Below are 143,841 nucleotides of genomic sequence, written 5' to 3'. Positions count from 1 at the left end.
GTACTCTACTGTATTTTCATTCCATTCTTTTACTTTTAGATGTGTCTGTATTGTTGTGAATTGTTAGATATTACTGCACTGTTGGAGCTAGGAACATAAGCATTTCGCTACACCCGCAATATTGTCTGCTAAATAGCAGAATATATTTGCGTGGGACCCAAGCATCATCAGAATGTCCACTCATTTTAGAGTCTAGATACTGTAGAAATATGGCACACAAATATATTGCATAGGTAGATTGACTCACTGTTTTTTTTCATATCTCTCGGTGTAGAGTTTCCCAGCCCTGTGCAGCCCTCTAGCCACTAAGGACTGGTCTGGGACCAGGGTTCAATCTGAAGTGTGTGTTGGGATCATCAGAGCAGTGTCAGAACTGGAAGAAACACTGGCTAAAGAAATTGAGAAACTGGTGGACACTGGTAGGTTTCTGATTCCTCTGTACATGAGGTCCACACCTTTAGGGGTGTGTTCCAGGACACAGTCTCGCCTTAAAATAAAAATCATTTTCAATGGAGATTCCCCATTGACTGTGCTTTTCGGTCCAGAAATAGGCTTTATCTGTGTCAAGGAAACATTCCCCCCAATGTTCTATATAGCAAATTATACATTGATATTGATTATTTCTTTATTTTACAGAGCTGAAGAGAATTCCAAAATACTCAGGTGAACACTTTTCTTTTCCCTCTGATCCATAGATGTGCCTGTGAAATTATCCACAATTCTAGTCCTTAAGTCACAAGCAATATTGTAACTGGTACAATTGAAGCTGTTGATTGAAGTTTTCTGTAGATGCAGACCTAGGATCAGTTTACCTTCCCCGACTAGTGGTGCACGGTCAGCTGATTGTTCACCTGCACCTGTCCTGAAATTGCTAGTAACCCATCCACAACCACCTGACTAGATGTGATAATGTGAAAATCAAAGGCCCACACCCGACCCTAACCCGCTAATAGAGAAAATGCACTAGGCTACAGTCAGATCTCAATGATTTTTTTTTTAACCGGTGGAGCAGGATTTTTTTATTGTCTAAATTTCTGCTTATGATTTTAGGATATTTTGGTAGGCTATTTGTTAGTCAACTTGTCTATAATCAGATGCAGGTTTTTTTTGCCATTATAAATTATATTGCGGGGGGGCCCCCCAAGTGTGGCAAACCCTGTTCTAGTAGACTAAATAAACCCTTGCTCACCAGAATAATGTAATAAATCGAAAGAACAAATGCTTTCTCTGTCATCTCTGCTTCTTTCGCGGAGCAAAGGCATTTAGGGACCGGGGAGGAAATTCAATAACAAAAAAACTAAAGAAATCAAAATGTTTTCTGTCCAAAATGTCCATATGAATTCAGTTTGACCGGTTGTAAGGAAATAGATTATTTTATGTGGTTGAAAAATGTTTTTGTTTTTAAATGGATGGAGGTTAAAGACCAGTATCTAGTTGCATTATCTCAAGAAACTGAAGAAAATAAATCATATTTCTCCACTTCTGTTCTTTGAAAGAAATGCTTAATTCTGCAGGAGTTGATATTAAGGCCATGTGAGAGCTTAAGACATACAGTCGGTGTACTGATTTCAGTTTCCAGTTAACCATCTGAAGAGTAGGCTACAGTTCCCTCAACGTGCCATAGGTCTATTTGAAATGTCTGTGGAATTTGTATAGCACCTCACAATCACACAGTAGGATTCTGCAATAACGAGGTGGTGTGTTAGCCTACTTATGCACAGCCATTTCAGTGTGCTCTGGGTGTCGAGTGAGTGCCAACTCTTTCCACTCCAAACACAGAAGTTTGAGTTGACTACAAACATCTTGGAGTTGTTTACCCCTAGTCGGACTCGACAACAAGTTGCTATCCATTGGACCGCTGCGGTTAATGGCCCAAAGTTCTGGGGCAGGGCATAGCGAAGGGTCAACTGAAGCTGTGGGTAGAAGCAGATCTATGATCAGTTTACCTTGCCTGAAAAACTAAGCTCAACCATTAGGGGAGTTACACAACTGACCTAAGAACAGTGGATAGGTGCAATTGCATCCTATTCCTATATATTCCACACATCCGTAACACCTTTACCAGGTCTCTCCTGAAAAATGTATATTGAGACTAACCATTATTTTTACAGTACTTTCAATGTAATTTCATTGCATTACATATTGTAGCTCACATTTTTCCTCCCCATTCTCAGTTGACCTGACACTTGACCCGGACACAGCCAACCCGTGGCTCCAGCTCTCAGAGGACGGTCGACGGGTACAACACCTCGGGGCGTGGCAGGACCTTCCGGATGTCCCAGAGCGTTTTGATACAGTTGTCATCGTCCTGGGCTGCGAGGGCTTCAGCACCGGGCGGCACTACTGGGAGGTTCAGGTGGGAGACAAAGATGACTGGTACCTAGGCGTGGCCAAGGCGTCGGTCAACAGGAAGGGCCGGATCGCCATCAGCTCCTCCCAGGGCTACTGGGCGCTGGCCATGAAGAAAGGTCAGGAGTATAAGGCCTCCACGACCCCGCCGTTACCGCTGACCCTTGACCCCAAGCCGAAGAGGGTCGGGGTGTACGTGGACTGTGACGAGGGCCAGGTGTCATTTTACAATGTGAGGGAGAGGAGTCATATCTATACGTTCATGGAGGACAGCTTTAAGGAAAAGTTGTTTCCCTTTTATTTGTACTGTTGTGATAAACAGTCGGATACCATGGTAATCTGTCCGGCCAATGAGAAGACTCAGATCAAGCAATGCTGAGAAAGACTGAAACTCTGAAAGACTACAATTCTGTGTGCAGATAACACATGTACAAATGATCTTGGTAGGGAAACCATGTTCTAATTACAAAATGAGGAAAAGAAATCCAGTAAATCACATCGTAGGATTTTTTATGAATTTATTTGCAAATTATGGTGGAAAATAAGTGTTTTGTCTGTCATAGTTGAAGTGTACCTATGATAATTACAGGGGTCTCATCTTTTTAAGTGGGAGAACTTGCACAATTGGTGGCAGACTAAATACTTTTTTGCCCCTGTGTGTGTGTAGTGTATGTATGTATATATATATTACACACTGCATTTAGAAAGTATTCAGATCCATTTTGCACATTTTGTTACGTTACAGCTTTATTCTAAAATGGTTGAAAATGTTTTTCCCCTCATCAATCTACACACTATAGCCTTTCATGACAACCCCCCCCCCCCCCAATAAATTGAAAATGTTGCAAATGTATTAAAGATAAAAACGCTGAAATATCACATTTCCATAAGTATTCCGACTGTTACTCAATACTTTGTTGAAGCACTTTTGCAGCGAGTCTTCTTAATTATTACGCCTCAAGCTTGGCACACCTGTATTTGGGGAGTTTCTCCCATTCTTCTCTGCAGATCATCTCAAGCTCTGTCAGATTGGATGGGGAGCGTTGCCGCACAGCTATTTTCAGGTCTCTCCAGATATGTTAGATTGGGTTCAAGTCCGGGCTCTGGCTTGGCCACTCAAGGACACGGAGAGACTTGTCCTGAAGCCACTCCTGCATTATCATTGGCTGTGCGCTTAGGGTTGATGTCCCTTTGGAAGGTTAACCTTCGCCCCAGTCGGAGGTCATGAGCGCTCTGAACCATGTTTTCATCAAAGAGCTCTCTGTACTTTGCTCCGTTCATCTTTCCCTCAATCCTCCCAGTCCCTGCTGCTGAAACACAATATTGGTTTCATCAGACCAGAGAATCTTGTTTCTCATGATCTGAGAGCCTTTAGGTGCCTTTTGGCAAACTCCAAGGAGGCTTTCATGTGCTGAGGATTGGCTTCAGTCTGGCCACTCTACCATAAATGCCTAATTGGTGGAGTGCTGCAGAGATGGTTGTCCTTCTGGAAGATTCTCCCATCTCCACAGAGAAACCGGAAGTTCTGTCAGTGACCACTAGGTTCTTGGTCACCTCCTTGACCAAGGCCCTTCTCCCCGATTGCTCAGTTTGGCCGTGCGGCCAGCTCTAGGAAGAGTCTTGGTGGTTCCAAACTTCTTCCATTTAAGAATGATGGAGGCCACTGTGTTCTTGGGGACCTTCAATGCTGCAGAAATGTTTTGGTACCCTCCCCAGGTCTATGCTTTGACACAATCCTGCCTCGGACCTCACGACTTTTTGGTTTTTGATTTGACATGCGCTGTCAACTGTGGGACCTTATATAGACAGGCCTGTGCCTTTCCAAATCATGTCCAATTCATTGAATTTACCCCAGCTGGTCTCCAATCACGGTGTAGAAACATCTCAAGGATGATCAATGGAAACAGGATGCACCTGAGCTCAATTGTGAGTCTCATAGCAATCTGTCTGAAGACTTATGTAAAGGTATTTCTGTTCTTTATTTATAATACATTTGGAAAAATGTCTAAACCTGTTTTGCTTTGACATTATGGGGTATTGTGTGTAGATTGAGAGAAAAAAATTATACCTTTTTTAAAAAACATTTTAGATTAAGGTTGTAACGTAACAATATGTGGAAAAAGGGAAGGCGTCTGAGAACTTTCCGAATGCGCTGTAGACTCTTAGGGGTAGCCCAAAGTGCCCTGGGTGTGAGTGCCAGACGTCAATGTATTTTTACGATTTTAGGAGGGGCTCACATTTTAATATTTGTTTCATGGTGATAACAATGGTATTTATTTTGGTGGTGTCCAGCCCCCCCCCCCCCCCCCCCTATTCCCCATGTCAGTTGAACCTTGTTGAGAAAGACTGCAGCGATGATGAACAACTCTGAAAGACTACATTTCTTTGAGCAGAAAATACCTTTATAGAACAAGGCCTGCACACTGTTAAAGCTCCCAATTCAACTATTTATTGACAACGTTTTGATCCATAACAGATCTTTGTCAGGTCAAACAGAGTTCTCACATCCCAGAAAATAACTTCAAATATGATCTTGGTAGGAAAAGTGTTTTTTTTCTTTGTTTTTTTAATCGCATATTTCCTGTTCGTTAAAGTCTAGATTAAATATCTGAAAGAAGATGAATCTAACAGACATTGGTTTCATCCCAGGTCCTTGAATGTATCTGAGGATGACAGTACTGTTCTCTAACTTGCACTTTAGCACCTATTTACATATTCAACTTACATTGTGAAAAAAATATGAATGATTTTCAACAATAAATTTATTTTTGTCTTTAGTCCATGTCTTGTGAGATTTTAAAAAGTTTGAACACACTCAATCTGAAAATGTAGGTTTCACATGGGAATGTTTTGTGTTAGTTTAAAGTTTCACTTTCAGCAAAATAATGTCACTTAGCTCCTCCCTCTCAAACATTCACCCTCCTCTCTTTATAAAGGGAATATAATACAGTACTGTTTGTGAGTATGTGTGTTTCGCTGTTGTCATTCTTGTGGTGCATTTTGAGAAGTGAGCCCAGACAGATCGTGCTATAGACATTTTTTATTGTTTTTTCTTCTTCACAAAACAGGTAGGCATATGTTTTTTTTGTTTTACTTTGGACTTATTTTGTTATTTTCAGGTTGTTGCTTTCTTAGAAAAAGTGAAATAAACTGATGTTTTTCATCTTGAGGTTTTGGTTAATTGGCTGGAGGTGTTGGGTTACATGTGTTTACAGTGAGTCACTCGACAGGGTGGAGACCAGTCTTATTATTGATGATGTAGGTACAAGCCTTTGTTTGCAGTGTAGTTCAGTTTTAGCTGCTTAAAATGTTGTGCTTGTACTTTCATTTTCTACATATTTACTTGTGTGTTTACAGTATTTTCACTGTAATTGAGCCAAAGTCATTTCTTATGAACCTCATCAATACTGTGCTAAAGTATATGGGCTAAAGGTACTAAAATCATATGATTATTTAAGAGCCATAATAATTGAATAATAACATATCTTCCCCCATAGAGATGTCATCATTGAATGTTGACAGCAGCCTTCTACCAGAAGAGCAGTTCCTGTGCTCTATCTGCCTGAATGTGTTCACTGATCCAGTTACCACTCCTTGTGGCCACACCTTCTGCAAAGCCTGTATTAGTGGACACTGGGATAACAGTGAGATATGCCAGTGTCTAAAATGTCAGAAACGATTCTATGTGAGACCAGAGGTCTCCACCAACGATGTGATAAAGGAGATCTCAGTGCATATCAAGAGAAAACTTGATATACCAGAATGCTTAGTTGCTCCTTGGGAGGTGGCTTGTGATGTTTGTTCCACAATAAAGCTCAAGGCCCTGAAGTCCTGCCTGGTGTGTCTGACTTCCTACTGTGAGATTCACCTGGAGCCTCATCAGAGAGTGGTGAATCTGAAGAGACACAAGCTGATCGACCCTGTGGAGAACCTGGAGGACAGGATGTGTAAGAAGCACGAAAGAGGCCTGGAGCTCTTCTGTAGGACTGATCAGACATGTGTGTGTGTTTTGTGTACTGAGACTGACCACAAGTGTCACAATACTGTATCCATTGAAGAGGAGGGAGTCAAACAAAAGGTAAGACCTTTTAATTCAAAAAAAATTATATAATTCTTTTTCGACGACATCTTAATTTCCTTCATGCATACTTGATATGATTTTCCACAGGCTGAGCTTGTGTCCACTAAGGCAGAGGTGCAGAAAATGATTCAGGACAGACATGCAAAGATGGAGGAGATCAAACGCTCAGTGGTGCTCAGCAAAGTAAGTTCTGACAGAAATAGAAGATGTTACATTATCACACTGGATTGCCATAATGTTTATTTAGCCAGTGGGAAAATGTGTATACATTTTTTTTTAAACCAAAATTAATATTATTCAATCAATTGATCAGAAGGCAGGTATCTTCTGTATTCAAGCAGTTTATAGTAGAGTATTAACCAAATATTCTGCTTTTGAAGTAATTAACTCTACATGCAATTTTTATTTCATTAGAAAAGTACTGAGAAAGAAGTGGAGGACAGTGAAAAGCTTTTCACTGAACTGTTACGGTCTATAAAAAAAAGGAGAACTAAGCTTGTCAAGGTAATAGAGGAGAGGCAAAAAGCAGCGGAGAGGAGAGCTGAAGGGCTCACCCAACAGTTGGAGCAGGAAATCACTGAGCTACAGAAGAGAAGCACTGAGCTGGAGCAGCTCTCACACACTGAGGACCACCTCCACCTCCTACAGGTCAGTGTCCCTCTCTGTCATCAATAGGTTAGTGTTCATCTATATCCTCAATATACTGTAAATGCATGAAGTGAAAACTCGCTGAACTCCTGAGATAATGAATACATTTTGGGGAGTTGTAGAGTTTGCCGCCCCTTCGCACCCCTCCGTCTACTAAGAAATGGTCCAGGGTGAGTGTTCACACTGATCTGTGTGTGGGGACTTTGAGAAGAGCCTTGTCTCAAATTGAGGAAAACATAAGAGGAGAACTAAAAGTTCTTACAGAAATAGGTAAGATTCATTTTGACCGATAGTTTTTAAAGAAGCATTTAAAAAAATCTGTCCTATTGTATTCTGTCTGTATTGTTTAATGATGTGCTGTCTATTTTCTTACAGAACTCACAAGAATGCGAGAGTTCAAAGGTGACAAATTGTAATTTCTTTGAGAATGATAACGAAGTTAATGGTCATTAACAACCATGATATGGCCCATAATTGTGCTATATGTTTTGTAAATGTTATCTAAATGATATATTGGCCCATATCGCTGCTCCTCAGATGAAGTCACTCTGGACCCCAACACTGCAAATCGTTGGCTACAGCTCTCTGAAGACGGAACACAAATAAAGTACGCCAAAACAGCCCAGAGGGTGTCTGACAATCCAAAGAGGTTTGACTACTACTCAGCGGTCTTAGGAGAGAAGGGCTTCAACTCTGGACGCCATTACTGGGAGGTCCAGGTGGGCGTGAGTGGGAGGTGGGAGGTCGGCATTGCCATGAGGGCCGTCAACCGGAAGAAGGCGGTGAAAAAGAATCCCGAACACGGCTTCTTTCTTCTGTCAAAGAGCGGATACTTGGGGTATGAGGCTGGTTCTTCACCCTCTACCACCCTCAATCTGAACCCCATACCGAGAAGAGTCGGTGTGTATGTTGATTATGAGAAAGGGCAGGTGTCTTTTTATGATGTGCTGGCAAACTTACACCTCTACTCATTCCTTGGCCTGTCCTTCACCGGGAAACTTTACCCTTACTTTTACCTCTACAGCATGAAAAAGAAGTCTGAGTCGCTGGTCATTTACATCGATTGGACAAAGGTGTACGAAGACCATTTGAGGAGACTCGCTAATGCCGCAAAGTGAAGATACTCACCATAAAAGGCTAGATACTATTACTCAATAGTACTCAATATTACACAAAATTAAATTACTTGTCACACCTCACTAGTTTCCTCTGATGTAGTATAATAATATATCATGTTTATATAGCATGTGTTTCCTCATAAACAACAGTAAAAGTTATAAAATGTTACAAAGTTATGTTGTCATCAAATATGTGTGTGAAATTCTGCTGTATTTACATGTTTCAAACATTGTTCTATGCATAAGATTTGCAAGAGAGGAAAGTACAATTGATGACATTGAACAAGGAAAAAACAACTCGAACAGTGTGAACTATTATTTGCACCCAGGCCTGCTGTGGCCGTGACTTGATTGTATCTCTGATTATTACATTATTATTCTCTGCCTTGCCATTTAGCATTAAATGCCTATTTGGATAATCTACCTACTCTCTCAGATGTGTATTGCATACTATGTAAAAACATGTACATAGATTTTCAACAATATATGTTTATCTATTCTCCATGTCGTGTAAGATTGTTATCATAAAGTATGAAAACCCTACACCTCAAGTTGCAAATTTGGCCATCACTGTCAAGACTTCTGCCGAAGTCGGTAACTCTCCTTGTTCGGGCGGTGTTCGGCGGTCGACGTCACTGATCTTCTAATCATCACTGATCCATTTTTCATTTTCCATTGGTTTCGTCTTGTCTTTCTTCACACCTGGTTCCAATTCCATCAATTACAGATTGTGTATTTAACCATATGTTTCCCATCATGTCCTTGTCGGAGATTGTTTGTTTGAATGTTTGTGTATTATGTATTGGTGCGCGATGGGTTTTTGTACCCACTTTTATACCAAACTCCATTTATACCAAATTCGATTCTCCTGCGCCTGACTACCCTGCCACCTACACACACGTTGTTACAGAATCTCCGACCACCTATGGAGTCAGCAGGAGAAGGTACCCCGGCCATGGAGGTGGAGGAGCACGTCCAAGATCATGCGGTAAAGCTTTACCATCTGGCTGCCGCCATGGATCGCATTGTCCAGACTATGGACCGCTGGGAGAGACAGGGAGTTCTTCCAGCGCCTCTACCAGCACAACCGGGGTCTCTCTTGAGCGCCCCTTTCCCGCCTAAACCCAGTGGGATCCGTCTCTCCATACCACAGGAGTATGAATGGAGTGCTGCCTACTGCCAGGGTTTCCTCCTCCAACTAAACCTCTATCTGGTCACGGTCCACCCAGCTCCATCAGACCGTGAGAAGGTGTCCGCCCTTGTCTCGTGCCTCACCGAAGCCCTGGAGTGGGCCAACGCCGTGTGGAGAGGACCATTTTGAGGAGTTCACCCGTCTCTCTGCCCTTGGGTGGGGGGTCGAAGACTGCCCGGAAACGGCGGGTGAACTCCTCAAAATGGTCCAACACTGCATCTCCCTCTCTCCACACGGCGTTGGCCGTAGAGAGCGCCTCTACCATCTGAGACAGGAGACGAGGAGCACACAGGAGTTTGCCCTGGAGTTTAGGACCCTGGCTTCCAGTGCGGGATGGAACAACAGGGCCCTGATCGACCACTACCGCTGTAGTCTGCGCGAGGACGTCCGTTGGGAGCTGGCCTGCAGAGACACCACCCTCACTTTCGACCAGCTGGTGGACCTGCCCATCCAGCTGGACAACCTGCTGGCTACTCACGGACATCCAGATCGGGGTCTGGTGGTTCCATCCTCCCGCACCCACTCTCCGATACCCATGGAGCTAGGAGGGGCGGTGCGCAGGGAGATTAGAGAGGTTTTCCGCTCACGCACCATCTGTGGCCGCAGAGGTCACACTGCTGGTCGGTGCCGGGTTGGTTCCTCTGGGAATCGAGTCAGCAGGCAGAGCACTCTGGCGTCACCCCAGGTGAGCTGGCACCATTCTCAGAGTCAACAGAGTCCTCTGTTGCACATATGTTTTTGTCTGTCACTTTTCCTGAGTTTTCTCCGCATTCCCAGCAAAAGGCACTCGTCGATTCAGGTAGTTTAGGGACCCCCATTGTTCCCGTAGATGTGCCCTTTCACGTTCACGGAAAGTCGACCATTAGGGTCAGGGTTAATTAGGGAGGTCAACGCTCCTTTGGGTATGGTGACGCAGGGGGGTCACATGGAGAAAAATACAAATTTCCTTATTGACTCTTCTGCGTTTCCCGTGGTGCTTGGCCTACCCTGGTTGGCTTGTCATAACCCCACTGTTTCTTGGACACACCCCACTCTCACGGGGTGGTCGCGAGAGTGCTCAGGGAGGTGTTTAGGGGTTTCCGTTGGTGCTACTATGGTGGAGAGTCCAGACCAGGTCTCCACCATGCGCATCCCCCTGAAAATGCCGATTTGGCTCTCGCCTTATCTAAAAAGAAGGCGACTCATTTACCACCTCATCGACGGGGCGATTGTGCGATAGATCTCCTGTTAGACGCTGCACTTCCCAGGAGTCGGGTGTATCCCCTCTCACAGGCGGAGACGGAGGCTATGGAAACATATGTCTCCGAATTCCTGCATCATTCGGTCCTTCACTTCACCCAACTCCCCGAGTTTCTTTTTCGTGAAGAAGAAGGCGGGAGGTCTGCGTCAGTGTATTGACTACCGGGGTATAAATCAGATCACGGTGAGGTATAGTTACCCGCTACCGCTCATAGGCACAGCCATAGTCAATGCACAGGGCGCGCTTCTTCACCAAACTAGATCTCAGGAGCGTTTACTATCTGCTGCGTATCCGAGAGGGAGACGAGTGGAAGATGGCTTTCAGTACCACCTCTGGGCACTATGAGTACCTCGTCATGCCGTACCGGTTGATGAATGCTCCATCAGTCTTCCAAGCTTTTGTAGGATGAGATTTTCAGGGACCTGCACAGGCAGGGTGTAGTGGTGTATATTGATGACATTTTGATATACTCCGCTACACGCGCCGAGCATGTGTCCCAGGTGTGCAAAGTGCTTGGTCACCTGTTGGAACATGACCTGCACGTCAAGGCTGAGAATACCTGTTTTCCCAACATTCCATCTCCTTCCTAGGGTATCGCATTTCCACGTCAGGGGTGGAGATGGAGAGTGACCGCATTGCAGCCGTGCGTAATTGGCCAACTCCCACCATGGTAAAGGAGGTGCAGCGATATGTAGGGTTTGCCAACTACTACCGGAGGTTTATCCCAGGTTTTGGTCAGGTTGCGGCTCCCATTACTTCACTGCTGAAGGGGGCCCGGTGCGCTTGCAGTGAACAGCTGAGGTGGACAGGGCTTTCAGTCACCTGAGGGTTTTGTTTACCTCGGCTCCCGTGCTGGCCCATCCGGATCCCTTGTTGGCGTTCATAGTGGAGGTGGATGCGTCCGAGGCTGGGATAGGATCTGTGCTCTCTCAGTGCTCTGGTACGCCACCGAAGCTCCGCCCATGTGTCTTCTTGAAGAAGCTCAGCCCGGTGGAGCAAAACTATGACGTGGGGGACCGGGAGCTGTTGGCTGTCGTTAAGGCCCTGAAGGCGTGGAGACATTGGCTTGAGGGTGCTAGACACCATTTTCTCATCTGGACTGACCACCGCAATCTGGAGTACATCCGGGTGGCAAGGAAACTGAACCCTCGCCAGGCAAGGTGGGCCATATTTTTCACCCGTTTTGTGTTTACCCTTTCTTACAAACCAGGCTCCCAGAACATTAAGGCATACGCATTGTCCCGGATGTATGACACAGAAGAGCGGCCCATGGATCCCACTCCCATACTCCCTGCCTCTTGTTTGGTGGCACCGGTAGTGTGGGAGCTGGACGCGCACATTCAGCGGGTGTCACGTTTAGAGCCCGCTCCCCCTTAGTGTCCAGCTGGGCGTCTGTACGTTCTGTCCGCCATCTGCTGATCTATTGGGCACACACATCACCCTCTTCTGGTCATCCTGGGATCGGTCGGACGGTGCGCTGTCTTAGTGGGAAGTACTGGTGGCCCACTTTAGCTAAGGACGTGAGGGTTTATGTTTCCCCCTTCTCTGTGTGCGCCCAGTGCAAGGCTCCTAAACACCTGCCCAGAGGTAAGTTACAACCCTTACCCATTCCACAACCGTCGCACACAGTGGTCGCACATGTCGGTGGATTTCCTAACCGATCTTCTACCTTCACAGAGTAACACCACAATCCTGGTCGTTGTGGATCGTTTTTCTAAGTCCTGTTGTCTCCTCCCTTTGCCCGGTGCCTGAGGATATAGTGTCTGATCGGGGTCCCCAGTTTATGTCAAGGGTCTGGAAGGCGTTCATGGAAAGTCTGGGAGTCTCGGTCAGCCTTACCTCAGGTTTTCACCCCGAGGGTAATGGGCAGGTGGAGAGAGTTAACCAGGATGTGGGTATGTTTCTGAGGTCTTTTTGCTTGGACCGGCCGGGGGAGTGGGCAGCGTTCGTGCCCTGGACAGAGATGGCCCAGAACTTGCTCTGCCTCTCCTCCACTAACTTTTCTCCCTTTCAGTGTGTTGGGGTATCAGCTGGTTCTGGCTCTTTGGCGTCAGAGTCAGACTGAGACTCCTGCGGTGGACGACTGGTTCCGGTGCGCAGAAGGAACATGACACGCTGCCCATGTCCACCTTCAGCGCGCAGTACTGTGCCAGAAAGTTGGCGCAGACTTTCACCGCAGTGAGGCGGGGTCTGGCTCTCGACCCGAAACCTGCCCCTCTGCCTGCCCTGTCGGAAACTGGGTCCGTGCTTTGTGGGGCCATTTAAAGTCCTGAGGGGAGTGAACGAGGTATGTTACAGGTTACAACTTCCCCCCGATTACCGCATTAACCCCTCGTTCCATGTGTCTCTCCTCAGGCCGGTGGTGCCTGGCCCGCTCCAGGAGTCTGAGGTGCAGGAGATTCCTCTGCCCTATCTGGACATCGAGGGGCCCGCGGCGTACTCCGTTCATTCCATACTGGATTCGAGACGGCGGGCGAGGGGCCTTCAGTACCTCGTGGACTGGGAGGGGTATGGTCCGGAGGAGAGATGCTGGGTTCCGGTGGAGGACGTGTTGGATCCTTCCATGCTGCGAGATTTCCACCGTCTCCATCTGGTTTGCCCTGCGCCTCGCCCTCCGCGTTGTCCCCGACGTCAGTGCCGACGCGCTGCTGGAGCTACGCGTCAGGGGGCGGTACTGTCATGACTTCCGCCGAAGTTGGTCCCTCTCTTCGGGCGGTGATCGGCGGTCGACGTCACCAATCTTCTAGCCATCCCTGACCCATTTTTCATTTTCCATTGGTCTTGTCTTGTCTTCCGTCACACCTTGTTCCAATCCCATCAATTACATGTTGTGTATTTAACCCTCTGTTTCCCATCATGTCCTTGTCAGAGATTGTTTGTTTGTATGTTCGTGCATTATGTATTGGTGCGCAATGGGTTCTTGTACCCACTTTTATTTATGTTGTATTTTGGTTTTTGGAGTTTTGTTAAGTTTATTAACCTCTAGCGACGAGCAATCCCGTATCCGGGAGCGTAATCATAGCCTCAAGCTCATTACCATAACGCAACGTTTCCTATTCATGAAAATTGCAAATGAAATGAAATAAATATATTCCAACAAAAGCTTAGCCTTTTGTTAACAACACTGTCATCTCAAATTTTCAAAATATGCTTTTCAACCAAAGCATTTGTGTAAGAGTATTGATAGCCTAGCATAGCATTAAGCCTAGCATTCAGCAGGCAACATTTTCACAAAAACAAGAAAAGCATTCAAATAAAATCATTTACCTTTTAAGAACTTCGGATGTTTTCAATGACGAGACTCTTAGTTAGATAGCAAATGTTCATTTTTTCCAAAAAGATGATTTGTGTAGACGAAATAGCTCCGTTTTGTTCATCACGTTTGGCTAAGAAAATGACCGGAAAATGCAGTCACTTACAACGCCAAACTTTTTTCCAAATTAGCTCCATAATATCGACAGAAACATGGTAAACGTTGTTTAGAATCCATCCTCAAGGTGTTTTTCACATATCTATTCGATAATCTATCATTGGTGGAAGTTCGCTTCTCATCAGAAGCAAACGGAAAAATACTGCAGCTAGAGATTACGCAATAATTGCAACGGAGGACACCAAGCGACCACCTGGTAGATGTAGTCTCTTATGGTCAATCTTCCAATGATATGCCTACAAATACGTCACAATGCTGTAGACACCTTGGGGAAAACGTGGAAAATGTAAGCTGACTTCTAGCTCCTTCACAGCCATATAAGGAGTCATTGGCATGAGGCGGTTTCAAAAAATGCGGCACTTCCTGATTGGATTTTTATCTGGGTTTCGCCTGTAACATCAGTTCTGTGGCACTCACAGACATTATCTTTGTAATTTTGGAAACGTCAGAGTGTTTTCTTTCCAAAGCTGTCAATTATATGCATAGTCGAGCATCTTTTCGTGACAATATATCTTGTTTAAAGTGGGAACGTCCCCTATATCGAAGAAGTTAAACGACTCCATTTATACCAAGTTCGATTCTCCTGCACCTGACTTCCCTGTCACCTACACACACGTTGTTACAGTCATGTGAATGTTTTCAGTGAGAGTTTTAAGTTTCATTTTCAGTGAAATTATGAAATGTAGCTCCTCCTTTTCAAATGCTCAGCCTTCTCCCTTCTAAAAGGAACAGCCTTTATCTTCTTGGAGTACTGTATGTGTGTGTGATAGTTTTCTTTCCTGTCCTGATGATTCCTGTCTGTGTTTGAAAAGTATGCCGGGACAAATCTAGCAAAAAAAAAGACAAAACAGGTAGTAGCTTTTTTTCTTACTTTTTACGTTTGTTCAGTGAAGTGAAAGAAAGTGATGTTCAACTTTAGGTTTCAATTAATTGGCAAGAGGTGTTGGGTTACATGCACGTACAGTGAGTCACTCTCAACAGGATGGAGAACAGTCTTATTAATGATGATATAGGTACAAACCTTTGCTTGCAGTGTAGCTCAGTTCCATCTGCTTAAAATGTCGTGCATGTGCTTTTTTTATACATATTTTACGTGTGTTTTACAGCATTTTCACAGTATTTGGGTTGAAGTAATTTCTTATCAACCTAAAGTAAGCAAATGGACTAAATGTATATTGACTCAAAGTATATGGATGATTCAAGAGCCATAATAATTGAATAATAACATATCTTCCCCCATAGAGATGTCATCATTGAATGTTGACAGCAGCCTTCTACCAGAAGAGCAGTTCCTGTGCTCTATCTGCCTGAATGTGTTCACTGATCCAGTTACCACTCCTTGTGGCCACACCTTCTGCAAAGCCTGTATTAGTGGACACTGGGATAACAGTGAGATATTATGCCACTGTCCAAAATGTCAGAAACGATTCTATGTGAGACCAGAGGTCTCCACCAACTCTGTGATAGAAGAGATCTCTGTGCATATCAAGAGAAGAAGACTTAATGTACCAGAATACTTAGCTGCTCCTGGGGAAGTTGCTTGTGATGTTTGTTCTACAAGAAAGCTCAAGGCCCTGAAGTCCTGCCTGGTGTGTCTCACCTCTTACTGTGAGACTCACCTGGAGCATCATCAGAGAGTGTTGAATCTGAAGAGACACAAGCTGATCGACCCAGCGGAGAACCTGGAGGACAGGATGTGCAAGAAGCATGATAGGCTGCTGGAGCTGTTCTGCAGGAGCGACCAGACATGTGTGTGTCAGTTTTGTACTGAGACAGACCACAAGTCTCACGATACTGTGCCCATTGAAGACATGGGAGCACACCAGAAGGTAAGATTTGTTGAAACCACACAGTTAACATGTATTTTTCTGCAAAAACAGAATTGATTTATTTCAATATTGTCTGTCTATAGGGTGAGCTTGCAGCCGCTAAAGCAGAGGTTGAAAAGATGGTCCAGGTCAGACAGAAAAAGGTGGATGAAATCAAACACTCCGTGGAGCTCAGTAGGGTAAGTCTTTAGAAATGTCGTAATAAAAAATATCACCAATACACAATGTCAACGTAATCAATGGGAAAATAACAATTCAATCAGTTAATAAATAGTGTGTAAAATCTTTCCATTACATCAGAAAAGTACAAACAAAGATATTGAGGACAGTGAGAATCTCTTCACCAATCTGTCGCGTTCGGTTGAAGAAAGACAAACCAATCTAAAGCAGGTGATGGAGGTGATGCAAACAGCAGCAGAGAAAAGGGCTGAAGGGCTCATCAATGACCTGGAGCAGGAAATCACTGAGTTACAGAGGAGAAGCACTGAGCTGGAGCAGCTCTCACACACTGAGGACCACCTCCACTTCCTACAGGCCAGTATCACTAGTCAGTGGTTGATGTCAATGTGTCAGAAGATTACTATACTGTATATAACTTAGTGTTGTTGGCTTTCTGATCTCCTTCACTGCAGACTTACCTGACCCTATGTGCCCCTCCATCCACCAAGGACATTTCTGGGATCAGTGTGTACTCAGATCTGTGTGTTGGGACAGTGAGGAGAGCCGTGTCCAATCTGGTGGAGATATTCAAGAGAGAATTGAAAACACTAACAGACATGGGTAAGCTTATGTTAAATTATTAAAAAATATATATATTTCTGAATGTAAATATAGTGGAGGATAGTAGTAGTGGATCATTTTCATATTTTTTCAGAACTGAAGAGAATGAGGGGGTTTAAAGGTAAGATGCTAAATTCTTCAACTACAAGCAGTATGAAACTTAAATCAGAGCAGTATTTGCCATTATTAATGAATACAGTGCTATGATGAAGTATTTTCCCTCTGTCAAATTTTCTCGACTCGTGCATATTTTTGACACTGAATGTTATGAGATCTTCAACCAAAATCTAATATTAGATAAAGGGAACCTGAATGAACAAATAACACAACAATGACATACTTATTTCATTTATTTCATTAACAAAGTTATAAAACACCCAATGCCCGTGTGAAAAATAAATTGCCCCCTTACACTCTAACTGGTTGTGCCACCTTTAGCTGCAATGACTCCAGCCAAATGCTTCCTGTAGTTGTTGATCAGTCTCTCACATCACTGTGGAGGAATTGTGGCCCACTCTTCCATGCAGAAATGCTTTCACTCATTTGTGGGTTTTCAAGCATGAACTGCTCAGTTCAAGTCCTGCCACAACATCTCAATTGGGGTTAGGTCATGATTTCTGCTCTGTATCAGATAATTCAACAAGAGAATATTAGACCATCCGTCTGTGAGCTGAAGCTGAAGCACAGCTGGTTCATGCAGCAAGACCATTTTCCAAAGCACACAATCAAGTCTAGACAACATTGTTAAAACGCAACCAATTTGAAGTTTTGGAATGGCCTAAACTAGAAAGTCCAGCCCAAATCCCAATTGAGATGCTGTGGCAGGACTTGAAACAAGCAGTTCATTATTGAAAACCCGCAAATATCACTGAGTTAAAGCAGTTCTGCATGGAAGAGTGGTCCAAAATTCTTACACAGCAATGTGAGATACTGATCAACAATGACAGGAAGCATTTGGTTGCAGTCATTGCAGTGGTGACACAACCAGTTATTGAGAGTAAGGGGGCAATTATTTTTTCACACAAGGGGAATTCGGTGTTGCATAACTTTTTTATTGTAAACTCAGGTTACCTTTATCAAATATTAGGTTTATGTTGAAGAACTGAAAACATTCAGTATCACAAATGTGCAAAAATAGAGAAAATCAGAAAGGCAAAAACTTTTTTGCAGCACTATATTTTTCAATAAGGTTGCTAACAATTTTCTGTTCCACAGAGGACGTCACCCTGGACTCGAACACAGCAAGTCGTTGGATATGCCTGTTTGATGGTGGCAAACGCATCAAATGCTCTAAAACACCCCAGCTCAAATCTGACAACCCAGAGAGGTTCAACATCTACCCCATGGTTTTAGGAGAGAAAGGCTTCAACTCTGAACGCCATTACTGGGAGGTTCAGGTGGGCCTAAGAAATGACTGGGATGTAGGCGTTGCCAAGGAAACAGTAAACAGGAAGGAAGAGGTCCAAATTAACTCAGCGCATGGGTTCTTTGCACTGAGAAAAGATGGATTTGATTATAAGGTTCATTCCTCCCCCCTTAAGAATCTTTATCTGAACCCCAGGCCTAGAAATATTGGAATCTATGTGGACTATGAGAGGGGTCAGGTCTCCTTCTATGACGTGGATGAAAAATCTCACATCTACTCTTTCACAAACCAGTCTTTCACAGAGAAACTCTACCCTTACTTTTACGTGTATAGCAAGGCCAAAAAGTCAGAGGCATTGGTAATTTCCTGCATGGAGGACCCAAGAGCACGCTACCTATCACTCCTGCAAGCCGTCTCTAAAGCTAAAGAGTAACCATATTAATTGTATGGCTCTAGCACTCTAGAAATCAGGTTTTATAGTTTCCCTTCCAGTCATTCTAATGCATCATAATGTGGTTCACTTTCTATAAATTCCATAAATATTTATTTCTTATGTTTCTTTATTGACAGTGTCAAAACACATTTTATAGACATTTTACATATCGTTGAACACTAATTCAATATTGTTGACACTGTTGGCTTTCTGAATCAATGGCTGTTTAGTTTGTATGTACGCTATGAGTGTATAATGTTATAAATCAAAATAAAAGGGCGTGAGTTGGGGTGGGCATTCTATGTTGTGTTTTCTAGGTTTTCTATTTCTATGTGTTTGGCCTGGTATGACTCCCAATCAGAGGCAGCTGGCAATTGTTGTCTCTGATTGAGAAACATACTTAAGCAGCGTGTTTTCCCTCTATGATTTGTGGGTAGTTGTTTTCTGTTGTGTGTCTGCACCAGCCAGAACTGTTTCGGTCGTTCGCTAGTTTTTTTTTGTGATTTCAGTGTTCATTAAATAAATATGGACAAATACCACGCAGCACCTTGGTCCTCTCCTTCCAACAGCCGTTACAGAACTACCCACCACCAAAGGACCAAGCAGCATGGAAAGGAGGACTGGACATGGGAGGACATTCTAGACGGCAAGGGATCCTACACATGGGAGGAGATCCTGGCTGGAAGGGATCACCTCCCATGGGAACAGGTGGAGGCAGCCAGGAGAGCGGAGGCAGCAGGAAAAGGGAACCAGCGATACGAGGGAACACGGCTGGCAAGGAAACCCAAGAGCCAGCCCCCCAAAAAATTGCGGGGAGCCACATGGGGAGTGTGGCTGAGTCAGGTTAGAGACCTGAGCCAACTCCCCGTGCTTACCGTGGTGGGCGTCGTACTGGTCAGGCACCGTGTTATGCGGTGGAGCGCACGGTGTTGCCAGTACGCGTTCTTAGCCCGGTGGGCTACATCCCAGCTCCCCGCATCTGCCGGGCTAGGGTGAGGATCCAGCCAGGGTGGATGGTGCCAGCCCTGCTCTCCAGCCAGTGCGTCTCCTCGGGCCAGGATATCCTCTGTTGGCTCTGCGCACTGTGTCTCCCGTGTGTCTGCACAGCCCAGTGCGTCCTGTGCCTGCTCCCCGCATGTGCCGGGGTAAAATCACCATCCAGCCAGGACGGGTTGTGCAGGCCCTTAGTTCGAGACCTCCAGTGCGCCTCCACGGTCCGGTCTATCCTGTGCCTCCTCCTAGGACCAGGCTGTCTCTCCGTCTCCTCCCTCCAGGTTCTCCCTCCTGTCCGGCGCTGCCGGAGTCTCCCTCCTGTCCGGAGCTGCCGGAGTCTCCCTCCTGTCCGGCGCTGCCGGAGTCTCCCTCCTGTCCGGCGCTGCCGGAGTCTCCCTCCTGTCCGGCGCTGCCGGAGTCTCCCTCCTGTCCGGAGCTTCCGGAGTCTCCCTCCTGTCCGGAGCTTCCGGAGTCTCCCTCCTGTCCGGAGCTTCCGGAGTCTCCCTCCTGTCCGGAGCTTCCGGAGTCTCCCTCCTGTCCGGAGCTTCCGGAGTCTCCCTCCTGTCCGGAGCTTCCGGAGTCTCCCTCCTGTCCGGAGCTGCCGGAGTCTCCCTCCTGTCCGGCGCTGTCGGGGTGTCCTTCCTGTCCGGCGCTGCCGGAGTCTCCCTCCTGTCCGGCGCTGCCGGAGTCTCCCTCCTGTCCGGAGCTTCCGGAGTCTCCCTCCTGTCCGGAGCTTCCGGAGTCTCCCTCCTGTCCGGAGCTTCCGGAGTCTCCCTCCTGTCCGGAGCTTCCGGAGTCTCCCTCCTGTCCGGAGCTTCCGGAGTCTCCCTCCTGTCCGGAGCTGCCGGAGTCTCCCTCCTGTCCGGCGCTGTCGGGGTGTCCTTCCTGTCCGGCGCTGCCGGAGACTCCCGTCGGTCAGGAGCTGCCGGAGACTCCCGTCGGTCAGGAGCTGCCGGAGCCGCCCGTCGGTCAGGAGCTGCCGGAGCCGCCCGTCGGTCAGGAGCTGCCGGAGCCGCCCGTCGGTCAGGAGCTGCCGGAACCGCCCGTCGGTCAGGAGCTGCCGGAGCCGCCCGTCGGTCAGGAGCTGCCGGAGCCGCCCGTCGGTCAGGAGCTGCCGGAGCCGCCCGTCGGTCAGGAGCTGCCGGAGCCGCCCGTCGGTCAGGAGCTGCCGGAGCCGCCCGTCGGTCAGGAGCTGCCGGAGCCGCCCGTCGGTCAGGAGCTGCCGGAGCCGCCCGTCGGTCAGGAGCTGCCGGAGCCGCCCGTCGGTCAGGAGCTGCCGGAGCCGCCCGTCGGTCAGGAGCTGCCGGAGCCGCCCGTCGGTCAGAAGCTGCCGGAGCCGCCCGTCGGTCAGGAGCTGCCGGAGCCGCCCGTCGGTCAGGAGCTGCCGGAGCCGCCCGTCGGTCAGGAGCTGCCGGAGCCGCCCGTCGGTCAGGAGCTGCCGGAGCCGCCCGTCGGTCAGGAGCTGCCGGAGCCGCCCGTCGGTCAGGAGCTGCCGGAGCCGCCCGTCGGTCCGGAGCTGCCGGAGCCGCCCGTCGGTCCGGCGCTGCCGAAGTCTCCCGTCTATTAGGGGCCTGCTGCGAGGGTCCCCAGTCCGAGGGTCCCCAGTCCAAAGGCGCCACTTAAGTTGGTCAAGACTATGGTGGAATGGTGTCCACGTCCCGCGCCAGAACCGTCACCGAGGACAGATGCCCACCCAGACCCTCCCCCTATGGGTTTAGGTTTTGCGGCCGGAGTCCGCACCTTTGGGGGGGGGGGTACTGTCACGTCCTTACCTTAGTTCCATTTTATGTCTCTGTTTTAGTTTGGTCAGGGCGTGAGTTGGGGTGGGCATTCTATGTTGTGTTTTCTAGGTTTTCTATTTCTATGTGTTTGGCCTGGTATGGTTCCCAATCAGAAGCAGCTGGCAATCATTGTCTCTGAGAACCATACTTAGGCAACCACGCTGCACCTTGGTCCTCTCCTTCCAACAGCCGTTACAGGTTCTCAAAGAATGCGGTTGTCTTACACAGGTTTTCCATCAGAAATATATAAATATTAGGACGAGCAATGTCGGAGTGGCATTGACAAAAGTTCAGTAGCATAGAACACAGTATATCCATATGAGATGAGTAAAGCACTATGTAAACATTATTAAAGTGTCTAGTGTTCTGTTATTAAAGAGGACAGTGATTCCATGTCTATGTACATATGGCAGCAGCCTCTAAGGTGCAGGGTCGAGTAAGCAGGTGGTAGCCGGCTAGTGATGGCTATTTAATAGTCTGTTGGCCTTGAGCTAAAAGCTGATTTTCAGTCTCTTGGTCCCAGCTTTGATGCACCTGTACTGACCTCACCTTCTGGATGATAGCAGGGTGAACAGGCAGTGGCTCGGGTGGATGATGTTCTTGATGATCTTTTTGGCCTATCTGTGACATCGGGTGCCGTAGGTGTCCTGGAGGGCAAGCAGTGTACCCCCGCTGATGCGTTGGGCAGACCGCACCACCCTCTGGTTACCATACCAGGCAGTGATTACAGCCTGACAGGATGCTCTCAATTGTGCATCTGTAAAAGTATATGAGGGTCTTAGGGGCCAAGATTGATTTCTTCAGCCTCCTGAGGTTGAAGAGGCGTTGTTGCACCTTCTTCACCACACTGTCAGTGTGGGTGAACCTTTTCAGACTGTTTCAGAAGCTTTCCACCTTCTCCACTACGGTCCTGTCGTCCTGTCAAGAGTGCTTGTCTTATCATCTGTATGTGTGTCTCTTCACACTCTCTGCTGTTCCATAAGGTGTATTTGTATCTGTTTTTTAAATCTGATTCTACTGCTTACATCAGTTACCTGATGTGGAATAGTTACATGCATCCATGGCTCTAAGTTGTACTGTGAGCCTCCCGTAGTCTGTTCTTGACATGGTGATTGTGAAGAGACCTTGGATGGTATGTCTTGTGGGGTATGCATGGGTGTCCGAGCTGTGTGCTAGTAGTTTAAACAGACACCTTGGTGCATTCAGCCTGTCAACACTTCTTACAAAAAAAGTAGTGATGAAGTCAATCTCTCCTCTTGTACATGCATATTATTAAAATTTGTTATCCGTGTGCATTTAAGGGCCAGTCGTTAAGAGCCAATTGTCATTTTTTGAGGTCCCTCTTTGTGGCATCTGCCTTGTTGATAGTGTTGTTAAAAAGGCAGAGTAGAGCTTTATTATGGACAGATTCCTCCCCATCTTAGCTACTGTTGGATCAACATGTTTTGAACATGACAGTTTACAGTCCGACAATTCGTTACCTTAACTTGCTCAATTTTTTATTTAGGTTTAGGGTTTAGTGAGTGATTTGTCCCAAATAAAATGTGTTCAGTTTTAGAAATATTTAGGACTAACTTATTCCTTGCCATCATTTCTGAAACTAGCTGCAGCTCTTTAAGTGTTGCAGTCATTTCACTCGCTGTGAAATAGACACACAGGTCATTAGTAAACATGTCATTAGTAAAGATTGAAAAGAGTAAAGCTCCTAGACAGCTGCCCTGGGGAATTCCTTATTCTACCTGGATTATGTTGGAGAGGCTTCCATTAAAGAACACCATCTGTGTTCTTTTGGGCAGGTTACTCTTTATCCACAGCAGACTATGATGGATAATGTCAAAGGCTGCACTGAAGTCTAACAAAACAGCCCCCACAGTCTTTTTATCATACACTTCTCTCAGCCAATCATCAGTCATTTATGTAAGTGCCGTGCTTGTTGAATGTCCTTCCCTATAAGCGTGCTGAAAGTCTGAAAGTAAAATAGCATTGTATCTGGTCAAACACAATTTTTTCCTAAAGTTTACTAAGGGTTGGTAACAATCTGATTGGTCAGCTATTTGAGCCAGTAAAGGGGGCTTTCCTATTCTTGGGTAGCAGAAGTACTTTTGCTTCCCTCCAGGCCTAAGGGCAAACACTTTCTAATAATTTGTTCACTTCTTCCAAACTCACTAATGGGTGCACGCTTAATAGTAACTGGAATAAGCAATTTTCAGAACTGTGTCAAGTGCAGCGTCTGGTTCCTCCTCATTACACACCACAGACCAACAAACATATTTACATCAACAACATAGGAATCCCTATTGTGTTACCTTTTATTCTTAGACCAGCCTTTGGAACTTTGGTTTTCCTATCTATGGCTGCTATATTGTGATCACTGCATGCAATGGATTTTGATACTGTTTTAAAGCAAATTTCTACAACATTAGTAAAGATGAGATCAATACATGTTGATTTTATTCCTGTGCTGTTTGTAACTACCCTGGTAGGTTGACTGATAACCTGGACAAGGTTACAAGCTCTAGTTACAGTTTGAAGCTTTTTCTTGAGTGGGCAGCTTGATGAAAGCCAGTCAATATTTAAATCACTCAGAAAATATACCTCTCTGTTGATATCACATTCATTATCAAGTATTTCACACATTATACAGAGACTGTCTGCTAGACACTGGTGGTCTATAGCAGCTTCCCACCAGAATGGGTTTAGGTGAGGCAGATGAACCTGAAGACATTTCTTCAACAGTATTTAACATGAGATCCTCTCTAAGCTTTATAGGAATATGGTTCTGAATATAAACGGCAACACCTCCACCTTTGGCATTTCCGTCTTTTCTGTAGATATTATGTATTGCCACCACTGTATCATCAAAGGTGTAATTAAATGAGTTTCAGAGACTGTCAGAATATGAGTGTCATCTGTTACTAGCAAATTATTGATTTCATGAACCCTGCTCCCGAGTGGCGCAGCGGTCTAAGGCACTGCATCTCAATGCTAGAGGTGCCACTACAGACCCTGGTTTGATCCCGGGCTGTATCACACCCGGCCGTGATCGGGAATCCCATAGGGCGGCAAACAATTGGCTCAGCATCGTCCGGGTTAGGGGAAGCCGGGGTAGGTCGTCATTGTAACAAGAATTTGTTCTTAACTGTCTTGACTAGTTAAATAAAGGTTCAATAAAAACACATTGTAACGTGGGCTATTTTTTTGCATTTTCTACTAGGGCACACCGCCTCAGTTCTAACTGTATAACTCTAGCTGTAGGATCAGCAGAGGCATTCAGGGCAGTGAGAGGGACATACATTAGGTTACTTACATTGTGCCTTCAACGCCCCTGGGATAATGTACATTTGCTTAAGCATTATGACAACTCAGTGACACAATGGTAGGTATTAACTGAGCTGGGCTTGGGTCATTGATAAGTCATTGTCTCAACGTTGCCTTATAATGCTGTGAAAGGATCCAGGAATCCAAATGATTTGGGTGGATCCCATCCTACTTATAACATTTGCTTTGTTTCCAGAAGGTATAAAAATTGTCAATAAAATGTTACACCACCAGAGTTGCAATAGTTTCGTAGCTATATATGGAGGGCAACAAGTCTGCTGAAACGTTACATGCCATGGGGAGGGAACTGGGCCAGATATTATGAGGCGTTTGTTGGTGTCAAGCAGAGACCCAATCAGTTCTTTAAAATCCGTCTTCAGCTGTTGTTGAGCTGCCCATCATAATATTATTGAATCCCACATGAACTATCATAAACTCAAATTCCTGAGTTTGGGAGCAGCTTATTAATGTCTTACACTCGTGCTCATGGATAGCAGAATGTTTTTGCTCAGGTACTGAGACATTTCTCAGGGAAAGGATCCAAACTCGACGACAAAGCCGCTGTTGCAGTCAGCGTAGCTGAAATCAGCACAACAGTCGCAGACACAGGCAATACCAACTATAAAGGCACAGGTAGATCAGGTGCCAGTACAGCGAAGCTATAATTTATGTCAATCTGCTCCGAACCTCTCGCCCACACTCCCGTCTGCTTAGCAGCATGCCGCTGTCTTCTGTTTCCACGACTGGTGACATGGGACCAGCGCTGATTGAAACAATCCTCTTGCTGTTCTTTGTCTACTCCACTACAAGATGGAGGAGGAGAAGCAGATGGAAACTACTTTCTTGGCAGGCAAGTTCCAGGTAGCACAGGCCAGTCGGATAGGGACAGATGACAAGGCAGGAAACATCCATCAGGCCCGAGCGGCGTCCAGTTGAGAACTGAAACTTAACTGAAATCTTATCAGAAACACGTAGTTTTCACAGCTTTCTTTTTCCTTACCATCGGTCAAACTCGTGTCATTTGGACATTTTGTACATAAAATAAAAATGTTTGATGACAGAGAGAACTTTACTGATATTAACTATATAGATTGAAGCATTCATTCTATCAAACTATTACATTATTCTGTTTCACAGGGGTTTATTTAGTCTCACATGGCAACATGAGAAGCTACATGTATCTAACTATAGACACGTTGACTAACAAATAGCCCACCAAAATGTCCGAAATTATAAGCAGGAACATATCTTAATCAAGCAAAAAATAAATCCTGCATCCCCTGTCAAAAAACCTTTCTGCTGTCTTTGACTGTAGCTTATAGCACGTTGTCTATATTTGTGGGTTAGGGTTGTGTGCGGGCCTCAGATTTGGACTTTATTACATATAGTCAGGCTGATGCAGATGGGTTATTAGCAATTGCAGGTGAACAAACAGCTGACCCGCGCACCACTAAAATGTATGGCTTCTTATAATTTGCCAAGAGTAAATGTGAAGATGTTAAATTATTTTCAACTTTGCCAAAAAACAGTATGACCCACCAATCAAGTTTTACACAGGGTTGTCACCATTTAGTGATTGTGCAGTTAGCAGTTTGTCTTTGTCTTGTGTATATATTGCAGCTTGTCATTAACGTTAACAGAATGTCACAGAAGTGAAACTTTGGTAACAAATCTGCACTCAAAGAAAGATGTTTGTCTTTCAAGCATAAAACACACACACGTTTGCATAGGCCCACACTGGTACTGATGTCGAAATACCTGATTCAGGGAAAGGGGTGTGGATTTATTTGCATAAACGAAACTCAGGGCAGAAAAGACAGAGAGAAATAGAGATACACAGGGAGTATATGAGCCTAAAGTAAAGGAAGATCACATCAGCTGAAAGGTTGTACTCTTTTTCTTATACTAAACACAGAGAGACTTTTATGTGTACATTATGCTACTGTCAGGATGTGTTGACATAGGATGTCGAGGAATGATGTTCAACTGTCATGTATTATTGATGGTTTGTTATTGACCATGTACAGGTACAATAGATGTAATACATTATGACATGGTGGAATTCTGTTGATAGGCATATTATACTTTGAAGGACTATGGTACAACTACATTTATTATTATTTCTGTATCAAAACTAGTCAACATTAGCCTCATTCATTAATCCATGGAATAGTCAAAAGTAGGTAAGTACGATATATAGGTACAGTAGGTCAGTATGTAGGTACAGTAGGTCAGTAGGTAGGTAGGTATACACACAGTGTCTTAGAGGCATCTCTCGTTACATGGGTGTGTCAGTGGTCATACCATATGTGGGCATAGCTATATGTCTCACTGTGAAATCTCATGTGACTGATGCAAATACCTCCATAGACATCTGGATGGTGTTGTACTGTTCCTGTACCAGCAGAGGGCGACCAAACACTGTTAATTTTAGTGCCTCAGTTACATAGCAAAGTTGTGACTATTCTGTAAAGCAGCGTTTTCCAAACTCGGTCCTGGGGACCTCATGGGGTGCACGTTTTGGTTTTTGCCCTAACACTAAACATCTGATTCAAATAAAAAACGTTGATTATTTGAATCAGCTGTGTACTGCTAGGGCATTAACCAAACTGTGCACCACCAACAATGCATCTCTAATATGCGTTTTAGTCTCTTAAAAGGGAAATCAGCAGTTGAAACAATAACAAAGTGTGATTCCCACCCCTGTTTCGGTAAAAAGCTATTGAATGGGGCTGGAGATATGTAACCACTCCTAAATTCATAGACAGACTAATGGATTTTTATTTATTTAACCAGGCAAGTCAGTTAAGAACACATTCTTATTTTCAATGAAGGCCTAGGAATAGTGAGTTAACTGCCTGTTCAGGGGCACAACGACAGATTTGTACCTTGTCAGCTTGGGGATTTGAACTTGCAACCTTCCGGGTTACTAGTCCAACGCTCTAACCACTAGGCTACCCTGCCACCCATGCAAGGGCCCACCATCCATTATATCAAAATGTTTTGAGGATACATAGTGTTTGTTTCCAAACATTGAAGTAAAACAAGCTTATATTTTGGGTTCGGATGGAGTACTACAGTTGAACTAAGCTCATGAGGCATTTAAAAACATGTAGCAACTGCAGACTGTATGTTTAATGAACGAGGGATACTGAATCTGATATCTCTAACATCCCATATCAGACATGGCCTTCTCATCTGCAGTCTCCATCTCCATCAACACCCCTGTCTTGATTGAGCAGCACCTCAACTGCTCCATCTGTCTGGGCCTGTTTAAGGACCCGGTCACCACCCCCTGTGGCCACACCTTCTGCCAGACTTACCTGGAATGCAACCTCCACTTCAATGACCTCATATGCCCCGTCTGTAAGGAGGAACCCACAGGTGAATTAATGCTAGATAAAGTCAATATAACACTTCCTGTCTCAGCCATTTTCCCCACTACATCAACATGTTGTTTGGGGGGGGGGTTGTATTGTACTAAAATCAAATCAAATGATTTGTAGACTAACCGAGCTGTATACTAACAGGGAAATGCTAACTTATGGGCCCTTCCCAACAATGCAGAGAGAACAAATTTAGAAATAGAACTGATGTTACACAAGGAATAAAAACACAATGAGTAATGACAACTTAGCTATATACACTTGGTACCAGTACCGAGTCGATGTGCCGGGGCACGAGGTAGATATTTACATATATGTAGGGATAAAGTGACGAGGCAACGGGATAGATAATGAACAGTAACAGCATCAAATTGATTAACAAAGCACAATATCACCAACAGGTGAATATCATCCTCAGTACTCTCATTCAGGAGTTGAAAAAGGCCCAGGAGAGGAAGCCAGTGGAGTATTCTGGAGCTCCAGGTGAGGTGGCCTGTGACGTCTGCATTGAGAGGAAGCTCAAGGCCCAAAAGTCCTGTTTGGTGTGTCTGGCCTCATATTGCGAGACTCACCTGGGCCCCCACACCTCAGCAGGCAGGCTGAAGGGCCACAGGTTGGTGGCCCCTGTGGATGTCCTGAATGGCTTGGTTTACTTTGACTTTATTGATTCTTGCTAACAGTTCATAATAAAATTGCATAGAAAACTTCATCAGAAAACACACTTAGTTGGATAATACAGTGTACTGTTTAAAATGTTATAAACAGGCTGGTGGCCCCTGTGAAGGACCTGGATGGGAGGGCGTGTCTGACCCACGGTCGTCCCCTGGAGCTGTATAGCAGGGCAGAGGGGCGCTGTGTCTGTGCCCTCTGCGTGGAGGAGGGTCATGAGGTCATCTCCGTGGAAATGGAGTGGGACAGGAAGAAGGTGTCATATTTTCAATGGGTTTTCATGCTGTCATATACTCAACTGGTTCAATAAATTCGGTAGATGTTTTGTTGTGTTTAAAAAGTGTGTAGTATTGAGTGAGTCTGAATGAGAGTGTGTATTAAGTGATGAAAACATAAAATAACCTATCACAAAACTATGAGATAGTTTCATTGTGTGTGTGTGTACATGTGTGTATGTCCTAGGGTAACCTGGGGAGCACCAAGGCTGATATGCAGGAGAGAATCCTGGAGAGGGAGAGAAAGGTGGAGGAGATCAGGGTGTCTGTGGAGCAGTGCAAGGTGAGGCCTGGTTAAGTCAGTGTGAGGTATTACCTGTTTACCTGCAAATACAGAGATGGAGGACTGTAACAGTACACATGAGACAGTGTTACAAGCACAGTGAGAGGGAACCAAGATAGTACAAATAATCTGGACTGTATTCACAAAGACATGAGGAACTATACCTGTAAGGGGAGTCTAGTCAAGTCAAATTCAAATCAAATGTATTTATATAGCCCTTCGTACATCAGCTGATATCTCAAAGTGCTGTACAGAAACCCAGCCTAAAACCCCAAACAGCACGCAATGCAGGTGTAGAAGCACGGTGGCTAGGAAAAACTCCCTAGAAAGGCCAAAACCTAGGAAGAAACCTAGAGAGGAACCAGGCTATGTGGGGTGGCCAGTCCTCTTCTGGCTGTGCCGGGTGGAGATTATAACAGAACATGGCCAAGATGTTCAAATGTTCATAAATGACCAGCATGGTCCAATAATAATAAGGCAGAACAGTTGAAACTGGAGCAGCAGCACGGACAGGTGGACTGGGAACAGCAAGGAGTCATCATGTCAGGTAGTCCTGGGGCATGGTCCTAGGGCTCAGGTCCTCCGAGAGAGAGAAAGAAAGAGAGAAATAGAGAATTAGAGAGAGCACATGTGGGGTGGCCAGTCCTCTTCTGGCTGTGCCGGGTGGAGATTATAACAGAACATGGCCAAGATGTTCAAATGTGTCTAGTGTGAGTCACTACATCACTGCAAACACAGAGATGGAGGACTCTAACAGTGACATATTTAATCATGAGACAGGCGGAGAAACCTGTTGCACAGAGACAGGGACAAGGAGAAAGCGAGACCTGTTGCACATAGACAGGGAGAAAGAGAGACCTGTTGCACACAGACAGGGACAAGGAGAAAGAGAGACCTGTTGCACATAGACAGGGACAGGGAGAAAGAGAGACCTGTTACACATAGACAGGGAGAAAGAGAGACCTGTTGCACATAGACAGGGACAAAGAGAGACCTGTTGCACATAGACAGGGACAAGGAGAAATAGAGACCTGTTGCACATAGACAGGGAGAAAGAGAGACCTGTTGCACATAGACAGGGAGAAAGAGAGACCTGTTGCACATAGACAGGGAGAAAGAGAGACCTGTTGCACATAGACAGGGACAAGGAGAAATAGAGACCTGTTGCACATAGACAGGGAGAAAAAGAGACCTGTTGCACATAGACAGGGAGAAAGAGAGACCTGTTGCACATAGACAGGGAGAAAGAGAGACCTGTTGCACATAGACAGGGAGAAAAACAGACATGAAACACAGACAGACAAGCACAGAGAGAAAGGTAAAGTGAAAAGAGGCAGACGGAGACAAAAACACAGGCGGGAGAGAGACATTGAGTTAATATTGAGTTGTTGTCCACCATCCATCCTCTAGGCCCACGTGGACAGAGAGAGGAGGGAGATTGACTCTGTGTTCAAAGCAGTGATAGCAACTGTAGAGGAGACCCATCTAGATGCTCTCAGGCCCATGGAGGAGAGGCAGCAGGAGGTGGAGAGAGAGGCAGGAGAACTCACCCAGGAGCTGAAGAGAGAGATCAGAGAACTGAAAGAAACCATTGGTCAATTGGAGGATGTTGCTGACCTCAAGGATCACATTCACTTCCTGCAGGTGAGTAATTTTACTTTGACATAACCCTTTTAATATATGATCCACAAATGATCTCCACTGGTACCACACTCTGAACATTCTGCAAGCTGATCCGATGTTAGTTGATGCATGTGTTTGTGTACCAGTATTGTGTGAAATACAGTACATGGATTGTACTAGACTGGAGTGTCTATTGTCTGTCTAAAAATGGTTGAATTTCAATTTCATTGAAATGATACAGTATAATGAAAAACAAGTGTTCAATGAACTTTGTCATCTATCTCTGTTAATGTGTCTCTTTCTCTCTATTGATTCCTCTCTCCCTCTCTTTCTTTCCCTTGTCCCTCCATCTGTCTCGCCACCAGACTTTCCCATCCCTGTCGGGGCTGGGTGATGGCAGAGACTGGACTGAGGCCTCCATTGATACTACACTCTCCTTTGGCACCATGAGAAGCAGCTGGTCGACCATGATGGAGAGAATCAAGCACGAGCTGGAGAAGCTCTCCTCAGTTGGTAAAGGAATGAGACAATATAAATCGTACTAAAAATCATACAGTTGAAGTCGGAAGTTTACATACACCTTAGCCAAGTACATTTATACTCAGTTTTTCACAATTCCTGACATTTAATCATAGTAAAAATCCCCTGTCTTAGGTCAGTTAGGATCACCACTTTATTTTAAGAATGTGAAATGTCAGAATAATAGTAGAGAGTATTATTTCAGCTTTTATTTCTTTCATCACATTCCCAGTGGGTCAGAAGTTTACATACACTCAATTAGTACTTGGTAGCATTGCCTTTAAATTGTTTAACTTGGGTCAAATGTTTGGGAAGCCTTCCACAAGCTTCCCACAATAATTTGGGTGAAATTTGGCCGATTCCTCCTGACAGAGCAGGTGTAACAGAGTCAGGTTTGTAGGCCTCCTTGCTCGCACACGCTTTTTCGGTTCTGCCCGCAAATTTTCTATAGGATTGAGATCAGGGCTTTGTGATGGCCACTCCAATAACTTGACTTTGTTGTCCTTAAGCCATTTTGCCACTTTAAAAGTATGTTTGGGGTCAATGACCATTTGGAAGAACCATTTGCGACCAAGCTTTAACTTCCTGATTGATGACATCTATTTTGTGAAGTGCATAACATGGTGCTGCCACCCCTGTGCTTCATGGTTGGGATGGTGTTATTCGGCTTGCAAGCCTCCCCCTTTTCCTCCAAACATAACGATGATCATTATGGCCAAACAGTTCTATTTCTGTTTCATCAGACCAGAGGGCATTTCTCCAAAAAGTATGATCTTTGTCCTCATGTGCAGTTGCAAACCATAGTCTGGCTTTTTTATGCCGGTTTTGGAGCAGTGGCTTCTTCCTTGCTGAGCGGCCTTTCAGGTTATGTCGACATAGGACTCGTTTTACTGTGGATATAGATACTTTTGTACCTGTTTCCTCCAGCATCTTCACAAGGTCCTTTGCTCTGAAGTCTGTTCATCTGTAGGAGACAGAACGGGTCTCCTTCCTGAGCGGTATGACGGCTGCTTGGGTCCATGGTGTTTATACTTGTGTACTATTGTTTGTGCAGATGAACATGGTTCCTTCAGGCATTTGGAAATTGCTCTCAAGAATGAACCAGACTTGTGGTGGTCTACAATTTTTTGGGGGGTCTTGGCTGATTTCTTTGGATGTTCCCATGATGTCTTGCAAAGAGGCACTGAGTTTGAAGGAAGGCCTTGAAAATCATCCATAGGTACACCTCCAATTGACTCGAATGATGTCAATCACCCTATCAGAAGATTGTAAAGCCATGACATCATTTTCTGGAATTTTCCAAGCTGTTTAAAGGCACAGACAACTTAGTGTATGTAAACTTCTGACCCACTGGAATTGTGATACAGTAAATAATAAGTTAAATAATCTGTCTGTAAACAATTGTTGGCAAAATTACTTGTGTCATGCACAAAGTAGATGTCCTAACTGACTTGCCAAAACTATAGTTTGTTTACAAGAAATTTGTGGAGTGGTTGAAAAACGAGTATTCATGACTCCAACATAAGTGTATGTAAAATTCTGACGTCAACTGTAAATATTATAGGACTACTTTCCAGTGTTTTTCTGTTTAGCTTGATATGTTGCAAGTACCCTGACAGCACACATCTGTGATTTCTTCCACAGAACTTGAGAGGATCCTGAAGTTTGCAGGTGTATATTGTTTTTATTTCAGTGTAAAACTACATTAGTATACAAATTCTTTAGAGTACATCTCAACCACATTCATTTTGTAGTAGGCCACATGTTAACCTCATTCAGGCCAACTGATACGCCTTATATATGCCCATATATCTTTTCCTAACAATAACAACCATATATGATGTTATTCAGTTGATGTGACATTGGACCCGGACACAGCAAACACACAGCTATTTCTATCTGAGGAGAGATGGAGGGAAGATACAGGACATCCCTGACTGTCCTCATCGCTTCGATCACTTCGGCAGCGTCCTAGGACACAACAAGCTAACCTCTGGGAGATCATACTGGGAGGTGGATGTCGGGAACAAGACGGGTTGGGATCTGGGAATAGCAAGAGGAGATGCCAACAGGAAGGGGAAGCTCTCTGTGAATCCTACTAACGGTTACTGGGTTATAGTGAATTATATTGGTGCCAAATACGGAGCCTTGGGGGACCCCCCTTTTCTGTTGTCACTGAGAGAAAAGCCCCATAAGGTGGGGGTGTTTGTGGATTATGAGGAGGGGTTGGTGTCTTTTTATGATGTGGAGGCTAAGGCTCACATACATTCTTTCACTGGGTATTCCTTTATTGGGGAAATATATCCATATCTCAGCCCACATCTTCTGAATGGGGAGGAGAACTCAGACCCACTGGTCATCACCAAAACAGGGTGATGTCACGCATTGCTCAGCCTTATAGGTAAAAGACATTCACTTCAGGTTACGATTAGGGCTACAGCTAGAGTTAGGGTAGGGTTAGGGTTGTGGTGATCACAAAATTGTCAGCCGATGATTGTCAAGCAAATAACTGTCGGTGTCAAGGTAGTTGACCGTTAATTAACAAACACATCTCATGGCTTCCACATATACAAGCCACTGGTGAAGACCTTTGGAACGTTAACATTTGAAAAAGTCTAATAAGTCCATGTAATATAGCCTACAAATTCACAACAAATCCATTATTTATTTTAGACAGGTCTAAAGAAGCATGATTTTAAGAAAATGTAGTCTATTTCAGAAGAACAGAATAGCATACTTTGATATGTCCTTATTTTAGGTCCTAATCTGGCTATGCCAAATGGCTGTGGGCTACACTAGTTCATTTAAAAGGCATGAGCTCTGCTTAGTTTTTTGGTGCAGGCTGTACACACTACATCAGTCACTCATTCACAATTTGACAAGCACTTGATGATGCCTAGAATTTTAGTGGCTGTAATGCATCCTAAAGAATGTCATGTCTTTTGCAGCCAGTAGCCATTGTGCCCTTCTTCCTGAGTGCTGTTCGCTCTGAATCACCTCTCACTCACATGGCTCTCCATCACTTGATCAAGTCTTTCTCACAAGCTACAAGTGAAGGGGGACACAACTGCGCGCGTCCTTATCAAATTCCGAGGTTCATATTTAAGTTATTGGAAGAACTGTCCACATTTACTTTTCGTCAGCCAACATGATGAGTAGGCCTAACGAACAGCAAAAGCACTAGCCTATGTCATTCTACTATCCCCCATAGTGCAAAAGTCAACCTATTTTGTTCTATGCGATAAATAAATATTCCAAACATAGTCTGGGCCAGTTGTGGGATGTGATAGATCCCAAATTAATACAACCACTATCATCAAAAAAACCCAACAGATCAGAACTTTTAGCTTAAAATGTTAGGCTATTAGGCTATTTCTTCACATAAGCGCAGCAATGCGCACATGGTAGTAGGCTATAATTAGCGGAAAACCGCAAATACAATTATGCTTGTAATGCTTTTATAATAAAGGTGAATTTTTTCTGGTGAAAATGATCTTACCCAAACTAAACTCACACGCTGCTTATGTATGTCTGTTAGGCTTTACACCCTGTGGCTCTACACCCTGTGGCTCTACACCCTGTGGCTTTACACCCTGTGGCTTTACACCCTGTGGCTTTACACCCTGTGGCTCTACACCCTGTGGCTCTACACCCTGTGGCTCTACACCCTGTGGCTTTACACCCTGTGGCTTTACACCCTGTGGCTTTACACCCTGTGGCTTCACACCCTGTGGCTCTACACCCTGTGTAAAGCGGATTCATGTGCTTAGTTTTAAGAAGTTATTTGGCAACTTTAGGCTACATGAGGTGTGCAACTATGATTAGAAAAAGTCGCATAAAAAGTAATTGTTTCTTATGCTGGGCATCATTCACAAGGGATAACTGGCATTACAAAGCATAAGTGTATACATCCTGCACCCTCTGTGTAGGCCTGTATACTGTAGATTTTAGCTGACAGGCCTCTTATTCACACAGGAGCAAGTCAACAAACAATTTAACACCCACCCAAAACAGTTACACTGGGCATCTCTGAAGTCACACATCAATTGCTGTTAACTCACAAAGCACTTTTTGGGCAAATTAGGTCATACACTGCACTGCTGAAGCTATATAAAGTCATGAATAAATCAGTATAAATATTGTGGCGGTTTCGGCACCAAGATCTTTGTAAGGCAGGGTTTACACATACAATCACACACGACCGGTCCAAGTGACGGGTTAAACCAGTTTATTAATATCAGGCGTCGGCAGCGTTCTTGATATACAAAACTCTAAACAACCAGATGAAACACTTCGTCACCAGTGGAAGGTCCTCCAATCTTGGTCTTTGGGGGTTCAATCCTTGTTCAAATCATATCTTAACTGACTTGACTAGTTAAATAATGGTATATACAGTATATATATATTAAAAAAAAAATTATAAATATATATATATATTTTTTTTAAATCAGAAATCGGCACCCAAAAATACAGATTTCCGATTGTTATGAAAACTTGAAATCGGCCCTAATTAATCGGGCATTCCGATTAATCGGTCGACTCTCTAGCGAGAGTTACGTGATTACAATTTAAAAACAATGTTCCCACGTTAGCGGAGATTGCATTCACGGTTAACACTGCATATGTCAGCTCAATCGGAAATTGGAAATACTTTTAAAAAGCTATTGCGCAATCTGTAACGCTTCAATGATACAGATTGAATAGAGCCCCAGGAAACAATTGTACTATATAGTTACTAGTAGCAGTAAGCCGACATATTTGTTGTATAATGCAAACAAGTACAGGAAAAGATCATGTTGACAATAATTCACACATCAGTTTTAGGATCATCCCATAACATTTTAGTGTACGAATTCTCCCAGGTGGTGTCAGTGTTTTCCCACTAATACAGTGCCTTGCGAAAGTATTCGGCCCCCTTGAACTTTGTGACCTTTTGCCACATTTCAGGCTTCAAACATAAAGATATAAAACTGTATTTTTTTGTGAAGAATCAACAACAAGTGGGACACAATCATGAAGTGGAACAGCATTTATTGGATATTTCAAACTTTTTTAACAAATCAAAAACTGAAAAATTGGGCGTGCAAAATTATTCAGCCCCTTTACTTTCAGTGCAGCAAACTCTCTCCAGAAGTTCAGTGAGCATGCCCTTATTTTAGCACCCAAAAAACGTAATACTTCCAGATCAACTGTAATGTCAATACCATTGTAAAGCAAAATGTCTCCCCTTTCCAACAGAATCAATTACATGACCTAAACGCTGCCCGGTTCTGCAATTCAAGCAGGCAATGAGCCCCGTCTGGTCTTTTTAAAAATGGCAGGTGGAGAAGCGAAACTAATGCGTGATAGTGAGAAGGAGATGTGATGTGTGGGAAAATAGCTTTTTTTCACTCGATCTGTCCAACTTATCACCTTATCGCCTCTAAAATGTAAATAAAAACAATAAAGAGTTTATATAATGTGTCATTACATACCTATTCGAAGGTTTGTGTCAAATTTGAATCAGGTTTTTAGGGCGGTGATAAGTAAACAGCGGCTTTGGGAATGATGATCGCATGCAACGATGACGCAAAAAATGACAAGGTATCCCCCCCTTACCCCCGTCACTGTCCATTTCTTGTTTTTAAACAATGAGAGAAGTGCTACACCAAGTGGAGAGAGATTGTATAACAGAAATAGTTGCTTTATGCGTGCTGTACGTTACGACATGACGTAACGGAGGGTCCGTTTTTTCAACTTTTCTCCCATACTATAGAGCCATTACCATGCCGATCAACTCTTGAATAGAAACCTAGTTCACACCCCCGATTTTGAAGTCAACAGAATCGCTACAGTCCCATTAGTTTTCTTTGTAGCCTCGTTTGAATGTTGCGGTTGTGCACATTTGCACAGAATGGGGTGAGTTTACGTTGCATATTGTTTATTGTTATTTTTACCTTTATTTAACTAGACAAGTCAGTTAAGAACAGATTCTTATTTTCAATGGTGGCCTAGGAACAATGGGTTAACTGCCTGTTAAGGAAGACAGATTTGTACCTTGTCAGCTCAGGGATTTGAACTTGCAACATTCCGGTTACTAGTCCAACACTCTAACCACTAGGCTACCCAATATTTGATTAAAACAGAGAAACTACATGGATTAATAACAGTAAGTGCAACATTAACATCTGGACTAAGATTGCTAGGCTAGCTAAGTGATAGTGAGCTAGCTGTAACTAGTGTTAAACATATTGTTTGAGAAGTTGGGATCATTACCCTGAAACACAATACACCTGAAGAGAAACTGCCTCTGCGGAAGAACCAGTACCAGAAACACGACCTTGACGTCCAGCAGATCTGCAAAGGCCATGGCACCAGCCTGTGGACCCACCAGGGCACGTACAACCGCAACAAGTTGTATCAGCGCCAGGCCGCTTGCTGTGTACACGGTTTACATCAACACGTCCTACAACAAAAGTAGGATAGGATTCATTTTAATGTCCCAGAGGGGAAATTGTCTTAGAGGCAGGGTACTGCTGTGAACAAAATACAGTGCCTTGCGAAAGTATTCGGCCCCCTTGAACTTTGCGACCTTTTGCCACATTTCAGGCTTCAAACATAAAGATATAAAACTGTATTTTTTGGTGAAGAATCAACAACAAGTGGGACACAATCATGAAGTGGAACGACATTTATTGGATATTTCAAACTTTTTTAACAAATCAAAAACTGAAAAATTGGGCGTGCAAAATTATTCAGCCCCCTTAAGTTAATACTTTGTAGCGCCACCTTTTGCTGCGATTACAGCTGTAAGTCGCTTGGGGTATGTCTCTATCAGTTTTGCACATCGAGAGACTGAAATTTCTTCCCATTCCTCCTTGCAAAACAGCTCGAACTCAGTGAGGTTGGATGGAGAGCATTTGTGAACAGCAGTTTTCAGTTCTTTCCACAGATTCTCGATTGGATTCAGGTCTGGACTTTGACTTGGCCATTCTAACACCTGGATATGTTTATTTTTGAACCATTCCATTGTAGATTTTGCTTTATGTTTTGGATCATTGTCTTGTTGGAAGACAAATCTCCGTCCCAGTCTCAGGTCTTTTGCAGACTCCATCAGGTTTTCTTCCAGAATGGTCCTGTATTTGGCTCCATCCATCTTCCCATCAATTTTAACCATCTTCCCTGTCCCTGCTGAAGAAAAGCAGGCCCAAACCATGATGCTGCCCCCACCATGATTGACAGTGGGGATGGTGCGTTCAGGGTGATGAGCTGTGTTGCTTTTACGCCAAACATAACGTTTTGCACTGTTGCCAAAAAGTTCCATTTTGGTTTCATCTGACCAGAGCACCTTCTTCCACATGTTTGGTGTGTCTCCCAGGTGCCTTGCGGCAAACTTTCAACTACACATTTTATGGATATCTTTAAGAAATGGCTTTCTTCTTGCCACTCTTCCATAAAGGCCAGATTTGTGCAATATACGACTGATAGTTGTCCTATGGACAGAGTCTCCCACCTCAGCTGTAGATCTCTGCAGTTCATCCAGAGTGATCATGGGCCTCTTGGCTGCATCTCTGATCAGTCTTCTCTTTGTATGAGCTGAAAGTTTAGAGGGACGGCCAGGTCTTGGTAGATTTGCAGTGGTCTGATACTCCTTCCATTTCAATATTATCGCTTGCACAGTGCTCCTTGGGATGTTTAAAGCTTGGGAAATATTTTTGTATCCAAATCCGGCTTTAAACTTCTTCACAACAGTATCTCGGACCTGCCTGGTGTGTTCCTTGTTCTTCATGATGCTCTCTGCGCTTTTAACGGACCTCTGAGACTATCACAGTGCAGGTGCATTTATACGGAGACTTGATTACACACAGGTGGATTGTATTTATCATCATTAGTCATTTAGGTCAACATTGGATCATTCAGAGATCCTCACTGAACTTCTGGAGAGAGTTTGCTGCACTGAAGGTAAAGGGGCTGAATAATTTTGCACGCCCAATTTTTCAGTTTTTGATTTGTTAAAAAAGTTTGAAATATCCAATAAATGTCGTTCCACTTCATGATTGTGTCCCACTTGTTGTTGATTCTTCACAAAAAAATACAGTTTTATATCTTTATGTTTGAAGCCTGAAATGTGGCAAAAGGTCGCAAAGTTCAAGGGGGCCGAATACTTTCGCAAGGCACTGTACATTCAACATAATACATACATTGTCTCATACAGCCACATGCATTATACATATTGCACACATATTGCAGGTCCTCTTGGCTGAAGAGTTTCTGCGTGTACAACCTGGGCCTGTTATCGTGGCCTGTGATGTCATCCGTAACCGTTGTCTTCCTGGTTACTTTGAAAGGTATCGCCAGAAGCTGCCTGACAGGAGAGCTCCGCGCTATCGCCCACGTGGCTAACACGGTAACGCCTAGTTCTAGAATTGTTCTTCATAAAATCTGATTTTAAACGTAACCTTAACCACACCTCTAGCTAACGAACAGGAAAATAAAGGTAGCTATATTTGATTATGGATGGTTTTTACACAAATTACTTCAGCTATTTGCTATAGCCCAACAACAACAACATCTGACCTCAACACAGAAGCAAGCTATTGATAGCTAGCTCAATTCCAAATGCCAATCCTACAGTTTCCCACAAAACATGGCTAGCTAGCAAATGTAAATCAGTTAAAAACCAACATCAAACTTATTCAAATTGTCACCTTACAATGCATACAATGGTATTTTGAAACACTATCTAGCTAGCTACTCCATAGTCCAAGCTACGGTATGACACATCTCAAACTGCTGAGAAAAATTGCTAGCCAACGTTACAAATAAACAAACAGCGCATCTGTCTGTTGTGCATTGACTGCAGTGTGCAAATGCATTCTTGTTAGCTATTTTCCCCCAACATCGGGCACCCCCTAATTTAGGACACTCTACAGGTTAGAGGATTATATCACCTCGAGCTCAACATTTAAATGGACTGGAAAATTAAGGTAAGTTTTGCAACTACAGACAACCTTCTAGCTAATTAGCTGACCACCGATTTTCATTGCAATTTATGTACGTTAGGTTTTGAGAGTTTTCATTTTTTGGGGGACACGCTGTATATTTAAACATTTGACTGTACGACAGACCACACATCATTTAAAATCAAACTTTTTACCTCCTAAATGTAGCTAGCGGATTTCACACATGTTTTGTTTTATCGGAAGGCTAGCCAACTATCTAGTAAACACTTCGGATACGAGGTTGGTCACTATTTTTGTATCAAAATTAAACGGATATATCTTGTAATTGAACAAAACAGTAAGGTGGACAATAATAATGGACATATTTTTTTGCTAAACCGTTTATCAAAACTCTGCTAGTCGTAGTATTTCCACTGAAATGTTAAACATGCTAATTGCTAACACGTTAGCTAACATTTTTACAACACCAATAATCCCAAAACATTGACGGCTTGATCACAAGATAACAGTGTTGAAGGTAATATATGTCTTAAAAGCTGTTGAATATGCCGATAATACGGGTTGCTACTCTATCATTAGAAAAGCTCACCAGTTTTTAACATGCATAACACATTCCCGCTACGCTCCTTCTCCTGTCTTCTTAACATTTTAATCCAAATGTGTGCTGATCAACAGTGCCAAATTAACAACTGTGCCATGTGTTGGACATTTGTCAACATCTCTGCCATGCACACCTGTGTGAAGTTGGATACAACAAGGACTAGCCACAATATTGGAATTTGTGGTTCGCTTTCAAAATTAAAGTCCCCCATTGAAAGTAATTCAAACGGATACATATAGTGGAGTCATGCCATATTTGAACTAGATAATGATTACCAAGATCGGGGTGTTATATAAATTAAACTAAATGCAATAATTTGTTAATTTCAAACTGTGAATGTAATCGCATTTAGAATTGCATTGGGGACAAACGTACACTGAACATCTTCAGGTATGGATCGTGCACCCATGAAATGGATTATCAGCCTACTCAGTGACACAGAACACAAATGTGTAGAGTTTACACAAATATTAGCATCTTAGCTCTTATTGCAGGACTTTGACTATAAAGCCTATTGTGGGTATTCAACATACATCTTGGACTGTACAGCCTGAGCTAGAGATTGTGCACTCATGACATGGGGTATCAGCATTCCAGTGCCAGTCAGAGAACACAACTATGTAGAATTTACAGAATTATTGTCTAGCTCTTATTTTGCATCTCTGCCCAGTTTGCTTACCTTCAATGAATGGGGCTCTGTTGTTTCTTCGCCCCCAAAGCATTTCAAAGATCACAACCATTTGAGACTGAAAATCCCCATATGGATTGACCATCTATGGTTTGCATGCCCTGCTGAAGGACTATTATGTCAAATAGGTGGTTGGAGTTCGTTAGTCCCCAGTGCAGTGTTGCTGAGTATACTGGTAGCTAGACCATAGACTGACTGCTGGTTATGGATCTGGTTATATATATTTGAAAAGTTGTATTCAAAAATACCTTGCTTGATAAACTAGTAGGCAAATTTCCCAGCCAAGCATATACAGCTAGTAGAGTCATGTTGTTTGTGAAGTGCATTAGCAAAAATATTAGTCCTTTCTTTATAACAAAATGCAGTATTTGGTTTAATTTTGCATAAGGATGTAACTCAGTTGCCCTGATATGAGCATCCTATTCTTGTTTAGTGACAAAGAATATTACTCAGACTCAGAAGTGACTTATTAACAGTATGAGTAGCATGATGATTAACAGTCATTTGTTGTAATCTTGTCTTATCATCTTTTGTAAACTTTTGTGTTTGAATGTGGACTTGAAACCACAACCCTGGTGCTACCTACTGAAACTAGAATCTAACATGTTTTTTTCAACAAGAATCAACCTCAGTGAGCTCATTCACACTGAACTACTTGACTGTAATGCCAAATATCAGGGTTAATGTGTGACTTACAACTTTAGACTGAATCAGCCTCCAGAGGGAGCCTCTTGACCGTTCATTCTAGAATATGAGTATAGTATGTGATGTCTGGGATGCCAGACTACAATATGAATGTTAGTTGTGTTCTCGTGTGTGTCACTGAAATGCTGATACCATGTCATGGGTGCACAATTTCTGGCTTAGGCTGTACAGTCCAAGATGTATGTTGAATACGCATAGCAGGCTTCATAGTGAGCTGATTTCCCACAGTCAAAGTCTTGCGCTAAGAGCTAAGAAGATAATATTTGTGTAAACTCTACACAGTTGTGTTCTGCGTGTATCACTAAGTAGGTTGATACCCCATTTCATGGGTGCACGATCCATAGGTTAGGCTGTACGTTGCAATATGAATGTTCATTACTCAAGGGTAGTTCATGGAGCCATCTTCTTAGCCCTTTGACCTCCTCCTCCTCGCTCTTACTTATAAAGTACCTACATTACAGTGGCACTATGCAAAATAGTGTTTTGAAGATCTGTTTAGTCATGATTGGGGTGGCAGGAAGCCTAGTGGTTAGAGAGTTGGGCCAGTAACTGAAAGGTTGCTAGATCAAATCCCTGAGCTGACAAAGTAAAAATCTGTTGTTTTGCCCCTGAACAAGGCAGTTAACCCACTGTTCCTAGGCCATTGTTGTAAATAAGAATTTTTTCTTAACTGACTTGCCTAGTTAAATAAAGGTTAAATAAATAAATAAATGACTGCTCATACCTTCCCTCTTCAGACTCCTCCAGAAGGATATCCAAAGTCCATTGATGGTTAAACATTAATCATTGCAATAAAATGCTCTACGGAGAAAAGGAAAGAGTTTAACTAATCTTCAACAGACTCTCCATTTTAAGCATGCTGTGGCAGCGTTCAGGTAACAATTTCTATCCATTCATTTATACACGCATGTGATGAGTTTCATTCCATAACGCTATATATCCATTTTCAGAAATGTTGGTAAATTCACTTTTATTGTTTCAAAAAATTATGAAAGAGATTGGTGTGGTGTGTTTTTTCACTATCTAATCATGGCATGGGGTTGTTCAATGACTGGCATGTTTTTCTTTAAAATCTATCACTTAATGGTTTCATTCCAGAGAGACAAAACATCATGTTATAAAAATGCTATACAGTATCCATCAAAAGATTGGACCCACCTAATTATTCAAGGGAGTGTGCAAAGCTGTCAAGGGTGGCTACTTTGAAGAATCTCAAATTTAAATATATTTAATTTGTTTAACACTTTTTTGGTTACTGCATGATTCCACATGTTTTTTCATGGTTTTGATGTCTTCACTGTTATTCTACAATGTAGAAAATAGAAAAATAAATAAAAAAACCTTGATTCAGTAGGTGTGTCCAAACTTTTGACTGGTACTGTATGTCTGCCTCACTCTGCTAGGTTTTACAAAGTCCATTTGAACAAATAACAAAACATTTTATATGAACTGTACAAATGATACATTTGTGACATTTAAATAAAAGTATTCAATACAGTAATATGATATCTGTACGGTATGTAAACCATTTACATTTAACATTTTATCCAGAGCAACTAACAGTAGGTGCTGTTACGGCAAATGAGTGAAGAGGTGTGGAGTCAGGCGCAGAGAGCAAAATATGTGGGAAAAACACGCTTTAATGTCCAGGAAAAATAACATGAACAAAAGTAGGAAAACAAATGATCAGAAATAATAACGGACAGCGTGAAACCCGGAAATGCAAACAAAATACACTCAAACACAGAACAGACGAAACAAGCCCGCACGAAACAGAAGCGGGCTGAACAAACTTATATAACCCCACCCTAACAACCGAAAAAGAAACAGGTGATACCAATCAGACAAAACCAAAGGAACACAGAACAACGGATCGGTGATAGCTAGTAGACCGGCGACGACGACCGCCGAGCGCCACCCGAACAAGAAGGGAAGTCACCTTCGGTAATATTTGTGACAGGTGCATTCCTCTTAAAATAAATAGATGAGAACCTCATTTCACAGTCATATATATATATAAATCATATTCAATATTGTAGTCGTAAAAGGATATATATATATATATATATATATATATATATATATATATATATATATATATATATATATATATATTTATTTGATACAATCATTCCATTCCAGCTAAACAATGGATATACAGAATTCTGAAAAAAATCATACACATCTAAAATCTATCAATAAAAAATCTAAGAACAGTATTATTTTACACACACATAAAGGTACCCATAAGATATCATTTCTGATGAAAAAACACCACTTAGAAAAATGTGTAGATATAGAAATAATACATTTAGATATGCTAGTCTTGTCATCTGTTGCAACAGGACTTTTTAGACCTACTATATTCAACCATTTTTGTATTCACCACATCCTTGTTTTGGTCTGTAATACATTTCTTCTTCTTTGGTGAGGATTAACGCTGGTTGGCATCCAATATATGTTGCATTGCCACCACCAACTAGACTGGAGTATACAGTATATATTCATTATACTCTGTGATACAAAATGGGAACAGGAAAAAAACTACCATTTCAACTCACCCTACACTCATTAAAACCCCACAATCCTATTCCCCTATATAATCCTACACCAGGCCTACCGCCTGGGAGGACGGAACACTACCACTCATCACCCGCTGCAACGCTTCTGCATTAAAACCTCGCAATCCCAAGTACTTCCCTGCAGCTGCCACCACAACCTCTACTTTCTATAACTAACGTTCCATTTCTGCAGTAGAGTTGATAACCATGGCTATGGATGCTAAGACTCCCACCTCACTGAAGCACAAATTATTCCTATCACTCTCCATTGGCCTACTCACCGGAATCCTCTCAGTATCCCTCGCCCTGTACCCATCTTCCTCTACCATTGCCTCAGCATGACACCTTCTGTACTACTCTGACCCTGGCAACCTCAACCTGCCATTCTCTCACCAGACACATCCAACTGCCAGCATACCTATAACAACGTAATGGGTTCGGGACAAAAGCTCTCACGGGATAACTGGCACATCCTAACTTAACTTTGTCGGGTAAAAACTCATCAGGACAGACAGTCTTCCCTGTCACCACGCTCTCCACCAGGTCTGCTTCGCACCAAACGTTGGGCAACACATACACCAGGAATCTTCCATTTCAATTGCTCCTCAACACTTAATGCCACCCAGTTATAACTCCTTTCAATGGCACCCTACTCCGGAGTTCTTGTCCCTAGGCGCTTGGTTCGGATTGCCCACTCCCTCTGGACAAAAAGACCATCACGAGTCTACCTCAAGTTACTTTCATTGACTCTCCACCCAACCTGACACCACACATGGATCCGCCAGAAGGCAAGGATCCATTCTCTCCAAAGAGCTCATTCCAACTCATCCTCATCATCATTGGGATGAGGCTGAACCTCGACCATCTTCACCACACCTGCCACCGCAGGTAATTCATCGTCAGTCTTGACAGATTCATTTTCGTCCTCCACCCAAGTGTTGTGATTTATCCAACGTCCTCACTTTGACTTCGGCATATTTCCTTCTTCCTCAGTTCCCTTTCTGCCGTCAGAATAAATTGCTTTTTTGTGAGAAATCAAATGTATATGAATTGCTGTGTTTTCACACATGGATGTCAATGCACAATTAATTTTAAATATCCTCCCTGAAAATGTGTGATACCAACTAAGTTCATGGTATCATGTGATTTTTTAAAATCTTAATATTTGTTTTTGTAGATTAATGAACTCTGCGTTTAACGGGACCTGGATTTATGTTCCCTGTCAGGTGCATCATGGGACCTTTGATTCAGCAAGTCTGTTTGTTAACATTCCTCATCCTCTTTAATGCCTGTTCATCTGTTGCAGGTAATTACAATTACAAGTAATATTTTGTCCATGTTAACATTTACCTACACCTACAAGTTAAGTATAATAAATGTATGTTTGAGATTGACTGCATTGCGGATCTAAAAATCACCTTGCATCTTAAAAAACCACAAAATATTATTATATGTACGGTAGATCAATCAGATTTTCCTTGTGTAGCACAATGCCTTACAAATTCTTGAATCGCTCAAACATGTGTGTCATGTTGTATTCAGCACGGCTTTCTATTAAGTAGGTTTATAGATTTGTAAAACAATGTAGATGTCTATTTCTTTGGTATTAGTGGTATATACAGTAGTATGATGTACACTTTTGTTGAAACTTTGTGTAAATGTCTTGATACATGTGCAAATGTCTTGATATGAGCCGCTCTTATGTTTGTGTCCTTCAGACTGATATTGCAACACTTTCTTGTCTCTCCACTCAGATAAGCAGCTTGTTGTCCCTCCTGACCCTGTAGTTACCTCTGCTGGTCATGATGTCATCCTTCCCTGTCACCTGTCTCCTCAAACCAGTGCTGTTAACATGGATATCAGGTGGTTTAAGGAAGGAGAATTCGCTAGCCCCCTGTACCTGTATGATGGTGGAAAGGTAACAGAGGGGAAAGGCTATGATGGAAGAGTGAGTATGTTCACTCAGGAGTTGGAGAAAGGCAATATATCACTGCTGCTGAATAATGTCATGGCTTCTGAAAGGGGAATCTACAAATGCCATGCCAGCTACATGGACTGGATTCAGGAACTGCCTGTTGTACTACAGGTTAAACGTAAGTAAATATGAACTTACTCAGTAAGAAGATCATTTTAATCAATTCCTGTCTAGTGCAGAATCATCAAAGCAGATCAACAGAATGTAGAGTATTTTAGATTTCACAATAGGGTAAAACTATTATTTCACCTGTTTCTTTACAGAGCAGGGCAGTGTCCCCAGGATCTCCATGAGGAAGCACCACAGAGTGTTCATCCAGCTCAGCTGTAGCTCAGAGAACTGGTACCCAGAGCCTGACATGTTGTGGACAGACAGCAGTGGGAAGGAGATCACCTCAGCAGAGACAGAGAGACCCAACCAGAAGGAGGGGGGCGTCCTGTACTCTATAACCAGTCACATGAGAATAGGGATGGACAAACTGGAGGGGATCACCTGTGTAGTGATGTCACAGTACCAGGGAACCAAGATGGAGTCTAAACTGCAGATGACTGGTGAGTTTAGGGACTGGAATATACTGTAGACCAGGAATAGACAACTGGCAGCCCCCCTTGTGTTGGACCAATTTGACCACCTCCAAAAAAATCTAAATTTACTGTTTAGAGATAGAATAATAAAATACTGGAGGGGAAATGTATAAACTTGGTTGTGCATCAGCAGTCACTCAATTATCCCATGTCATCTATTTGATTATTTATTGGTAAATTAGTCTAGTAACCAGCTATCTAAAATTGTAGTAAGCATAGTTGAATTATTGATTGGCGTGGGGCCTATTGATCATAAAAAACTGCAAACATTTGCCTCCACCTGATGGCAAAATGATCAGTTCCGTTTCTTTGTGGCCCCCACCCTCATCACAGTTGCACATCCCTGCTGTAGACCAATGCCTTTAACAAGTGGTCTAGGGGATGTTTGTTCATCATGTTAATAATGTGTAAAGTTTAGACTCAAGGTACGGCTTATATAAGACAAAGATTAGGTTGGAGTGTGATTAGGTAACATTTGGAAAAATGTGGAATGTTGAACCTTATATAATTTGCAGGACTAATTGATTGCAATGATAATCTAATCTAATCTTTAACCCTGCTTGTGTTACAGAGGAATTCTACATGAGCAGTCTGCCTGACCGGGTGTATATCTCTGCATTTATGATTCCTGTGTTTTTGGGACTGCTGTGTATCACTGCATCTGTGCTCTCCTTAATCCATCAGAGAAGAGGTCGGGCTCACTTGTTGTTTAAATATGATATCAGGTTATAATTATAGATCACCATGTTTATTAGTAGGTTCTGTGATACAACATTGTTGTAGGCAATTTCAGATGTTATTGGAATTAAATTCTATATACATTCATTGTGGAATGCAATACTGTTGTGCAAGTACTTTGTGCAATGATGATGATATTATATATTCACCTCCAGTTGTTCGAGAAAAACTGAAGCCTTTGGGTAAGAACAGATACTGAAACATGCACTAACTGAGTTTTGTAACACTTTTGAAAACACTAACATCTCAAGTTTCATTCTTTATAAATAAATCAAATGCAATTGTCAACAAGGAATTAAAATATCAAGTAATATGCTGTATATAGAACTCATTTACAAATATATATGATTTTTTTTTTTACAATAGACGATATGAATGCAAAATTAAAAGCTATGGATCAAGGTATTGAATATTTATCTTCAATATATACAGTATTTCCTTAAAATGAATAATTTAAAACTGTTTTAATTCAAACTGAAATAACAACTTTCCTCTACTGTATATTACAGAGCTCATCAAAAAGACAGAGGAACTCACTTATAAGGATATGTTAATGGGTACGTATTATGTGTTTTACAGTTGATGGACCATCATTTTTTTCACAAGTATTAAAAGTGAATTGATACAGAAACATGATTTTGTATTTCCACAGGAATTACTGAAACAATCCCAGACTCTGGTAACTATCGGCTTCTTTCACATTAATGCTGCACAAACTTCAAGTGATTTGTCAGCTAAGCATATAATCCATGCAGTTTATTTTTCATATATACAGTGTGGTACTGAATTATTGACACCCTTGATAAAGATGAGCAACAATGACTGGATAAAATAAATAATTCAAATACTGAGCTATTTTGTATGTTCAAATAGATTGGAAATTATATTATTTTATACTAATACAATTGCTCAGAGAAAGAGATTTTATTTAAGAACTACTTTTTTTTCAAAAAGGTAGATGTCAAAATTATTTACACTCCTTTTTTCAATATGTTTCAATACCTAAACCTTGCAGAGATTATGACACTGAGACTATTTCTAAAATGTTTTTTTTGAGTTGGAAAACACATTGGGAGGGATCTCCATACAGAAACCTTCCAGATATTTGATATCGTTCGTCTGGACTTCCCTCTTCAATTCAAACCATGGGTTTTCAATGGGTTTCAAGTCCGGAGACTGACATTGTCGTGTGCTTGGGTTCATTGTCTTGCTGAAAGGTCCACTTGCGGCCGAGTGTCAGCCTTCTGGCAGAGGCAACCAGGTTTCTGGCTAAAATGTCCTGGTTCTTGATAAATTTCATGATGCCGTTGCACCTTAACAAGGGCCCCAGGACCATTGGAACAAAATAACCCCATAAAATCAATGATCCACCATATGTTATAGTAGTTATGGGGTTATTTTCTGTTCATGAATTCTCATTTCGTCACCAAACCCACCACAGGTGTGCGTGGCCATATTGCTCTATTTTTATGTAATCTGAACAATGCACTGGTTCCAATCCAAATGTCAATGTAGTTTAGAAAACTTCAGGCTTTTACAATTCATGGATGAAAATCGAGCTCTTTGGCCACATGTACCAGTGGTGAGTTTGGTGTCGAAATGAGAATGCGTGAGCAGAAAATATTACTTCTTAGCGGGGTCTGCAATTATTGACACCCTTGATAGTGATGAGCAATAAACACTGTATACAACACAACTCAGTATTTGACATTTTTATAGAATGTTTAAAAAAAATACAGAAATTATATTATTTTATAGAGATACTATTTCTCAGGGAATATATTTTGTTGAAAAAGTAATTATTATTATTTATTGTCAAAAAGGTAGGGGTCAAAATTATTGACAATTATTATTGACATCCATAAAGATTCTTATGAATAAAGTAGTCAAATGTTTAGTATTCGGTCCCATATTCCTAGAACGCAATGACTACATCGAGCTTGCGACTCTACAAACTTGTTGGATACATTTTCAATTAGTTTGGTTATATTTCAGATTATTTTGTGCCCAATAGATATTTATGGTAAATAATGTATTATTTATCACTTTTATTACAAATAAGAATAAAATGTGCTTCTATACACTTCTACATGCTACCATGATTAGGGAATATCCTGAATGAATTGTTAGTAATGATGAGTAAGAAAGTTACAGAGGGTCACATATCATATCCCAAAGACATGCTAATGTTAGCATGTCTTGGGGGTAATGTTCTCACCCATCATTATTCATGATTGTATCAGGATTATCTGTAATCCTGGTAGCATCCACATTAATGTAGAAGTGTATTGAAGCACAATGTATTCTTATAAAATAATTATAATTAGTATTCATTTCTATTGGGCACAAAATGATCTGAAACACAACCAAAACTACGTTTTTAGAAATATTTTCTATTCTTATTTACAATAAAAGTGTATCCACAATGACTGTCATAACCTCATTGTCATTATATCATTTCAAATCCAAAGGGTTGGATTACAGAGCTAAAACAACCAAAAATGTGTCACTGTCCCAATACTTTTGTATATATACTTACATCAATTCCTTTTGTTGTCCCCATCTTAGTTTGGAGCTTGATGGTTGATCATGCAGGTAATTATGAACACTTTTATAATTCATATGTGTCATGAAGTTTGACGCTAATATAATGTGCAGGCACACACATCTATATCATTTTATGTTTCAATTTAACATATGATCACATTTCCTACCACAAATAAGATTATATTGTATTGTTTTTTCAATAATCATGTTAATTCATTATGGAACAAATATAACATTTTGAAATATACTAATGTTATTGGATTCATATTTTGTGTGAATTGTATCGGAATTCTTTTTAACATTGAAAAAAAAAATAACGCAAAAATATTTTCAGTGGATGTGACTTTCGATCCTGACACTGCACATCTCAGACTATCTTTATTTGATGATAACAAATCTCTCAAATTTGGAGAATTAAAAGAAAAAAAGGATTGTGAGAATTTCAAAGAAAAATGCAAAGGAAGCAGCAGCATGAAGTTTGAAGAAGAACACAAAGAAGACACAGAGCGTTTTGGAGGAAAACCTACAGAAAATAGTATGTTAAATGTTTCAGGAAAAGACAAAGACAAGAAAACTGGATTATTTAACAGGATGATGAAAAAAGGACAAAACAACGAAGGTACTCTGCAGGTTGAGGAAGTACACAAAGAGGAGGCCACTGAGAATTTAGAAGAAAAATGCAAAGGCACTAAAATTAGGTTTAATCAAAATACGTGTGTCTTGGGAAAGGAAGGATATGACAAAGGTACACATTACTGGGAGGTTGACCTGGGGAAGAAGAGCCAGTGGAGTGTTGGGATCGCTCAGGAAACTGAGAAGAGAGACAACATCCAAATGTATCCACATACTGGCTTCTGGAGCATATTTTACAAAGATGGAGAACTGAAAACAGTTGAACCGTCTTCCACTTTCCTTCCCATTGAACTGACACCTGAGAAGCTGGGAGTTTTCATGGACTATGAGGGGGGACAGATAACATTTTTCAACGTGGAGAAGAAATGCCACATACACTCCTTCTGTGGCATGTTTACTAAGAAACTCTATCCATTCTTTGGTCCTTTGATTGATTGTAAAGAGGAACTCAAAATCTCACCTGTGGTAAAAAGAGACAAACCCTCAACCTCCAAGAACTGTTAGTGTAAATAATGGAAGATGACAAAGTCAGTGAAAACAGAAAGGTATTTAGAACCCAAAGTATATTATAGACACTTAAATTTAAGCTGAAAATGTAAATCCTAAAATGTTGTTTAGCATGAAAAGTTAAAGCCGGTGCGCCTGGTACCTTCTACCATACCCCGTTCAAATACACCTCAGTCTGTTGTCTTGCCCATTCACCATCTGAATGGAACACGTACACAATCCATGTCTTAATTGTCTTAGGTTAAAGAAGGATTTTTAAGCATTGTCTCCCACTTTCATCTAAACTGGTATAACAGGTGACATCAATAAGGGATTATAGCTTCACCTGGATTCACCTGGTCAGTCTGTCATGGAAAGAGCAGGTGTTCTTAATGTTTTGTACACTGTGTTAATCTATTTAAATGTAAAGTCGCAGTTGTTTTAATTACAATATGTATGACAATATAGAATCATTGACTCACTCACTGTAATTATGTGTAATATTCTGTTTAAAAGCTTTTCACTCACATTTTTACAAAATCTGTAAAAATGTAAAAAATGTTTTGTGACAATAATAAAAGGCATTTTAATAAAAGTGTGTCATGAAAAGTACTTGTGTGTTAGCGGATATTGGGTTAAAGGCCCAAAGGCCTCATTTGCTAAGTATTATTTGTTTTTACATTTATTAAAATGTGTGTTCATCACAAAAAAACATGTTTAATTTAGAAATCCCCAAATTTATTGCAGAATTTATGTCAATTCCATATTTTCATTTCAAGTTCACGATTTATAAATCACATGTTCCTGTAGATGTTATATGTACAATTTACAATCAAATCTGTGGGTGCAAACATTTTATTAATGAGGTCCCAGAATAGCAGTCTTTACGAAGGCCTCTGATGCTTGTGCTGACCAATGGCTGATTACAAACCTTCCTAATCTAACAAACTGATTGATCCTCATGATCGCAAGGTATAAACTGATACACATACAAGTCTTAAAAGCAATATTTTGTTTTTCACAAATCAATACAGTGTACAGTATATATGTGTATGAAAGGAGACATAACATTACCTGTGCATTATGCATGATTTCTCTTCTAATATCCGTGTGGTTTGAGAAAAATACAACTGAAATAGCTGTATTACATTCAACAAAGTTGAAGAAAAATATCATACATTTTCAACAATTTCAAGCATATGCCTAAATATTACTGAAGTGACAATTATTCACATTCAATAATTGTATATTGACCATTATTACTGTAAGACCACTCAGCCAAGTTAAGCTTTCTATCACAATAAAGTATCCTACTGACAGGTGTAGAGGGGATCCTTTCATGTTTTACATTATTTCCAGTTTTTAAGTTGAAATTGACAAAATTGTGATGGGCTGTTTTTCATACTTCCAGGGTGAGAAAAGTGGGCGGACATCATCCTCATAACTTGGTCCATTGGTAAATGAATAGATGAGTGAATTATCTTCTGCATTGTAGAAAGTCACCTTCCTTTCCTGATAATCCACATAGATACCCACTCGGTGTGGAATTCTTTCATTAAGGACATCATCACCCATGAATGTTTTAAGGTTTTCGCCATTGGAGATCCTGACTACCCAGAAGCCATTGTCAGGGCTGAGAACCAACTGTCCTTTCCTGTTAGCTGTTGCGCTAGTAACACCAAGTACCCAGTCCTTGTTCTCCTTTACACACACCTCCCAGTAGGCCCTCATAGCACGGCCCATACTGCCCAACACATAGGGGTCTTCATCAAAATGCTTGTCAATGTCATTCTTGTCAATCTCTGTCTGTGGTTCTCCTTTTTGTGTCACCCACTCCACAACTTTCCCATTGTGTGATATCTTCAGCTGAGAGTGAGCTGTTTTTCCATCTAGAACAACATCCACTGATGAAAACAAAAAAAGAGTCAACCAATTATGTCATATTTGGTAAGACTTAATTTTAAGGTACACATATTAGTAACTGATTTGTGGTTCATAAGTGTGTATATGAGTAGCTAATAAGGCCCTGAGTATGTCTTACTAGCCATATAGTAGGCCTTAATCCTGTGTTTTCTTATTCAAACATTATACCTTTAAAGGGGCAGTGCAGTCAAAAACGTGATTCTCCTGTTTTGTTAATAATATTTCCACACTATGAAGTCAAAATAAGACTCTGAAATTGCAAAAATTATGATAATGCCATTTTAGTGTAAGAGCTTGGAATTTCAGCCAGTTCAAGTAGGATGGAGTTTTTGTCCTACAGCATGACATCACGATCTGTTCTGATTCTTATCATCTTTAATTTGCATAATGTATCCTCCTACTTTGAAGGGGCTAGCGAGGTAGGCTCTGAGTCTAGACGATCCTATCCACCAATCAATGCTGTTTATGTAACTATATTTACATTTGTATCATCATCATCAGGCTGAGCATTTATTTGGCAAAATGAGTATCAGGGAAATACAAGTATATAGATATATACACACAGTTATTTGGCTAAATGAGTATCAGGGAAATACATGTATATACATTTATACACTGTTATTTTCATGAAATAAACACATTTACCAGATATACAGTGATGATTTGAAAATAAAAATAAAAACTGCACTATTAAAGAGCAAGTTAGATGATATACAGATTGCTAGGAAGCTGTCTCAACATGGGACTAATAAGGGCATGGCAGCTTAAAATGTCTTTCCACATGCTAACCTCTCATCATTACCAATAACAGGGGAGGTTAGCATGTCTTGGAGGTATGATCTTTGACCCTCTGTAACTTTCTCACTCAACATTATTCACGATTCATTCAGGATTTTCCCTAATGGTAGCATCCACATTCATGTAGATACGTTTCAATTCATATTTGATTGTTATTTGTAATAAAAGTGACTCCAAAATTACAAAATACATAATTTACCATTAATTTATATTGTGCACAACATCATTTTGGTTGAAGATCTGATAATATTCAGTGTAAATCATTTGCAAAAATAGAGAAAATCAGAACAGGGGAAATACTTTTTCACAGCAGGGTTGAATATTTAGACATAGAAAGAATATGATTAAATCTGATTACCTTCATGTGAGCGCGCCTCTAGAAAAGAAAAGGATACAGACAGGTTTAACATGTTTCAGGCTTATTATAGTACTGTGATTTGTTAACCCTATCAGTCCCAAGGCCGCAGCAAAAATCATCAATTTCCTTTATCTGACTTTCATTTATCTTAATGTCCAACGATTAAGTGTTTCACCATTTCCTTTTCATGACAACCAGGGCTACAAATAGAACACAAAACTATTTGACATAAACAGTTGCACTCATGAGTTGTATTGACAAATGTCAATAATAATAAAAGGTCAGCCAAAACAACAACCTGATAGAATAAATGTATATGAATGCTGTATGTACAGAAATGGTTTGCTCACAAGGAAATGGATATCCAACTAGTCAGTGACAACTGTGTGGAGTTTGAAGTTTGTGACAGAAACGATGTGAGCTTAGTACAGTGTTATAGACACTGTCCTGGGATTTCCTATGATGTTTACTGTAGAACAACCCCTTACCTTCTAACAATTATTGTGTAGCTTGTGAGGTCATAGAGCAAAACATGTTACATGTGCATGTTTGTGAGATTCTCCGATTTTCAACCCTGGCCCCGGGCCCCTTCGGGACCTGCCCTTGTCTCATCAACATGGCTCTAGCTCAGCCCCCGTTAATCACACAGACTAATGGTTGGTATTTACGGATGTGGAAGAAACAATCAAGGAGTTTAAAAGGGGTTAGAAGTCCAAAATGTGTCAGTAATATGGTGGGACTCATTGGGTTAAGTTCATTTATGTATCGTAAATACAATGGTTAATACTGATTAGCACATTACCATTATGTGGGAGGTCCAAATTCGTATTTGTATCTGGAAAAAATACAATACAATTAGACCATAATAAAAATACATTAGAAAAGTAATACATCTCACAATTCACTCTTATTCTAGTACTGCTATTTATTTTGTAAACTGTACTTGAAACAGATTCATTTCAGGTTGACTGTTGCTTATTCAAGATTTGAAGTGTCCTGTGACAAAATGATTATTTCCTATTGATATCAGCATGGTTAAGTAACCTTCATTCAGCCTCATCTTTCATTGAAACTGCCTTAGGCATCTTGGGATGGGGAGATATATTTTTGTCTGTATATCCATGTGACCAACTGAAAATATAGCGTACCAGTCAAAAGTTTGAACACATCTACTCATTCAAGGGTTTTTCTATATTTGTACTATTTTCTACATGTAATCTATTAGTGAAGACATATAAACCCTCCAAGCTCGTCATCAAGCTCGAGACCCTGGGTCTCGACCCCGCCCTGTGCAACTGGGTACTGGACTTCCTGACGGGCCGCCCCCAGGTGGTGAGGGTAGGCAACAATATCTCCTCCCCGCTGATCCTCAACACTGGGGCCCCACAAGGGTGCGTTCTGAGCCCTCTCCTGTACTCCCTGTTCACCCACGACTGCGTGGCCACGCACGCCTCCAACTCAATCATCAAGTTTGCGGACGACACAACAGTGGTAGGCTTGATTACCAACAACGACGAGACGGCCTACAGGGAGGAGGTGAGGGCCCTCGGAGTGTGGTGTCAGGAAAATAACCTCACACTCAACGTCAACAAAACTAAGGAGATGATTGTGGACTTCAGGAAACAGCAGAGGGAACACCCCCCCATCCACATCGATGGAACAGTAGTGGAGAGGGTAGCAAGTTTAAAGTTCCTCGGCATACACATCACAGACAAACTGAATTGGTCCACTCACACAGACAGCATCGTGAGGAAGGCGCAGCAGCGCCTCTTCAACCTCAGGAGGCTGAAGAAATTCGGCTTGTCACCAAAAGCACTCACAAACTTCTACAGATGCACAATCGAGAGCATCCTGGCGGGCTGTATCACCGCCTGGTATGGCAACTGCACCGCCCTCAACCGTAAGGCTCTCCAGAGGGTAGTGAGGTCTGCACAACGCATCACCGGGGGCAAACTACCTGCCCTCCAGGACACCTACACCACCCGATGCTACAGGAAGGCCATAAAGATCATCAAGGACATCAACCACCCGAGCCACTGCCTGTTCACCCCGCTGTCATCCAGAAGGCGAGGTCAGTACAGGTGCATCAAAGCTGGGACCGAGAGACTGAAAAACAGCTTCTATCTCAAGGCCATCAGACTGTTAAACAGCCACCACTAACATTGAGTGGCTACTGCCAACACACTGTCAATGCCACTGACTCTACTCCAGCCACTTTAATCATGGGAATTGATGGGAAATGATGTAAATATATCACTAGCCACTTTAAACAATGCTACCTTATATAATGTTACTTACCCTACATTATTCATCTCATATGCATACGTAGATACTGTACTCTATATCATCGACTGCATCCTTATGTAATACATGTATCACTAGCCACTTTAACTATGCCACTTGGTTTACATACTCATCTCATATGTATATACTGTACTCGATATCATCTACTGTATCTTGCCTATGCTGCTCTGTACCATCACTCATTCATATATCCTTATGTACATATTCTTTATCCCCTTACATTGTGTATAAGACAGTAGTTTTTTTTGGAATTGTTAGTTAGATTACTTGTTCGTTATTACTGCATTGTCGGAACTAGAAGCACAAGCATTTCGCTACACTCGCATTAACATCTGCTAACCATGTGTATGTGACAAATAAATTTGATTTGATTTGATTTGAACTATGAAATAACACATATGGAATCATGTAGTAACCAAAAAAAGTGTTTTATATTTGAGATTCTTCAAAGTAGCCACCCTTTGCCTTGATGACAGCTTTGCATACTTTTGCCATTCTCTCAACCAACTTCACCTGGAATACTTTTCCAACAGTCTTGAAGGAGTTCCAGTTTGCTCACAAGGAAATGGATATCTAACTAGTCAGTTACAACTGTGTGGAGTTTAAAGTTTGTGACAGAAAATATGGGAGCTTATTACAGTGGTAAAGACACTATGTCCTGGGATTTCCTATGATGTTCACTGTAGAACAACCCCTTATCTTCTAACAATTATTGTGTAGCTTGTGAGGTCATAGAGCAAAACATGTTACATGTGCATGTTTGTGAGATTCTCAGATTTTCAACCCTGGCCCCGGGCCCCTTCGGGACCTGCCCTTGTCTCATCAACATGGCTCTAGCTCAGCCCCCGTTAATCACACAGACTAATGGTTGGTATTTACGGATGTGGAAGAAACAATCAAGGAATTTAAAAGGGGTTAGAAGTCCAAAATGTGTCAGTGATATGGTGGGACTCATTGGGTTAAGTTCATTTATGTATCGTAAATACAATGGTTAATACTGATTAGCACATTACCAATTCGTATTTGGAATTCTTTTTCACCAGTCTTGAAGGAGTTCCTACATATTCTGAGCACTTGTTGGCTACTTGTTCTTCACTCTGCGGTCCAACTCATCCCTATCCATCTCAATCGATTGAGGTCAGGTGATTGTGGAGGCCAGGTAACTCCATCACTTCCCTTGGTCAAATAGTCCTTACACAGCCTGGAGGTGTGTTTTGGGTCATTGTCCTGTTGAAAAACAAATGATAGTCCCAGGAAATGCAAAACAGATGGGATGGCGAATCACTGCAGAATGCTGTGGTAGCCATGCTGGTTAAAAATCTATGTCCATTGCTCGTATTTCTTGGCCCAAGCAAGTCTCTTATTCTTATTGGTGTCCTTTAATAGTGATTTCTTTGCAGCAAATCGACCACGAAGGCCTGATTTCACACAGTCTCCTCTGAACAGGTGATGTTTTGATGTGTCTGTTACTTGAACTCTGTGAGGCATTTATTTGGGCTGCATGGCAGTTGTAGTTAACCGAGTTATCCTCTGCAGCAGAGGTAACTCTGTGTCTTCCTTTCCCGTGGCAGTCCTCATGATAGGCAATTGTATCTTAGCGCCTGATGGTTTTTGCAACTGGATTGACTGGCCTTCATGTCTTAAAGTAATGATGGACTGTCATTTGTCTTTGCTTATTTGAGCTGTTCAGGCCATAATATGGACTTGGTCTTTGACCAAATAGGGCTATCTTCTGTATACCACTCCTACCTTTCACAACTCAACTGATTGGCTCAAACGCAATAAGAAGAACAAAAATTCTACAAATTAACTTTTAACAAGGCACACCTGTTGATTGAAATGCATTCCAGGTGACTACCTCATGAACCCGGGTTGAGAGAATGCCAAGAGTTTGGAAAGCTGTCATGGCAAAGGGTGGCTACTTTGAAGAATCTCAAATATAAAATATACTTTGATTTGTTTAACACTTTCTTGGTTACTACATGATTCCATATGTGTTATTTCATTGTGTTGATTTCTTCTCTATTATTCTACAATGTAGAAAATAGTAAACATAAAGAAAAACCCTTAAATGAGTTGATGTGTCCAAACTTTTGACTGGTACTGTATAACCAAACCAAAAAAAACATATTTTTTTATTTGAAGGTCAACATATACAGTACATCTTCTCACATCACATTTTTGTTGAATACTCAATTCTAAATTACTGAAGGGCCGTCCACAATGCATTTATAACCTTTTACTGCATTGGGCTATATCAGGGTCATGCAGAGTCTTTCTTGGTAGTCATAAACAAATCTACTTTGAATGAAAAGTATAAACCTCATATACATGGTTATGGGCTTTTAAAAAAGAAGACCTGTACCATGGCAGATATAGAACTTAAATGTATTCAATTTTGGGTTTGCATTCCAATATTACACTTTATATACATCACAGAAGACTGAAATATAACTAAACCATCTGACATAGAAACACCAGATTTCTGTTGTTATGAATGTTTATTCATTATGAAATTATAAAAAATCTGAATAACATTCCACTCATGAGGCCAGTAGAGAGCGATTTGGTCATTTGACTGCAGGAAAGGGCTACAGAAGCAACGTAACATTTTAGCCATACATTCTAAATTGGTCACCCACCCTCTCCTCCAATGACATTAAATCTTCCCAGCAGATTTTGATTTGCATCTGTTAAAAATGACAAAACATGTCATTTAAGTGTATCCTTTTCTAAAGTAATTTTTGAAAGATAAACTGGGAATTTGATATTTTTTACTAATATTATGATTGTCTGCTTGTTTCATATCTGCAAAAGAGTTGAAAAAGCTGTCAGTTTCAATTTAAGGGGATTTCCACTACTTTATAACCTCATAGTCTAAACATGCTGAAGATAATGAAAATTATGTTAAAAAGTAATGTGGTGGGATTCCCTGATTTAAGTGATAAATCTATTGTTTTAAAAAGTAATAAAGTATAATGAATGAAGCTTTACGTCCACAGCACTTATACCATACCAAGAAAACCACTCCCAGGATAATAATGATCCCAAATGTAACACATCTCTCAGCTGTTGATTAAAATAAGTGGTGATGGACATGATATGTTGTTTTTTGATGTTGCTTTATGGTTCAAATCGAGATTGACAACCAACATTTGGAAATGTGGTACCAGGGTGAATGGCTTAGTCTGCCCTCATAGCCCTTCCCAATACTTTACTATTAGCTTATTACCTGGAGCAGATGAACAGGCAAAAAAGATAAAGAATGTTACCAAACAGATATGCTGGATCAAAGGTCCCATGATGCACCTGCCTGGGAACATAAAATCATGACCTGCATCAAGATTATTAAAATAATGTTGTAAAATAATAAGTATGGATAGCATTCCTTTATTTTACAAATACTCTTTCAACAAAATCTTTGTCAACAAGTTTACTTAGATATACTTTTGTGCCAGTACTTCAATGCTTAATTTGAGCCGGAACCTGTCAGAAGAGGATCCGGCACCTCTCCAATTTGGACTGTTTTGTTTGGAACATAATTGGCCGGATCCAGTACCTATCGTGGCATGACAAATCATTTATAAATAAAACCTATCGAAGATCATTCGAGTTGCCTCCTCTTTAATATTCCTTTCTCCACAAATAACGTCATGTGAAAAAGTAGATTTTCAGACCGGGCCTAATATCATACGAGTTGATTTGGGTTGGGCCGGTCCGGATTTATGGTTTTCGCAGCATTGTAACCATATATGTTTAAGACCAACGCGTGGCTGTGTGAGAAGCGCGCCAGTATCTCTCACATAACTAGAATGAGATTAACTTTCTATGAACTCTCTCCCTCTCTGCTCTGATAGACATGAGCCTGCAACTCTAATTTCTCCAGCATTGCACTTCATAATTTATTTCCGTATAGAATCATAGCTGCGCGAAGGTTTCTGGGGGAACTGCAGTACCACAGCCTGGCAGTACACCTGATACATTGAAATACATTTGCCAAAGTTATATAATTACCTCTGTTCAGAAATAAATGAAATCATTCAGAATAGCCCACTACACAAAGAGAAGGCCTATAATTTAGCCACATAGGTTAAATAGTTTAATTTAGTCTAGTTCTGGATTGTAGCCCAATAATAAGGAATAGTCTACAGTCGGGAACGCGTGGCAAATCGGTCAGTGAAAAAAAAGCATGCAGACAAAACATTTCATGTAAAATTGAAAGAATACAGGTTGAAAAGCCACGACTCCTGATGAAAAGAGAAGACTCTATGCTGTAGGCCACCAAAATATTTGATCAATTTAAAAATATATTTTACAAAAGAAAGAGAGAGGGAGATACGTTTTTGTGAACAGCGCATCATTGGGTGAGTCAGTGAATCTGGAAAGCATTTTTAGGACTATAATATCCTCATATTGTAGCCTACAACTATTGTAGGTTAAATTGCAGTTAACCTTTAACCTAGGTGTAGGCTGTTGATGGATTCAAGATAAGGTCGTTTTTATTGATCTCAGTTTGTCAGTGTCAAAGTAGCCTGCCATTTTGATCATTTGTGCGATATTTAAAATGATTCTGACAAAGTCTCCAGTGAAGTAAAATTACGTTGAATTGCATGATATGCATTTTTAAAAGGCCAACATTTTCCCGGACCGTAGGTTACAAAAAATGTTCCCCATTTGTTCAATTTCTGTAAGTGCCTCTACTCTACTGCTCAATGCCACTACGAAAATGCGATGATATGCATGAAATGCTTTATGACAAAGGTATTGTTTTCCCCTCATGCGTTCGGGTATCTCAGAACTCCCCAGTTCAGCCCCCTCTACCACTCACTTTTTGTGGTTCACTATGAACCAGAGTTATATACAATTAAACCATCAAGACATTTGAAAGCATTATTAAATGTACGTTACATATCACATTATTTCGCAATAGATAAAGACACGCTTTTAGAAATGAATTAATTCACTAGAATCTGTTACCTGAATGCAGATAAGAGTACGGAGCTATAACGGAGTTTCAGATATGAAATAAACGTTATTTTCTCCCTAGAGCTTCTTATAACAATGACAGTAGTGTTTAACCACACCAACTGTGGACTTTGACGCTCAAAGGTTCAGAGGCTCCCTCTAGACTAGTTTCCTTCAGCAGTACACGTTAAAACAGGATTGGCCATACAACTGTAATTAAATGTTTAACAATGGCCCTCTTCACATTTAACAAATCATTTAATTACATAAAAATCGGAGATACTGAAAAGTTATGCTGAAAAAGTGCATTATTATAGCAAAAATTATGCCTTCAAGCTTCCACTAGAGATACAACTTCCACTTTGATTTTGGCTGAACTATGCCTCTTTTAACCTCCCCAAGAGCATAAAATCACTAGGTGTTGTTAAGTGTTGAACTAGGGTTGCCATAGCAACAAGGGGATCTACTTTATTTATTTATTTTTCTGTTGTTTGCCTCACTTAATAAACAAACAAAGAAATCTCTTCAACATTTAATACCATGTGTATGGCCTCATGGCCAAACAGATGCAGTACACTCTGACTGGCAAAGTAACACAATCACGTAAATGTCCAACATTTCGTCTTTGCTTATTTCATATGTCTGTTAACATGGAAGTACGCTAATCACTCAAGGAGAAGTAATTAGTGTTTAGTAATGCTTTCTATTGTCAGAAATGTTCAGCTCAGACCCCAACCAAAGAACATCAAAAGTCGTGCTATAAATTCACAGACTACACAAAGATTCCTTGATGTCCTTCCAGATTCCCTCTGTCTACCCAAGGACGCCAGAGGACAAAAATCAGTTAACCACCTAACTGAGGAACTCAATTTAACCTTGCGCAATACCCTAGATGCAGTTGCACCCTTAAAAACTAAAAACATTTCTCATAAGAAACTAGCTCCCTGGTACACAGAAAATACCCGAGCTCTGAAGCAAGCTTCCAGAAAATTGGAACGGAAATGGCGCCACACCAAACTGGAAGTCTTCCGTCTAGCTTGGAAAGACAGTACCGTGCAGTACCGAAGAGCCCTTACTGCTGCTCGACCATCCTATTTTTCTAACTTAATTGAGGAAAATAAGAACAATCCGAAATTCCTTTTTGATACTGTCGCAAAGCTAACTAAAAAGCAGCATTCCCCAAGAGAGGATGACTTTCACTTTAGCAGTGATAAATTCATGAACTTCTTTGAGGAAAAGATTATGATAATTAGAAAGCAAATTACGGCCTCCTCTTTAAATCTGCGTATTCCTTCAAAGCTCAGTTGTCCTGAGTCTGCACAACTCTCCCAGGACCTAGGATCAAGAGAGACGCTCAAGTGTTTTAGTAATATATCTCTTGACACAATGATGAAAATAATCATGGCCTCTAAACCTTCAAGCTGCATACTGGACCCTATTCCAACTAAACTACTGAAAGAGCTGCTTCCTGTGCTTGGCCCTCCTATGTTGAACATAATAAACGGCTCTCTATCCACCGGATGTGTACCAAACTCACTAAAAGTGGCAGTAATAAAGCCTCTCTTGAAAAAGCCAAACCTTGATCCAGAAAATATAAAAAACTATCGGCCTATATCGAATCTTCCATTCCTCTCAAAAATTTTTGAAAAGGCTGTTGCGCAGCAACTTACTGCCTTCCTGAAGACAAACAATGTATAAGAAATGCTTCAGTCTGGTTTTAGACCCCATCATAGCACTGAGACGGCACTTATGAAGGTGGTAAATGACATTTTAATGGCATCGGACCAAGGCTCTGCATCTGTCCTCGTGCTCTTAGACCTTAGTGCTGCTTTTGATACCATCGATCACCACATTCTTTTGGAGAGATTGGAAACCCAAATTGGTCTACACGGACAAGTTCTGGCCTGGTTTAGATATTATCTGTCGGAAAGATATCAGTTTGTCTCTGTGAATGGTTTGTCCTCTGACAAATCAACTGTAAATTTCGGTGTTCCTCAAGGTTCCGTTTTAGGACCACTATTGTTTTCACTATATATTTTACCTCTTGGGGATGTTATTCGAAAACATAATGTTAACTTTCACTGCTATGCGGATGACACACAGCTGTACATTTCAATGAAACATGGTGAAGCCCCAAAATTGCCCTTGCTAGAAGCATGTGTTTCAGACATAAGGAAGTGGATGGCTGCAAACTTTCTACTTTTAAACTCGGACAAAACAGAGCTGCTTGTTCTAGGTCCCAAGAAACAAAGAGATCTTCTGTTGAATCTGACAATTAATCTTAATGGTTGTACAGTCGTCTCAAATAAAACTGTGAAGGACCTCGGCATTACTCTGGACCCTGATCTCTCTTTTGAAGAACATATCAAGACCATTTCAAGGACAGCTTTTTTCCATCTACGTAACATTGCAAAAATCAGAAACTTTCTGTCCAAAAATGATGCAGAAAAATTCATCCATGCTTTTGTCACTTCTAGATTAGACTACTGCAATGCTCTACTTTCCGGCTACCCGGAAAAAACGCTAAATAAACTTCAGTTGGTGCTAAATACGGCTGCTAGAATCCTGACTAGAACCAAAAAATTTGATCATATTACTCCAGTGCTAGCCTCTCTACACTGGCTTCCTGTCAAAGCAAGGGCTGATTTCAAGGTTTTACTGCTAACCTACAAAGCATTACATGGGCTTGCTCCTACCTATCTCTCTGATTTGGTCCTGCCGTACATACCTACACGTACGCTACGGTCACAAGACGCAGGCCTCCTAATTGTCCCTAGAATTTCTAAGCAAACAGCTGGAAGCAGGGCTTTCTCCTATAGAGCTCCATTTTTATGGAACGGTCTGCCTACCCATGTCAGAGACGCAAACTCGGGCTCAACCTTTAAGTCTTTACTGAAGACTCATCTCTTCAGTGGGTCATATGATTGAGTGTAGTCTGGCCCAGGAGTGTGAAGGTGAACGGAAAGGCTCTGGAGCAACGAACCGCCCTTGCTGTCTCTGCCTGGCCGGTTCCCCTCTCTCCACTGGGATTCTTTGCCTCTAACCCTATTACAGGGACCGAGTCACTGGCTTTTACTGGTGCTCTTTCATGCCGTCCCTAGGAGGGGTGCATCACTTGAGTGGGTTGAGTCACTGACGTCATCTTCCTGTCTGGGTTGGCGCCCGCCCCTTGGGTGGTGCCATGGCGGAGATCTTTGTGGGCTATACTCGGCCCTGTCTCAGGATGGTAAATTGGTGGTTGAAGATATCCCTCTAGTGGTGTGGGGGCTGTGCTTTGGCAAAGTGGGTGAGGTTATATCCTTCCAAGGGGTATCATCGGATGTGGCCACAGTGTCTCCTGACCCCTCCTGTCTCAGCCTCCAGTATTTATGCTGCAGTAGTTTATGTGTCGGGGGGCTAGGGTCAGTTTGTTGTATCTGGAGTACTTCTCCTGTCTTATCCGGTGTCCTGTGTGAATTTAAGTAGGCTCTCTCTAATTCTCTCTATCTTTTTCTCTCTCGGAGGACCTGAGCCCTAGGACCATGCCTCAGGACTACCTGGCATGATGACTCCTTGAGGTCCCTAGTCCACCTGGCCGTGCTGCTACTCCAGTTCCAACTGTTCTGCCTGCGGCTATGGAACCCTGACCTGTTCACCGGACGTGCTACCTGTCCCAGACCTGCTGTTTTCAACTCTCTAGAGACAGCTGGAGCGGTAGAAATACTCTTAATGATCGGCTATAAAAAGCCTACTGACATATACTCCTGAGGTGCTGACTTGCTGCACCCTCAACAACTACTGTGATTATTATTATTTGACCATTTTGGTCATTTGTAAACATTTGAACATCTTGGCCATGTTCTGTTATAATCTCCACCCAGCACAGCCAGATGAGGATTGGCCAGCCCACATAGCCTGGTTCCTCTCTAGGTTTCTTCCTAGGTTTTGGCCTTTCTAGGGAGTTTTTCCTGGCCACTGTGCTTCTACACCTGTATTGCTTGCTGTTTTGGGTTTTAGGCTGGGTTTCTGTACAGCACTTTGAGATATCAGCTGACGTAAGAAGGGCTATATAAATAAATGTGATTTGATTTGATATGGCGGGTGTTCTGCAGTGTCATCTAAAAATGTTGCTCTACATTGATGTCTAGAAAATTAGGCTTTAGGAAATTCCGACATGTGTAAACCCTGTAGCTACACTCAAGTATGTGGGGATACTGCAGTGACGTCTAAAATGCTTGAAATGAAGTAGCGAGAGTGCTGTCCTTTTCACCACCATAGATAGTAGGCTACTTGGCTGCTATGGTGTTTGACACTTTTTTTCTCAACGTGTTCCAGCCCGGATAACCCCCCCCCCCCACCCTCTCACGCTCACTATATGTTCCGGCATCTCCCGATTTACACATTAAGCACCTGGTATCAGTCTACTCAGTGACACTCACAGAACACAACCTTGTAGAGTTTACACAAATATTAGCATCTTAGCTCTTATTGCAGGACTTTGACTGTGACTGTTACGGATACAGTTATCCTGTGTGTGTGTGTGTATCCTGTGTGTGTGTTTCTTTTCTCTCCTTCTCCCCTCACAGGTGAAAATCATCACTCCCCGATCAGTCAACAATCAATCATCAATCAGAAGACACACCTCCTCCTATTTCCTACCCTATCACAGTTCCTTCCCCATGGTTTAAAAACCCCATCATTTGTTTGCTCTGGAGCTCAATCTCTCTGTAAATGCCATGTCTGTAGATCTCTGTGTTTCACTCTCGCTTTGTGTCTTAACCGCTCTTTTGTTTGAGCACCTCTGTAGCACTTTGTCATGCCCTGTGAGTATTGTTTTGGTTGTGGTGTTTGTTTGTTGCTGGTGGGAAAAGGGGGAAACCAAGACACGTCGCCCATGGGCATACACTACCCGTAGGTGAACTTTGTTAAATACACTAGTTAGAACTGGGCGGACCACCCACTGTATTTTTGGTTAGTTAGCTGTTGTTAAAGTAGTCTAGTTTAGGGGTATTTTTGTATATTTATTGTTTCTTTCCTTGGGTCCAGCTCAGCCCCTTTTCCTGCTCCCCCCCCCCCCCCCATTACCGTGTGTTTATAAATAAACCTGGAGTTTGACGGTAGATTTCGGTTGTAGTGGTTATTTCGTTCACACGTTTACTTTGTCACAATAATAATTTGCATGAGTTATGTTACGGGTCTCATTACCATCCCCCCTAGACTGTCAGGCCAAAAGGGATTCGTAACAGTGACTTTGACTATAAAGCCTATTATACGTATTCAACATACATCTTGGACTGTACAGTCTAAGCTAGAGATTGTGCACTCATGACATGGGGTATCAGCCTACTCAGAACACAACTTTGTAGAGTTTACAGAAATATTTGTGTATTATTTTGGCTGTGAATTGCATTAGCAAAAAGATTAGTCCTTTCTTTATAACAAAATACAATTGACCACTTGGCTGTCTATTATATCACAGGGTCTCCCCGTTAACCCCACCTCATAAGATTGCCTGATAAACACGTATTTTATTGATGTAGAATAGACATGAGATTTGAAATGAGTATTTGGTTTAATTTTGCATAAGGATCTAACTCAGTTGTCCTGATACGAGCATCCTATTCTTGTTAGAGACAAGGAATATTACTCAGACTCAGAAGTTACTTATTAACAGTATGAGTAGCATGATGATTAACAGTCATTTGTGGTAATCTTGTTTTGTACACTTTTGTGTTTGAATGTGGACCTGAAACCAAAACCTTGGTGCTACCTACTGAGACTAGAATCTAACATTTAAAAAATGTCAACAAGAATCAACCTCAGTGATCTCATTCACACTGAACTACTTGACTGTAATGCCAAATATCAGGGTTAATGTGTGACTTAGTCTTTAGACTGAATCAGCCTCTAGAGGGAGCCTCCTGACCGTTCATTCTAGAATATGAGTATAGTATGTGATGTCTGGGATGCCTGACTACAGGCTAGGTTACTCATTACACAAGGGTAATTAATGGAGCAAATTGGATAGGCCTTCGACCTCCTCTCTCTTACCTATAAAGTACCTAGTGGTGTAAAAATACTTGAAAGTACTACTGAAGTCGTTTTTGTGGGTATCTGTACTTTACTATTGCTATTTTTGACAACTTTTACTTCCAATACTTTCCTAAAGAAAATGATGTACTTTTTACTCCATACATTTTACCTGGCATCCAAAAGTACTTTTGAATGCTTAGCAGGACAGGAAAATGGTCTAATTCACACACTTATCAAGAGAACATCCCTGGTCATCTACTGCCTCTGATCAGGAAGATTCACTAAAGACATGCTTTGTGTGTAAATGATGTGTGAGTGTTGAAGGATGCCATTGGATATCCAGAAATGTAATAAAATAGAAAATGGTGCTGTCTGGTTTGCTTAATATAAGGAATTTGTAATGATTCATTATTTTACTTTTGGTTCTAAAGTATAATTTAGCAATTACATTTACTTTAGATACTGAAGTATATTTACAACAATCTTTTCAACTTTTATTCAAGTAGGTTTTTACTGGGTACTTTACTGGTGACTTTGGGTACATTTCCCATTAGTGGCACTATGCAAATCTGTTTAGTCATGACTGCTCTCACCTTCACTCTTCAGACTCCTCCAGAGGGAGCCTCTAAACCACATATTTGGAAGTTAAGTTATGCAAAAGGTAACTTAATATACAAGTTGGTGTTTATTATGGTCTATGCAGAGTAAATAAAGGCATTCTAACTTTAAAACCCATCTGCTTGAACCTTAGTTTCTTCAAACCATTTCACACTTGTTGGATTCGATTTAACCTGTTGTCTATGATTCCCCATTTCTGCTCAACGTTGGAAGCTCCCGACACATTGATTGCTCAAGGATATCCAAAGTCATTGATGGTTAAACATTAATCATTGCAATAAAATGCTCTACGGAGAAAAGGAAAGAGTAACTTATCTTCAACAGACTCTCCATTTTAAACATGCTGTAGCAGCGTTCGGGTAACAATTTCTATCCATTCATTTATAAACACATATGATTTTCATTCCATAACGCTATATATCCATTTTCAGAAATGATAGTAAATTCGCTTTTAGTGTTTCAAGAAATTATGAAAGAGATTGTGTGGTGTTTTTTCACTATTTAATCATCTCTTGGGATTGTTCAATGACAGACATACATTTGTTTAAAATCTATCACTTGATGGGTTACATTCCAGAGTAAAAAAATACCCATCCCTATGGTGAAGCACGGTGGTGGCAAGGACTGGGAGACTAGTCAGGATCGAGGCAAAGATGAACAGAGAAAAGTACAGATCAATCCTTGATGAAAACCTGCTCCAGAGTGCTCAGGACCTCAGACTGGGGCAAAGGTTCACCTTCCAACAGGTAGCAATGCTCCCCATCATACCTGACAGAAACTCCCCAAATAAAGGTGTGCCATGCTTGTAGCGTCATTCCCAAGAACACTCAAGGCTTTAATTGCTGCCAAAGGTGCTTCAACAAAGTACTGAGTGAAGGGTATGAATACTTATGTAAATGTGATATTTCCATTTATTTTATTTTTTTACTGCAAAACATTCTAAAAACCTGCTTTTCCTTTGTCCTTATGGGGTATTGTGTGTAGATTGAGGAAATAAATAATGTAATACATGTTAGATTAAGGATGTAACCTAACAAAATGTGGAAAAAGTCAAGGGGGTCTAAATACTTTTCAAAGTCACTGTATATATCCATTATACTTTGTGATATAAAATGGGAAAAAGCAAAAAAAAACTATAGTGCCAACTGACCATATACTCATTAAAAACCCACCACCATATTTCACCCCATCTAATCCTGCACCAGGCCAACGGCCTGGGAGGACAGAACACTACCACTCAACACCCCACTGCAACTCTTCTGCAGTAAAACCTAGCAAGTACATCTCTGCAGCTGCCACCGTAACCTCTGTTTTCTATGAGTTGCGGTCCATTTTCTAAACTAGAGTTGACAACCATGGATATGAATGCTAAGAAACCCACCTCACTGAAACATATTATTCCTACCACTCTTTATTGGCCTCTCAGGATCCCTCGCCATGTACCCATCTTCCTGTACAACTCCCTTCACTGCCTCAGCACATGACGCCTTCTGTACTGCTCTGACCCTGGCAACCTCAACCAGTCTTTTGTTTCGTGCCCTCCTGCACACTTCTCACATCTAGGAATCTCCTTCCTACACAATGCTGCAACAAGACCATAAGCTTGACACCTATAACAATGCCGACCGTATTACCTCCCAAGAGAATTCCCTTTGATTATAGTCACAGCCGTGTATATTCCCCCTCAAGCCGATACCACGACGGCCCTCAAAGAACTTCACTGGACTCTATGCACACTGGAAACCACATATCCTGAGGCTACATTTATTGTAACTGGGGATTTTAACAAAGCAAATTTGAGGAATATGCTACCGAAGTTCTATCAACAATTTAACTGTAGTACACGCGCTGCTAAAACACTCGACCACTGCAAACCCAACTTCTGGGATACATACAAGGCCCTCGTCTGCTGGTGTCACATACACCAGGAATCTTCCATTTCAGTTGCTCCTCCTCAACATTTAATGCCACTCAGTTAGCACTCCTTTCAATTGCACCCTGCTCCGGAGATCTTGTCCCTAGTTACGCGGTTCGGCGCGTCCACTCCCTCTGGACAGAAGAAATGCAAAAAATCATCACAAGTCCACTTCGAGTTACATTCACCGACTCAGCAGTCCCCAACCTTTTCTCCACCCAAACTGACACCACACATGAATCCGCCAGCAGGTTAGGATCCATTATCTCCAAACTTCTCACTCCAACTGGGCCAGAATCATCCTTATCATTATTGGGACGAGGCTCAACCCTCCGCCATCTTCACCACACCTGCCACTGCAGGTAATTCATCCTGAATCTTGTCAGATTAATTCATTTTCGTCCTCCACCCAAGTGTTGTGATCACAGAAACCTTTCAGATCTTTGGTATTGTTCGTCTGGAACTCCATCTTCAATTCAAACCATAGGTTTTCAATGGGTTTCAAGTCCGGAGACTGAGATTGTCATTACAAAATGTTGATTTTGTGACCAATTAACCATTTATTTGTGGATTGTGACGTGTGCTTGGGGTCATTGTCTTGCTGAAAGGTCCACTTGCGGCCAAGTGTCAGCCTCCTGGCAGAGGCAACCAGGTTTTTGGCTAAAATGTCATGGTACTGGGTAAATTTCATGATGCCGTTGCACCTTAACAAGGGCCCCAGGACCATTGGAACAAAATAACCCCATAACATCAAAGATCCACCATATGTTATAGTAGTTATGGGATTACTTTCTGCTCATGAATTCTCTTTTTGACACCAAACCCACCACAGGTGTGCGTGGCCATATAGCTCTATTTTTCTTATTAGCGGGGACTGCAATTATTGACACCCTTGATAAAGATGAGCAATAAAAACTGTATTCAATAAATAATTCAGATACTGAGCTATATTGTAAGTTTTAAAAAATCCAGAAATTATATTATTTTATACAGATACAATTGCTCAGAGAAAGAGATTTTGTTGAAAAAATTATACATTTATTTTTTGTCAAAAAAGTAGGGGTCAACATTATTGACAATTATTATTGACACCCATAAAGATTCTTATGAATAAAGTATTCAAAAGTTTAGTATTCGGTCCCATATTCCTAGAACGTAATGAGTACATCAAGCTTGTGACTCTAAAAACTTGTTGGATACATTTTCAATTAGTTTTGGTTGTGTTTCAGATTATTTTGTGCCCAATAGAAATGAATGGTAAATAATGTATTGTGTCATTTTGGAGGCAGTTTTACAACAAATATGAATAAATAGAGCTAATACAACCAAAAGTGTGTCACTGTCCCAATACTTTTGTATACATATATACTTCCATCACCTCCTTTTCTTATTCCCCTACATAGTTTGGAGCTTGATGGTTGATCATGCAGGAAATTATGAACACTTTTATAATTCCTATGTGTCATGATTTTTGGGACTAATAGACCACACACACACACACACACGCACACACCTATATCATTTTATGTTTCATTTTTAACATGTGATCACATTTCCTACCACAAATAAGATAAAATATCAAACATCGTTATTGAATTTAATCTTTAATTGATTTTTATTTTTAACATTAATATTACCACATTGCTTACCACAAATGCTATTTCATTATAGAACAAACAAAACACATTGAAATATGCTAATGTTATTGGATTCATATTTTGTGTTAAAATATCAGAATTATTTTTAACATTGAAACAAAAATTACATTGATGTTTTTTTTCAGTGGATGTGACATTCCACCCTAACACTGCACATGTCAAACTCTCTTTATCTGATGATAACAAATGCCTCAAATTTGGAGAATTCAAAGAAAAAAAGGATTGTGAGAATTTCAAAGAAAAATGCAAAGGAAGCAGCAGCATGAAGTTTGAAAAAGAACACAAAGAAGACACAGAGCGTTTTGGAGGAAAACCTACAGAAAATAGTATGTTAAATGTTTCAGGAAAAGACAAAGACAAGAAAACTGGATTATTTAACAGGATGATGAAAAAAGGACAAAACAACGAAGGTACTCTGCAGGTTGAGGAAGTACGCAAAGAAGAGGCCACTGAGAATTTAGAAGAAAAATGCAAAGGAACTAAAATTAGGTTTAATCAAAATATGTGTGTCTTGGGAAAGGAAGGATATGACAAAGGTACACATTACTGGGAGGTTGACCTGGGGAAGAAGAGCCAGTGGAGTGTTGGGATCGCTCAGGAAACTGAGAAGAGAGACAACATCCAAATGTATCCAGATACTGGCTACTGGGGGCATATGTTACAAAGATGGAGAACTGAAAACAGTTTTTTTACGCTTCTGCTACTCTCTGTTCATCATATATACATAGTCACTTTAACGATACCTACATGTACATACTACCTCAATAAGCCTGACTAACCGGTGTCTGTATATAGCCTTGCTACTCTTATTTTCAAATGTCTTTTTACTGTTTTATTTCTTTACTTACACACACACACACACACACACACACACACACACACACACACACACACACACACACACACAGACACACGCACACACACACACACACACTGAAGCTGGGAGTGTTAGTGGACTATGAAGGGGGACAGATAACATTGTTTTCAATGTGGAGAAGAAACGCCATATACACTCCTTCATCAATGGCATGTTTTCAAAGAAACTCTATCTGTTATTTGGTCCATTGAAAGATTGTAAAGAGTAACTCAAAATCTCACTTATGGTACAAAGACACAAACCCTCAACCTTGAGTTTGAGTTTATTTTATTTTTACAGGGATAGTGCACATTTATCAATTAATCAATTTCTTTAATCACATTAATCAATTCCAGGAAAAGTGCCGTTTTTAGCCAGCCGGCTAATTTTCAACCGCAGTCCCTGGGCAGGTTATTAAAAACAATTACAATATAGACAATCATTGAGCAGTGAGCACACGCAGAGCAACATAGGACAAGCAAGACGTAGCATACAGACAGAGCAACATAGGACAAGCAAGACGTAGCATACAGACAGAGCAACACAGAACAAAAAGCAGCAAGACAAAATTCTTAAAAGCAACGGTGTTTCCACACCTCACAAGCTACAGACAACATGGAAAGCGGCAATATACAGCTAGGGACTGATGGTAGTGTATTCCAGACATGGGAAGCTCTCACAGAGAAAGCGGATTTACTAAAGGTGCTTTTCCTTAAGGGAACTATACAGTCACCTCTCATGGCAGGCCTTGTAGATCTGCTGCCATATGTTTGGGTTTTCTGTTTAACAAAAATACTGAGCGGAGGGGGAGCCAGGCCATTTAGGATCTTGAATACAAGACATGCGTCAGTGTATTGCACAAGATTTTCCCAACTAAGGAGCTCATCATTTCTGAGGATGTAACAGTGATGATGGCTATTGGGCTTCCTATCAAGCACGTTGAGAGCCTGTTTGTAGACAGACTGAATAGGTTTTAATGTTGTACAGCAAGCTTGGGCCCAACTAGTCAAGCAGTATGTTAAGTGGGGGAGTATCATAGATTTGAAGTACAGTTTTGCTACCTCTGTAGTCAAACAATTTAGTATAAATCGGATATTAGCTAGGTTGAATTTGGTTATCTGAATTACCTTTTTCACATGCTTTTTAAAAGAGAGGTTGGAATCAAGTATGATGCCAAGGTACTTAAAATAAGACATCACCTGGAGCTTCTCCCCTGGCTCAGTAGCATCTGTTGCCCTCTTTGTGAAGAACATGCAAAAATCACATTGAGATGCAAACACGAGTCACTGAGCCATTTTGTAACCTGGACCATTTACAGTAGTGAGTTCTTGTGCAGCTTGTTGTTTGCTCTTTGCATGCACATATATCACTGTATCATCTGCATACATTTGAACTTCAGACCCAGTACAGACAGAAGGCAGATCATTAACGTACAGACTGAACAGGAGGGGCCCCAGTATTGACCCTTGGAGCATGCCCACATCATAGCTAAGAGTGGGCGACAGCTCATTGCTCACTCTGACACACTGAGTTCTGCCTTCAAGGTATGATTTAATCCATCTAAAGGCATCAGGGAAAAAGTTGAACTTGGACAATTTTGTGATGAGAATCTCATGGTTAACAGTATCAAAAGCCTTCCTTAGGTCCAGAAACACAGCCCCAACAACGCCCCCTTTATCCATATTGGACTTCACATTTTCCAGAAGAAAGCAGTTGGCCGTTTCTGTGGAGTGTTTCGCTCTGATGCCAAACTGCATGGAGTGTAATGTGAAGGGACTGTTGTTGAGGTGGACAATCAGTTGTTCTGCTACACACTTTTCAACAACCTTTGACACCACAGGTAGTATACTAATGGGCCTGTAGTTACTCACGTCAGCAGGGTCGCCCGATTTAAAGATGGCCGTTATTATGCTCGACTTCCATAACCTTGGAAACACCCCGAGACAAATAGATGTGTTGGTGACCTTAGTAATGGGGCCAATGAGTGACACTTTGTAGTTTTTAAGAAAGGTAGAGTCCAGCCCAAACACATCTTTGGCTTTAGAGTTCTTTAGTGAGCTAATCATCTTGTTCACCTTTGACTCAGAAACCTCCCTTATGATGAAGACAGATTGAGTGTCATTTACTAGCACTGAGCCCAAGAATCCAGTGGAGGGGTTCTGTGTCAGTACCCTGACAGAGTGAAACAAGTAGGAATTGAAGGCTATTGCTATTTTGACTGCATCCTGTGTTAGATTGTTATTCACCATGATTTCTAGTCTTTTTGCAGTGTTCCTATGGTCTTTCCCTGTTAACTTTTTTAGATTCTCCCAGATCAGTTTAGAATTTCCCTTTGCTTCACCAATTATGTTCATAAAAACGTTTGCCTTGGCCTGTCTGATTTCCTTCATCACCTTATTTCTCAACATGGTAAACCTATGTCTGTCATGCTCTAATTTGGATCTTAGGGCTATTTTTAGAGCACAATCCAGATTTCTCCATTTAACCAAGGAAGAGTGCTCTTTTGGCCAGGTTTGGATTTGGTTTTCTTTAGGAAACCATTTATTGTAGTCTGGATTGTGGATAGAAAAACCTGACTATCAGCTTCCACCTCTGTATAGGACAAGAGATCATTCCAGTTAATTCCCTTAATTGCGTTTTCAAAATAGTTTAATTCACTCTTAGGTATTCTTAGTTGATCCGGCTTTCTAACAGTAGAGAGGTTAAACCTGCTCTTACACAGCTTTCTGGCTATAAGTGTCAGATTATGATCAGATAGTCCAGTAACCATATTGAATGATTTAGTCACTCTCTGGTTTATTACTGAACACCAAATCAATCTGTGTTTTAGAGCAACAAGTCACCCTGGTTGGCCCTTTAACTAGCTGTGTAAGGTCAAAGGTATTAGTGATCCGTTTGAGGGTTTTCCTACAAGACTTGTCTTCATAATTAATATAAAAATCTCCCATTAAGATGACCTCTTTCCCAAAATCACATTCCCTAAGCATGTTATTAAACTGATCAAAAAACACACCTTTGGTGGAAGGTGGCCTATACATTCCAATAAGGGTAAAATACATTTGGGGAGACAGTGTAACTTCAGGCCAATACATTCTAGTTCATTATCACATGACCACTCAATTTGTTTACATCGGATATGTTCTTTAATGTAAATCATCAGACCCCCTCCTCTTCCTTCAGTCCTGTTTCTCCTGAAGACATTGTAGCCAGGCACAATCAAAGCAGCATATGGAGAGGTTTTATGGAGCCGTGTCTCTGAGAGGCAGAGGAAGTCAAGGTTGGAGTCTGTGAGTAGATGTTGAATTTGATCACTTTTTTGAATGACACTACGAATGTTCAAGTGCCCCCCTAATAGTCCCTTGGGCTTAGCTCGTGGGTCCCAGATGACTCGAGAGTGATTGACACATTGAAAAAAGTTACATTGTCTGTGTTTTCTGACGGCTGGGTTTAGGACGTTTTGTTTCGTTTTGATTAGGGGCAGTTCGGTAGCACAATTAACAATCCCTCCTGCCTGCACTGGATGCAGGGAACTACTTAAAACAGCTTGCGTACCAGAAACAGACTCAGGGATCCCATACAGCGACTTGGGTATGTTTGAAGAGTCTAAATCTATCCTGGAGCCGGGTGAGTCGAGAGAAACCATGGGACCATAGCACTCACCCACTTCCACAGCGGCGACGATCAGTGGACGAGGCCATCCACTGCTTTCCACTCCGGTGAGTATCGCTGGCTCGGTGATGTTAGGCCCAGGATTGAGTTGCACATCCCCGGAGAGTAGGAGGGTAGTGAACAGGTAGTTTAACAGTTTCTGATAAATGTTGGACTTGTGTTTGTTACGCCTAAGCGGTTCAGCGGAATAGGGAGCGAGGTAGACTTGGCCATTATTCAGAACATTGTGGTAAGCTGTGTACTGTCCTCTCCCGTGGAACGGTGAACCAATGTGTTTGGTGTTGATATTCTCCGGTAGTAGACTGATTGTGTCATCCCAGCAAGGACGCACTGATTTCAACCTCCGAGAACTGTTAGTGTAAATAATGGAAGACGACAAAGTCATTGAAAAAAAAGGTAGAACCCAAAGCTTATTATAGACGATTAATTTAAAGCTGAAAATGTAAATCCTAAATTGTAGCTTTTACACATGTTAGTTTTATAGTGTAGAATATACACTGAGTGTACAAAATATTAAGAACACCTTCCAAATTTTGCCCTCAGAACAGCCTCATTTCATGTCTACATGCTTCCCACAGTTGTGTCAAGTTGTCTGGATGTCTTTTGGGTAGTGGACCATTCTTGATAAACACGGGAAACTGTTGAGCATGAAAAACGCAGCAGCGCTGCAATTCTTGACACAAACCGTTGCACTTGGCACCTACTACCATTCCCCATTCAATGGCACTTAAATCTTTTGTCTTGCCCATTCAACCTCTGAACGACGCACATACACAATCAATTGTCTCAAGGCTTCTTTAACCTGTCTCCTCCCCTTCATCTACACTGACTGAAGTGGATTTAACAAGTGACATCAAGTGACATCAATAAGGGGTCATATTCATTCTTAATGTTTGTACACTCTGTGTTAATCTATTTAAATATAAAGTGTTATTTGTTTTTAGTACTGTATGACAATATAGAATAATTGACTCACTCACTGTAATTATGTGTTAAAAAAAGCTTTCACTCACTGCACTCAATGCAGCAAAATATGTAAAAGTGTAACATTTTTTGTTACAATAATAAAAGGCATTTTAAAATGTGTCATGAACTGATCAAAGTACTTGTATGTTAGAGGATATCTGTTTAATGGCCCAGAGGCCTCATTTGCAAAATATTATTCATTTTTACATGTCTCTGTAAGAGCATTTTATTTTATTTTTTTTAAATATGAGACAAATGTCCTTATAATAATGTCTACACCCATTTTTTCGATTATTAATCAGAAAATGTCAGGCAGAATTTATGTAAATTCCATATTTGCATGTCAGGTTCATGATTTATAAATACCATTGTTCTTGTAGATTTTTATATATGCACAATTTACAATCAAATCTGTGCGTGCAAACATTTTATTAATGAGGTTCCAGAATAGCCGTCTTGACATTGTAAATGGCTGATTACAAACCTACCCAATCTATACATTGTTATGTAAGAGCATAAACTGATTGATCCTCATGATCACAAGGAATAAACTGATACACGTCTTAAAAGCAATATTACATTTTTCACAAATCAATACATTGTACAGTATATGTGTATGAAGGGAGGCATAACATTACCTATGCATTATGCATGATTTCTCTGACAATATCCTCGTGGTTTGAGAAAAACAACTGAAATAGCAGTTCAATTTTATTCAAGTCAAATACAACAAATATAAAGTCAATGTGAGAAAGCAACATTTCTATAATAAGCAAAAAAGTATCATACAATTTAAACAACTTCAAGCAAATGTGTAAATATTTCTGAAGTGACAATCATTAGTGATTGACTAATGGTGGTCAAGTTTAGCTCTCCAAGACAATAAAGTAACCTATTGATTGATGTAGAGGTGATCCTTAATGCTTCAGATGATTTAGATTGTTTAGTTGTTTCAATGGACAAAATTGTGATCGGATCTGCATCGTTGTTCCAGGGTGAGAAAAGTGGGCGGACATCATCCTCATAACTTGGTCCGTTGGTAAATTAATAGATGAGTGAATTATCTTCTGCATTGTAGAAAGTCACCTTCCCTTCCTGATAATCCACATAGATACCCACTCGGTGTAGAATTATTTCCTTATGGACATCATCATCATCTATGAATGCTGTAAAGTCTTTGGGTAATCGGGATCTCCGATGGCAGAAGCCATTGGCTGGGCTGAGAACCAACTGTCCTTTCCTGTTAGCTGTTACCCTGGTAACACCAAGTACCCAGTCCTTTTTCGCCTTGACACACACCTCCCAGTAGGCCCTCATAGCACGGCCCATACTGCCCAACACATATGGGGCCACATCAAAATGCTTGTCAATGTCATTCTTGTTCATCTCTGTCTGTGGTTCTTGTTTCTGCTTCACCCACTCCACAACTTTCCCATTGTGTGATATCTTCAGCTGAGAGTGAGCTGTTTTTCCATCTAGAATAACATCCACTGATAATAACAACAACAAAAAAAGAGTCAACCAATTACGTCATAGTTGGTAAGATTTAAGGTACACATATTAGCTAGCCACTGATTTGTGGTTCATAAGTGTGTATATACGTAGCTAATAAGGCCCTGAGTATGTCTTACTAGCCATATAATAGGCCTGCCTCTGATTGAGAACCATATCAGGCCAAACACAGAAATAGAAAAACATAGAAACACAAACATAGACTGCCCACCCCAACTCACGCCCTGACCATACTAAATAAAACAAAACAAAGGAAATAAAGGTCAGAACGTGACAGGGCAGTGCAGTCAAAAACTTGATTTCCTGTTTTGTTCATGATATTTCCGCTATATGAAGTCAAAATAACACTCTGAAATTGTGAAAATGATGATGCCCTTTTAGTGTAAGAGCCTGGAGTTTCAGCCTGTTTGGGTAAAATTGAGTTTTTGTCCCACAGCATGACATCACAATCTGATCTGATTCTTATTATCATCTTATATTTGCATAATGTATCCTTCTGCTTTGAAGGGGCTAGCAAGGTAGGCTCTGAGTCTAGACGATCCAATCCACCAATCAAAGCTGTGTATGTAAATATATTTACGTTTGTATCATCATCAAAACTGATCATTTCATTGGTAAAACGATTGTCAGGGAAATTAATGTTATATATATATACATACACACAGTTATTTTCATGAAATAATCACATTTACCAGATATACAGTGATGCTTTGAAATAAAAAATAAAAACTGAACTCTTAAAACTTTCACTATTAAAGAGCAAGTTAGATGATATACAGATTGCTAGGAAGCTGTCTCAACATGGGACTAATAAGGGCATGGCAGCTTAAAATGTCTTTCCACATGCTAACCTCTCATCATTACCAATAACAGGGGAGGTTAGCATGTCTTGGAGGTATGATCTTTGACCCTCTGTAACTTTCTCACTCAACATTATTCACCATTCATTCAGGATTTTCCCTAATGGTAGCATCCACATTCATGTAGATACGTTTCAATTCATATTTGATTGTTATTTGTAATAAAAGTGACCCCAAAATTACAAAATACATAATTTACCATTAATTTATATTGTGCACAACATCATTTTGGTTGAAGATCTGATAATATTCAGTGTAAATCATTTGCAAAAATAGAGAAAATCAGAACAGGGGAAATACTTTTTCACAGCAGGGTTGAATATTTAGACATAGAAAGAATATGATTAAATCTGATTACCTTCATGTGAGCGCGCCTCTAGAAAAGAAAAGGAAACAGACAGGTTTAACATGTTTCAGGCTTATTATAGTACTGTGATTTGTTAACCCTATCAGTCCCAAGGCCGCAGCAAAAATCATCAATTTCCTTTATCTGACTGACTTTCATTTATCTTAATGTCCAACGATTAAGTGTTTCACCATTTCCTTTTCATGACAACCAGGGCTACAAATAGAACACAAAACTATTTGACATAAACAGTTGCACTCATGAGTTGTATTGACAAAAGTCAATAATAATAAAAGGTCAGCCAAAACAGCCACCTGATCAAAGAAATGTATATGAATGCTGTATGTACAGAAATGGTTTGCTCACAAGGAAATGGATATCCAACTAGTCAGTGACAACTGTGTAGAGTTTGAAGTTTGTGACAGAAACTATGTCCTGGGATTTCCTATGATGTTCACTGTAGAACAACCCCTTATCTTCTAACAATTATTGCGTAGCTTGTGAGGTCATAGAGCAAAACATGTTACATGTGCATGTTTGTGAGATTCTCAGATTTTCAACCCTGGCCCCGGGCCCCTTCGGGACCTGCCCTTGTCTCATCAACATGGCTCTAGCTCAGCCCCCGTTAATCACACAGACTAATGGTTGGTATTTACGGATGTGGAAGAAACAATCAAGGAGTTTAAAAGGGGTTAGAAGTCCAAAATGTGTCAGTGATATGGTGGGACTCATTGGGTTAAGTTAATTTATGTATCGTAAATACAATGGTTAATACTGATTAGCACATTACCATTATGTGGGAGGTCCAATTTCGTATTTGTATCTGGAAAAAATACAATACAATTAGACCATAATAAAAATACATTAGAAAGGTAATACATCTCACAATTCACTCTTATTCTAGTACTGCTATTTATTTTGTAAACTGTACTTGAAACAGATTCATTTCTGGTTGACTGTTGCTTATTCAAGATTTGAAGTGTCCTGTGACAAAATGATTATTTCCTATTGATATCAGCATGGTTAAGTAACCTTCATTTAGCCTCATCTTTCATTGAAACTGCCTTAGGCGTCTTGGGATGGGGAGATATATTTTTGTCTGTATATCCATGTGACCAACTGAAAATATAGCGTACCAGTCAAAAGTTTGAACACACCTACTCATTCAAGGGTTTTTCTATATCTGTACTATTTTCTACATTGTAGAATAATAGTGAAGACATATAAACTATGAAATAACACATATGGAATCATGTAGTAACCAAAAAAGTATTAAACAAATCAAAAGATATTGTATATTTGAGATTCTTCAAAGTAGCCACACTTTTGCATTCTCTCAACCAGCTTCACATGGAATTCTTTTTCACCAGTCTTGAAGGAGTTCCTACATATTCTGAGCACTTGTTGGCTACTTTTTCTTCACTCTGCGGTCCAACTCATCCCTATCCATCTCAATCGATTGAGGTCAGGTGATTGTGGAGGCCAGGTAACTCCATCACTTCCCTTGGTCAAATAGTCCTTACACAGCCTGGAGGTGTGTTTTGGGTCATTGTCCTGTTGAAAAACAAATGATAGTCCCAGGAAGTGCAAAACAGATGGGATGGCGAATCACTGCAGAATGCTGTGGTAGCCATGCTGGTTAAAAATCTATGTCCATTGCTCGTATTTCTTGGCCCAAGCAAGTCTCTTATTCTTATTGGTGTCCTTTAATAGTGATTTCTTTGCAGCAAATCGACCACGAAGGCCTGATTCACACAGTCTCCTCTGAACAGGTGATGTTTTGATGTGTCTGTTACTTGAACTCTGGGAGGCATTTATTTGGGCTGCATGGCAGTTGTAGTTAACCGAGTTATCCTCTGCAGCAGAGGTAACTCTGTGTCTTCCTTTCCCGTGGCAGTCCTCAAGATAGGCAATTTTATCTTAGCGCCTGATGGTTTTTGCAACTGGATTGACTGACCTTCATGTCTTAAAGTAATGATGGACTGTCATTTGTCTTTGCTTATTTGAGCTTTTCAGGCCATAATATGGACTTGGTCTATGACCAAATAGGGCTATCTTCTGTATACCACTCCTACCTTCACAACTCAACTGATTGGCTCAAACGCAATAAGAAGAACAAAAATTCTACAAATTAACTTTTAACAAGGCACACTGTTGATTGAAATGCATTCCAGGTGACTACCTCATGAACCCGGGTTGAGAGAATGCCAAGAGTGTGGAAAGCTGTCAAGGCAAAGGGTGGCTACTTTGAAGAATCTCAAATATAAAATATACTTTGATTTGTTTAACACTTTCTTGGTTACTACATGATTCCATATGTGTTATTTCATTGTGTTGATTTCTTCTCTATTATTCTACAATGTAGAAAATAGTAAACCTAAAGAAAAACCCTTAAATGAGTTGATGTGTCCAAACTTGACTGGTACTGTATAACCAAACCAAAAATTTTATTTATTTATTTGAAGGTCAACATATACAGTACATCTTCTCACATCACATTTTTGTTGAATACTCAATTCTAAATTACTGAAGGGCCGTCCACAATGCATTTATAACCTTTTACTGCATTGGGCTATATCAGGGTCACGCAGAGTCTTTCTTGGTAGTCTTAAACAAATCTACTTTGAATGAAAAGTATAAACCTCATATACATGGTTATGGGCTTTAAAAAAAGAAGACCTGTACCATGGCAGATATAGAACTTAAATGTATTCAATTTTGGGTTTGCATTCCAATATTAGCGATTTGGTCATTTGACTGCAGGAAAGGGCTACAGAAGCAACGTAACATTTTAGCCATACATTCTAAATTGGTCACCCACCCTCTCCTCCAATGACATTAAATCTTCCCAGCAGATTTTGATTTGCATCTGTTAAATGACAAAACATGTCATTTAAGTGTATCCTTTTCTAAAGTAATTTTTTAAAGATAAATTATTCCCAGTTTATAACTTTATAACCTCATAGTCTAAACATGCTGAAGATAATGAAAATGATGTTAAAAATTTATGTGGTGGGATTCCCTGATTTAAGTGATAAATCTATTGTTTTAAAAAGTAATAAAGTATAATGAATGAAGCTTTACCTCCACAGCACTTATACCATACCAAGAAAACCACTCCCAGGATAATAATGATCCCAAATGTAACACATCCAGCAAACCACACAGTGCAATTCAAACCATACAGTGTACTGGTTGACTTGCAAGTTGATTGCCTCTCAGTCTCTGTTTCATCTGCAATTGAAATGGTTAATCAGAATTAGGTCTTGAACTCAACATTTAAATATGTGTCCTCTTTGTTAGAAAATAAACAATCTCTCAGCTGTTGATTAAAATAAGTGGTGATGGACATGATGTTGTTTTTTGATTTTACTTTATGGTTCAAATGGAGACTGACAACCAACGTTTGGAAATGTGGTACCAGGGTAAATAGCTTAGTCTGCCCTCATAGCCCTTCCTAATACTTTACTATTAGCTTATTACCTGGAGCAGATGAAGAGGCAAAAAAGATAAGGAATGTTACCAAACAGATATGCTGGATCAAAGGTCCCATGATGCACCTGCCTGGGAACATAAAACCATGACCTGCATCAAGATTATTAAAATAATGTTGTAAAATAATAAGTATGGATAGCATTCCTTTATTTTACAAATACTCTTTCAACAAAATCTTTGTCAACAAGTTTACTTAGATATAATTTTGTGCCAGTAGTTTAATGCTTAATGGCACCTCTCCATTTTGGACTGTTTTGTTTGGAACATAATTGGCAGGATCCAGTACCTATCGTGGCATGACAAATCATTTATAAATAAAAGCTATCGAAGATCATTCGAGTTGTCTCTTCTTTAATATTCCTTTCTCCACAAATAACGTCATGTGAAAAAGTAGATTTTCAGAATCATAGCTGCGCGAAGGTTTCTGGGGGAACTGCAGTACCACAGCCTGGCAGTACACCTGATACATTGAAATACATTTGCCAAAGTTATATAATTACCTCTGGCTGTTCAGAAATAAATGAAATCATTCAGAATAGCCCACTACACAAAGAGAAGGCGTATAATTTAGCCACATAGGTTAAATAGTTTAATTTAGTCTAGTTCTGGATTGTAGCCCAATAATAAGGAATAGCCTACAGTCGGGAACGCGTGGCAAATCGGTCAGTGAAAAAAAAGCATGCAGACAAAACATTTCATATAAAATTGAAAAAATATAGGTTGAAAAGCCACGACTCCTGATGAAAAGAGAAGACTCTATGCTGTAGGCCACCAAAATATTTGATCAATTTAAAAATATATTTTACAAAAGAAAGAGAGAGGGAGATACGTTTTTGTGAACTGCTCATCATTGGGTGAGTCAGTGAATCTGGAAAGCATTTTTAGGACTATAATATCCTCATATTGTAGCCTACAACTATTGTAGGTTGAATTGCAGTTAACCTTTATTTAACCTAGGTGTAGGCTATTGATGGATTCAAGACAAGGTCGTTTTTATTGATCTCAGTTTGTCAGTGTCAAAGTAGCCTGCCATTTTGATCATTTGTGCGATACTAAAAATGATTCTGACAAAGTCTCCAGTCAAGTAAAATGACGTAGAATTCCATGATATGCATTTTTAAAAGGCCAACATTTTCCCGGACCGTAGGTTACAAAAAATGTTCCCCATTTGTTCAATTTCTGTAAGTGCCTCTACTCTACTGCTCAATGCCAATACGAAAATGCGATGATATGCATGAAATGCTTTATGACAAAGGTATTGTTTTCCCCTCATGCGTTCGGGTATCTCAGAACTCCCCAGTTCAGCCCCCTCTACCACCCACTTTTTGTGGTTCACTATGAACCAGAGTAATATACAATTAAACCATCAAGACATTTGAAAGCATTATTAAATGTAAGTTACATATCACATTATTTCGCAATAGATAAAGACACGCTTTTAGAAATTAATTAATTCACTAGAAGATAAGAGTACGGAGCTATAACGGAGTTTCAGATATGAAATAAACGTTATTTTCTCCCCAGAGCTTCTTATAACAATGAGAGTAGTGTTTAACCACACCTACTGTGGACTTTGACGCTCAAAGGTTCAGAGGCTCCCTCTAGAGGTTTCTTTCAGCAGTACACGTTAAAACAGGATTGGCCATACAACTGTAATTAAATGTTTAACAATGGCCCTCTTTACATTTAACAAATCATTTAAATACCAAAAAAAATCGGAGATACTGACAAGTTATGCTGAAAAAGTGCATTATTATAGCAAAAATTATGCCTTCAAGCTTCCACTAAAGAGATACAACTTCCACTTTGATTTTGGCTGAACTATGCCTCTTTTAACCTCCCCAAGAGCATAAAATCACTAGGTGTTGTCAAGTGTTGAACTAGGGTTGCTATAGCAACAAGAGGATCTACTTTATTTATTTTTCTGTTGCTTGCCTCACTTAGTGAACTTAATATACAAGTTAGTGTTTATTATGGTCTATGCATAGTGAATAAAGGTATTCTAACTTTTTAACCCACCGGACTGCTTGAACCTTAGTTTCTTCAAACCATTTCATACTTTTGTTGGATTCGATTTAACCTGTTGTTTTCTATGATTCCCCATTTCAGCTCAACGTTGGAAGCTCCCGACACATTGATTGCTCAAGGATATCCAAAGTCATTGATGGTTAAACATTAATCATTGCAATAAAATGCTCTACGGAGAAAAGGAAAGAGTTTGACTGATCTTCAACAGACTCTCCATTTTAAACATGCTGTAGCAGCGTTCAGGTAACAATTTCTATCCATTCATTTATAAATGCATATGATGAGTTTCATTCCATAACGCTATATATCCATTTTCAGAAATGATAGTAAATTCGCTTTTATTGTTTCAAGAAATTATGAAAGAGATTGATGTGTGGTGTTTTTCCACTATTTAGTCATGCCCTGGGGTTGTTCAATGACAGACATACATTTGTTTAAAATCTATCACTTGATGGGTTACATTCCAGAGTCAAATAATCATTTATTTTATTGGCACAAAATGCTATATATCCTCCTCACTCTCAGGGAACAAAGTAGTACTGCTAGGTTATACAAAGTCAAATGTAACAAATAGCAAAAAATATTATATAAACTGTACAAATTATACATTTGTGACATCATAAATAAATAGTATTCAATAGAGTAATATGAGATCTGTACTGTATGTAAAACATTTACATTTGACATTTTAGTCATTAGCAGATGCTCTTACCCAGAGTGACTTACAGTAAGTGCAATCATCTTAACCACATATCACAGTCAAATATATAGGATACAAACATTCCATCTCGGCTAAACAATGCATATACAGCATTCTGCAACAAAAATAAATACAAAAATATTGTAGATATGGAAATAGATTTAGAGATGGTAATCTTGTCATCTGCTCAAAAGGTATTTTTATACCTTCTAATACATGCAAGCATTTTTGTATTCACCACATCCTTGTTTTGGTCTGTAATACATTGCTTCTTCTTCTTTGGTGAGGTTTAACGGTGGTTGGCATCCAATATATGTTGCATTACCACCACCAGCTAGACCATAATGGATATACAGTGCATTCAGAAAGTACTCAGACCTGTCACGTCAACTCCCGCTCCCCCTCTCTTGCGCACAACGTTGCCGGTCTACTAACCACCGGTCCTGCCAACACATCTTTACACACACCTGGCAACCATCAGTATGCACACCGGCGTCTAATCATCACTCATCACTCATCACTCATCACACCCTTGATTACTTACCCATTATAAAGCACTCTTTTGTTATCAGTCATCGGGTAGTAGTGTATTTGTTTCTATGTCAGACGCTTCTCTTGCTTTGTATCGCTCGATGTACATTATTAGTGAACTCACTGCACCTACTTTCTGACTCCTTGTGTCTACATTACAAGACCCCTTGACTTTCTTTTTTGTTGTTGACTTTTTCAACATTTTGTTACGTTTAAACCTTATACTGAAATGGATTAAATAAATAGTCAATCTACACCAAATAATGACAACACGAAAACAGGTTTTTAGAAATTTAAAAAACTGAAATACCTTACTTAAGTATTCATGCCCTTTGCTAGGAGACTCGAAATTGAGGTCAGGTGCATCCTGTTTCCATTGATCATCCTTGATGTTTTTACAACTTGATTGGAGTCCACCTGTGGTAAATTCAATTGACTGGACATGATTTGGAAAGGCACACACTGTCACGATCGTCGTATGGAGTAGACCAAAGCGCAGCGTGGTTAGCAACATAACATAGACCCACGAAATAGCCAAAGAAGATGGCTGCCTAAATATGGTTCCCAATCAGAGACAACGATAAACACCTGCCTCTAATTGAAAACCAATCTAGGCAACCATAGACCTACAAAAACACCTAGATGGAGACAACCCCATCTACAAAACCCCTAGACAGTACAAAAACCCTAGATGAGACAAAAACACACATACCACCCTCGTCACACCCTGAGCTAACCAAAATATATAAAGAAAACAAAGAATACTCAGGTTAGGGCGTGACACACACCTGTCTATATAAGGTCCCACAATTAACAGTGCATGTCAGAGCATTAACCATGCCATGATGTCCCAAGAACACAGTGGCCTCCATCATTCGGGGGCGCTCTTTTAATTTTGGGATAAAAAAACGTTCCCGTTTTAAACAAGATATTTCGTCACGAAAAGATGCTCGACTATGCATATAATTGACAGCTTTGGAAAGAAAACACTCGGACGTTTCCAAAACTGCAAAGATATTATCTGTGAGTGCCACAGAACTGATGCTACAGGCGAAACCAAGATGACATTTCAAACAGGAAATGCCCCAGATTTTGGAGGCTCTGTGTTCCAATGTCTCCTTATCAAATCAAATCAAATCAAATTTATTTATATAGCCCTTCGTACATCAGCTGATATCTCAAAGTGCTGTACAGAAACCCAGCCTAAAACCCCAAACAGCAAGCAATGCAGGTGGAGAAGCACGGCTTATATGGCTGTGAATGCGCAAGGAATGAGCCTACACTTTCTGTCGTTTCCCCAAGGTGTCTGCAGCATTGTGACATATTTGTAGGCATATCATTGGAAGATTGACCATAAGAGACTACATTTACCAGGTGCTCGCTTGGTGTCCTCCTTTGCAATTATTGCGTAATCTCCAGCTGTGTGCATTTTTCCATTTGCTTCAGAGGAGAAACCCAACTGCCACGAATGACTTATCATCGAATAGATATGTGAAAAACACCTTGAGGATTGATTCTAAACAACTTTTGCCATGTTTCTGTCGATATTATGGAGTTAATTTGGAAAAAAGTTTGGCGACTGAATTTTCGGGGTTTTTTCTTAGCCAAACGTGATGAACAAAACGGAGCGATTTCTCCTACACAAATAATCTTTTTGGAAAAACTGAAAATGTTCTATCTAACTGAGAGTCTCCTAATTGAAAATCATCCGAAAGTTCTTCAAAGGTAAATGATTTTATTTGAATGCTTTTCTTGTTTTTGTGAAAATGTTGCCTGCTGAATGCTAGGCTTACTGTTATGCTAGCTATTAATACTCTTACACAAATGCTTGTGTAGCTATGGTTGAAAAGCATATTTTGAAAATCTGAGATGACAGTGTTGTTAACAAAAGGCTAAGCTTGTGAGCCAATATATTTATTTCATTTCATTTGTGATTTTCATGAATAGTTAACGTTGCGTTATGCTAATGAGCTTGAGGCTATGATTACGCTCCCGGATACGGGATTGCTCGACGCAAGAATTGGAAGAAGTTTGGAACCACTAAGACTCTTCCTAGAGCTGGCCACCCTGCCAAACTGAAACATCGGTGGAGAAGGGCCTTGGTCAGGGAGGTGATCAAGAACCTCTTACAGAGCTCTAGAGTTCTTCTGTGGTGATGGGAGAACCTTCCAGAAGGACAACCATCTCTGCAGCACTCCACCAACCAGGCCTTTATGGTAGAGTGGCCAGACGGAAGCCACTCCTCAGTAAAAGGCACCTAAAGACTCACAGACCATGAGAAACAAGGTTCTCTGGTCTGATGAAACCAAGATTGGACAATATGCCCTGAATGCCAAGCGTCACGTCTGGAGGAAACATGGACCCATCCCTACAGTGAAGCGTGGTGATGGCAGCGTCATGCTGTGGGGATGTTTTTCAGTGGCAAGGACTAGGAGACTAGCCAGGATCGAGGAAAAGATGAACAGGCAAAGTACAGAGAAATCCTTGATGAAGATCTGCTCCAGAGTGCTCAGGACCTCAGACTGGTGCAAAGGTTCACCTTCCAACAGGTAGCAATGCTTCCAATCAAACCTGACAGAAACTCCCCAAATAAATGTGTGCCACACTTGTAGCGTCATACCCAAGAAGACTCAAGGATTTATTTGCTGCCAAAGGTGCTTCATCAAAGTACTGAGTAAAGGGTATGAATACTTATGTAAATGTGATATTTCCATTATTCTTTTTACATTTCCCAAAAATTCTAAAGAACAGTTTTTCCTTTGTCATTATGGGGTATTGTGTGTAGATTGAGTAAATAAGTAATGTAAAACATTTTAGAAGAACGCTGTAACCTAACTAAATGTGGAAAATGTCAAGGGGGTCTGAATACTTTTCAAAGGCACGGTATATATTCATTATACTTTGTGATATAAAATGTGAAAAAGAAAAACTACCGTGCCAACTGATTAAAAAATCCTTAAAAACCCACCACCATATTTCACCCTATCTAATCCTACACCAGGCCAACGGCAGAACACTACCACTCAACACCCCCTGCAACTCTTCTGCAGAAAAACCTCGCAGTCCCAAGTACATCTCTGCAGCTGCCACCGTAACCTCTGTTTTCTATGAGTTGCGGTCCATTTTCTAAAGTAGAGTTGACAACCATGGATATGAACGCTAAGAAACCCACCTCACTGAAACATATTATTCCTACCACTCTTTATTGGCCTCTCAGGATCCCTCGCCATGTACCCATCTTCCTGTACAACTCCCTTCACTGCCTCAGCACATGACACCTTCTGTACTACTCTGACCCTGGCAACCTCAACCTGCCTTTCTCTCACCGACCAACTCCGATTTCTAGCACTGTGGGCACACTCAAAGCTAAGACACACAACTACACATTTCTTTGTTTATTAGTGCCCACCTGCACACTTTCCACATCTAGGAATCTCCTTCCTACACAACGCTGCAACATCACCATAAGCTTGACATCTACAACAGCGTAATGGGTTCGGGACAAAAGCTCTCACGGGATAACTGACACATTGTAAAATGGCGCTGATTGAGAGGGCAGCCATGCTTCTAGCCCCTAGGCAACTTTGCAGTATTTCATTTTTTTAATGTTATTTCTTACATTATTAGGCCAGATAATGTTTGTGTTATTACTTACAGCCAGGAATAACTTTTGGATATCTGAGTTGCGGTAACTCACCAGCATTACTAACATTACGACCAGGAATATTACTTTCCTGAATCGGATCCTTTGTTCGTACCCTCCAGGGCAATTGAACTGTTGGGTTCTCAGTTCATCGCACAGACAGGAATAAACATCTCTCCGGGAAGAAGAAGGGCGGTGGTGTATGTTTCATGATTAACTACTTACTGTATGACTGTGAAAACATACAGGAACTCAAGACCTTTTGATCATTCAACCTAGAATGCCTCACAATCAAATGCCGACCACACTACCTCCGTGTATATTCCCCCTCTAGCCGATACCACGACGGCCCTCAAAGAATGTCACTGGACTCTATGCACACTGGAAACCATATATCCTGAGGCCACATTTATTGTAGCTGGGGATTTTAACAAATCACATTGTAGGAAAATGCTATCAAGTTCTATCAACACTTTGACTGTAGTACTCGCGCTGCTAAAACACTCGACCACTGCAACTCCAACTTCTGGGATGCCTACAAGGCCCTCGTCTGCCCTCCCTTTCGCTTCACCCGCAATAACATCTGCTAAACACGTGTATGTGACCAATACAGTTTGATTTGATTTGACATCCTAACTTAACTTTGTCGGGTAAAGACTCTGCATCAAATCTCATCAGGACAGACAAAGTCTTCTCTGTTTCGTCACGCTCTCCACTGGTTCTGCATCGTACCAAACCGCAGGTGTTACATACACCAGGAATCGTCAATTTCAGTTGCTCCTCCTCAACACTTAATGCCACCAAGTTATCACTCCTTTCAATGGCACCCTGCTCCGGAATTCTTGTATTTAGGTGTGTGGTCCGGAGCGCAAAAACAATCTAAAAATCATCACAAGTCCACTTCGAGTTACACACCGAATGAGCAGTCCCCAACCTCTTCTACACCCAACCTGACACTGCCAGCAGGTTAGGATCCACTCTCTCCAAACTTCTCACTCCAACTGGGCCAGAATCATCCTTATCATTATTGGGACGAGGCTCAAACTCAGCCCTCTTCACCACACCTGCCACTGCAGGTAATTCATCCTGGATCTTGTCAGATTCATTTTAGTCCTCAACCCAAGTTTTGTGATTAATCCAATGTCCTGACTTTGACTTCGGCATTGTTCCTTCTTCCTCAGCTTCCCTATATGTCATCAGAATACATTGCTTTTTTTGTGAGAAAACACATTGATATTAATTTCTGTGTTTTCACACATGGATGTCAATTCATTTTAAATATCCTCCCCACAGAATTATTTTTTTGTGATACCAAGTAAAATATTGGTATCTTTTGACTTTTTAATAGCTTAATATATATTTTTGTAGACTTAACGAACCATGTGATTAACAGGACCTGGTTTTATGTTCCCTGTCAGGTACATCATGGGACCTTTGATCCGGCAAATCTGTTTGTTAACATTCCTCATCCTCTTTAATGCCTGTTCATCTATTGCAGGTAATTACAATTACAAGCAATGTTTTATCCATGTAAACGTTTACCTACAACTTAAATATAATAAACACATTTAAATGTGTCAGTGGTTTTGTTTGAGATTGACTGCCATTGCAGATTGGCGTTTGCAGAGTGATCTACAAATCACTGTGCATCTTATTAAATAACCATTTATTATTATATGTAAATGCATCACCAATAAGATGCTCTTGAACGTTATTATCATGTTGTATTCAGTAGGTCTTACTAATAAGTTAGCCTATTGATAAAAAATATAGATGTCTATTTCTTTGGTATTAGTAGTACGCTGTATACATTAGTATGATAGTCACTTATGTTAAAAGTAAACTTTGTGTAAATGTCTTGATAAGTTATTGCCCAATATGAGCCGCTCTTATGTTTGTGTCCTTCAGACTGATATTGCAACACTTTCTCGTCTCTCCCTCCAGATAAGCAGCTTGTTGTCCCTCCTGACCCTGTAGTTACCTCTGCTGGTCATGATGTCATCCTTCCCTGTCACCTGTCTCCTCAAACCAGTGCTGTTGGCATGGATATCAGGTGGTTTAAGGAAGGAGAATTCGCTAGCCCCCTGTACCTGTATTTGGGTGGAAAGGTAACAGAGGGGAAAGGCTATGAGGGTAGAGTGAGTGTGTCCTCTCAGGAGTTGGAGAAAGGCAATATATCACTGCTGCTGAATAATGTCATGGCTTCTGAAAGGGGAAGTTACAAATGCCAAGCCAGCTACATGGACTGGATTCAGGAACTGCCTGTTGTACTACAGGTTAAACGTAAGTAAATATGAACTTACTCAGTAAGAAGATCATTTTAATCCATTCCTGTCTAGTGCAGAATCATCAAAGCAGATCAACAGAATGTAGAGTATTTTAGATTTTACAATAGGGTAAAACTATTCTTTCACCTGTTTCTTTACAGAGCAGGGCAGTGTCCCCAGGATCTCCATGAGGAAGCACCACAGAGTGTTCATCCAGCTCAGCTGTAGCTCAGAGAACTGGTACCCAGAGCCTGACATGTTGTGGACAGACAGCAGTGGGAAGGAGATCACCTCAGCAGAGACAGAGAGACCCAAACAGAAGGAGGGGGGCGTCCTGTACTCCATAACCAGTCACATGAGAATAGGGATGGACAAACTGGAGGGGATCACCTGTGTAGTGATGTCACAGAACCAGGAAACCAAGATGGAGTCTGCGCTGCAGATGACTGGTGAGTTTAGGAACTTTAGGTCTCAACTTACTGTTGAGAGTTAGAATAATAGAATACACAAGGTGTAATTTCTAAATTTGACTGTGCATCAGCAGTCACTCAATTAGCCCATGTCAGCAAACATTTTGATTGGTAAGTTAGTCTTGCAGCCAGCTATCTAAACTTATTGTAAGCATGGTCGAATGACTGACCGAATTATCACATTAAAAACTTTAAACATTTGCCTCCACCCTATGGCAAAATTTTGAGTTCTGTTTTTTGTGGCCTACACCCCCATCAAAGTTGCCCATCCCTGCTGTAGAACAATGCCCTTAACAAGTGGTGCAGGGTCCAGGGTTTGTTCATCATGGTGATAATGTGTAAAGTTACCAACTCAAGGTACATCTTATATCAGACTAAAATTAGGTTTGAGTGTAATTATGTGACATTTGTAAAAATGTGGAATGCTGAACCTCATACATTTTGCAGGACTAATTGATTGCAATGGTAATCTAATCTAATCTTTAACCCTGCTTGTGTTACAGAGGAATTCTACATGAGCAGTCTGCCTGACAGGGTGTATATCTCTGCATTTATGATTCCTGTGTTTCTGGGACTGCTGTGTATCACTGCATCTGTGCTCTCCTTAATCCATCAGAGAAGAGGTCGGGTTCACTTGTTATCTAAATATGATATCAGGTTATAATTATAGATCACCATGTTTATTAGTAGGTTCTGTGATACAACATTGTTATAGGCAATTTCAGATGTTATTGGAATTCAATTCTATATACTTTCATTGTGGAATGCAATACTGTTGTGCAAGTACTTTGTGCAATGATGATGATATTATATATTCACCTCCAGTTGTTCGAGAAAAACTGAAGCCTTTGGGTAAGAACCGATACTGAAACATGCACTAACTGAGTTTTGTAACACATTTGAAAAACACTAACATCTCAAGTATCATTCTTTATAAATAAAAAACTATTGTCAAAAAGGAATTAAAATATTAAGTAATACGCTGTATATTGAACTTTCACAAATATATATTTATATATTTTTTTACAATAGACGATATGAATGCAAAATTAAAAGCTATGGATCAAGGTATGGAATATTTATCTTCAATATATACAGTATTTCCTTAAAATGAATCATTTCAAACTGTTTTAATTCAAACCAAAATAACAACTTTCCTCCACTGTATATTACAGAGCTCATCAAAAAGACAGAGGAAATCACTTATAAGGATATGTTAATGGGTACGTATTATGTGTTTTACAATTGATGGACCATCATTTTTTTTCACAAGTATTAAAAGTGAATTGATACAGAAACATGATTTTGTATTTTCACAGGAATTACTGAAACAATCCCAGACTCTGGTAACTATCGGCTACTTTCACATTAATGCTGCACAAACTTCAAGTAATTTGTCATCTAAATATATTGTAATGAAATAGCAGGGAGCAGGTCTCAAACCCTCAAACCTTCTAGCCCGATGTCTGGCGCGCTATCGACTGTGCCGCAAAAGCATGCTCGTGCGGCGGAGTCGATTTCCGGGCTTATAAACCCAGGGTCCTTACATTACGCTCTCCTTTCAAGGAGCGCGTCCTCGCGCTAGCTTGCGGCTCTATGTCTTACGGGAACGCGCTCACCGGCCAAGCACACGCACTGTCGTGGATGCAAGGTCCGATCACTTCTGACACCAATGTAATGAAACAACAGGGAGCAGGTCTCGAATCCTCGACCTTCGAGCCCGAGGACCGGCGCGCTATCGACTGTATCGCAAAAGCATGCTCATACGGCGTTTATAAACCCAGGGTCGTTATAATATAATCCATGTAGTTTGGTTTTCATATATATAATGTGGTACGAAATTATTGACACCCTTGATAAAGATGTGCAACAATGATTGGATTAAAAAAATCTAATACTGAGTAATATTGTATGCTCAAAGGAATTATATTATTTAATTTCACAGAGAAACAGATTTTAATTTAACAATAACTTTTTTTCTCAAAAATGCAGAGGTAAAAATGATTGACTCACCTGTTTTCCATACATTTCATTACCTCACCCTGTGAGGATTAGTTGGAAAACACATTGGGAGGGATTTCCATACAGAAACCTTCCAGATATTTGATATAGTTCGTCTGGACTTCCCTCTTCAATTCAAACCATAGGTTTTCAATGGGTTTCAAGTCCGGAGACTGAGATTGTCTTGTGCTTGTCTTGCTGAAAAGTTCACTTGCGGCCAAGTGTCAGCCTCCTGGCAGAGGAAACCAGGTTTTTGGATAAAATGTCATTGTACTGGGTAAAGTTCATGATGCCGTTGCACCTTAACAAGGGCCCCAGGACCATTGGAACAAAATAACCCCAATAACATCAAAGATTCACCATATGTTATAGTAGTTATGGGGTTATTTTCTGCTCATGAATTCTCTTTTCGACACCAAACCCACCACAGGTGTGCGTGGCCATATAGCTCTATTTTCATGGAATCTGAACAAAGCACTGGTTCCAATCCAAATGCCAGTGTAGTTTAGCAAACTGCAGATTTTTACATTTTATGGATGACATGAAAATCGAGCTCTTTGGCCACGTGCACCAGTGGTGGGTTTGGTGTCAAAATGAGAATGCATAAGCAGAAAAGCTTACTTCTTAAAAGGGACTGCAATTATTGACACCCTTGATAAAGATGAGCAATAATAACTGTATTCAAAAAATTATTCAGATACTGAGCTATATTGTACGTTAAAAAAAATCCTGAAATGATATTATTTTATACAGATACAATATCTCAGAGAAATAGATTTTGTTGAACAAGTGATTTAACTTCTTTTTTTTGTCAAAAAGGTAGAGGTCAACATTTTTGATAATTATTGTTGACACCCATAAAGATTCTTATGAATAAAGTAGTCTAATATTTAGTATTTGGTGCCATATTCCTAGAACGTAATGAGTACATAAAGCTTGTGAATCTACAAACTTGTTGGATACATTTTCAATTCGTTTTGGTTGTGTTTTAGATTATTTTGTGCCCAATAGAAATGAATGGTAAATAATGTATCGTGTCATTTTGGAGTCACTTTTATTAGAAATAAGAATACAATGTGCTTTTATACACTTCTAATTGTATTCTTATAAAAATGACTCTAAAATGACACAATACATTATTTGCCATTCATTTCTATTGAGCACAAAATGATCTGAAACACAAAACTATTGTGTTTAGAAACATTTTCTATTCTTATTTACAATAAAATTGTGTCCAAAATGACTCTCATAACCGCATACTCATTGTGTCATTTAAAATCCAGTGTTGGAATACAGAGCTAAAACAACCAAAAATGTGTCACTGTCACAATACTTTTGTATACATATATACTTCCATTAATTCCTTTTGTTGTCCCCATCTTAGTTTGGAGCTTGATGGTTGATCATGCAGGTAATTATGAACACTTTTAGATTTCATATGTGTCATGATGTTTGGCACTAATAGAATATACACACACACACACACACGCCTGTATCATTGTATGTTTCATTTTTAACATGTGATCACATTTCCAACCACAAATAAGATTCAATTCAATAACAATGTTTGATATTTTATCTTTTTAACATTAACGTGATCACATTGCCTACCATAAATTCAATTAAATTGTATTGTTTTTTCAATGGTCATGCTAATTCATTTATAGAACAAACATAGCATGTTGTAATATGCTAATGTTATTGGATTTACATATTGTGTTAAAATATCAGAATTATTGTTTTTTTCAGTGGATGTCACTTTCGACGCTGACACTGCACATGTCAAACTCTCTTTATCTGATGATAACAAATGTCTCAAATTTGTTGAATTAAAAGAAAAAAAGGATTGTGAGAATTTCAAAGAAAAATGCAAAGGAAGCAGCAGCATGAAGTTTGAAGAAGAACACAAAGAAGACACAGAGCGTTTTGGAGGAAAACCTACAGAAAATAGTATGTTAAATGTTTCAGGAAAAGACAAAGACAAGAAAACTGGATTATTTAACAGGATGATGAAAAAAGGACAAAACAACGAAGGTACTCTGCAGGTTGAGGAAGTACACAAAGAGGAGGCCACTGAGAATTTAGAAGAAAAATGTAAAGGCACTAAAAACAAGTTTAAATATAATCAATGTGTCTTGGGAATGGAAGGATATGACAAAGGTACACATTACTGGGAGGTTGACCTGGGGAAGAAGAGCCAGTGGAGTGTTGGGATCGCTCAGGAAACTGAGAAGAGAGACAACATCCAAATGTATCCAGATACTGGCTTCTGGAGCATATTTTACAAAGATGGAGAACTGAAAACAGTTGAACCGTCTTCCACTTTCCTTCCCATTGAACTGACACCTGAGAAGCTGGGAGTTTTCATGGACTATGAAGGGGGACAGATAACATTTTTCAACGTGGAGAAGAAATGCCACATACACTCCTTCTATGGCAAGTTTACTAAGAAACTCTATCCATTCTTTGGTCCTTTGATTGATTGTAAAGAGGAACTCAAAATCTCACCTGTGGTAAAAAGAGACAAACCCTCAACCTCCAAGAACTGTTAGTGTACATAAAGGAAGATGACAAAGTCATTGAAAAACAAGGTATTTAGAACTCAAAGCTTATTATAGATGCTTAATTTAAAGCTGAAAATGTAAATCCTATAATGTAGCTTTTACACATGTTAGTTTTAAAGAGTAGAATATACACTCAGTGTACAAATATTAAGAACACCTTCCTAATTTTGTCGTCAGAACAGCCTCATTTCATTCTACAAGGTGCTTCCCACTGAATGACTTTTGGGTTGTGGACCATTCTTGATAAACACGGGAAACTGTTGAGCATGAGAAACGTAGCAGCGCTGCAAATTCTTGACTCAAACCGGTGCACTTGGCACCTACTACCATTCCCCATTCAAAGGCACTTAAATATTTTGTCTTGCCCATTCACCATCTGAATGACACACATACACAATCAATTGTCTCAAGGCTTAAAAATCCTTCTTTAACCTGTCTCCTCCCCTTCATCTACACTGACTGAAGTGGATTTAACAAGTGACATCAATAAGGGATCGGGAAAGAGCAGTTGATAATGTTTTGTGCTCTGTGTTAATCTATTTAAATATAAAGTCTTAGTTGTTTTTAGTACTGTATGACAATATAGAATAATTGAATCACTCACTGTAATTATGTGTTTAAAAGGCATTTTAAAATGTGTCATGAACTGATCAAAGTCCTTGTATGTTAGTGGATATTTGTTTAAAGTCCCAGAGGAATCATTTGCTAAATATTATTTATTTTGACATTTCTCTGTAGGAACATTTATTAAAATATGAGACATATGTCCTTTATAATAAGGTCTACACCCATAAATAAAGTTGTGTTAGTCGCAAAAAAGCTTTTTAAATGTATTAATCAGAAAATGTCAGGCAGAATTTATGTAAACTCCATATCTGCATGTCAGGTTCACGATTTATAAATACCATTGTTCTTGGTGATTTTTTTAGATGCACACTATACAATCAAATCTGTGCGTACAAACATTTTATTAATGAGGTCCCAGAATAGCAGTCTTGACATTGTAAAGGCCTCTGATGCAGAGTTGTGCTTACCAATGGCTGATTACAAACCTACCCAATCTATACATTGTTATGTAAGAGCTGGCATAAACTGATTGATCCTCATGATCACAAGGAATAAACTGATACACATCAAGTCTTAAAAGCAATATTACATTTTTAACAAATCAATACAGTGTACAGTAGATGTGTATGAAAGGAGGCATAACATTACCTATTCACTATGCATGATTTCTCTGACAATATCCTCGTGGTTTGAGAAAAACAACTGAAATAGCAGTTCAATTTTATTCAAGTCAAATACAACAAATATAAAGTCAATGTGAGAAAGCAACATTTCTATAATAAGCAAAAAAGTATCATACAATTTAAACAACTTCAAGCAAATGTGTAAATATTTCTGAAGTGACAATCATTAGTGATTGACTAATGGTGGTCAAGTTTAGCTCTCCAAGACAATAAAGTAACCTATTGATTGATGTAGAGGTGATCCTTAATGCTTCAGATGATTTAGATTGTTTAGTTGTTTCAATGGACAAAATTGTGATCGGATCTGCATCGTTGTTCCAGGGTGAGAAAAGTGGGCGGACATCATCCTCATAACTTGGTCCGTTGGTGAATGAATAGATGAGTGAATTATCTTCTGCATTGTAGAAAGTCACCTTCCCTTCCTGATAATCCACATAGATACCCACTCGGTGTGGAATTCTTTCTTTATGGACATCATCATCATCATCATCATCATTATCCATGAATGCTGTAAAGTCTTTGCCATCGGAGATCCCGATTCCCAGAAGCCATTAGCTGGGCTGAGAACCATCTGTCCTTTCCTGTTAGCTGTTGCCCTGGTAACACCAAGTACCCAGTCCTTTTTCTCCTTGACCAGCCCAGCGGGTGTGTCAGTGAAACTGGAACACATTTTAAAGACATCATTTCCTCATATTGTAGCCTACAATGTGTCTCCACACAACTATTTGTATTTGTTTATTTAACCTTTATTTAACCTAGGCCTGGACTATTGATGGATTCAAGACAATGTCGTTTTTATTGATCTCAGATTCTCAGTTTGTCAGTGTCAAAGTAGCCTGCCATTTTGATAATTTGTCCGGTATTAAAAACGATTCTGACAAAGTCTCCAGTCAGGTAAAATTACATAGAATTGCACGAAATGCGTTTTTAAAACATTTTCCCGGACCTTAGGCTACAAAAAAAATGCACCATGTGTGCAACTTCTGTCTCTACTCTACTGCTCTGTGCCACTACGAAAATGCGATGATATGCATGCAAAGGTTTTTCATAAAGGTGACTTTTTTCTCATGCGTAGCTCAGAACTCTCCAAGTCACCCCCTTCTAGCGCTCACTTTTTGTCGCAGCACCTCCCGGTTTACAAATTAAGCACTGCAGTACTTCTGAGGTACAATAAATGATATCTATGTATTTGTTCAAACGGTATTATACAGTTAAACCATCAAGACATTTCAAAGCATTATTACATGTACTTTACATATCACATGATTTCGCAATAGATAAAGATACGCTTTTAGAAATTAATGAATTAACTAGAACCTCTTACCTGAATACAGATCACGGAGCTATAACGGAGTGTATGTTTCACATATGAAATAAACGTTATATTCTCCCCAGAGCTTCTTATAACAATGAGAGAAGTGTTTAACCAGAATTAGACTTTGAGGCTCAAAGGTTCAGAGGCCCCCTCTAGAGGTTTCTCCAGCAGTACATTTTAAAACAGGTCAGGCTATACAAATGTAATTATATTTTTAACGAATGACCCTCTTCACATTTACCAAATATTTTATTAAATACAAATTGGAGATATTGAAAATTGTACTGAAAAAGTGCATTATTATAGCAAAAATGATTCCTTCAAGCTTCCATTAAAGAGATACAACTTCCACTTTGATTATGGCTGAACTATGCCTCTTTTAACCTCCCCAAGAGCATTAAATCAGTAAGTGTTGTTGTGTTGAACTAAGGTTGCTATAGCAACAAGAGGATCTACTTTGTTATTTATTTCTTTATCCCTGGTTTGCCTCACGCTAGCAGAATTTAGAATGTACATGTTCATCTATATATAAGATACTACTCAGACACATTTGCTATTCCTTTATAAAGTATTTTGGTTGTGGTCTCACCTGTCAACAGTTCTCAGAGCTTGGGGGGTTTACTAGATATTAGATACAGGTGACAGAATATTACAGAACTACATTACAACACTACAAACAATACAGTCACTCAATACTTATATTTTGTCAAATTGTTCAATTAAAGAGAATCCGAGTTGTGGAACAGTCTTTTATTTTATTTTTACAAATTAAAGATGTGGAGCTTTAATGGATGAGCATAAATGATCATTTACATTTTCATCTTTGGATGAAGATTCCCCAAATACATTTATGCATTTATGCAAAGATTTTGAGTTACTCTTTACACATTTCATTAGGGCCAAAGAAAGATAGACTATCTTAGTCCATGTTCCAAAAAGGAGTGGATGTGGCACCTCTTCTCCACGTTGAAAAATGGTATCTGTCCTCCCTATTAGTCCACTAACACTCCCAGCTTCTCAGGTTCCAGTTCTATGGGAAGCTCATCAACACTTCTCAGTTCTCCATGATGATAACATGCTCCAGTAGCCATTCTCTGGATAATATAGTATCCAGTAGCTGTTCTCTGGATCCTGTGTGACTCAAACACTTCACTGAATCTTCCACCCCAAGTCAACCTCCCACTAATGTTTACCCATATCATATCCCTCCATTCCCAAGACAAACTTCCTTCCCAAAAACCTCTCCCAGGGCCCTTTTCTTCGTTGTTCTTCCCAGGTGTCCCAGTACTCTCTTCTTTGTGTTTTTCTTTAAACTTCACACATTTGTCCTGTCCTGATTTACTGTGAGACTGGGGTTGCGCTAAGTCAGGGTCGATCCACTGAAATAAAGTAGTTTCAGATGCTTTGCGATTCAACACCCCCCATCATAAACTGGTAATCCAAATGCTTAAAAACATATTTAGTGTCTTTAGAACTATTATATATTTAAAAAGCATATAATAAAATATGATAAGTAATATTTTGAAAAAAAATATATATATATATATATATTTATAAAACACTCTGGTGTGTGTGTGTGTGTGTGCGTGCTGTGCGTGCTGTGTGTGTGTGTGTGTGTGAAAAGAAAGTGGTTGGTTTGAAATCAACTGCATGATCAACAAATAGACTCCAAACTATGACGGAAAAGACAATTGCTCATCTAAACGGTATGGTAAACAAAATGATAAATAACATTTATTTTGCCAAATAACATAAAAGCCAGAAATGTTTCCAGTAAGTCCTGTATACATAACCATATTTACATCAATGCTCAATACTATTTAAATAAGTCCTGTATACATAATCACATTTACATCAATGCTCAATACTATATAAATAAGTCCTGTATACATAATCATATTTACATCAATGCTCAATACTATATAAATAAGTACTGGGCATTGATGTAAGAAATGATGGTAACTATCATTTATAATACTGTGTATACTCATAGCATTGTTTTTAACAAGGACTGTATCTTTTTTGGTGATTTCTGCAAGAACTTGCTTTCTCTTCATCTATAATGATATCTAATCAGAAAATGGATTTAGTGAAAACTCTTGGAATTGAAAAGAGTGAAATAAATATTTTTAAAAACAAATTAAGCCTCAATTGCTTACAAAATCATGTTAATTCACTTAATTAACTTTGCATGTACTGTAACACACATAGAAATGGGAGTTTTGTCCCCGAAATGAATCACAAATGTGTTGCATCATGTACAGTATCTCCCAGATCTTACTGAATTACTTATTTTTCTCCTGACAAACTGGAAGTGAAGAAATATATATTTTTATGTTCTAGACAAAATAGGGCACACAACAATGACATAATGTAATAATATTGACATTTGTGAAATACCCAACTGTACACATTGAATAAATTAAAGAGAAACGTCACTGTAGAATCTGTGTGATTTTCTTGTCACTATCCAAATACAATGTCTGCGAGGTGCGGTTTGTGTGTGTCAACCTACGGTATGTTCTAGGCCTTTATCTGTAACTGAACGTATTGGGGCCTAACATACTGTAAACCCAGTCAGGCAGACTGCTGAGGTAAAGCTCCTCCATAGGAAACAATTGTACCACCACATGTACCAAACTTAAGCATGATACACTTCATTACAAAAAGGACCTAGATAATTTGTTTAAGGGTATCAGCTGACAATACAATCCAGTGTCTCAACTCACCAGTCATCTGCAGTGTAGACTCCATCTTGGTTCCCTGGTACTCTGACATCACCACACATGTGACCCCCTCCAGTTGGTCCATCCCTATTCTCATGTGACTGGTTATGGAGTACAGGACGCCCCCCTCCTTCTGTTTGGGTCTCTCTGTCTCTGCTGAGGTGATCTCCTTCCCACTGCTGTCTGTCCACAACATGTGAGGCTCTGGGTACCAGTTCTCTGAGCTACAGCTGAGCTGGATGAACACTCTGTGGTGCTTCCTCATGGAGATCCTGGGGACACTGCCCTGCTCTGCTCAAGATGGGCAGAAGAACAGTATTACCATATCATAACGGATCATTGTTGATGATTTGTGTACCAGATACACTGCATTACAGTAAGCACCACACTGCATTACAGTAAGCACCTCACTGAATTACAGTAAGCACCACACTGAATTAAGAAGTTTAGCTTTGCTAAATACTTTGTCTTAACTTACGTGTCACCTGTAGCATAACGGCTGGTTCTTGAATCCAATCCAAATAGCTAGCTTGGCATTTGTAGTGCCCCCTATCTTACACCTTGACATTGTAGTGCCCCCTATCTGACACCTTGACATTGTAGTGCCCCCTATCTGACACCTTGACATTGTAGTGCCCCCTATCTGACACCTTGATATTCTTAAACCGCAGTGATACAGTATGTTGTCTCTCTCACTCTGTACATTTTACAGTGGCCTTTTATTGTACCCAGTACAAAGAGCACCTGTGTAATGCTGTTTAATCAGCTTCTGGATCTGCCACACCTGTCAGATGGATGGATTATCTTGGCAAAGGAGAAATGCTCACTAACAGGGATGTAAACAAAATTGTGCACAACATTTTAGAGAAGCTTTTTGTGAATGTGGAACATTTCTGGGATCTTTAATTTCAGCTCATGAAACATGTGACCAACACTTTACATGTGTTTATATTTTTGTTCAGTATAAATCACTACAAGTAACTGTACTTAGATATGGTAGTGTAATGGGTGCCACAAACGTTTTGAGTAATGACAGCACACCAATTGGAGTTTACAGTGTGTGGACATCTTCACCTGAAGAGAATACTTACTGAAAACTCATGTACCTGGGTGAAGATGTTGAACACCTGATAAAATAGTACCTGGTAAGGATATATGTTCAATATTAATTCCCATTCCAAGTCAATTTATGAAATTGTGCAATATTCTTAAATACGTTCCCTGTTCATTAGTGAGGTGTACACACTATATGATTATTTGTTACTTCCAAGATCAGAGAATGCACTGTCCTTTTTAAAATGAGTTTTTTCTTAGTTTTCTTTTGCAGGACACTCAGAAAGGTAAGGCTGAGACGAAGCTGAAGCAGACCACCATAGCAATATTTGTCTTCCAGAAAGAAGGGGACTCTTTCCATTGAAGGTGTGTAAATGCTGAACGAGCTGACTTTGGTCGTATCTGCTTGCGCCATGCTGTTTGCTGACATGTATGCTCTAACTTGAACTATCCAAAGGTACTCCGGTTCACCTTTGAGGTCTTTCAAAAAGAATCATAATGCAGCTTGATTGATGTACAGAAGATCTCTCAAAGTGCAGACCATAAGTACCAAGCTGCATGAGCCGGAGTAAACGGAACGCTCATGTCCCTCTGCACTGATCTAGGATCTATTTTTATGTTTTGGTCATCTGGATTTCAGTTGGAGTAAAGTGATTAAGTTTAGAGTTATGTGAAGATATTTACAAGTAGAAATACAGCTGGCAAGGGACATATCAAGGTTGTGTGGTGTGTGTGTGTGTGCGTGCGTGTGTACTTACCTCACTAGAGGACTTCATTCAAACTCAGTGAGATCTTGGAAGAATGGGGCAATGGAAGGGCTGGGAACAGCTGACTTTCTCTGGGCCATCTTGTCAAAAACTTTGTTCCATTTCCAGGATTCAAATCAAAAACAAATCAAATTGAATAAGTCACATGTCCCGAATACAACAGATGTTCACCTTACAGTGAAATGCTTACTTACGAGCAACTAACCAACATTGCAGTTAAAAAAAATAATGGATAAGAATAAGAGATAAAAGTAATTAAAGAGCAGCAGAAACAATAAATACAGGGGGGTGCCCGCACAGAGTCAATGTGCAGGGGCACCGGTTAGTTGAGGTAGAATGTACATGTAGGTAGAGTTTTAAAGTGACTATACATAGATGACAACAGAGAGGGGTAGTGGTGTGAAGGGGGGAGGGGGGGTAGCCATTTGACTAGATGTTCAGGAGTCTTATGGCTTAGGTGTAGAAGTTGTTTAGAAGCATCTTGGACCTAGACGTGGCGCTCCGGTACCGCTTGCCGTGCAATGCCGTGCAGTAGCAGTGAGAACAGTCTATGACTAGGGTGGCTGGAGTCCTTGACCTTTTTAGGGCCTTCCCCTGACAGGTATCGAGGTCCTGGATGGCAGGGAGCTTGGCCCCAGTGATGTACTGGGCCGTTCGCACTACCCTCTGTAGTGCCTTGCGGTCGGAGAGTTGCCGAGCAGTTGCCATACCAGGCAGTGATGCAACCATGCTCTCGATGGTGGAGTTGTAGAACCTTTTGAGGATCTGAGGGCCCATGCCAAATCTTTTCAGTCTCCTGAGGGGTAATAGACTTTGTCGTGCCCTCTTCCCGACTGTTTTGGTGTGTTTGGACCATCTTAGTTTGTTGGTGATGTGAACACCAACGAACTTGAAGCTCTCAACCTGCTCCACAGCAGCCCCGTCAATGAGAATGGGGGCGTGCTCAGTCCTCTTTTTCCTGTAATCCACAATCATCTCCTTTGTCTTGATCACGTTGAGGTTGAGGTTGTTGTCCTGCCACCACACAGCCAGGAATCTGAACTCCTCCCTACAGGCTGTCTCATCGTTGTCGGTGATCAGGCATACCACTGTTAATGTCATCGACAAATTGAATGATGGTGTTGGAGTCGTGCCTGGCTGTACAGTCATGAGTGAACAGGGAGTACAGGAAAGGGGCTGAGCACACACCCCCGAGGGGCCCCTGTGTTGAGGATCAGCTGGCGGATGTGTTTTTACCTACCCTTACCACCTGGGGGTGGCCCGTCAGGAAGCCTAGGATCCAGTTGCAGAGATAGGTGTTTAGTCCCAGGGTCCTTAGCTTATTGATGACCTTTGAGGGCACTATGGTGTTGAACGCAGAGCTGTAGTCAATAAATGGCATTCTCATATAGGTGTTCCTTTTGTCCAGGTGGGAAAGGGCAGTGTGGAGTGCAATAGAGACTCCATCATCTGTAAATCTTTTGGGGTGGATCTAGGGTTTCTGGGATTGATGGTGTTGATGTGAGCCATGACCAGTCTTTCAAAGCAGTTCATGGCTACAGACCGAATCACGCAGGGTTGTGACAGCTAAGGAGGATTATTTCTTGTATCTTGGGTTGATGTGGACCAGGAGTCTGTACAGCCATATATCCAGTAAGGTTAATGAAATCAATTGAGGCATTGATAAATACAAATAAGACAGCTAACTAATAAAACATTGCTATAGCGTACACAATACCACAGATTATTTAACCAGATTCATAATATTTTCCTTTCTTTCTGTGCCACCAAACGTTTCCATACGAATAATAAAGTTAACTAATATTGTAACATCATGCGAAAATGTTGTTTAGCGGGATGAGGCTATTCGGACACTCCTGGCCTGCAAAACAATGGCATATGTAGCACAGCTGAGAGCCGAGTGAACCGAATCACACAGGGTTGTGACAGCTAAGGAGGACACTGTGTCATGGTGTTGTTACCATACATGCCTCCCCATTGAGTAGACTGTATCACGATGACATCTAGATGGATACTAATATTATTTATTTATTTTGTAAACTGCAATACTATTTGAAATATAATCCTGTGAGGGAAAAATATTGTCCACATTTCTAGCTACTGCCAGCGACACTGTTACAGCTGCCCAGTGTCAACCACCCTATAGCCGACAGGCACCTGATACAACACCGGTCCACTCGTCATTCACATTGGATTTAGTGGCTCGCGAGTAGTTTATCAGACCACGACAAGGTTTTAGTTCAAATTAAGCCCGTCAATCTGTAAATACAATTTCGTGATAGTAATAATACAGTATGGGTCTTATTTTTTGAACTACTAGAAACACGCCATTTTCTCAGTAGTGAAAACATAACATGCACATAACATGCACATATCTGCACTCAGTTTATTCTCTATATGAAACTTTGTCAGATTGGATTCTAGGTTGCGCAGCAAGATATTTATAAGCAATTTAGATTTGACCGAAATGGCTGTGTCAACTTGAGTTAGCTAACTAGCTAGCTAGCTTGCAAACATTAGCCAACCAGATAGCTAGTTTAGAAAATATGCAGTAATTCAACGTTGGCTAGCAATAAAGATTATTAGAAACAAGTCAAGGCACCTTACCAGCAGCTGCTGGAAATATTCCTCCCCTTCACAGCCGCTAAAGAAAATATTTCTAAAATAGAATGAAGTTGGTGCATGAAAATGATAATTTGAATCTACAGTAGACATATGCTTTTACTGTAAAGAAATAGTATGTTAGAGTTATTTTACAGGAGCCTTCCAATTACAGTTAATAACAGTATCATTCAGCATTTTACCCATAATGCAGTGCTATCTACAGCATTAATGGTGTAAAACACATTGATTTAATTACCAGTTTCGAAGACAAATTGTGATTGTATTTATGTAAATTTAATTTAGCTGGTATAATTTTAGCACTTGTAAGAGGCACAAATGGTTGATTGTCATAGCCAATATTTGTGTGTTTGGAGTCAATATTGATTTATTTTGCTTGCAACCCAATTGAAGAAATTAGATTTTTGTTTATTTATAATTTATTTAACCTTTATTTAACTAGGCAAGTCAGTTAAGAACAAATTCCTATTTACAATGACGGCTTACCAAAAGCAAAAGGCCTCCTGCGTGGACAGGGTCCAGGGATAAAAATTTTGAACTAAACATACATCACAACAAGAGAGACACCACAACATAAAGACAGACCTAAGACAACAACATAGCAAGGCAGCAACGCATGGTAGCACAAAACATGGTACCAACATGATTGGGCATAGACAACAGCACAAAGGGTAAGAAGGTAGAGACAACAATATACACAAAGCAGCCACAACTGTCAGTAAGAGTGTCCATGATTGAGTCTTTGAATGAAGAGATTGAGATAAAACGGTCCAGTTTGAGGGATGAGGAGGGTTAAAACATTTAGATGGTGCTCAATATTTGATTTCTAGAAAAACAATCCTTTATCTAGTCTTTCCTGTTTTCAATTTGCTCCACTTTTTGATTTGCTCCCTGTCTTTAAGTTGTGTTTTTTTATTTGGTTTGCCTATTATTGGGCCGATTTAGTGGGCGCTCACGTGTGGGTGTCTTTCAGGTCTGAATTGTTGTTGCTAGTGACTTTTCAGTGGATACCCCCATGATTGTCTTTCACAACCCCTCATAAAATCCTGGTTTGTGGCTGGGGAATGTAATCATCCGTTTAGGCTACTTGCTTCTTCAAGTGTGATCATTAGCTGGCTAGCCATAGCTTATTTAAAGAACACATAAAGAATATAGGCTAGAAATCATTTTTATTATCTTTCATATTTTTTTATTATGTTTTATGTATGACAATTTTAGTTGAGAAAATATAGCCTCGTTGGTGCTTTTCATCTGCACAAATAGCCTAAGGTGAACATAGCCAAGTGGCTTTTGTAGGCTGCCATTTACTTTAACGATTTAACATTTGAGTGTAATTTCTATCACTTCGCAGTATATCGCCGGTTAATCTACTAACACGGTTGGGATATATATATAGCCAGTTAAACTACTAACACGGTAGGGATATATATATATATATATATACAATGGGGAGAACAAGTATTTGATACACTGCCGATTTTGCAGGTTTTCCCACTTAAAAGCATGTAGAGGTCTGTAATTTTTATCATAGGTACACTTCAACTGTGAGAGACGGAATCAAAAAAAAAATCCTGAAAATCACACTATGATTTTTAAGTAATTATTTAGCATTTTATTGCATGACGTAAGTATTTGATCACCTACCAACCAGTAAGAATTCCGTCTCTCACAGACCTGTTAGTTTTTCTTTAAGAAGCCGTCCTGTTCTCCTGTATTAACTGTACCTGTTTGAACTCTTTACCTGTATAAAAGACACCTGTCCACACACTCAATGAAACAGACTCCAACCTCTCAACAATGGCCAAGACCAGGAGCTGTGTAAGGACATCAGGGATACAATTGTAGACCTGCACAAGGCTGGGATGGGCTACAGGACAATAGGCAAGCAGCTTGGTGAGAAGGCAACAACTGTTGGCGCAATTATTAGAAAATGGAAGAAGTTCAAGATGATGGTCAATCACCCTCGGTCTGGGGCTCCATGCAAGATCTCACCTCGTGGGGCATCAATGATCATGAGGCAGGTGAGGGATCAGCCAAGAACTACACGGCAGGACCTGGTCAATGACCTGAAGAGAGCTGGGACCACAGTCTCAAAGAAAACCATTAGTAACACACTATGCCGTCATGGATTAAAATCCTGCAGCGCACGCAAGGTCCCCCTGCTCAAGCCAGCGTATGTCCAGGCCCGTCTGAAGTTTACCAATGACCATCTGGATGATCCAGAGGAGGAATGGGAGAAGGTCATGTGGTCTGATGAGACAAAAATAGAGCTTTTTGGTCTAAACTCCACTCGCCGTGTTTGGAGGAAGAAGAAGGATGAGTACAACCCTAAGAACACCATCAAAACCGTGAAGCATGGAGGTGGAAACATCATTAGTTGGGGATGCTTTTCTGCAAAGGGGACAGGACAACTGCACCGTATTGAGGGGAGGATGGATGAGGCCAGGTATCGCGAGATCTTGGCCAACAACCTCCTTCCCTCAGTAAGAGCATTGAAGATGGGTCGTGGCTGGGTCTTCCAGCATGACAACAACCCAAAACACACAGCCAGAGCAACTAAGGAGTGGCTCCGTAAGAAGCATGTCATGGTCCTGGAGTGGCCTAGCCAATCTCCAGACCTGAACCCAATAGAACATCTTTGGAGGGAGCTGAAAGTCCGTATTACCCAGCGACAGCCCTGAAACCTGAAGGATCTGGAGGAGGTCTGTATGGAGGAGTGGGCCAAAATCCCTGCTGCAGTGTGTGCAAACCTGGTCAAGAACTACAGAAAACATATGATCTCTGTAATTGCAAACAAAGGTTTCTGTACCAACCTATTAAGTTCTGCTTTTCTGATGTATCAAATACTTATGTCATGCAATAAAATGCAAATGAATTACTTAAAAATCATACAATGTGATTTTCTGGATTTTTGTTTTAGATTCCGTCTCTCACAGTTGAAGTGTACCTATGATAAAAATTACAGACATGCTTTGTAAGTAGGAAAATATGCAAAAACCGGCAGTGTATCAAATACTTGTTCTCCCCACTGTATATAGCCAGTTAAACTACTAACACGGTAGGGATATACAGTGCCTTGCGAAAGTATTCGGCCCCCTTGAACTTTGCGACCTTTTGCCACATTTCAGGCTTCAAACATAAAGATATAAAACTGTATTTTTTTGTGAAGAATCAACAACAAGTGGGACACAATCATGAAGTGGAACGACATTTATTGGATATTTCAAACTTTTTTAACAAATCAAAAACTGAAAGATTGGGCGTGTAAAATTATTCAGCCCCTTTACTTTCAGTGCAGCAAACTCTCTCCAGAAGTTCAGTGAGGATCTCTGAATGATCCAATGTTGACCTAAATGACTAATGATGATAAATACAATCCACCTGTGTGTAATCAAGTCTCCGTATAAATGCACCTGCACTGTGATAGTCTCAGAGGTCCGTTAAAAGCGCAGAGAGCATCATGAAGAACAAGGAACACACCAGGCAGGTCCGAGATACTGTTGTGAAGAAGTTTAAAGCCGGATTTGGATACAAAAAGATTTCCCAAGCTTTAAACATCCCAAGGAGCACTGTGCAAGCGATAATATTGAAATGGAAGGAGTATCAGACCACTGCAAATCTACCAAGACCTGGCCGTCCCTCTAAACTTTCAGCTCATACAAGGAGAAGACTGATCAGAGATGCAGCCAAGAGGCCCATGATCACTCTGGATGAACTGCAGAGATCTACAGCTGAGGTGGGAGACTCTGTCCATAGGACAACAATCAGTCGTATATTGCACAAATCTGGCCTTTATGGAAGAGTGGCAAGAAGAAAGCCATTTGAAAGCCATTTCTTAAAGATATCCATAAAAAGTGTCGTTTAAAGTTTGCCACAAGCCACCTGGGAGACACACCGAACATGTGGAAGAAGGTGCTCTGGTCAGATGAAACCAAAATTGAACTTTTTGGCAACAATGCAAAACGTTATGTTTGGCGTAAAAGCAACACAGCTCATCACCCTGAACACACCATCCCCACTGTCAAACATGGTGGTGGCAGCATCATGGTTTGGGCCTGCTTTTCTTCAGCAGGGACAGGGAAGATGGTTAAAATTGATGGGAAGATGGATGGAGCCAAATACAGGACCATTCTGGAAGAAAACCTGATGGAGTCTGCAAAAGACCTGAGACTGGGACGGAGATTTGTCTTCCAACAAGACAATGATCCAAAACATAAAGCAAAATCTACAATGGAATGGTTCAAAAATAAACATATCCAGGTGTTAGAATGGCCAAGTCAAATTCCAGACCTGAATCCAATCGAGAATCTGTGGAAAGAACTGAAAACTGCTGTTCACAAATGCTCTCCATCCAACCTCACTGAGCTCGAGCTGTTTTGCAAGGAGGAATGGGAAAAAATTTCAGTCTCTCAATGTGCAAAACTGATAGAGACATACCCCAAGCAACTTACAGCTGTAATCACAGCAAAAGGTGGCGCTACAAAGTATTAACTTAAGGGGGCTGAATAATTTTGCACGCCCAATTTTTCAGTTTTTGATTTGTTAAAAAGGTTTGAAATATCCAATAAATGTCGTTCCACTTCATGATTGTGTCCCACTTGTTGTTGATTCTTCACAAAAAAATACAGTTTTATATCTTTATGTTTGAAGCCTGAAATGTGGCAAAAGGTCGCAAAGTTCAAGGGGGCCGAATACTTTCGCAAGGCACTGTATATTATGAAAAACGTTTTAGTTCTCTCGAGCGGTTTATGACAATGAGTTTAATGATTAATAACCACCTATATATACTTTGGCTTGTTGGAATTAAAAAAATATACATAATAAAATATTCCACTAACAGTCACTAGATTAATTGTCAAAATACATTTGAACCTGGCTTCATGTTTAACTAACAATTATAACATTCACAGCAGGATAACCACATATTGTAACAAACTGGTGTATTAGAGAAACTGACCATGAACTGCTCTCACATTACCCCTACAGCAGCCTGTAGAGGGGGCTTGTGTACCATACATCTGGGAGCTACAGTATGCAGACGTTATACTTTAACATACATGATAAATTAATCTAAAGAATATTAATACATATGTACATGTTAAGACAGCTTTAACAGTAACTGAAAACCATACTATATTCTATCTTTTGAAACGTGTTTTCCCTCCTAAATGTCCAAGTGGGTGTGTAATACAGTCATTGATGGAAAATGAAAGTGTTCTCATATCTACAACTGACTCTCCGGTAGACTTTCCTGGGACCAGCAGTCAGGTAAGAGGCTCTAGTGAAATAATGGCTAAAACATTTTATTAATAGGTATTTTCTTTTTCAAAAAAAGTTGGCGTGTATAATGATAATGTAAAGGTGGATTTCTTTATGTCCCGTTACATATTTCCATTGTATATTTTGACCATACCTTTAGTCTTGGCATTGAACTAAAGCACATTGCTTCACTTCTATTTGTTTCTGTGCTTCAACTGTCATAAATGTAAACACAATATTTGAATTATTACTTATTTTTTGTCAGCAAACATTACTCAGATGGGACTGTGAATTAAAAACAAACCAATGCTTTAATGCAACTGGATATATTATGTTAAGACTTGGCAAATGCAATGATTAACAGAACCTGGCTTGTTTCCCTGACAGATGCATAATGGAACCTTTGATTCACAAAGTCTGTTTGCTAACTTTCCTCGTCGTCTTCGATGCCACTTCATCTGTTGCAGGTAATAAATATTACAAGCATATACTGTATTAGTCCAGGCATATGTAAAAAGGATGTTAACTTTTTCATAAAAGCATGAGTCTTGGTACACTTGTAAAGTTTGGGACCCTGAGAATTCTCAGAAAGGGAGACATTGCAAAAAATACCTCCTGTGGCAGCCATTTTGCTATTCCCCCATAACCTGACAATTTATCTTCCTTCATATCTGCTAAAGTAAACTAATAAAAGGTGATGTCTTCACCTGTTTTAATGGTCAAGGATGACAATAGTGCTAAGTGCAACATAATGAAATGTTCTGATTATTATGCAAAGGTGAACTTGGGGTAAACCATTGAAAATAAATCAAATTATTTCGCATACAAAACAGAATATTATGTCTGTTGTTGATTTGTAAATTAGATTTTTTTTTAAATCTTTACATAATGCTTGAAAGTGAAGCTCAGTTTGGGGTTTTCATTGATTGTGATGTTTTGGGGTTCCATGTGGCTCAGTTGGTAGAAGTTTAGTTTAGTTTGCAGAACAGACCGTTTTAAAGGAGGTGCTCAAGTGGCATTGGCACAACCATCAAACACTTAACTGCTACAACACGGTTGCCACAAATACACATTTTTTATTTTTTTATTTCACCTTTATTTAACCAGGTAGGCTAGTTGAGAACAAGTTCTCATTTGCAACTGCGACCTGGCCAAGATAAAGCATAGCAGTGTGAGCAGACAGCAAAGAGTTACACATGGAGTAAACAATTAACAAGTCAATAACACAGTAGAAAACAAAGGGGGAGTCTATATACAATGTGTGCAAAAGGCATGAGGTAGGCAAATAATTACAATTTTGCAGATTAACACTGGAGTGATGAATGATCAGATGGTCATGTACAGGTAGAGATATTGGTGTGCAAAAGAGCAGAAAAGTAAATAAATAAAAACAGTATGGGGATGAGGTAGGTGAAAAAGGGTGGGCTATTTACCAATAGACTATGTACAGCTGCAGCGATTGGTTAGCTGCTCAGATAGCTGATGTTTGAAGTTGGTGAGGGAGATAAAAGTCTCCAACTTCAGCGATTTTTGCAATTCGTTCCAGTCACAGGCAGCAGAGTACTGGAACGAAAGGCGGCCAAATGAGGTGTTGGCTTTAGGGATGATCAGTGAGATACACCTGCTGGAGCGCGTGCTACAGATGGGTGTTGCCATCGTGACCAGTGAGCTGAGATAAGGCGGAGCTTTACCTAGCATGGACTTGTAGATGACCTGGAGCCAGTGGGTCTGGCGATGAATATGTAGCGAGGGCCAGCCGACTAGAGCATACAAGTCGCAGTGGTGGGTGGTATAAGGTGCTTTAGTGACAAAACGGATGGCACTGTGATAGACTGCATCCAGTTTGCTGAGTAGAGTGTTGGAAGCCATTTTGTAGATGACATCGCCGAAGTCGAGGATCGGTAGGATAGTCAGTTTTACTAGGGTAAGCTTGGCGGCGTGAGTGAAGGAGGCTTTGTTGCGGAATAGAAAGCCGACTCTTGATTTGATTTTCGATTGGAGATGTTTGATATGAGTCTGGACGGAGAGTTTGCAGTCTAGCCAGACACCTAGGTACTTATAGACGTCCACATATTCTAGGTCGGAACCATCCAGGGTGGTGATGCTAGTCGGGCATGCGGGTGCAGGCAGCGACCGGTTGAAAAGCATGCATTTGGTTTTACTAGCGTTTAAGAGCAGTTGGAGGCCACGGAAGGAATGTTGTATGGCATTGAAGCTTGTTTGGAGGTTAGATAGCACAGTGTCCAAAGACGGGCCGAAAGTATATAGAATGGTGTCGTCTGCGTAGAGGTGGATCAGGGAGTCGCCCGCAGCAAGAGCAACATCATTGATATACACAGAGAAAAGAGTCGGCCCGAGAATTGAACCCTGTGGCACCCCCATAGAGACTGCCAGAGGACCGGACAGCATGCCCTCCGATTTGACACACTGAACTCTGTCTGCAAAGTAATTGGTGAACCAGGCAAGGCAGTCATCCGAAAAACCGAGGCTACTGAGTCTGCCGATAAGAATATGGTGATTGACAGAGTCGAAAGCCTTGGCAAGGTCGATGAAGACGGCTGCACAGTACTGTCTTTTATCGATGGCGGTTATGATATCGTTTAGTACCTTGAGTGTGGCTGAGGTGCACCCGTGACCGGCTCGGAAACCAGATTGCACAGCGGAGAAGGTACGGTGGGATTCGAGATGGTCAGTGACCTGTTTGTTGACTTGGCTTTCGAAGACCTTAGATAGGCAGGGCAGGATGGATATAGGTCTGTAACAGTTTGGGTCCAGGGTGTCTCCCCCTTTGAAGAGGGGGATGACTGCGGTAGCTTTCCAATCCTTGGGGATCTCAGACGATATGAAAGAGAGGTTGAACAGGCTGGTAATAGGGGTTGCGACAATGGTGGCAGATAGTTTCAGAAATAGAGGGTCCAGATTGTCAAGCCCAGCTGATTTGTACGGGTCCAGGTTTTGCAGCTCTTTCAGAACATCTGCTATCTGGATTTGGGTAAAGGAGAACCTGGAGAGGCTTGGGCGAGGAGCTGCGGGGGGGGCGGAGCTGTTGGCCGAGGTTGAAGTAGCCAGGCGGAAGGCATGGCCAGCCGTTGAGAAATGCTTATTGAAGTTTTCGATAATCATGGATTTATCAGTGGTGACCGTGTTACCTAGCCTCAGTGCAGTGGGCAGCTGGGAGGAGGTGCTCTTGTTCTCCATGGACTTCACAGTGTCCCAGAACTTTTGGGAGTTGGAGCTACAGGATGCAAACTTCTGCCTGAAGAAGCTGGCCTTAGCTTTCCTGACTGACTGCGTGTATTGGTTCCGGACTTCCCTGAACAGTTGCATATCACGGGGACTATTCCATGCTATTGCAGTCCACCACAGGATGTTTTTGTGCTGGTCGAGGGCAGTCAGGTCTGGGGTGAACCAAGGGCTGTATCTGTTCTTAGTTCTGCATTTTTTGAACGGAGCAGGCTTATCTAAAATGGTGAGGAAGTTACTTTTAAAGAATGACCAGGCATCCTCAACTGACGGGATGAGGTCAATGTCCTTCCAGGATACCCGGGCCAGGTCGATTAGAAAGGCCTGCTCACAGAAGTGTTTTAGGGAGCGTTTGACAGTGATGAGGGGTGGTCGTTTGACTGCGGCTCCGTAGCGGATTCAGGCAATGAGGCAGTGATCGCTGAGATCCTGGTTGAAGACAGCGGAGGTGTATTTGGAGGGCCAGTTGGTCAGGATGACGTCTATGAGGGTGCCCTTGTTTACAGAGTTAGGGTTGTACCTGGTTGGTTCCTTGATGATTTGTGTGAGATTGAGGGCATCTAGCTTAGATTGTAGGACTGGCGGGGTGTTAAGCATATCCCAGTTTAGGTCACCTAACAGAACAAACTCTGAAGCTAGATGGGGGGCGATCAATTCACAAATGGTGTCCAGGGCACAGCTGGGAGATGAGGGGGGTCGGTAGCAGGCGGCAACCGTGAGAGACTTATTTCTGGAGAGAGTAATTTTCAAAATTAGTAGTTCGAACTGTTTGGGTATGGACCTGGAAAGTATGACATTACTTTGCAGGCTATCTCTGCAGTAAACTGCAACTCCTCCCCCTTTGGCAGTTCTATCTTGACGGAAGATGTTATAGTTGGGTATGGAAATCTCTGAATTTTTGGTGGCCTTCCTGAGCCAGGATTCAGACACAGCAAGGACATCAGGGTTAGCAGAGTGTGCTAAAGCAGTGAGTAAAACAAACTTAGGGAGGAGGCTTCTGATGTTGACATGCATGAAACCAAGGCTTTTTCGATCACAGAAGTCAACAAATGAGGGTGCCTGGGGACATGCAGGGCCTGGGTTTACCTCCACATCACCCGCGGAACAGAGAAGGAGTAGTATGAGGGTGCGGCTAAAGGCTATCAAAACTGGTCGCCTAGAGCGTTGGGGACAGAGAATAAGAGGAGCAGGTTTCTGGGCATGGTAGAATATATTCAGGGCATAATGCGCAGACAGGGGTATGGTGGGGTGCGGGTACAGCGGAGGTAAGCCCAGGCACTGGGTGATGATGAGAGAGGTTGTATCTCTGGACATGCTGGTAGTAATGGGTGAGGTCACCGCATGTGTGGGAGGTGGGACAAAGGAGTTATCAGGGGTATGAAGAGTGGAACTAGGGGCTCCATTGTGAACTAAAACAATGATAACTGACCTGAACAACAGTATACAAGGCATATTGACATTTGAGAGAGACATACAGCGAGGCATACAGTAATCACAGGTGTTGAATTGGGAAAGCTAGCTAAAACAGTAGGTGAGACAACAGCTAATCAGCTAGCACAACAACAGCAGGTAAAATGGCGTAGACTAGGCAACGGGGCCAACAGATAAAACAAACAAGCAGAATGGAGTACCGTGATTAATGGACAGTCCAGCGTGCATCAGCTATGTAGCCAAGAGGTCAGTGTCCAGGGGGCAGCGGTGGATGGGGCAGGGAAGCTGGACTGGCGAGTGTTATTCAGGTTTTAAAAAACTAACAATGACTAAATAGCTTGTAGCTAGTTAGCTGGTTAGCTTCTTGAGGTTCTTGAGTGTGTTCTAAAAATAAATAAAAAATAATAGCAATTCCGTATCACATTGGGTGAGGCAGGTTTCCGGAAGGTATAAACAAATTAAAAGTCAAAAGAGATAGAAAGTAAATATGGGTCCAGTGAGAGTTTTGGGACGCGGCGATTCAGGCGGTTAGCAGGCCTGTGCTAACAAGCTAAAAGTTTGTAGGCCCGGGCTAGACAAGGTAGCAGTTAGCGGACCGGAGCTGGACAAGCTAGCAGTTAGCAGGCCGAATTAGCAAGCAGGGAGATAGCGAGGGCTAGAGAGTTAGCCTTTGGGGGACGTCGCGATGGGGCGAGTCTGTTTATTCCTCTTCATGCGGTGACATCGATAGACCGGTCGTGGGCCCGGGTATTGTAGCTCAGGAGTATGCTACGGTGGTAGCACAGGTGCGCAGGCCGGGCTAGCTTCAAGCTAAGTGGGTGGAAACGCTAGCCAGGAGTAATCATCCGGGGTTGCGGTTTAGCTAGATAGCTAGTTGTGAAGATCCAGCTGAAAAATCCAGCTGAAAAATGTTCTGTTTGCGGTGGGAATCCGGGGATGAATCCGGGGATGAAAAATAAATAGGTCCGTTATGCTCTGGTTAGAGTCGCGTTGTTCGAACTGGCGAGAGCTTTCCGAACTAAAGGTTAGCTGATGACCGGTTAGCTGAAGACCGCTAGCATAGCTGGTGGTTAGCTGGCTAGCTTCAGTTGAGGGGTTCCGAAGTAAATATAAATACTTTAGGAAAAATAGCTACATTGGGTGAGTCGGGTTGCAGGACAGTATTTGGAAGCTTAGGTTTAGCAAAATGTTTTTAAAGAGATAAGCGGAGAAAAATATGTAAAAAACGAAAAAGAAACGATATATACAGGGACACAACACGATAGGACGACTTACTGCTACGCCATCTTGGGACCGTGCCCCCAAATATGTAAATTATCCCCACAGTACAGTACATTGTCCCCATCTATCAAAGCACAGTGGTGGTTGTACCTTAGATTTAAAATATTGGGTGGAAAAATGTCCAATTATACCTACAATGTACAGAACTCTACCATGTGAGTTCATTTGTGTACCTGTGAAGTTTACCTATGAGTTTTTTGTACCCTAGGGAACAACACTGTACCCTAACCATGCCCTTGTTCTTTGACAGAGTGTTAATACATATTCCAAGCAAGAAGTATGGATGTGGTGGTAATGCAGAAACAATGATGCACTCAACCAATAGTTTGCACGTTCAAATTGCTTGAGCATTCATGTATCCTCTAGGTCTAGTGTCCTTGACCACTGCTAGTTTTCTATTGATGTTACGTTGGTGGCAATAATTTGACAATTATTAACTTGATTCTGGGCAGCTTTTATCAAAGTCCAGACCTGTTTCCTTGCCACTAAGTCTGTAGCTCTTGTCTCGTTCAGGCTCGTAGACCTAGTTGTGTAGCAGGACATATAGCAGAACATTTCAGGCTGCTATTGATCAAGAGGTTATAAGTTCAAATCTGAGCCCAAGTGTGGTCACAGTACAATATTTGTTTAACACTAATCGAAATGAGAATACAGCAGCATACTGTCATTTTATAGAAGTAACACCTTCAAGTTGTTGTACAGTATTTACAGTACTTTAGGCCAAGTTCAAAAAGGTATTCTTGGCAATATATACATAGCCAATCTACTTTACATCCACAGACCTGGTGGCGCAGCAGGAACTTCAGGTAGTTATCAACCAGGAGGTTGTCAGTCCCAAGTGAGGTTGTCCCCAGTAATCAGCATACCCCAATTTAATGTCCATTAACACCTTAACTTAGCTGTAAAAAATGCAGTAACTTGTTTTAGATTTAACATATTTTCAGCACACCTAGACAAAAATCTCCAGTGGACCATGACACAATGTTCTAAGCATTGTAATGAACATGTAATGTTCTCACATGTAGTTTCATCACCTGTTGCTTCAAATGTTGTCACATGTTATCACATTAACTCCACATAAAATCACGTGATCACAAGTGAAATTCATGTGGATATTTTGTAAGGTATCCTTTGTCTGCGTTTATGGCCTGGTTTCTTCTATTCAAACCACTGGTTTTCAATAGCGTACATGTCCAAAAACTGGATTGGCCATTGCAAAAGGTTAATTTTGTGTTCAATTAACAATTTCTTTGTAGATTTTGATGTGTGCTTGGGGTTATTGTCTTGCTGGAAGATCCACTTGTGGTCAAGTATCAGCAACCAGGTTTTTAGCAAAAATGTCCTGGTACTTCTTAAAGTTAATGATGACGTTGATCTTAACAAGGGCCCAAGGAGCAATGGAAGCAAAATAGCCCCATAACATCAAAGATCCACCACAATGGGTTACATATTTCCTTTATATCCATTGTTCTTTCAAAGACCAAACCAACCACTGGTGTGCATTGTATTTTTATGTAATCTAACCATAGCACCGCCTGGAGTTAAATGCTAAACTGCATTGGCACTTGGATTGGAACCAGTGCTATGGTCATATCACACAAAAATAGAGGACTTACACCAGCAGTGAGTTTGGCCTTCGAATGAACAGTGCAGCAGAGTCATTTAGAGAAAGGCTTATGTAGAATAGACATTAGATGTGAAATGAGTATTTGGTTTAACATTGAACAAGGCTGTACCTTAGTTGTCCTGATACCAGCGTCCTGTTATTGGTTAATACACAAAAAGACTGCTACTCACTCAGAAGTTACTCAGTAACAGTTGTCATTTATTTGTTTTAGTCTTGTCATCATTATTTGCCTATTGTGTGGACTTTGTTATAGATTTTCACGTGACAAAGACCTCTATTTCCATCTCATATAAAAAAAAAATACTGTATATATTACTTACTTTCTCTGAGCTAATGTATTAGTATTAAATAATTGTATTTTTTGCTTAAAATATACAGATTGTAACGGTTTTCTTGAGTTGAAGGAGAGGCGGACCAAAATGCAGCGTGGTTTCTATTAATGGTTCTTTAATGAAGAAAACTATACATGAATAGACTAACAAAACAATAAACGTGAGAAAACCTAAACAGCCCTATCTGGTGCAAACACAGAGACAGGAACAATCACCCACAAAACCCAACACCAAACAGGCTACCTAAATATGGTTCCCAATCAGAGACAATGACTAACACCTGCCTCTGATTGAGAACCATATCAGGCCAAACATAGAAATAGACAAACTAGACATGTAACATAGAATGCCCACTCAGATCACACCCTGACCAAACAAAACATAGAAACATACAAAGCAAACTATGGTCAGGGTGTGACACAGATTTAGGATCTTAATTAGAGCCAGTTTCCTACAGCAGGAAAATACTATTGTGCAGCAAAAGGAAATGTGAATTATTATGTAGATGATAATTTATTAACAATTTTGTGGAGGGTGATACATTTTTTGTTAGGGGAAAATCAAGTTTGAAACTTCAAAGTGGAAATTACAAACTTTAGAAGCATTTTTTTACTCAAATAAACTATACGTTTGCATTTCCTGCATTGCGGGAAAATTATTGTAACAAAAGAGTGATCAATTTAAGGTCCTACATCTGTAGATCAGTATTTGTATTATTTATTTTATTCAGGCTTTTTGCTCATCTTTATCAAGGGATCCAATTATATTTGGGGCACTGATGGTTTAGCACTGGTAAAAGATAACTGTAAAGATGTAACTGTCTTTGTGATCAATATGAGCCGCTCTTATCTTTGTGACCTTCAAACCCCATTCTTCCCACCTTCTGTAACACTTTCTCCTCTCCTCCTCTCTCCCTCCAGACCTCAGCCTCATAGTCCCTCCTGACCCTGTAGTTGCATCTGCTGGTGATGACATCATCCTTCCCTGTCATCTCTCTCCTCAAAGTAGTGCTGTTGCCATGGATATCAGGTGGTTTAAGGAGGGAGACTTCACTAACCCCCTGTATTTGTATAAGAGCAGAACGGGGGAAGAGGGGGAGGGCTATAAGGGCAGAGTGAGTCTGTTCACGCAGGAGCTGGAAAGAGGCAACTTATCGCTGCTGTTGAAGAATGTCAAGGTGTCAGATAGGGGACGCTACAAATGCCAAGCCAGCCACTTGGATTGGATCCAGGAACCAGCTGTTGCGCTTCAAGTTACAAGTAACCAAAGCTTATCAAGAGCCTAACAATTATCCAATAGAGACCCACAGTGGTGGTGTAATAATACCCATAAAACCTAGCGGTAAAACAGGGAAATGCTTCCAATCGTTTTTCCACCATTCATTTTTCCCTAAGGGGATATTAGAAACACTTAAATTAAGGGATGTGTTTTGTGTAGGCTAACCCTGGCATAACAAATTGATTTACAATGTAAATCTCTTTCGGAAAAGGTGACTTTTATCAATATATTCGGCTCTATTTAATCTCAGATTCAAAAATGCTAATTAGCATCAAAGTAGACCTCATGCAAGACTACAAATCCCTGCAAGCTCCTGCAAGTCATCTCTAGCTGACACCTTTTGCTAACAGGTATTGTGTCAATTTAAAACTTGCCCGAGACAGTTCAAAGAATTGTCAATTTAAAGAAATGTATCCAATGTATTACTACATGTAACTAACATTAGATAGTTAATCAAAATATTATTACCTTTGCCTCAATTCGGCAGTGTCGTCCAGATCATCATGGCATTTGTAATTCTTTATGATAGCCACATTAGCAGCTAAGTAGCATTTAATTTGTTGGGGGTAAATACATTGATAAAAGCCACCTTGTTATCAAAACGTCATGCCAGGGTAAGCCTACAGGAAACACAGCCCTTATTTTAAGTGTTTCTAAAATCCTCTATGGGAAAAATGTATGGTGGAATAACAATTAGAACCCTTTGCCTGTTTAATCGCTAGGTTTTATAGGTATAATGACTCTTACTGTGGAACTCTATTGTCAATGGTTTCTTACCAAATTTAGACAGAATTGGTAAAAGAGACCTGATTCATCTTTGACTCTTTCCTGAAGATGTTGACATGCTGAATCTTAGAGAAGCCAACAACTGACGTAGATTTTTTAAATTAGGCAGTTCAGAATAATCAGATACTATGCAGGAACTTTCTTGTTTTGTCTGTTGACAACTTTTTGATCAAGACTAGCCTTGGCAGATGTCACATAAACCAGTTTTTGAATGTCTTTTTTATGTATATACAGTAATTCCATCCTTGGTGATCAGAGCAGGGCAGTGTTATAGATCTCCATGAGAAAGCTTTGTCACTGAGTTTTCCAGTCAGCTGTAGACTCTGGAACTGACACCGCACACCCTGACACTGTTCTGGATAAAAAATGTGTCATTGGGAAGGAGAGAAAGGGGCAGAGAAGAGAGAGGAAAAGCAGTGTGTCTTGGGAATGGAGGGATATGATATAGGCACACATTACTGGGAGGTTGACCTGGGGGAGAAGAGCCAGTGGAGTGTTGGAGTCGCACAGGACCCAGAGAACAGAAACAACACACCAATGATTCCAGAGAATGGCTATTGGAGCATACGTTTGGAAAACGGTGTATTGAAAACAGTTGACAGGTCTTCTATTGTCCTTCCCATTGAACTGAAACCTGGAAAGCTGGGGGTGTTAGTGGACTATGAGGAGGGAAAGATAGTGTTTTTCAACGTTGAGAAGAAATGCCACATCCACTCCTTCCTTGGAAGATTTGATAAGACACTCTATCCGTTCTTTGGTCCTTTGATTGGTTGTACAGAGGAACTCAAAATCTCACCCATCCCTCGAGCTGAAAAGTGAACCTATAAAAGATTGCAGTTGTCAGGCAAGGCCATAGCATTTTTTATTCTGTCTTTAGTACCCCAAAACTCTCTGGTTTAAATTGACCATGGAGAAAATGATTGATGTGTGGAGTGCAATCCAGATTATCTTCCATTGTTTGAGTAATTATTTAGCTTTAGCTATTATTCACTTTGTTAAGATTGAGTTACTTTTAGTTACTTTTACTTATTTTGTCACAGACAAATTGATCTGAGTGTGAGATGGAATGTTTTCCCCTTTTTCATAGCTGTACTGTGTTCTAATGTTTAGATGTAACTGTATACATCTATTAAAATCTCTGTTCTGATTCTGTATATACTCAATGTTTGTAAAGTGAGTATCCCTTGCTGTAATGATGTATAGACTAACGTATTCCGTTTTGTCTCATTCATTTATCATATTTTAATGTTCATATTGTATAGCCATAGTTATTTTTAAAACAAATCATATAATCACTTTATATCCGAGACTGTTTGAACTATCATGTTGGTAGAAATATCTGTAATGATAATATGGTCCAACTAGATGTTACACTGGACAACTAACTACAGGCTTCACTGGGTCAATATATTGTGTGTCTCTGGCTAACTAGCTTGCATTCTTGGTCATTGTAAAGATTATTATCTTCAAAGTGACCAAGATAGTGTTTTTAATGTGACGGCTCGTTACCAAACTTGTTAAAACAACTTCCTATTAGCCAGTAGAAGCTAGTTGTTTCTCAATCCTAGTCATCAATAGATCCACATCCAGATACCAAATAAGATCTTGTATTTTTTATGTTTTAAAACAAAAATGCGAGTTTAATGTCACAAAATAAACTATTGAAATAATGAATGAATAATATATTAATACAGATAATGGAACACAGCGTAGATGCCTGGTTTGATGACAGCAAAGGATCATACAAATTAATCCACATTTGTTGATATTACCTATTGGAAAATTATTCACATAGCTTTGTAACACAATATGCTGTTGACAGCTGTAATCAATTATGTTTTTCTACGTTGCCGTGACGGACAAAATTGTGATTGGTTTTGCATCATTGTTCCAGGGTGGTTTAGGTTTACAGGTTTTATTTATTCGCACCAAAGAAAATAAGTGAAATATATAACACTGATGCAGGTTGGAAGACCCAAAGTGCTGATATGAAAACACCACAAAATATAAGTACAAAAATACAAGTTTGCTCAATCAGTTAAACAAAGAATATTAATTATAAATTATAAATTATATACTCAGTTTACAAGAAAAAGTGTGAGAAAAAGTGTGAGAGAGAGAGAGATAAGCTACATTGAGGGGATTATTGGATAGTGTTCACTTGAAGTCATTGAGGGTTGATGATGTTTTGATAAGAATTCCACAGTATGGTGAATTGACTACGTGAGGTGCTGCAGAGAGGAGGGTGAAGATTATCACAGTCTTGTGTTATATACATAGATTTCAGAATTACCTCAAAATCCATTGAAGAGTTTAGGTAAACTGTCTGTGAGGAATTAATATTTGTAGATGATAATTGGCGTACATTCATTTTTATTTTATTTTTTATTTAACCTTTATTTAACCAGGTAGGCTAGTTGAGAACAAGTTCTCATTTTCAACGGCGACCTGGCCAAGATAAAGCATAGCAGTGTGAACAGACAACACAGAGTTACACATGGAGTAAACAATTAACAAGTCAATAACACAGTAGAAAAAAAGGGGAGTCTATATACATTGTGTTCAAAAGGCATGAGGGGGTAGGCGAATAATTACAATTTTGCAGATTAACACTGGAGTGATAAATGATCAGATGGTCATGTACAGGTAGAGATATTGGTGTGCAAAAGAGCAGAAAAGTAAATAAATAAAAACAGTATTGGGATGAGGTAGGTAAAAATGGGTGGGCTATTTACCGATAGAGTATGTACAGCTGCAGCGATCGGTTAGCTGCTCAGATAGCAGATGTTTGAAGTTGGTGAGGGAGATAAAAGTCTCCAACTTCAGCGATTTTTGCAATTCGTTCCAGTCACAGGCCGCAGAGAACTGGAACGAAAGGCGGCCAAATGAGGTGTTGGCTTTAGGGATGATCAGTGAGATACACCTGCTGGAGCGCGTGCTACGGATGGGTGTTGCCATCATGACCAGTGAACTGAGATAAGGCGGAGCTTTACCTAGCATGGACTTGTAGATGACCTGGAGCCAGTGGGTCTGGCGACGAATATGTAGCGAGGGCCAGCCGACTAGAGCATACAAGTCGCAGTGGTGGGTGGTATAAGGTGCTTTAGTGACAAAACGGATGGCACTGTGATAACTGGATGCAGTTTATCTGAGTAGAGTGTTGGAAGCAATTTTGTAGATGACATCGCCGAAGTCGAGGATTGGTAGGAATGTCGTAAATGGAGATGATATTGAGTTTTTCGAACTGTTTGGGTATGGACCTGGAAAGTATGACATTACTTTGCAGGCTATCTCTGCAGTAAACTGCAACTCCTCCCCCTTTGGCAGTTCTATCTTGACGGAAGATGTTATAGTTGGGTATGGAAATCTCTGAATTTTTGGTGGCCTTCCTGAGCCAGGATTCAGACACAGCAAGGACATCAGGGTTAGCAGAGTGTGCTAAAGCAGTGAGTAAAACAAACTTAGGGAGGAGGCTTCTGATGTTGACATGCATGAAACCAAGGCTTTTTCGATCACAGAAGTCAACAAATGAGGGTGCCTGGGGACATGCAGGGCCTGGGTTTACCTCCACATCACCCGCGGAACAGAGAAGGAGTAGTATGAGGGTGCGGCTAAAGGCTATCAAAACTGGTCGCCTAGAGCGTTGGGGACAGAGAATAAGAGGAGCAGGTTTCTGGGCATGGTAGAATATATTCAGGGCATAATGCGCAGACAGGGGTATGGTGGGGTGCGGGTACAGCGGAGGTAAGCCCAGGCACTGGGTGATGATGAGAGAGGTTGTATCTCTGGACATGCTGGTAGTAATGGGTGAGGTCACCGCATGTGTGGGAGGTGGGACAAAGGAGTTATCAGGGGTATGAAGAGTGGAACTAGGGGCTCCATTGTGAACTAAAACAATGATAACTGACCTGAACAACAGTATACAAGGCATATTGACATTTGAGAGAGACATACAGCGAGGCATACAGTAATCACAGGTGTTGAATTGGGAAAGCTAGCTAAAACAGTAGGTGAGACAACAGCTAATCAGCTAGCACAACAACAGCAGGTAAAATGGCGTAGACTAGGCAACGGGGCCAACAGATAAAACAAACAAGCAGAATGGAGTACCGTGATTAATGGACAGTCCAGCGTGCATCAGCTATGTAGCCAAGAGGTCAGTGTCCAGGGGGCAGCGGTGGATGGGGCAGGGAAGCTGGACTGGCGAGTGTTATTCAGGTTTTAAAAAACTAACAATGACTAAATAGCTTGTAGCTAGTTAGCTGGTTAGCTTCTTGAGGTTCTTGAGTGTGTTCTAAAAATAAATAAAAAATAATAGCAATTCCGTATCACATTGGGTGAGGCAGGTTTCCGGAAGGTATAAACAAATTAAAAGTCAAAAGAGATAGAAAGTAAATATGGGTCCAGTGAGAGTTTTGGGACGCGGCGATTCAGGCGGTTAGCAGGCCTGTGCTAACAAGCTAAAAGTTTGTAGGCCCGGGCTAGACAAGGTAGCAGTTAGCGGACCGGAGCTGGACAAGCTAGCAGTTAGCAGGCCGAATTAGCAAGCAGGGAGATAGCGAGGGCTAGAGAGTTAGCCTTTGGGGGACGTCGCGATGGGGCGAGTCTGTTTATTCCTCTTCATGCGGTGACATCGATAGACCGGTCGTGGGCCCGGGTATTGTAGCTCAGGAGTATGCTACGGTGGTAGCACAGGTGCGCAGGCCGGGCTAGCTTCAAGCTAAGTGGGTGGAAACGCTAGCCAGGAGTAATCATCCGGGGTTGCGGTTTAGCTAGATAGCTAGTTGTGAAGATCCAGCTGAAAAATCCAGCTGAAAAATGTTCTGTTTGCGGTGGGAATCCGGGGATGAATCCGGGGATGAAAAATAAATAGGTCCGTTATGCTCTGGTTAGAGTCGCGTTGTTCGAACTGGCGAGAGCTTTCCGAACTAAAGGTTAGCTGATGACCGGTTAGCTGAAGACCGCTAGCATAGCTGGTGGTTAGCTGGCTAGCTTCAGTTGAGGGGTTCCGAAGTAAATATAAATACTTTAGGAAAAATAGCTACATTGGGTGAGTCGGGTTGCAGGACAGTATTTGGAAGCTTAGGTTTAGCAAAATGTTTTTAAAGAGATAAGCGGAGAAAAATATGTAAAAAACGAAAAAGAAACGATATATACAGGGACACAACACGATAGGACGACTTACTGCTACGCCATCTTGGGACCGTGCCCCCAAATATGTAAATTATCCCCACAGTACAGTACATTGTCCCCATCTATCAAAGCACAGTGGTGGTTGTACCTTAGATTTAAAATATTGGGTGGAAAAATGTCCAATTATACCTACAATGTACAGAACTCTACCATGTGAGTTCATTTGTGTACCTGTGAAGTTTACCTATGAGTTTTTTGTACCCTAGGGAACAACACTGTACCCTAACCATGCCCTTGTTCTTTGACAGAGTGTTAATACATATTCCAAGCAAGAAGTATGGATGTGGTGGTAATGCAGAAACAATGATGCACTCAACCAATAGTTTGCACGTTCAAATTGCTTGAGCATTCATGTATCCTCTAGGTCTAGTGTCCTTGACCACTGCTAGTTTTCTATTGATGTTACGTTGGTGGCAATAATTTGACAATTATTAACTTGATTCTGGGCAGCTTTTATCAAAGTCCAGACCTGTTTCCTTGCCACTAAGTCTGTAGCTCTTGTCTCGTTCAGGCTCGTAGACCTAGTTGTGTAGCAGGACATATAGCAGAACATTTCAGGCTGCTATTGATCAAGAGGTTATAAGTTCAAATCTGAGCCCAAGTGTGGTCACAGTACAATATTTGTTTAACACTAATCGAAATGAGAATACAGCAGCATACTGTCATTTTATAGAAGTAACACCTTCAAGTTGTTGTACAGTATTTACAGTACTTTAGGCCAAGTTCAAAAAGGTATTCTTGGCAATATATACATAGCCAATCTACTTTACATCCACAGACCTGGTGGCGCAGCAGGAACTTCAGGTAGTTATCAACCAGGAGGTTGTCAGTCCCAAGTGAGGTTGTCCCCAGTAATCAGCATACCCCAGTTTAATGTCCATTAACACCTTAACTTAGCTGTAAAAAATGCAGTAACTTGTTTTAGATTTAACATATTTTCAGCACACCTAGACAAAAATCTCCAGTGGACCATGACACAATGTTCTAAGCATTGTAATGAACATGTAATGTTCTCACATGTAGTTTCATCACCTGTTGCTTCAAATGTTGTCACATGTTATCACATTAACTCCACATAAAATCACGTGATCACAAGTGAAATTCATGTGGATATTTTGTAAGGTATCCTTTGTCTGCGTTTATGGCCTGGTTTCTTCTATTCAAACCACTGGTTTTCAATAGCGTACATGTCCAAAAACTGGATTGGCCATTGCAAAAGGTTAATTTTGTGTTCAATTAACAATTTCTTTGTAGATTTTGATGTGTGCTTGGGGTTATTGTCTTGCTGGAAGATCCACTTGTGGTCAAGTATCAGCAACCAGGTTTTTAGCAAAAATGTCCTGGTACTTCTTAAAGTTAATGATGACGTTGATCTTAACAAGGGCCCAAGGAGCAATGGAAGCAAAATAGCCCCATAACATCAAAGATCCACCACAATGGGTTACATATTTCCTTTATATCCATTGTTCTTTCAAAGACCAAACCAACCACTGGTGTGCATTGTATTTTTATGTAATCTAACCATAGCACCGCCTGGAGTTAAATGCTAAACTGCATTGGCACTTGGATTGGAACCAGTGCTATGGTCATATCACACAAAAATAGAGGACTTACACCAGCAGTGAGTTTGGCCTTCGAATGAACAGTGCAGCAGAGTCATTTAGAGAAAGGCTTATGTAGAATAGACATTAGATGTGAAATGAGTATTTGGTTTAACATTGAACAAGGCTGTACCTTAGTTGTCCTGATACCAGCGTCCTGTTATTGGTTAATACACAAAAAGACTGCTACTCACTCAGAAGTTACTCAGTAACAGTTGTCATTTATTTGTTTTAGTCTTGTCATCATTATTTGCCTATTGTGTGGACTTTGTTATAGATTTTCACGTGACAAAGACCTCTATTTCCATCTCATATAAAAAAAAAAATACTGTATATATTACTTACTTTCTCTGAGCTAATGTATTAGTATTAAATAATTGTATTTTTTGCTTAAAATATACAGATTGTAACGGTTTTCTTGAGTTGAAGGAGAGGCGGACCAAAATGCAGCGTGGTTTCTATTAATGGTTCTTTAATGAAGAAAACTATACATGAATAGACTAACAAAACAATAAACGTGAGAAAACCTAAACAGCCCTATCTGGTGCAAACACAGAGACAGGAACAATCACCCACAAAACCCAACACCAAACAGGCTACCTAAATATGGTTCCCAATCAGAGACAATGACTAACACCTGCCTCTGATTGAGAACCATATCAGGCCAAACATAGAAATAGACAAACTAGACATGTAACATAGAATGCCCACTCAGATCACACCCTGACCAAACAAAACATAGAAACATACAAAGCAAACTATGGTCAGGGTGTGACACAGATTTAGGATCTTAATTAGAGCCAGTTTCCTACAGCAGGAAAATACTATTGTGCAGCAAAAGGAAATGTGAATTATTATGTAGATGATAATTTATTAACAATTTTGTGGAGGGTGATACATTTTTTGTTAGGGGAAAATCAAGTTTGAAACTTCAAAGTGGAAATTACAAACTTTAGAAGCATTTTTTTACTCAAATAAACTATACGTTTGCATTTCCTGCATTGCGGGAAAATTATTGTAACAAAAGAGTGATCAATTTAAGGTCCTACATCTGTAGATCAGTATTTGTATTATTTATTTTATTCAGGCTTTTTGCTCATCTTTATCAAGGGATCCAATTATATTTGGGGCACTGATGGTTTAGCACTGGTAAAAGATAACTGTAAAGATGTAACTGTCTTTGTGATCAATATGAGCCGCTCTTATCTTTGTGACCTTCAAACCCCATTCTTCCCACCTTCTGTAACACTTTCTCCTCTCCTCCTCTCTCCCTCCAGACCTCAGCCTCATAGTCCCTCCTGACCCTGTAGTTGCATCTGCTGGTGATGACATCATCCTTCCCTGTCATCTCTCTCCTCAAAGTAGTGCTGTTGCCATGGATATCAGGTGGTTTAAGGAGGGAGACTTCACTAACCCCCTGTATTTGTATAAGAGCAGAACGGGGGAAGAGGGGGAGGGCTATAAGGGCAGAGTGAGTCTGTTCACGCAGGAGCTGGAAAGAGGCAACTTATCGCTGCTGTTGAAGAATGTCAAGGTGTCAGATAGGGGACGCTACAAATGCCAAGCCAGCCACTTGGATTGGATCCAGGAACCAGCTGTTGCGCTTCAAGTTACAAGTAACCAAAGCTTATCAAGAGCCTAACAATTATCCAATAGAGACCCACAGTGGTGGTGTAATAATACCCATAAAACCTAGCGGTAAAACAGGGAAATGCTTCCAATCGTTTTTCCACCATTCATTTTTCCCTAAGGGGATATTAGAAACACTTAAATTAAGGGATGTGTTTTGTGTAGGCTAACCCTGGCATAACAAATTGATTTACAATGTAAATCTCTTTCGGAAAAGGTGACTTTTATCAATATATTCGGCTCTATTTAATCTCAGATTCAAAAATGCTAATTAGCATCAAAGTAGACCTCATGCAAGACTACAAATCCCTGCAAGCTCCTGCAAGTCATCTCTAGCTGACACCTTTTGCTAACAGGTATTGTGTCAATTTAAAACTTGCCCGAGACAGTTCAAAGAATTGTCAATTTAAAGAAATGTATCCAATGTATTACTACATGTAACTAACATTAGATAGTTAATCAAAATATTATTACCTTTGCCTCAATTCGGCAGTGTCGTCCAGATCATCATGGCATTTGTAATTCTTTATGATAGCCACATTAGCAGCTAAGTAGCATTTAATTTGTTGGGGGTAAATACATTGATAAAAGCCACCTTGTTATCAAAACGTCATGCCAGGGTAAGCCTACAGGAAACACAGCCCTTATTTTAAGTGTTTCTAAAATCCTCTATGGGAAAAATGTATGGTGGAATAACAATTAGAACCCTTTGCCTGTTTAATCGCTAGGTTTTATAGGTATAATGACTCTTACTGTGGAACTCTATTGTCAATGGTTTCTTACCAAATTTAGACAGAATTGGTAAAAGAGACCTGATTCATCTTTGACTCTTTCCTGAAGATGTTGACATGCTGAATCTTAGAGAAGCCAACAACTGACGTAGATTTTTTAAATTAGGCAGTTCAGAATAATCAGATACTATGCAGGAACTTTCTTGTTTTGTCTGTTGACAACTTTTTGATCAAGACTAGCCTTGGCAGAGCCACATAAAATCAGTTTTGGAATATCTTTTTGATGTATATACAGTAATTCCATCCTTGGTGATCAGAGCAGGGCAGTGTCCCCAGGATCTCCATGAGAAAGCACCACAGAGTGTTCATCCAGCTCAGCTGTAGCTCAGAGAACTGGTACCCAGAGCCTGACATGTTGTGGACAGACAGCATTGGGAAGGAGATCACCTCAGCAGAGACAGAGAGACCCAAACAGAAGGAGGGGGGCGTCCTGTACTCCATCACCAGTAACACGAGAATAGGGATGGACCAACTGGGGGGGGTCACCTGTGTGGTAATGTCAAAGGACCGGGGAACCAAGATGGAGTCTGCATCACTGCAGATGACTGGTGAGTTTAGGCACTACAATGTAGGGCCAAGTAGCCACAAACAAGTGTAAAAAATGTAAACTACTGTTGATATGACATATGATCGACCTTGACTTTGATTCTGTTTTTATGATCTAGATGTACTGCTGTGTACAGGGTTCTCTTTTTATTTTTTTGTAGGGTCATTGCCAAGTAACATTAGATCCATACCCATGGGAACAACTGGGTCTAGGGAGAACTGAGCTTCACTATAGACCTCAAAATGTGTCTAATATCAAAATGAGTCAATCATTCCAGGTCATCTGTCATATGCCCGCAATACCAAATGAATGAGGAAAATAGGCATTACCTAATTGCATTATTGCAGACTGTGGGTCAAGCAGCTTCCTATGCAGAGGTTTGCTAGGGCGTGGAGTTACCACAGCATTACACCACGTTTGAGTTCTGAAAACATTTGACAAACCTTTATTTTAGAGTGAAGTATCTACAGTTATTGACGTCTGTAAAAACAGGCAAGTTTAAACCAGAACATGAAGCATGATTCCTAAACCAAGGAACATCACCAGGGTGCCATGAATGTTTCTAAACCCAATCATCAATCAGGATCCAGTATATACACTGAACATGAATATAAATACAATATGTAAAGTTTGTCTCATGTTTCATGAGCTGAAATAAAAATCAATTTTCCATACGCACAAAAAGCTTATTTCTCTCAAATTCTGCGCACAAATCTATTTACATCCCTGTTTGTGAGCATTATTCAAATTGACTGATTTCCTCATATGAACTGTAACTCAGTAAAATCATTGAAATTGTTGCATTTATATTTTTGTTCAGTATAGTTGGGTAATGTTAATCTAGAGTCTTTTTTAACCTTAGATATTTAGGAAATTGCACCCAAAACTTACCTCTGACCCTGATTGAATCTTGTTACAGAGGAGTTCTACCTCAGCAGTCTCCCTGACCGCGTCTACATCGCTGCATTTGTGATTCCTGTGTTTCTGGCACTGGTGTGTATCACAGCATCTGTCCTCTTTGTCATGCACCAGAAAAGAGGTTGGTCTCTCTTTCTATTTTAATAAGAACGAATGTAGTATTTCTCTTGAACATCTCTATTCACATAAGGGTTTCACTGATCATTTCATTTAAGAGATATGTTTTTAACTTCCAGATATTCAGGAGAAACTGAAGCCTATTGGTAAGATCAAAAATGTCTACTTTCATTAAACTCACTTATTTAACGTATCAATAATTAATTTAATGAACAGATCTGTAGTATTCAAAATCCCAAAGTTTAACAGAATGTTTTTTCTTTACTGTTCATCAATACAGATGAAGTCATAGCAGAACTAAAAGAGAAGAAGAAAGGTATCTAAAATCCATCCTCAATATTAATATATGAAGTATTAAGCTCGGTTTCACTCAATCTTTGTATGGTTTCATATTGATTTTCTCAGAAAGATTAACGATGTTCCTCTTACAGAACTCACCAAAAAGAATCAGCTATTGGGTATGTATAACATGGTATACATAGATGTAACATTATTTGGTTCATTAATGTCAAATGCAGAATAATGTACAGTAAAAATCCATTTTGTATCAACACAGGAATAACTGGAACAATTCCAGACACCGGTAACTATATGCTCTTTTCCCAAGTCAATGTGAAATCATTTTATTATATCCCATATAGTTTTGTTCATGAGACCCATTATGTAAAACATGAATTACCTCTTTCTATACAGTTTGGACCTTAATGGTGTATCATCATGCAGGTAACACGCGCGTACACACACACACACACACACACACACACACACACACACACACACACACACACACACACACACACACACACACACACACACACAATGTATTTGAAGAGACAACTTACATATTTACTACATATATTACTTTTGGACAAATGTCTAGCACACACCAGGTTCATTTCAACTGTCAAGTGTTATAGCTTTTTTCAACTGTTAAGTGTTATAGCTTTTTTCAACAGTCAAGTGTTATAGCTTTTTTCAACGGTTATAGCTTTGTCAAACATGTATTTCTTTCAGTGGATGTGACTCTGGACCCTGACACCGCACACCCCAAACTCACTGTATCTGACGATAAAAAATGTGTCAAGTTTGGAGACCTACGGAGAGAAAGGGGCACTGAGAAGAGATTTGAGGAAAAGCAGTGTGTCTTGGGAATGGAGGGATATGATATAGGCACACATTACTGGGAGGTTGACCTGGGGGAGAAGAGCCAGTGGAGTGTTGGAGTCGCACAGGACCCAGAGAACAGAAACAACACACCAATGATTCCAGAGAATGGCTATTGGAGCATACGTTTGGAAAACGGTGTATTGAAAACAGTTGACAGGTCTTCTATTGTCCTTCCCATTGAACTGAAACCTGGAAAGCTGGGGGTGTTAGTGGACTATGAGGAGGGAAAGATAGTGTTTTTCAACGTTGAGAAGAAATGCCACATCCACTCCTTCCTTGGAAGATTTGATAAGACACTCTATCCGTTCTTTGGTCCTTTGATTGGTTGTACAGAGGAACTCAAAATCTCACCCATCCCTCGAGCTGAAAAGTGAACCTATAAAAGATTGCAGTTGTCAGGCAAGGCCATAGCATTTTTTATTCTGTCTTTAGTACCCCAAAACTCTCTGGTTTAAATTGACCATGGAGAAAATGATTGATGTGTGGAGTGCAATCCAGATTATCTTCCATTGTTTGAGTAATTATTTAGCTTTAGCTATTATTCACTTTGTTAAGATTGAGTTACTTTTAGTTACTTTTACTTATTTTGTCACAGACAAATTGATCTGAGTGTGAGATGGAATGTTTTCCCCTTTTTCATAGCTGTACTGTGTTCTAATGTTTAGATGTAACTGTATACATCTATTAAAATCTCTGTTCTGATTCTGTATATACTCAATGTTTGTAAAGTGAGTATCCCTTGCTGTAATGATGTATAGACTAACGTATTCCGTTTTGTCTCATTCATTTATCATATTTTAATGTTCATATTGTATAGCCATAGTTATTTTTAAAACAAATCATATAATCACTTTATATCCGAGACTGTTTGAACTATCATGTTGGTAGAAATATCTGTAATGATAATATGGTCCAACTAGATGTTACACTGGACAACTAACTACAGGCTTCACTGGGTCAATATATTGTGTGTCTCTGGCTAACTAGCTTGCATTCTTGGTCATTGTAAAGATTATTATCTTCAAAGTGACCAAGATAGTGTTTTTAATGTGACGGCTCGTTACCAAACTTGTTAAAACAACTTCCTATTAGCCAGTAGAAGCTAGTTGTTTCTCAATCCTAGTCATCAATAGATCCACATCCAGATACCAAATAAGATCTTGTATTTTTTATGTTTTAAAACAAAAATGCGAGTTTAATGTCACAAAATAAACTATTGAAATAATGAATGAATAATATATTAATACAGATAATGGAACACAGCGTAGATGCCTGGTTTGATGACAGCAAAGGATCATACAAATTAATCCACATTTGTTGATATTACCTATTGGAAAATTATTCACATAGCTTTGTAACACAATATGCTGTTGACAGCTGTAATCAATTATGTTTTTCTACGTTGCCGTGACGGACAAAATTGTGATTGGTTTTGCATCATTGTTCCAGGGTGGTTTAGGTTTACAGGTTTTATTTATTCGCACCAAAGAAAATAAGTGAAATATATAACACTGATGCAGGTTGGAAGACCCAAAGTGCTGATATGAAAACACCACAAAATATAAGTACAAAAATACAAGTTTGCTCAATCAGTTAAACAAAGAATATTAATTATAAATTATATACTCAGTTTACAAGAAAAAGTGTGAGAAAAAGTGTGAGAGAGAGAGAGATAAGCTACATTGAGGGGATTATTGGATAGTGTTCACTTGAAGTCATTGAGGGTTGATGATGTTTTGATAAGAATTCCACAGTATGGTGAATTGACTACGTGAGGTGCTGCAGAGAGGAGGGTGAAGATTATCACAGTCTTGTGTTATATACATAGATTTCAGAATTACCTCAAAATCCATTGAAGAGTTTAGGTAAACTGTCTGTGAGGAATTAATATTTGTAGATGATAATTGGCGTACATTCATTTTTATTTTATTTTTTATTTAACCTTTATTTAACCAGGTAGGCTAGTTGAGAACAAGTTCTCATTTTCAACGGCGACCTGGCCAAGATAAAGCATAGCAGTGTGAACAGACAACACAGAGTTACACATGGAGTAAACAATTAACAAGTCAATAACACAGTAGAAAAAAAGGGGAGTCTATATACATTGTGTTCAAAAGGCATGAGGGGGTAGGCGAATAATTACAATTTTGCAGATTAACACTGGAGTGATAAATGATCAGATGGTCATGTACAGGTAGAGATATTGGTGTGCAAAAGAGCAGAAAAGTAAATAAATAAAAACAGTATTGGGATGAGGTAGGTAAAAATGGGTGGGCTATTTACCGATAGAGTATGTACAGCTGCAGCGATCGGTTAGCTGCTCAGATAGCAGATGTTTGAAGTTGGTGAGGGAGATAAAAGTCTCCAACTTCAGCGATTTTTGCAATTCGTTCCAGTCACAGGCCGCAGAGAACTGGAACGAAAGGCGGCCAAATGAGGTGTTGGCTTTAGGGATGATCAGTGAGATACACCTGCTGGAGCGCGTGCTACGGATGGGTGTTGCCATCATGACCAGTGAACTGAGATAAGGCGGAGCTTTACCTAGCATGGACTTGTAGATGACCTGGAGCCAGTGGGTCTGGCGACGAATATGTAGCGAGGGCCAGCCGACTAGAGCATACAAGTCGCAGTGGTGGGTGGTATAAGGTGCTTTAGTGACAAAACGGATGGCACTGTGATAACTGGATGCAGTTTATCTGAGTAGAGTGTTGGAAGCAATTTTGTAGATGACATCGCCGAAGTCGAGGATTGGTAGGAATGTCGTAAATGGAGATGATATTGAGTTTTTTTAAACAAAGGTGCAGATGGAGCCAGGTAATTAGAGAGGGTGGATAGTCTTGCAAATGAATTTTTTGTATGATGAGTCAGTTGTGTAGGTGGCCCAGACAATATTATTACAGTAATTGAGATATGGATAAATTAAACTATAGTATAGAGTTAGGAAGCAAGCCTGATGAACCAAATCACAAATCTTTCTGATGAAACCAACATATTTCAACACTGCTACAGACAAATTGAATATGATCTTTCCAGTATGACTTTTCATCAATTAGAACTCAGAGGAATCTAGTGGATGTGACTTGTTCCATTTCATTCCCAACAATTGAGAGCCTCTTATCTAATTTTTTTAATATATTTTTTATTCTTATACTTACTAGTGAATACATTTGAAGATCATTTGTTTACCTGGAACCATTCAGAAAATGTGTCCATACCCCAGTTTGCTTCATTAAACATTTTTGTGTGGTAAAATCAAATTGAGGTCATCAGCAAAGAAAATGGGAAGTACTTTAGAAGACATAGCAGCAAGTGTAACCTATGTGAAATGGCTAGCTAGTTAGCGATGCGCGCTAGTAGTGCTTCAAATCGGTGACGTCACTCGCTCTGAGGCCTTTAAGTAGTTGTTTCACTTGCTCTACAAGGGCCGTGGCTTTTGTGGAGCGATGGGTAATGGTGCTTTGATGGTGACCGTTGTGAATGTGTGCAGAGGGTCTCTGGTTCGAACCTAGGTAGGGGCGAGGAAAGGGACGGAATACTGTCACACAAGGTCATTGATATAGATTATGAAAAACAAAGGTCCACTTATTGATCCCTACGGCACACCACAGGATATCAACAAAACAGGCTCTAAGTTCAAACTGTGACCTACGTTCCCTCAGTAACACTTCATTTAAGGGGTCCTTTTGACAGTGTAATAACATGTGCAATTACACTGTAACAAGTATTGCAGTTAATTTGAAACAACTCAAAGTTACACTGTGATAACAACATGTAACTGGTGGTAATTGTGGTCTGTAATTACAGAGGTGTTACACTAAATGCTTGTCAACATGCTTGTTACAAAATTGCAAATTTCCATTAAATTCACCAATCAATCATTTTGTTTATTCTCAGCTGCATCCGATATGGCGAAAACGGGATTGTCTTTTTCTTCCCTTTTTAATATTACAAGTCAGAATATAAATTGACAAAACATTAACTATTAAAAATGCAACATAGGGTCTCATGGGTCCCTTCTGTGTCTTGTTCTGTTTCTTGTTAGCATTTTCCCATCCTGGAGTCTGAGACGTTGTGGGAATCTGCTATCATCATTATCATGATTTCTTTCATTTGGGGTTTAGGCCTATAGAAGGCCTAGCTATCTAGTTGTTGAATTATCCAGCTAGCATTATACAATTAGTGGTGCTTGCTAACAATAATAAGCTAGCTGTTGTTTACATTGAAAAGGAACTACTCATAGGTGTGTTGAAACAAATAACTAACTATCTAGCTAATGTTAACATGCTGGTTGTGTCTTACGTATACCCCTTGGGTATGGACACCCTGAAAACAAAGTTCAGGGAAGATTCATTTCTAGCAGAGAGACAGGCAGTGCTGCATCAGTCATGTTGAAAATGTGATCTTGTACAATGTTGCACAGGGAAGAAATGGAATACAACACCATGATACTTTTTTACATTTGCCAACTGCTTTACAATACCCATATTTATGATTATTTGTCCTAAGTCTGTATTTTATAAGGATAATGAAACTGTAAGACTGACACATCTCAACATCCTCATAACCTGCCATTGGATACAAAATTGTGCATGTTAAGTTTTATTCAAATACTGTATGGAAAAGTATTTATCTATTTACTATTTGTTCTATTCAGCACTTCAAAAATATTGTTTTTGTATATGTATCTTGTGTCCTTTGCTGTTGGACTTGATGGTGAGACTATCATTATCTGATTTATTGGTGACTAAACTAAATGTTCTCATTGTATTCCATAGAAAACATATTTTGCATGAATGGCTCAGGGGTGAAAGATGTGTGAAACCTCAATTAATGTGCAATTAAAGGTTCTGGACATAAGACAGGGGCATTACAAGTGTTAGAGTTAGAGTTTAAACAAAATCGCCATGTACTTGTGAAAATAGCACCAAAAACCTTATTTCGGATATTTATTACACCCACTCCACACAGCTAGACAGAGTTGAACCACCTCAGGCTGTCATTCTGTTGGAACAAACAGAAATCACACTCCTCTTCTGTGACATGGATGTTTGGGAATGATATTAAGAGAGAGGGTCATGTACAAGCTGAAGTGTGTGTGTGTGGGTGTGCGTGTGTGTGTGTGTACTTTGGCCTTTGGGACTTAGGTAAGGAAATTACAATTCAAATGGAGAGAGAAGGAGAGAGACAGGAAAGAGAGAGAGGACTAGATCACATTTCACTCATGGTGAAACTCAAAAGTATAACTTTTTGGACGAGATGGGTTCCATTATGCATGGCAAAAACCATACACTGCATTCCACAGGAAGAACCTTATACCAATGGTCAAGCATGGTGGTGATAGTGTGGTTTGGGGATGCTTTACTGCCTCAGGACCTGGATGACTTGCCTTAATAGAAGAAACCACGATTTCTGCTATGTATCAGATAATTCCACAAGAGAATGTCAGGCCGTCCGTCTGTGAGTTGAAGCTGAAGCTTAATCAATGCTGGGTCATGTAGCAAGACAATGATCCAAAAACACAATCAAGTCTATGCGAAAATGGCTAAAAAGCAACACATTTGTTGTTTTGGAATGGCCTAGTCAAAGTTCAGACCTAATCACAATTGAGATGTTGCAAGACTTGAAATAAGCAGTTCATGCTTGAAAACCCACAAATGTGGCTGAGTTAAAGCAGTTCTGCATGGAAGAGTGGGCCAACATTCCTCTACAGTAACATGAGAGACTGATCAACTACAGGAAGCTTTTGGTTGGAGTTATTGTTGCTAAAGGTGGCACAACCAGTTATTGAGTGTAAGGGGGCGATTACTTTTTCACACAGGGGCAAAGGGGTGTTGCTTAACTTTTTTTATGAAATACATGAAATAAGTATATCATTGTTGTGTAACTTGTTCACTTATGTTCCCTTTATCTAATATTAGATTTTGGTTGAAGAGCTGATAAAATTCTGGTAAAAATAGTCAAAGATTTTCATCACACTGTAGTAATGAAGAGACCAGTGGTGATTTTAGGGGTTGCATGCTATCAAAGTCACTACACAACACTAAACAATACGTTAATTGCACTATAACAGTGACAAACTGCACATACACACAACTGTTAGGGCCTACATAAAGCTGTCCCAACAGCAGAGTCCCAACTGCAGTCCCAAAACCTTACCACTGTTACACCTGGCTATCAGCAGAGCATTGTCTGGCAGTGAAACAGTTCATTCAACCTCATTTACTGCCTTTTAAAACAACAAAGCTGAATTGCTAACTTGCTTAAACTGACTTGCCTGGTTTCTACTCACAATTGAGATGTACAAACTATGGCACAATGGGATGACAAGCCGATAACACGCAGTCTTATTTCGATTAAGATATTAATGAGCAAGCTAGGATGGACGTAGTCAGCATAACTATTTGTTCAGCACTTTTGAAATGTACATCTACAGAATTCAGAACGTGGGCCGGTCTTACAGTGTTCTCCTTGTACACATAGTCATAACCGTAGGATAAATAAAGGGGGCATATAAGCAGATAATGAAAGCTCTTACAATATTCTATGATCACATTTCTCTAAAACAGACTATAGGCTACATGTGCACCACCAAGTCAGAACAGTAGGCTAACTTATGAATGGGAAAGGGACCAAATTATTGGGGTGAGGCACATGGGCTACTAACAGCTTACTACACAACACACACTTAACTTCCGGCGCCGACTTAGATGCCCGCCTCGCTTTGCGTTCTTAGGAAACTATGCAGTATTTTTTTTTTGTGTGTGTGTTATTTCTTACATTGGTACCCCAGGTAATCTTAGGTTTTATTACATACAGTCGGGAGGAACTATTGGATATAAGAGCAACGTCAACTCACCATCATTACGACCAGGAATACGACTTTCCCAAAGCGGATCCTCTGTTTTGCCCACCACCCAGCACAATGGATCGGATCCCAGCGGGTGAACCAAAACAATGCCGTAAAAGGGGTAGACAGAGCAGTCTTCTGGTCAGGCACCATAGACGGGCACATTGCGCACCATTCAAGAGCATACCACTCGCCAATGTCCAGTCTCTTGACAACAAGGTTAATGAAATCCAAGTACGGGTAGCATTCCAGAGGGACATCAGAGACTGTAACATTCTTTGCTTCACGGAAACATGGCTCAGTCGAGAAACGCTATCGGAGTCAGTACAGCCAGCGCGTTTCTTTACGCATTGCACCGACAGAAACAAGCATCTTTCTGCTAAGAAGAGGGGCGGGGGGGTATGCCTTATGATTAACGAGATGCGGTGTGATCATAGCAACATACAGGAACTCAAGTCCTTCTGTTCACCTGACTTAGAATTCCTCACAATCAAATGTCGACTGCATTATCTACCAAGGGAATTCTCTTCGATTATAATCACAGCCGCATATATTCCCCCCCAAGCAGACACATCGATGGCCCTGACCAAACTTAATTTGACTCAATGTAAACTGGAAATCATATATCCTGAGGCTGCATTGGGATTTTAACAATGCTAATCTGAAAACAAGACTCCCTAAATTCTATCAGAATATCGATATATCGTACCAGGGCTGGTAAAACTCTGGATCATTGTTATTCTAACTTCTGCAATGCATATAAGGCCCTCCCCAGCCCTTCTTTCAGAAAAGCTGACCACAACTCCATTTTGTTGCTTCCAGCTTCGGCGATGTCGCTCCCATAGCAACTACTAAAACATTCCCAAACCAGAATCCGTGGATTGATGGCAGGATTCGCACGAAACTGAAAGCACGAACCACTGCTTTTAACCAGGGCAAGGTGACCGGAAACATGACCGAATACAAACAGTGTAGCTATTCCTCCTCACCTCAAGGAAATCAAACAAGCTAAGTGTCAGTATAGAGACAAAGTAGAGTCGCAATTCAACGGCTGTTACGGTTTTCTTCCGTCGAAGGAGAGTCGGACCAAAATGCAGCGTGGTACATACATGTTTAATAATGATGAAAAACGAACAATACAAAAACAACAAACGGAACGTGAAAACCTATACAGCCATTTTTTTTATTCTTATAAAAAATTATTTATTACCTTCAATACCATTCATTCTTTACAACTCATAATTTTCATACATACTCCAACAATGGTATTTTAATTTAACTAAACAAAAAACCCAAACAAAACCTCAGGGGAGCATCTTCCCTCCCCGTCACCCTACAAACTACCTTTCCCCATCTCCCCGTCCCTAATCTATCCCCTTACAAATCTAAATGACACCCAGCCCTAAACCCCCCTTCCACCTCTCCCGAGCAGCATGCTGCCCCCACTTCCTCTCCTCCCTCTTCATCCTCCCCCTCAAATCTCCTTCCACCCTCCTCACTATCCCTTCCAACCCCCAGTCTCTCCCTGTCTTCACCATGTTCTGCCTGGCTTCCCACAGCCCCCGTTTAAAGAGACTCATGAGAAGCCAGAGCAGAAACCTGTCCCTATCCGTCCCTCTCGCTCTCCCTACACCTCTCTCTAACCTGGCCCACGTCAATACAAAATCCCCCCTTACCAAACCTAACAACACCCGTGCCCTAGCCCATACTACTCCGGCAAAGGCACAGTCCCAAAAGACATGGCGCACAGTCTCCTCCCTGCCACAAGAGGATCTTGGACAGGTGGGGGATTGCACCAAACTATACCGGTACATGATGGAACGTACCGG

The 143,841-nt window shown here is 40.6% G+C and overlaps 8 protein-coding genes and 1 long non-coding RNA gene across 18 annotated transcripts in view; 7 read left to right on the top strand and 2 right to left on the bottom strand.

Annotated features, from left to right (window-relative positions):
- LOC109906202 (zinc finger protein RFP-like) overlaps positions 1 to 2,925 on the top strand; it is a 3,307-nt gene extending 382 nt beyond the window's left edge. The window contains exons 2-4 of the mRNA XM_031793083.1: positions 275 to 419; positions 637 to 663; positions 2,175 to 2,925. Coding sequence (XP_031648943.1) covers positions 275 to 419; positions 637 to 663; positions 2,175 to 2,728 — 726 coding nt within the window. The 3' untranslated portion in view covers positions 2,729 to 2,925. The remainder of the gene's footprint in view (positions 1 to 274; positions 420 to 636; positions 664 to 2,174) is intronic.
- A 2,854-nt stretch (positions 2,926 to 5,779) lies between these two features.
- Positions 5,780 to 8,619, top strand: LOC109906343 (zinc finger protein RFP-like). The gene is made up of 6 exons (XM_031792990.1): positions 5,780 to 6,427; positions 6,518 to 6,613; positions 6,845 to 7,078; positions 7,201 to 7,348; positions 7,454 to 7,480; positions 7,616 to 8,619. Exons 1-6 carry the CDS (start codon positions 5,849 to 5,851, stop codon positions 8,194 to 8,196), a joined length of 1,665 nt encoding a protein of 554 aa, XP_031648850.1. The 5' UTR covers positions 5,780 to 5,848; the 3' UTR covers positions 8,197 to 8,619.
- A 6,191-nt stretch (positions 8,620 to 14,810) lies between these two features.
- LOC109906375 (E3 ubiquitin/ISG15 ligase TRIM25-like) lies at positions 14,811 to 18,761 on the top strand. Its single transcript, XM_031793011.1, has 6 exons — positions 14,811 to 14,909; positions 15,301 to 15,887; positions 15,971 to 16,066; positions 16,188 to 16,667; positions 16,762 to 16,788; positions 17,883 to 18,761. The coding sequence occupies exons 2-4, from the start codon at positions 15,303 to 15,305 to the stop codon at positions 16,485 to 16,487; spliced, it is 981 nt and encodes a 326-aa protein (XP_031648871.1). The 5' UTR covers positions 14,811 to 14,909; positions 15,301 to 15,302; the 3' UTR covers positions 16,488 to 16,667; positions 16,762 to 16,788; positions 17,883 to 18,761.
- A 24,311-nt stretch (positions 18,762 to 43,072) lies between these two features.
- On the top strand, positions 43,073 to 53,281 carry LOC109906336 (butyrophilin subfamily 1 member A1). Of its 3 annotated transcripts, none has more exons than XM_020503992.2 (11): positions 43,073 to 43,124; positions 45,988 to 46,116; positions 46,565 to 46,903; positions 47,049 to 47,336; positions 47,941 to 48,060; positions 48,263 to 48,289; positions 48,474 to 48,509; positions 48,617 to 48,664; positions 48,760 to 48,786; positions 50,676 to 50,702; positions 50,989 to 52,368. In XM_020503992.2, the coding sequence occupies exons 2-11, from the start codon at positions 46,023 to 46,025 to the stop codon at positions 51,789 to 51,791; spliced, it is 1,809 nt and encodes a 602-aa protein (XP_020359581.2). In that variant the 5' UTR covers positions 43,073 to 43,124; positions 45,988 to 46,022; the 3' UTR covers positions 51,792 to 52,368. The 3 variants fall into 3 exon arrangements, with proteins under 3 accessions (XP_020359581.2, XP_020359582.1, XP_020359580.2); XM_020503993.2 differs by lacking the exons at positions 43,073 to 43,124; positions 50,989 to 52,368 and adding exons at positions 44,426 to 45,698; positions 53,185 to 53,281 and having other exon boundaries at positions 46,037 to 46,116; XM_020503991.2 differs by lacking the exon at positions 43,073 to 43,124 and adding an exon at positions 44,438 to 45,698 and having other exon boundaries at positions 46,037 to 46,116.
- On the bottom strand, positions 52,490 to 84,126 carry LOC109906358 (butyrophilin subfamily 1 member A1-like). 5 transcript variants are annotated; one of them, XM_031793012.1, is made up of 7 exons: positions 84,017 to 84,126; positions 83,618 to 83,767; positions 83,355 to 83,402; positions 81,324 to 81,356; positions 55,655 to 55,687; positions 54,853 to 54,870; positions 52,490 to 53,677 (listed from the first exon to the last, which is right to left on the bottom strand). In XM_031793012.1, exons 1-7 carry the CDS (start codon positions 84,105 to 84,107, stop codon positions 53,136 to 53,138), a joined length of 915 nt encoding a protein of 304 aa, XP_031648872.1. In that variant the 5' UTR covers positions 84,108 to 84,126; the 3' UTR covers positions 52,490 to 53,135. The 5 variants fall into 5 exon arrangements, with proteins under 5 accessions (XP_031648872.1, XP_031648873.1, XP_020359635.1 ...); XM_031793013.1 differs by lacking the exons at positions 81,324 to 81,356; positions 83,355 to 83,402 and adding exons at positions 59,799 to 59,846; positions 60,151 to 60,209 and having other exon boundaries at positions 83,677 to 83,767; XM_020504032.2 differs by lacking the exons at positions 52,490 to 53,677; positions 54,853 to 54,870; positions 55,655 to 55,687 and adding exons at positions 78,184 to 79,305; positions 80,546 to 80,563.
- A 2,016-nt stretch (positions 84,127 to 86,142) lies between these two features.
- LOC109906201 (butyrophilin subfamily 2 member A1-like) lies at positions 86,143 to 99,054 on the top strand. Of its 3 annotated transcripts, none has more exons than XM_031792980.1 (11): positions 86,143 to 86,299; positions 92,349 to 92,428; positions 92,875 to 93,213; positions 93,359 to 93,646; positions 94,171 to 94,290; positions 94,493 to 94,519; positions 94,700 to 94,735; positions 94,843 to 94,890; positions 94,987 to 95,013; positions 97,053 to 97,079; positions 97,418 to 99,054. In XM_031792980.1, exons 2-11 carry the CDS (start codon positions 92,356 to 92,358, stop codon positions 98,218 to 98,220), a joined length of 1,788 nt encoding a protein of 595 aa, XP_031648840.1. In that variant the 5' UTR covers positions 86,143 to 86,299; positions 92,349 to 92,355; the 3' UTR covers positions 98,221 to 99,054. The 3 variants fall into 3 exon arrangements, with proteins under 3 accessions (XP_031648840.1, XP_031648841.1, XP_020359419.2); XM_031792981.1 differs by having other exon boundaries at positions 86,177 to 86,299; positions 94,987 to 95,056; positions 97,418 to 97,480; XM_020503830.2 differs by lacking the exon at positions 86,143 to 86,299 and adding an exon at positions 91,340 to 92,006 and having other exon boundaries at positions 97,418 to 98,942.
- A 127-nt stretch (positions 99,055 to 99,181) lies between these two features.
- On the bottom strand, positions 99,182 to 101,156 carry LOC116354041 (uncharacterized). Its single transcript, XR_004203484.1, has 2 exons — positions 100,807 to 101,156; positions 99,182 to 100,141 (listed from the first exon to the last, which is right to left on the bottom strand). It is a non-coding gene; the product is annotated as an uncharacterized LOC116354041 (long non-coding RNA).
- An 11,943-nt stretch (positions 101,157 to 113,099) lies between these two features.
- Positions 113,100 to 123,535, top strand: LOC116354063 (butyrophilin subfamily 1 member A1-like). The gene is made up of 4 exons (XM_031793082.1): positions 113,100 to 113,233; positions 113,612 to 113,691; positions 122,059 to 122,397; positions 123,459 to 123,535. The coding sequence occupies exons 2-4, from the start codon at positions 113,619 to 113,621 to the stop codon at positions 123,533 to 123,535; spliced, it is 489 nt and encodes a 162-aa protein (XP_031648942.1). The 5' UTR covers positions 113,100 to 113,233; positions 113,612 to 113,618.
- Positions 123,536 to 131,248: 7,713 nt separating this feature from the next.
- LOC109887907 (butyrophilin subfamily 1 member A1-like) lies at positions 131,249 to 135,883 on the top strand. Of its 2 annotated transcripts, none has more exons than XM_020479166.2 (9): positions 131,249 to 131,612; positions 132,674 to 132,964; positions 133,883 to 134,002; positions 134,118 to 134,144; positions 134,279 to 134,314; positions 134,430 to 134,456; positions 134,555 to 134,581; positions 134,692 to 134,721; positions 135,013 to 135,883. In XM_020479166.2, exons 1-9 carry the CDS (start codon positions 131,372 to 131,374, stop codon positions 135,537 to 135,539), a joined length of 1,326 nt encoding a protein of 441 aa, XP_020334755.1. In that variant the 5' UTR covers positions 131,249 to 131,371; the 3' UTR covers positions 135,540 to 135,883. The 2 variants fall into 2 exon arrangements, with proteins under 2 accessions (XP_020334755.1, XP_020334756.1); XM_020479167.2 differs by having other exon boundaries at positions 131,268 to 131,612; positions 132,652 to 132,964.
- Positions 135,884 to 143,841: the final 7,958 nt, after the last annotated feature.

Source organism: Oncorhynchus kisutch, linkage group LG16 (assembly GCF_002021735.2).
Source record: "Oncorhynchus kisutch isolate 150728-3 linkage group LG16, Okis_V2, whole genome shotgun sequence".
In the NCBI taxonomy this organism is placed as follows: domain Eukaryota; kingdom Metazoa; phylum Chordata; class Actinopteri; order Salmoniformes; family Salmonidae; genus Oncorhynchus; species Oncorhynchus kisutch.
The sequence above is the reverse complement of the archived record's forward strand: the minus strand, read 5'-3'. Positions and strand labels throughout refer to the sequence as shown.

Coding starts and splice junctions, on each gene's coding strand:
- LOC109906336 (XM_020503991.2), top strand. CDS start 45,583: ATGGATCCGCCAGAAGGCAAGGATCCATTCTCTCCAAAGAGCTCATTC. Junction 45,699..46,036: donor CACCACACCTGCCACCGCAG/GTAATTCATCGT, acceptor GTTCCCTGTCAG/GTGCATCATGGGACCTTTGA. Junction 48,665..48,759: donor TTATAAGGATATGTTAATGG/GTACGTATTATG, acceptor GTATTTCCACAG/GAATTACTGAAACAATCCCA.
- LOC116354063 (XM_031793082.1), top strand. CDS start 113,619: ATGGAACCTTTGATTCACAAAGTCTGTTTGCTAACTTTCCTCGTCGTC. Junction 113,692..122,058: donor TGCCACTTCATCTGTTGCAG/GTAATAAATATT, acceptor CTCTCCCTCCAG/ACCTCAGCCTCATAGTCCCT. Junction 122,398..123,458: donor TGTTGCGCTTCAAGTTACAA/GTAACCAAAGCT, acceptor CTTGGTGATCAG/AGCAGGGCAGTGTTATAGAT.
- LOC109906343 (XM_031792990.1), top strand. CDS start 5,849: ATGTCATCATTGAATGTTGACAGCAGCCTTCTACCAGAAGAGCAGTTC. Junction 7,349..7,453: donor AAAAGTTCTTACAGAAATAG/GTAAGATTCATT, acceptor ATTTTCTTACAG/AACTCACAAGAATGCGAGAG. Junction 7,481..7,615: donor AAGAATGCGAGAGTTCAAAG/GTGACAAATTGT, acceptor GCTGCTCCTCAG/ATGAAGTCACTCTGGACCCC.
- LOC109906201 (XM_031792980.1), top strand. CDS start 92,356: ATGGGACCTTTGATCCGGCAAATCTGTTTGTTAACATTCCTCATCCTC. Junction 94,520..94,699: donor AGAAAAACTGAAGCCTTTGG/GTAAGAACCGAT, acceptor TTTTTACAATAG/ACGATATGAATGCAAAATTA. Junction 94,736..94,842: donor ATTAAAAGCTATGGATCAAG/GTATGGAATATT, acceptor TGTATATTACAG/AGCTCATCAAAAAGACAGAG.
- LOC109906375 (XM_031793011.1), top strand. CDS start 15,303: ATGTCATCATTGAATGTTGACAGCAGCCTTCTACCAGAAGAGCAGTTC. Junction 15,888..15,970: donor ACATGGGAGCACACCAGAAG/GTAAGATTTGTT, acceptor GTCTGTCTATAG/GGTGAGCTTGCAGCCGCTAA. Junction 16,067..16,187: donor ACTCCGTGGAGCTCAGTAGG/GTAAGTCTTTAG, acceptor CCATTACATCAG/AAAAGTACAAACAAAGATAT.
- LOC109906358 (XM_031793012.1), bottom strand. CDS start 84,107: ATGTTCCCAGGCAGGTGCATCATGGGACCTTTGATCCAGCATATCTGT. Junction 83,768..84,016: donor TGCCTCTTCATCTGCTCCAG/GTAATAAGCTAA, acceptor TTTCAATTGCAG/ATGAAACAGAGACTGAGAGG. Junction 81,357..83,354: donor TAATGTCATTGGAGGAGAGG/GTGGGTGACCAA, acceptor TATTTTTTCCAG/ATACAAATACGAAATTGGAC.
- LOC109887907 (XM_020479166.2), top strand. CDS start 131,372: ATGGATATCAGGTGGTTTAAGGAGGGAGACTTCACTAACCCCCTGTAT. Junction 131,613..132,673: donor TGTTGCGCTTCAAGTTACAA/GTAACCAAAGCT, acceptor CTTGGTGATCAG/AGCAGGGCAGTGTCCCCAGG. Junction 134,315..134,429: donor ACTAAAAGAGAAGAAGAAAG/GTATCTAAAATC, acceptor TTCCTCTTACAG/AACTCACCAAAAAGAATCAG.